This window comes from Neolamprologus brichardi, unplaced genomic scaffold (assembly GCF_056152115.1).
Source record: "Neolamprologus brichardi isolate AB-2024 unplaced genomic scaffold, ASM5615211v1 NODE_ptg000032l+_length_1147064_cov_1, whole genome shotgun sequence".
NCBI lineage: Eukaryota > Metazoa > Chordata > Actinopteri > Cichliformes > Cichlidae > Neolamprologus > Neolamprologus brichardi.
The window spans coordinates 925,983-1,070,161 of NW_028270039.1; the positions used below are offsets into that span (position 1 = coordinate 925,983).

Sequence of the window (144,179 nt, forward strand, 5' to 3'; positions counted from 1 at the left end):
GGTATTAAATCTCTGATGTGACTCACAGAGATGGACACTGGTGCACGATGGCTGAACTACAAGTTTAGTCCAAGCGAGAATGTGAGTGGTGTACTGGTGAAAGGTGTAATCCCTGAGAGCGGGGTGACGTAAACACTGCTGTTTAATAATGTCTGTAGAGTGTCTGTTGCTTTGACTCACTGCTGCACTGAGCCTGTAAATGCCTGGATTAAATACCAGGTTGAGTCTCGTCCTGTTAAAAGTGAGGGTGTGAGGCTTCACATATCTGATGGTTACTTCTGTTTTAATGTTTTCGTTACAGACTAGTTACACAGTAACATTTGCTCTGCTTCTTTATCAGATTTTCTAGTTTTTTTCTTCTTTTTCACTAAAGGAGGTCATAGGTTTGTTGTTGTTGATTTCTATGTATTACTGTAGGGCATATCCCTCACATAGTAAACACTTTGAGGGAAGTGTAGTTGTGATTTGACTCAAATGTTCAGGGGTGTATGGGCTGTAGGGCTGTGGGGATTTCAAATGGAGTCGTTTTACTGCTCTGACGAGGAGCTGAGTTAGGCTGACAGACGTTCGCTGTTCAGACAACTGCTGCAGAAAATCCTTTAAGCATGAAAGTGAATTAACAAAGCAGAAATGTGTAAATGTGTAGTTGAGTGATCACTGGTTGGCTGTGAGGGTGATCACACAAACAGGCTTTTGTTTCACCTTTGATGTCAGTGGGATTTAGTGACACAGACCAACATCTCCACCAGTACAGTTCATTAGGACCCCAGTTTGTAATGGTTTTCAATCTTATTATAGCAACGAGTGCATGACACACCAGGTCACCGACCAGTGAAGCTGGTGAAAATAAAGGCAACCAGATGGTGGGAAAGAGCAAAGGAAGTGCCCAACAAAAAATGGCTGCTACTGTGTGTTTTGACGGGAGAAACAGTGGATCTACAGGGTATATCAGGAGTGGAAGTGGGGTTTTGGATCTGGATGTTTAGACAACTGAAACTGCACAGGCTATTCTTGGGTCAATATTCTGGGACAGAGTCATCATATTACTTTTTATCAAACAATAAACTGAGAATAAAGGGATTTTCTTAAGGTAAAGTGTTGAATTATGCACATTTTCTCAAACTAAACACGCACAGGGCGCACGGGGCAATATTTGTAATGGTTTGAAATCTTATTATAGCAGCGAGTCTCAGTATTTTTGCATAGTTACTTTAAAAACTTGAAAGACTTTTCAGTAAATGACTGAGTCTAATAAGACAAGGGAAAGGGAAACACCCGTGAATCTGAACGCTGGTGGGCAATATTAGATCGTTATTTCTGACCATAGCTAACCGCCACTGCTTTTACATCAGCATAAACAACAGGTGTTAGCAATAGTTGGGATTAAACTCAGCAGAGGACAAGGCTTGGAATATGATCTCAATGCAGTCAAATAAATTCCACTTTTTGTGTGTGTGTGTGTGTGTGTGTGTGTGTGTGCGTGTGTGTGCGTGTGTGCGTGTTTGTTTATGACTGTAAACTTTGTTTCATGTTGTGCCCAGAGCTCGTTTGACGGGCGCCACTTCATGTGCTATATTTGAGCCCACTTCCCCCAGGCCTCTCAAAGTGCCTTTGGATCAAGGTGCTCTACACCATGTCCCCTGGGTGAGTGGGTCCAGCCAACAGGATGTGATGGCAGGCCAGAATGCAACAAGAATCTCGCCTTCGTGTTTGCTCTCCACACCCTTAAATAGAGAGAGGGAGGTAAAGGGTAACCTTAAAAATGTGGAACACAATCGTAGGAATGACTGGAGCAGCCGTAATTTGACTTTGTTACCCAGATCTCATAATAGAAAATCCTCTAAATTTAAAGGGTCTGGGTGTTTGCAGTAAGCAACAGTTGGCTCTTTGTGGCCCTAAATGATGCAGTTTTAACTGAAGTTGACTTAAAACTAAAGAAAATGTTCATCAAATATCATCTTATCAAATTGTAGGAATTCAAGCTATGAAATTTCAACGTTACATGATGTGATGTTGATTTATGAAATATCTCTAATTTCTAAAAAATTTAAATTATGTCTCTTACAATACGTTATTCACAAATAACAAGTTAGCAACATGTATTCTGTCAGACCTCTATAATAGGAGAAAGTCATAAAGCATTTACGTTATTCACTATTTAGTACAATATTTAGTTTTAAATGTTGACGGTGTTTGTTTTAGTGAGCTGTCCCTGTCTGTTCTGCATCCCTGAAAAGATGCAGTTATTTTTCTGACGTAGTGCCTGTAATTAGATGAAGACACACACACACACAGGACTTTGTGAAAGCTGTGAGAATATAAAGCTGCCTGTGTGGACCAAACATTCAGTGTGAAATGAGAGTGGTGTACTTTGATAGAGTAAGACTTTTTAAATTGCTGTAATGCCTTAGCTTTGGGGTGGCTACCATCTGCATGCTGTGTTGCCACAATGGTGACAGAAAGTGTGGGGAACCTTTTAAACAACATCTTCTTATGCGAGCTTCAAACTGTAAACTGGTGTGACTTAACGTCATCATTTCCTCAACATAAACAGTATATTTTAGACCTAAACTGTCTATTTGTATTTAATTCGTATGGATTTGAATTTCACTGACAGCAGGCACCCAAGTGTGGATGGAGCAGTCTGAGGAGCACATAGATGGAGTAATAGTGAGGATTTGCATTTCACAGAGCGTTTTCCTCATCTTGCTGTGGCGGTCATGACGACGTCTTCAGTGACCCGTGTCTGGTTTTGGTCGTGACTGTTTTTGTTGAATGATCCCAGGCTCTTTCTACATAATTCGGTTTTTGTGAAAGGCCTGTTTTATGAAAGCTGACGGGCTGTGATGTGAGTTTATTAACTTGGCACAATCTGAAAGGGTTGAATTTTCATAATAATTTTACCATGTGTGGACAATGAGAAATTCACTTGATGTTTGAGTATTTTACATGCACTAGGTTTCCCTAAACAGGGTTAGAGACCCTAAAGAGATGCTATTTTTGACCAATCAATTTTATTTGCATTGCCAAAAGATTTTTTATTTATCTATTGATCACCGATTAACTCATCCGCTTTGTTTAGAAGAAAACGGTGACGTGTGATTGGACCGAAACCTTCAGGATGTTTACATGAAGCTTTTTATTTCTTGTTAATCTGGTTACTTGTGTACAGATTACAGTGCTCATGAGCCACTGCTGTAATGAGACAGAAAACAACTCAATAATTGGCGTCTTGTGGTGTTGAAAAGTGACAAGAAGTTATGTTTGATTACCTCATAGAACAAAAATCAGTTACATTATTTTGGAGTTTTTAACAAGCATTTCTTTCATTTTATGTCAGAAACATGACAGACAATAAAACGTGTAACTCAAAGCCTGGTTCCTACTGTTGTGGTGAACTACCTGTGATGTAGCCTACACAGGAGCTAATGCCATTGTCAGCATGTATACCTCAGCGTGTGAACAGTGACATTTAGTCACATCCTGTATGCATGCTGAGGATTATGGCACAGATTTAACACTGAAGTGTGAATCCACTGTAGAAAGATCTTTTTACTTGAGTTACCTTGACTTTCCATGAAAAGTGCATTGTTGCTCCGCTGCTCATACTCAACTCTCAGAAACGTATTTTGGTTGCACACCATTGTTGGGTTAACTGGAAGCTTTGTCATGGTTCATAAAAACTTAGAGCTCTCTCTTTCTCCCTCTGTCTTGCAGGACCTCCAGTAAGTACTCCAGATGCTGTGTGACCTCCACATGATGAAGTGACTCAAAGTGATTATTTTTACATTTTGGTGACAAGTAGATGAAACGGACAATCCCCTGGAACACATCTGCTGCCAGTAAAGCTTGACTGGATACGGTGGTAATCTGTAGTTTCATTGTGTAACATCTGCCTGTCCACATACTTTAACAGTACTGATGATGAAGGAGCTTAGACCTGTGGCCCCTGGCAGGTCTGTGCAGGAAAAGCTGAATGCAGGCAAATAGTTGAAACTGAAGCTTTGATTAAAAGGAAAACTCGTATGTTTTAGATAAAGAAGTATTTTAGCACCCACAGAGAAATTAGAGCTTTACAAAGTCATGAAATAACACGACTCCAAACAAGGAAAGAAGACTGAAATATTGCAAAACCACAACAAAGGAAATGTATAACACAATTAGCCACCGGCATAGGTTCCAGTACCAACATGACTTTGAACTGATGATGGATGGATGTAATAATTACTGCTTCCAGCTTCAGCTACTTCTGTTGATGTTACGTTTGCACTGCACACGAGGTTAGTTTAGTGTCAGACGCTGAGACACCAAACAGAAGACAGTAATCGATTTCATGAGTTTTATTGTAAACACAAGAGTAACAATGAAAAGGCGGGTGTAGACTGGGACGTGGGCATGATGTGCAGGATCACTGACCTCAGACACTTCAACAGAGGCAGAGAGTAGTTAGATTTTGGGATGAAGAGTGAGAACCAGAGGAATATTGGAGTTAATGGCTTAATTGTGAGGCATTAACACGGCTGATTATTGATCAGTGAACACAGAAGAGCCTCCTCGTCAGGACTCTGCAGTCTGTTCACACCTACAGGCCAGTGGACACTCTTTCAATGATGAGGATGTAACATCCTGGACAGGGAGGAACGCTGGTTTGAGGGCGGAGTCAAGGAGGCCTTTTACGTGAAAAGGAAAGACCATCTCTGAATGGAGGAGGGGCCTAAGGGTTCATCTGTCACCATCTTACATGCTGTGATTGCAGCCATTCCCCAGCTCTCTGTGAATGGTACTCATGGTTATTGATCACTGGTCAAGACAATTTGAATATTAATGATCAATGACCTCACAGCCCATTGTTCAATTAGTGGGCTGGTTTCAGTCCTTATGCAAATGTCCTGTTTATAAGGTTGGCAACCTGCAGAAGTCACTTAGATGGGTGACAAAACGCTACGTCCAGATGAACAGAATCATTGTTATTGGGATTTCCTTAGCTGGATGATTGAGCATGCATCAAGACATACTAATAGCTGGCTGCTCCAGTCTGCAAGATGTGCAAGATACTGAGCCTTGAGTCGTTGCCAATGGATTCAATTGTTAATACAGTCCTGGTCAAAAGTTTAAGATCAGTTGAAAAATGGCAAAGATTCATATTTTTAATGTTTGGATCTTAACAAGGTTCCAAGAAGAACTTCAACATGCAACAAGAAGGAGTGAAACAGGCTGTTTTACAGCAGATCAAAAGTTTAGGACCACATGCTTTAAAAGGCCAAATCTGTGCAAGAATGTGGATTTGTTGTCATTTTCTGTCAGGTAGTCACACTATCATGACGTTCTGATGGCAAACAAATGTTCCCTTTTTGAATATCGGGTTGTTGAACTGCAAAAGCAGGGTCTCTCTCAGCGCACCGTCGCTGCTGAGATGGGAAGTAAGAAGTCATTTGGAATTTCTTAAATGATCCTGAGGGTTGGAAAGTCAAGAGGAAGACCCAAAAAAATCTCACCAGCACAGAGCCGGAGGATCCAACTGGCTCTCCGTCAAGACAATCCTCAACCCAAATTAAGGGCATTTCTGGTGCCGACTGAGCCCATAACTATCAGATGGCATCTGAGACTTGAAGGGCCTCAAAAACAAAAAACGTCTTCAAAGGCCTCGTCTCCTTGAACGCTGCAGAACTCACCGTTTGGACTTTGTAAGAGAGCACCAAACATTGAAAGGTAGAAGAAAGTTGTATTGTCTAATGAGAAGAAAGGTAACCTTGATGGTTCTGATGGCTTCCAACGTTACTGGCATGACAAGCAGATCCCATCTGAGATGTTCTCTATGGAGCTTCAGGAGGTGCAGGGGCGTCAAGGAGCCGCTGGCTATGTCCAGATGTTGCAAAGAGCATCACTCATGACCGAGGGCCCTCATCTGTGTGGTAACGACTGGTTTTATCAACAGGACAACGCTACAGTACACAGCAGCGACGAGGGCTCAGACCTCTACATTTGAAAAACCACGCAGTCACAAGACTCAGCTGTCTATCTGCATCTAAAGGTCAAAGGTCACTCTTTGAAAATGCCAGTGTTCACAATTTGGACAGAGAAGACAGATGGTTTGAAAGAGGAGTGAAGTCATCTATGTCCACTGTGAACGACCATCTTTGAACAGAGGGCGGGGCTTACGACACCTGCTGCCTGCCATCTATAATCTAATTTTTGGATCCTTTCGCAGACGCCTTAGCGTCCACTCACATCTCGTGTCTGCTGATCTCAAAAATTCTAATGATAGGGTGAGGCAAGGTCTCACAATGGTTTCACCTGAAACCTCTGCTAATAATACTTTTCACATCTTGGCTCCTGTGATAAAGCACATGATCAAGAGTGGGTCAACAACCCTGATGAGGGCCAACCCCCACTAAGGCTAATAATCTGGGGCTGACCATCATTTGGTTTTAGAACTGAAGAAGCTTCTATAAGAGTTGAAACGTCTTCAAGAAATTTAAAGAAGTCCAGTTGCTTTCTTTCCAAGCTCCTTAGATTAGTTTATGACCTATGACCTGGATGACTGAGAACGTACATCCTTAACCAACCAATCCTCACACACTCTCGACAATACCTGTATCAGCTTCCTCATAAGAAAAATGAAAGGACTTCAGTGGTGTATCATTTCAATTTGGTCATTTCATGATTAGTATTGTTCTGTCCAACCCTGATGATTTTGGGCTAGCTACAGATTGTTTTGGTTCTGACTCTTTAATGGTGTTTTTCCACATTAATTGTGTTTTATAGCACTTTTAATTACACTCTCTAAACTCACAGTGGTTGGATAATAATACTCTGAAGGCCCTAATGGGACTAATTGCTTTTTAAGAAAAAGCATGTTTCATGTCCCAATATTGAAGGAACCCAGGAGAGACTTGTAGTGGTATACAGTGTTCCCTCATTTAAAAATAACCCGTGACAGGTGAAATCTGCGAAGTAGCCAACTTTATTTTTTACAATTATTATAGATGTTTTAAGGCTGTAAAACCTCTCACTACAGGCATAAACATGTTCACACTTTTATCTCTTGTTTAAACACTCTAAAAGTTCAAACCTTTGTAGAAAAGTCCAGTATTATAGGATGAAAGCAAAGATCAAACCCTGTTTTCAGGTCCAGAACATGAGAGTAGAGCAGCTGCCAGAGAATCAATGGTATGGACGTAGAGGAAGCAAGGAGAATAGTTGAGTAAAGTTTGACTTTTCTGACAGTTTTGCTTCGCTTAACAATAATAATGATGGATTGCATTTATATAGCGCTTTTCAAGACCCTCAAAGTGCTTTACAATTCCACTGTTCATTCACTCTCACATTCACACACTGGTGGAGGCAGCTACAGTTGTAGCCACAGCTGCCCTGGGGCAGACTGACAGAAGCTGCCATATCGCGCCATCGGCCCCTCTGACCATCACCAGTAGGCAGCAGGTGAAGTGTCTTACCCAAGGACACAACGACCAGGACAGACAGAGCAGGGGATCGAACCGGCGATAGCTGATGATAGATGATACTTTTTACTCTCAATATTTAAGCCACTCAAAATTCCTAATGCAAACTGATCTTTCAAATCAATGATCAAATCCAACACGTGTTCTTCCATCCAGAGTTACTAATGTGAGGGGAACAGCGTCTCCTGTCCTCTTGTTTGTTCCACTTCTGACTTCCAGCTCATGTGTTTTGTATTCTTTCTTTATTGGAGCTGTTCAAAAGCCTTGACTTGAGTTCCTTTGTGAAAGCCAAACACACTTGACTTTTTTAAAATTTGCTCCCTCTTGTTAGTCCCAGCCCATAAATAAAAGCCATTGTATTCTAGTTCCTTGTGATTTGTTTTTAATGAAAGTCACTATGCTGGAAACCTCCACTGTAGCTTGGATTAGCTGAATAACAAGATGGGCAAGGGCAGTTAAGGAGATCTCAGAGGGCTTGTTTTGCAGAAGCATGGAAACTACAAGTTCTTCCAAAAACAACCCTTACATGAGGCTATGTGGTGAAAACTGTTGTTTTACATTAAAACTTATGTTCATACAGTTAAACTTTTTTTTTTTAATTCATTGAGTGTTGTGATGTTAGTGCATCAGCAGGATACTTTGTGCTGTCAGTGAACAAAATAAATGCTTCCCTTGCTGTAAGGTAGTAAACAGCCCCTCCAGTCATTACTACTGATTTTATTCTGGCCTGATTAAGTGCAGGTGTCTTTCATTATGTTAATTTTGTCTGTGAAATGTAATCTTCTTGTCATACTAATTTTGTCTCGTGCTTTTTTCAGGGTCCTCCTGGACGAGCAGGCTTTCCGGTAACTTTTGTTTTAACCTGTCTCTTTGTGTGTCCTCATGCATATTGATGTGATGGAGCATTAACATCTCAGCTGCTAGTTTAGAATGAAATGTGCAAATTACTACTTGTTGTTGATTGTTGATTTTGTCACAGTTTAATGAAACTTTAATGAAAATCGAGATAATAACACACCGTTATCTTAATAGTCTTTAAATAGTCTTTAAAGGTTTCCCAGAAACCAGGGTTTGAAGTTGGTAGTCTAACGGAGAGGACTAACGACTACCAACTTGTGCACATCCTTACAGAACCTGGAATACAAATGCACCAGTACAGGTGTACTGTTGCAGTGAACTTTGCAGTTTTTATCACTTATATGATGAAAAGAGATGTCAGTACAGCAGTTGAATCGCACACCCTAACAGTATCCATTTGTAACACTGTGTGCTGTGATTGTGCACCTGTCCAGCTCTTGGTCTTTTTGATTAAAACGTCCATTCTCCAGCGCAAAGCTCAGTTTTAATGTGTCATACACATATGGAAGTATGTACATGCAAGCATGTGTTTTCTGTTAGTATATATGCAAGTGTGAGTGTGTACTGCATGTACCTGACTAGGAAAGGCAGAAACAGGGTGTACATGACCGTTGCAGCAATCACATTTCCCTCTTTGCAAAAAACGAATTGGTTGAGATTTTACCAAACACCCAATTCACCTCACTTTACTATAATGAATGTTGTACTCTGTGGCTCCAGCAAATAATCATGTTGGGCACTTTAAAGACTCCAGGTCCAGGTTAAACTATCTTGGCGGTGCCAGATTCTCCCCAAAGCCCTGATTTAAATCGGGACCTTGAACAGTAATTATTAACAAGCATTATTGCATTGAATGGTTGCAGAATCACGCTGTCAGCTCACAACGAAGTCAGAGAAACATTATGATTTTTTGTTTGTTAAAGTTGGGTAAATTAAAAAAACCAAACACCGACGTTAGACTGCGAAAGGCAACAGTGTGTCTTTATGTCATTGGATGAACATTTAGTAAATATAAAAGTACTACACTATCATCTTGGAACAATCAGACTTTAAACTATACACATGTAAAAATCGATTTAGGAATCAAAGCCCTGATCTGAAGCTAAAACCTGGCGAATCACCCAATCATGACTTCCTATCAGGTGGTTTTCAACCCGCTGCCCTTACCGTAACACTGGGATATATGATGGAAAAGTGTAACAAAGTAACAGGGGCTACTAATAACTTTACATAATGACATAAGAAATTACTGCAACTTTCTTCCATCGTCTTTCATCTTGAACTTTGCAGTGTTGAATGAGGCATGATTATTTGATAATTTCACAGTGATCTTCGTTCTGCTCCCATAACTTGGGCATGGCATGTTGAATTGGTTATTCTGAGTAACAAAAATGATCATCTTCCTTAAAGGAATACCATGACATTAAAAACTTTAAAAGCTTTTGTAGCAGTAATGCTAGCTGTGTTTCCATACGACTCCTGGCTACTAACTGATGTCAGGACAAAGCATTTAAGCTCTTTTAAATTTGTTATTCTCTTTTCTAGTTTTGGTTTCCATTAGGATATAAATGTGCTAACATTCGTCTCACTAACATGAACCAACCATTGTTTCTATAACGCATCAGTGAAAAAATGAGATTAGCGTAGTTCCTTGCCAATGAGAGCGTTGCAGAGACAATAAGTCTGAATGCCATGGTATCCCTGTAGAACATCTTATTGACTCCTGTTCCTTCTTAATTTGCATTGGACATTAGGGTGGCAAAGGAAGTATGGGAATTCCTGGGAGAATGGTGAGTGAATTGGGTTCATGCATCACCAGCACTAGTGATAGTTACATTCAAAAGCTCTTACAACACAAATGCAAAAGGATTAACGTCACAGGATTAGATTACAGTTATTTTGAACAGTATGCATTAATACAGAAGTAAATGATCAGCACTGTGATAACAAAGCTTTCTTGAAGCTCCTTTGGGTGGAAGAAACACTCAAATCCTTTGTCTAAGTAGGAGCACTGATAGCGTAAGGAAAACACACTAACTTAACTCCGTGCTGCCTTGATCTTGGCCTCTAGTCTCCTTCTCCATGGAGGGTACGGCTCCTTGCGGCTGCTTGTCTTATAGCATCTCAGTCATCACTGCTGTCGTGGTGTTGATTAGCTGGTTGGTTACCATGATAGTCGAAGGAGGGATTTTCCGCTGCATTCACATCTTTGAGGAAACGTTCAGAGGGGACTTCATGTAGTCTTGGTAATCAACCATGGAGGGTCCAGGTTTCCAGCTCAGCCATGAGCCCATCTCTCAGATTAGCTGCTCATGCACTCGCACTGAGTTTGGTACCCAATCTTAGAGTGTGGGGATGATGATATCTCCCCCGACCTCAGGTTCTGCCTCCCTGTTGCTGTTTTACCTCATTTCAAGTTGTGATAGCAGTTGTTTCTTCCAGATGTTGCAACACTGAGAAACTAGTTTTGCCATTAGTCGAGACATTAGTCCAGACGTTGGGTGTGGTCCCATATCCTCTGCATGTAACCCCTTCTGCTTAGATTGCTTGCTGATAGCTTTCCAGCAGCCCTGTGTTCTTGCACCGCATTATTGGAAAACTGTGCAGAAAATATCAAAAGTAAAAATAATTATTATGCAGAAAACTGTTTCCCATCATTGTTAGCTGGACTCACTTTACAGCATATATTTGAGGTTGAACTCATTCTGTTTAATGGTCACCATCATATAAATGGTGCGGTGGGTGTTCTTTGACGACCACATATCTGTGAAGTTGTTCGTAAGATCGGAAATACAGGTCTGCATCCTGATTTTTCAAAAAGTCAATTAAAAATAAGATAAATCAATCAGCTAAATTAAAATGGTTGAATAGTGTGTGCCAGAGTTAACAGGGGGATTCAAATATGTGGGGTGTTGGCAAACAGCTGGTTAAGCCCATCACATTCAGTCATTCTCACAGATGCTAATCTGACCCTGCTCAACCTGCACGAGTTATTAGACTTTTATTAGAAGGTCAGAGTTGCTGTCCCCTCTCCATCATGGGCAAAAGTTTACTTGCTTATATAATAAAGGAGCTCCATCCTCTCTTTATCACACATGTTGGCCAAGGTAATTAACAAGAGGACACTCACCTGTTACCAAGCTAAATCACTGAAGCTGGTTTACTTCCTAATGCTAGCTGTGTTTCCATACGACTCCTGGCTGCTAACCGATGTCAGTGAAAGCAGACCACTGCGTTCTCCCCTCATGTCACCATTAAAGGCCAGAGGTTTATCCACATTTGCAAACCACCAGAAACCAGCTGCTGGTCTCTCAGCTTGCCCAGCTCCAGTCGCTGTTAACGGGAGATGGACAAACCATCAGCGACAGAGACAACTACACTTTGCTATGAGATGAATAAGCTTTCAGTGCAAATTATAACTTAATACACAATAATATAATAGCACAACTTAGTAGAAAAGTAGCATAGCAGCAGCAATACTGTAATGTAGCAGAAATATGATATGATTTAGCAGAAATACCACATGATAGTAGCAGTAATGTAAAGGATGGATGCACATATTGATTGACAGGAGTTTTCTGACAGCGCTGTGTGAGATTGTTTATTTGTAGAGTTGACAGGGAAAGCAGACAGTGATGGAAGGTATTACATTACTTTGAATGTAAGCTGTGCAATCACTTCACCCTGGAAAACAATACAGAATGGAAAAAACTAAGTGTACACACACACACACACACACACACACACACACACACACATGAAATACAACAGCCTGTTATCGTCGTAGTACATGAACAATGAAATGATTGTGGGTGCTTCATACCAACTGTGCCAGAATAAGAATAAATAGTTGATATAAACAGCTGGAATAATTAGCAGTAATATTTACAGTCAATGGGCATAAATGCAAAACAAGAGAAATTCATACAGAAATAAGAGAAAGGCCTGTAGAGAGGCTGTTTGTGAGTTTGGAGGAACCTCCAAACTCACAAACTCGAGGGCAGCGGGTCAAACCGGTGGCGGTGTGGTGCTCACCTGTGATGCTCCTGTTTTCCTGAGAGAGGAGGAGCTGGGGCTTCCAGGGGTGGAGGAGGGCAGACAGTGATTTTGGGGCAGTGTTAATTACCCTTCCTGTTCTCAGGACAGCCACATATATCACCTTCCTCCATTTGAGTTACATATACAGTAGTTCCCTTTAGCTTCACCACCTCCGTCACTAGTCCTAAAGATGCTGCATGAACCCTCTCCATGTATCTAACACTGGTTCCTCTCCCTCTCTCTCTCGCTCTCTCTCTCCTTGTGTCTCTCCCCCCTCTACACACCTACTTGCATGTGACTGTGTCTGCTGTGTCTGATCCCAGGGCTTAAAAGGACACGCAGGGGAGAAGGTAAGTTTAGGAACACATCCCATCAGATGGTCCTCATACAAATGTAGTTATTCAGCACAGTTAAAAAAATAACTTGATTAAACTTTAACTAAATGTTGGAGCTTAATCCTGAAACTCTATTTTTACTTTTGACTCCTTTGACTTTGCTCATCTGTGATTAACACGCCCGATTGCAGTGAAATATAAATAGACTTGGCTAAGGTGGGACTCAGTGGGTGGTGGAAGTAGAGGTGCATAACTGTGCACTTCATTGTATGGACAGGGATGGGATTTGGATCTCTATTTTTCAACAGCATGTGGGTCTGTAAATGTTTCCCACCCTGCTTAGGTCACCTGAAGTCTTTACACTCTGAAACACCAAAGTAACTATTTGTTACGCAAGCATCTGAAAAGTCTAATTTAAGACTCCTAAGTCTGTCCCCAACTGGGGAGACCTTTATACAGCCAACGGCAGAGTACATGACAAAATCCTAGGGTGCTAAATTAGCTCACTTGGTAGAACAGGTGATCCGTGTCCACGAGGGTCAACGCAGCAGTCTGAGTTTAAAGGTTCTCTGCTCCTGCTGTGTTCTGTACTATGATGGACACAATTTATTTAAAATGCTGTTCACTCAGCAGAAGTAGAAGATTTAATATTACCCCAAATATTTCTATTATTATGTTATTTATATTATATTGGAGAAGAGAAGAACAAAAAGACTGGTGACCATTATTCCCACTGCTATACGTCTGTAGGGTTTTAACATTAAACACACTGTCTCTAAAGTGGGAGAGTGTCAACAAGCAAAATCTTCCAATCTGTCAGATACAAATACAGATTTGTTCTCATCACTCTGAATTCTTGGCTGAAACGTGTAACAAAGGGGAAAAGCAACAACACATACCAGAGAGTCAAATGTGGTTGTTAGCCAATACATTTTTTAAATAGTCAGTCATTAAAATATAATCTTAGCCTTGGATTGCCACACAAAAATTGTAACCTGATCATCGGGATCCATAAAGCGCGGAGGAGCAGACAACGGAGTGGCTACTTTATGGATCACAGTGCAAAATATTTACCTTTGTAGGCTGAGAATATACTTCAGTAGGTAATGATCTGTGTTTCGTCTGTTCCCGTAGCTGTCAGGACAAACAGAATGAAGGAATACCAAAATTATACAAGCAGACATGCATGTAATCTCTTAAAGCCACAGCTGATGGAGACTGATCTTTGTGGGATTAAACAAAAGTTTATTTAGGATGAAATAGATCCATACTCCATTTGTCTGCTTGTGAACAACAATTGGTTTGTTTACTCTGAGTGGGTCCTGGTTTTGGTTGAAATTCAAACCCTAACCTGTGACTTCTCATCTGTACAAATGAAATTCTCTGAATACCAAAGCGGGAGCACCAAGGAAGCAACAGACAACAACCTCAAATTAAACGAACCCTCTTTTTCAATCATTACTTTTACCTTCTGGTAAAATGTGAAGTACCCTCTGAAGACTTACTAGAAGATGTAAACACAGCACTAGGACGATACCAACTGCAACATCCAATCAGCTAATCAACACCACGGTAGCAGTGGTCTGTAAGATGCTTGGTTACAAGATGAAAAGCCACATGGAGCTGTTTCCTCCATGGAGAAGGAGACTAGAGGCCAAGATCAAGGTAGCATGGAGAGAAGTTAGCAAACTTTTGAAGCTACAGAAAGGTGTAATAAAGAAAAGGTACCTAAGAAGTACAGAGTCCTTGGAAACTGCCAAGGAAAGACTCACAGCCTTGTCCAGCCACTTGAAGAGGTACACCAGAGAGCTGGAAGGCAGGGGGAGAAACCAGGTCGACTCCACAGAACGATCTAAGGTGTGCTCTCAGTGGCAGGGAACAATAACAGCACCTCCAAGGCTGGAGACGGAGCAATACTGGAAGAGCATATGGGAGAAGGACCCAATCTATAACGGCAATCCACAGTGGCTAGTGAATCTAAGAGACCACAGTAAACTCCCTGAATAGTCCAGTAGGGACCACAGTGGCAGACATCCAAGAAAGGGTATGAGAAGCTGGACAGCATCAGGCCCTGACATGATTCATGACTACTGGCTGAAGAAGCTGACGGTACTCCATGAGCCGCTGGGAGCACAAATGCTGCTAGCTGCTAGTTTATGACAGACACGTAGAAGGGACCAGTTCCATCCAACTCCCGACCAATAACCTGCCTGTGAACTGCACAAGATCACCAGGACAATAAGAGCCTTCATCAGTAACGCAATGGGGATTCGGTGAACAACACTAGAGGTAGGGCTGGGTGGCATGACCCAAAATTCACATCTCGATATTCCTTAGCTTAAAACCATAAAGTAAGAACAAAAAGAGAGTTTTTAGTCAAAGCTGTGTCCCAGATCTCACACAGGCACTTTTATTAACATACAGCGTAGATGTAAATAACAAGAATTACTCCGAAATAAATTATCATTTTTTATTAAATAATAATGCTCCATAAATAAAATAAAACTATGTTGTTTTTGTGCATAACTAAGAGCTCACAATTGTGCAGTCAAAATGTAAACAAAGACACTGAGCATAATAACAAAGACAGACAGATTTGCATCTGCTCTGTTCTTAACTTCTACTGCGTGACTGAGTTTGAAATCCTCTTTGTAACCATGTCTCTTAATAAGTGCCATTTGTGGTCCTTATACGGACACAATACAGTAATATTACGTTGAAGCACAGTACGTATCACTCCGCGAGGCTCCGCCTACGGTAGCTCCAACAATCCATCAAGCGGTGCAGCTCTGTAGCTTACCAAAGTCGTCCTAAAACATTTTTGACAGAAAAAAATGTCAAAAACCTGTCGGTGGCGCTGTCACTTGGTGTTCGCTCGCTCTGTGGTATAATATCACTTCCTGTTCCTGCTCAAACACAGTGGTGTTTCTGAGTAGCTTATTTGCTTAGCAGTTTAATTAACAACTTTTAAATACATTCTTTTTTTCATAGTATAATCTTCACGTGCTTCATCCGAAGCACACTTTCTGTGTACTCACTACCTAATTTATAGCCGAAGTATTCACTCACTGTCTCTGTACTGTTTCGCTAGCTTAGCTCGTAGCCGACCCGTTAGCACCATGGCTACTTCACCTGTCCCTTCTGTGTCAGATGTTTAGTTACTCCTCGGCCTCCTTTAGCAGTAATGATATCTGTAACAAATGTAGCATATTTGCAGCTCTGGAGGCCAGGATTACTGAATTGGAGACTTGGCTTCGCACCCTTCACTCACCCTTAGCTAGCCAGGCCCCTGTAGCTGGTGCAGCCGAAGATAGCGTAGGCCCCGCTAGCTGTTCCCCGGCAGATCCCAAGCAGCTGCGGAAAGAGGGCGGCTGGGTAACGGTGAGGAGGAAGCGTAGTCCTAAACAGAAGCCCCAGGTACACCACCAACCCGTTCATGTGTCTAACCGTTTTTCCCCACTCGGTGACACACCCGCTGGGGGTCAAACTCTGGTAATTGGTGATTCTGTTCTCAGACATGTGAAGCTAGAGACACCGGCAACCATAGTCAATTGTCTTCCAGGGGCCAGAGCAGGCCACATTGAAGGAAATTTAAAACTGCTGGCTAAGGGTAAACGTAAATTCAGTAAAATCATAATTCACGTCGGCAGTGATGACACCCGGTTACGCCAATCGGAGGTCACTAAAATCAATATTGAATCGGTGTGCAACTTTGCCAAAACAATGTCGGACTCTGTAGTTTTCTCTGGTCTCCTCCCCAATCAGACCAGGAGTGACATGTTTAGCCGCATGTTCTCCTTAAATTGCTGGCTGTCTGAGTGGTGTCCCAGAAACGATGTGGGCTTCATAGATAATTGGCAAACCTTCTGGAGGAAACCTGGTCTTGTTAGGAGAGATGGCATCCATCCCACTTTGGATGGAGCAGCTCTCATTTCTAGAAATATCGACAAATTTATTAAACCCCTCAAAATATGACTATCCAGAGTTGGGACCAGGAAGCAGAGTTGCAGTCTTACACGCCTCTCTGCAGCTTCCCTCCTCCTGCTACCCCCCCAAAAACCCATCTCCATAGAGACTGTGTCTGCTTCCAAAAAGACAAAAAACAAACTAAAAACCAGCAACAAACAACTTAAACATTTACAAAGAAAGAACAATACAGTATCCACATCTGAACCAAAGAGTAAAACAGTGAAATGTGGATTATTAAATATTAGGTCTCTCTCCTCCAAGTCTCTGTTAGTACATGACTTGATAATTGATCAACAAATTGATTTACTCTGCCTTACAGAAACCTGGTTGCAGCAGGATGATTATGTTAGTTTAAATGAATCAACACCCCCGAGTCATTCTAACTACCAGAAATCTCGAAGCACAGGTCGAGGGGGCGGTGTCGCAGCAATTTTTCACACCAGTCTATTAATTAATGAAAGACCAAGACAGACTTTTAATTCATTTGAAAGCCTGACGCTTAACATTGTCCACCCCAGCTGTGAAACTCAGAAACCAGTCTTACTTGTTATCATCTATCGTCCACCTGGGCCTTACACAGAGTTTCTCTCTGATTTCTCAGACTTTATATCTAATTTAGTTCTGAGCTCAGATAAAATAATTATTGTGGGTGATTTTAACATCCATGTTGATGCTAAAAATGACAGCCTCAACATGGCATTTAATCTGTTGTTAGACTCAATTGGTTTCTCTCAAAATGTAAAAGAACCCACCCACCACTTTAATCACACTCTAGATCTTGTTTTAACATATGGCATAGAAACTGAACATTTAACAGTGTTTCCTGAAAACCCTCTCCTGTCTGATCATTTCTTGATAACATTTACATTTACAATAATTGATTACGCAGCAGTGGAGAGTGGACTTTATCAAAGTAGATGTCTTTCTGAAAGCGCTGTAACTAAGTTTAAGAATATAATCCAGCCACTGTTATCATCGTCAATGCCCTGTACCAACATAGAGCAGAGCAGCTATCTGAACGCTACCCCAACAGAGGTCGATTATCTTGTTAATAATTTCACCTCCTCACTACGTACGACTCTGGATACTGTAGCTCCAGTGAAAACTAAGGTCTCTAATCAGAAGTACCTGACCCCGTGGTATAATTCTCAAACACGTGCCCTAAAGCAGATGACTCGTAATCTGGAGAGGAAATGGCGTGTCACAAATTTAGAGGATCATCATTTAGCCTGGAGAAATAGTTTGTTGCTTTATAAGAAAGCCCTCCACAAAGCCAGAACAGCTTACTACTCATCACTGATTGAAGAAAATAAGAACAACCCCAGGTTTCTCTTCAGTGCTGTATCCAGGCTGACAAAAAGTCAGAGCTCTTTTGAGCCAACCATCCCTTTAACGTTAACTAGTGATGACTTCATGAACTTCTTCACAAATAAAATTTTTATCATTAGAGAAAAAATTACCAATAATCATCCCACAGATGTAATATTATCTACAGCTACTCTTAGTACCATTGATGTTAAGTTAGACTCTTTTTCTCCAATCGATCTTTCTGAGTTAACTTCAATAATTACTTCCTCCAAACCATCAACGTGTCTTTTAGACCCCATTCCTACAAAACTGCTCAAAGAAGTCCTGCCATTGATTAATTCTTCGATCTTATATATGATCAACCTATCTCTAATAATCGGCTATGTACCACAGGCCTTCAAGGTGGCTGCAGTTAAACCTTTACTCAAAAAGCATCTCTAGACCCAGCAGTCTTAGCTAATTATAGGCCAATCTCCAACCTTCCTTTCATATCAAAAATCCTTGAAAGAGTAGTTGTCAAACAGCTAACAGATCATCTGCAGAGGAATGGTTTATTTGAAGAGTTTCAGTCAGGTTTCAGAGCTCATCACAGCACAGAAACAGCTTTAGTGAAGGTTACAAATGATCTTCTTATGGCCTCTGACAGTGGACTCATCTCTGTGCTTGTCCTTCTTGACCTTAGTGCAGCATTCGATACTGTCGACCATAATATCCTATTAGAGCGATTAGAACATGCTGTAGGTATTACAGGTATTGCACTGCAGTGGTTTGTATCATATCTATCTAATAGACTCCAATTTGTGCATGTAAATGGAGAGTCCTCTTCACACACTGAGGTTAATTATGGAGTTCCACAGGGTTCAGTGCTAGGACCAATTCTGTTTACATTATACATGCTTCCCCTAGGCAGCATCATTAGAAGACATAGCATACATTTTCACTGCTATGCAGATGACACCCAGCTCTATCTGTCCATGAAGCCAGATAACACACACCAATTAGTTAAACTGCAGGAATGTCTTAAAGACATAAAGACCTGGATGGCCACTAACTTTCTGCTTCTTAACTCAGATAAAACTGAGGTCATTGTACTCGGTGCTGAAAAGCTTAGAAATATGGTATCTAAGCAGATTCTTACTCTGGATGGCATTACCTTGGCCTCCAGTAACACTGTGAGGAACCTTGGAGTCATTTTTGACCAGGATATATCCTTCAATGCACATATTAAACAAATATGTAAGACTGTGTTCTTCCATTTGTGCAACATCTCTAAAATTAGAAATATCCTGTCTCAGAGTGACGCTGAAAAACTAGTTCATGCATTTATTACTTCCAGGCTGGACTACTGCAATTCATTATTATCAGGATGTCCAAAAAACTCACTGAAAAGCCTTCAGCTAATCCAAAATGCTGCAGCAAGAGTACTGACAGGGACTAGAAAGAGAGAGCATATTTCTCCTGTTTTGGCTTCCCTTCATTGGCTTCCTGTTAAATCCAGAATTGAATTCAAAATCCTGCTCCTCACATACAAGGTCTTAAATAATCAGGCCCCTTCTTATCTTAATGACCTTGTGGTACCATATCACCCTATTAGAGCACTTCGCTCTCGCTCTGCAGGCCTACTTGTTGTTCCTAGAGTATTTAAAAGTAGAATGGGAGGGAGAGCCTTCAGTTTTCAGGCCCCTCTTCTGTGGAACCAGCTTCCAGTTTGGATTCGGGAGACAGACACTATCTCTACTTTTAAGATTAGGCTTAAAACTTTCCTTTTTGCTAAAGCATATAGTTAGGGCTGGACCAGGTGACCCTGAATCCTCCCTTAGTTATGCTGCAATAGATGTAGGCTGCCGGGGGATTCCCATGATGCATTGAGTTTTTCCTTTCCAGTCACCTTTCTCGTTCTCTATGTATTAACAGACCTCTCTGTGTTGAATCATATCTGTTATTAACCTCTGTCTCTCTTCCACAGCATGTCTTTTATCCTGTCTTCCTTCTCTCACCCCAACCAATCACAGCAGATGGCCGCCCCTCCCTGAGCCTGGTTCTCCTGGAGGTTTCTTCCTGTTAAAAGGGAGTTTTTCCTTCCCACTGTTGCCAAAGTGCTTGCTCATAGGGGGTCATATGATTGTTGGGTTTTTCTCTGTATCTATGAAGCGCCTTGAGGCGACTTTTGTTGTGATTTGGCGCTATATAAATAAAATTGAATTGAAATTGAATTGAATTGCTGAGCGTCGTGTTCCACAGAAAATCGGTTCGCGGTCAGTAAGCACAACCAGAATTCATACATAAGGTGCACCGTCGAGTTTTGAGACAATGAAAGGATTTTAGATGCCGTCAACGCGTTAGCCCAGTTAGCTCATTAACCCGTTGACGCCGTCCAGCCCCATGCACGGGGTGATCCGCGGTAACTCGTTAACGGAGATTTGCCGTGTTAATGCAGTTATGGCGTTAACATTATTTTAACGCAATCACTGCTACCAGCACTAAAATAGCAATTTCCAAATGTTTAGTTTTTACTGACCAGCTCCTCTTTGATAGTTGGCGTGTCCATCTTGTCGTTGCCTGCAGGTGAAGCGACGGGCGAGGGGGAGTTGTGTTCAGTGAAGGAGAGGCGAGGCAGAGTAACGTTGCCTAGAGACAAAAGTGGATGAAAGAGAGGCGTTATAACGTAACATAGACTATATCGATATAAACGATGTTGTCACATCTCATATCTCGTATAAAAATATATCAATGTATTTAAAAACTCAATATGTTGTCCAGTCCTAACTAGAGGCCAACACCACAAGTAAACATCAATTGAGGGATCTACCAAGGAGATGCTCTGTCTCCACTGCTGTTCTGCATAGACATGGACCCCTTTGGTGAGATCATTGATAAGACTGGCTACGGATACCAACTATGGAATGGAGCAGTTGTCATAAATTAAGCTGTTTGCCAAGAGTGAACAAGACATCGATTCACTGATCCACACCACCAGGATGTACAGCAGCAACATCGGGATGTCGTTCGGACTGGAGAAGTGTAGACAGATGGTAACGAAAAGAGGGAAGGGGATTGAACTACCAGAAGGCAACACTGCAGACATAGAGGACATTCACAAGTACCTGGGGATCCCATAGGCAAATGGGAACCATGAAGAGGTCACTACAAAAGCTGCAACCACCAAGTACCTGCAGAGGGTCAGGCAAGTCCTGAGGAGTCAGCTGAACGGTAAGAACAAGATCCGGGCTATCAACACGTACGCCCTGCCCGTGATCAGGTACCCTGCTGGGGTATTAGGCTGGCCAAAGGAGGAGATAGAAGCCACTGCCATCAAGACCCTCGTCTTGATTCTTCTATCTCCTCCTGACCATACGTAGAGTGTTTCACCCAAAATCCAGCACCCTGAGGCTGTACGCTAAGTGAAAGGAAGGAGGCCGGGGCCTAGTGAGCGGCAGAGCCACTGTCCAGGATGAGACAACAAACTTCCACGAGTATATCAGGAAGACTGCCCCGGCTAACTGCGTGCTCAGTGAATACCTCAGGCAGCACATACCCGAGGAAGAGGAGGCGCCTCTCTGCCATGGTAGGACAGGCCCCTGCATGGTATGTACCACCGGCAGATAGAGGAGGTGGCTGACATCCAGAAATCTTACCAGTGGCTGGACAAAGCTGGACTGAAAGACAGCACAGAGACACTAATCATGGCAGCACAAGAACAAGCTCTGAGCACAAGATCCATAGAGGCTGGGGTCTATCACACCAGGCAGGACCCCAGTTGCAGGCTGTGTAAAGATGAGACAATCCAGCACATAACAGCAGGGTGCAAGATGCTAGCAGGCAAGGCATACATGGAACGCCATAACCAAGTGGCCGGCATAGTGTACAGGAACATCTGTGCCGAGTATAACCTGGAAGTCCCGAGGTCAAACTGGGAGACGCCCCCAGGGTGATGGAGAATGACCGAGCTAAGATCCTGTGGGACTTCCAGATACAGACGGACAAAATGGTGATGGCTAACCAACTGGACATAGTGGTGGTAGACGGAGGAAGACGTATGTGATAGTGATAGACGTAGCGGTTCCGAGTGACAGCAAAATCAAGAAGAATGAACACGAGAAGCTGGAGAAATACCAAGGGCTCAGAGAAGACCTGGAGAAGATGTGGAGGGTGAAGGTAACAGTGGTCCAAGTGGTAATGGCAGCGCTCGGCGCAGTGACTCCCAAGGTAGGCGAGTGGCTCCAGCAGATCCCAGGAACAACATCCAAGTTCTCTGTCTAGAAGAGCGCAGTCCTAGGAACAGCCAAGATACTACGGTTGAAGGATAGACCGCCGCAGGATGTAAAGTGTTTTGTAATATGTTAAAAAGTTGAGCTACAACAGTAATTATCTAGAGTTATCTGTAAAACACATGCATGTCTCTGGACTGTGGGAGGAAGCCGGAGTACCCGGGGAGAACATGCAAACACGGGGAGAACATGCAAACTCCACACAGAAAGACCCCGGCCTGATGGTGGAATTGAACTCAGGATCTTCTTGCTGTGAGGCAACAGTGCTAACCACTGTGCCATTGTGCTGCTGATAACTGATATCAGTAGGCATTATATTGATATATTTATTCCACACAAAAAAGTTCAATCAGTTTTTGATTTAGCCATCGGGAATGCGTACGATTGGCAACCATGACATTATGTCCAATGTCATTGAACAATTTTGTGGCAAATAGAGAGTGAACCCAGATGCAGGACTCAGCAGACAGAATTAAACTCAAAATCACAGCTTTATTTAGCTTCCAACTACTCAGAGCCCTCCTAGATGGCCAATCTCCTTGCCCCATCTCCAAGGGAGAGGCCAGCCACCCTTCGTAGGAAGCTCTTTTCCACCGCTTGTGTCTGCAGTCTCGTTCTTTGTTTACCTCGGTGACCTAACCCTCGGAGATAGACGAGTTGTCCCTGTCGTCCCCAGACTCTCCATCCTCCATGGAAGACGGGCTAGTGCGATTAAGGAGATCCTCAGCAGCGCTTCACCCACACATGAATGTAAACATTTCTTAAAACCAAGGGAGCAAATAAAGAGTGCAGAATAAAAACACTGGATCAAAGACCCAGGACCATGACAGTGACAGTAATCCCACACTGCAAATGTATTTCACAATGGAACATGATCAGTGGCAGAGTGACAGATGCGGCACAAAAAGCAGCAAAAGAACCAGAACCAGAGTTAAGCAATGTCCTTCAAGAAGTGTGGAGAACTATTCCTGAATGCTATTCAAAGAAACTAGAAGGAAGAAGGTTGTCCAAGAGACAGTAGTTCAATAAGTAATTGCAAGTATCCCATTTTCCTAGCAAAATATGAAGAAACAAGAGGTTACTTGCATTACTGCACATTTTAATAACATTCTTCCATTAAGTCTAATCATTTATAGAGCCCTTAAACAAGGATCAGGAGTTAGTTCAGTAGCCACAGGTGTTTACCCACTATCACCAAATTTAAACCAGCTTAGAATTTAAACCCCAAGTAACCAGACATTGGTGTCACATCAGCTTTACATTTCTTTAAACATTAAACATTGTATGTGATGAATTGCTGTAGCCGTTTACCTTTTTGTTGAATCCCTCTGATAATATTTATAGATGTGAGTGCTAGAGGAAGGAATCCCCTTTCCTGTCTTTCTGTCTGTTCATAGGGAGCACCAGGAGAGCCTGGACTGTCTATCATTGGACCAAGAGGACCTCCTGTAAGTGTCTCTCCCTACATCTATGAACCCTTTAATCACGTCTGCAGCAAACGTCTTTATTAGCTACCACTGTTGTAGAACTCATTACATCAGTTTTGTGGACACCAACAGACGTTTCAGCTCTATTAATTAAACTAGACAATTCCTTACTTTTCAGGTTTGTGGAGTGCTGAGCATGGATTTATGTAGGCTCGGCCAAATTGTCTTTATTCAAGACTGAGTCACTGCTCCATGACAGAATATTGTTATATTATTGCAGAGTGCATGTGTAAACGATTGCATTGGAAGTTAAGTTAGACGGGATCACTAGTCATCGTTATTTTATCAGACGCTCCATCCTTGTCCAGCTGGGCTCACGGCTAGTTATCCAGTCATAATGGTTTCTCTTGTTTGGACCAAAGTTCTCAGGAGACAACACGAGTTGAATGTTTCTATTTCTCCCCGTTTATAGTTTACAGGAGGGCAACGAGCCAGCCTGAGCATCTGTTTTTCTTAGTGTTCATTATTATAGTCTCTCCTTTTGTATGCCCACTTTCCCTGTATTGTAATAGGCATTTCTAACAAATAACAGGCTGCAGAAGAGACTCTGCACAGGAGTCAGTCACAAACACATTACAGTTGTGAACAAAAAACAGAGCGCTGAGGAAAACAGGAGGTTATGCAACCCGAGGCAAAACAAATGCTTCAACAGCTTTAGCATTTTGTCATGTCACTGGGTTGGATGAATATGTGGTACATTTTCACTGTGAGAGTGATTTTGAAACAGTCATTGCTGGCCTGAGGCGAGACAGAACATTTTTCAGTATCTGATTTCCTCGTGTACACAGAAGGAAATCGCACACAGTGTATTCACCATTTACAAAATACGTAAAAATAGCTGTTCTACTCTCAACTACACTTTTCCAGACTTTGTGTCAGACTGATGCATATTAAACACTCTCATGGTTTTTTTCCTCTCTTTAGGGACAACCTGGTACAAGAGGATTTCCAGGATTTCCAGTAAGCTATAACCACCTGTTTGCCAGGGTTGTTTTTAGGCTATAAAACTTCATGAATTAGCTGGTGATTGACGGTTTTACTCATATAAAATATGTAAAAACATTTTCTGCACTCCTTTAGGTAAAATGGAACATCAAACCAAAATATTACAAAGCCATCTTCTCATGATTAGTTTGCCACTTTGTGGCTGCTCAGCACAGTAAACACAGACCAATCACTGGTTTAACTGGTAGCATACTGGTGACAGCACCTTCCTTCTACTACCACCAGCACTGCCATCTGTATGTCTGAGGAAGATACACAGTCTTTATTTAACTGCCAGTGTATTTCCTAAAAGTTAGAAATGTCATCTTTGTGAATCAGGGGCTATAACACAATCTGAATGTCGTACTGTCTTATCTTCTCTCCTAGGGTCCAATTGGGTTAGATGGCAAGCCTGTGAGTTCCCTTAAGTTCCTTTTGTAACTGGAAGAACTGAATAATTTAGTTCCTTCACTGGTCATTAATAAAAAATTCATCTTTATTATTATGTTTTAGTTTAGTGATGTGATATGTTTGGATTGATTTAATTGTTTTGCCTCCACAAAGGGACAGAGTGGACCAAAGGGAGACATGGTAAGTCATAAACATAAATAGTGCCAATCAAGCACTCGTTATAATATAACATGAAAAGTACACAAACAGAACAAAAAGAAAATCTTGTCCCGTAACTACCTGGTACGTCTCTATTTCCCGTGCTTCTTATTGCTTGTCGCTGTCTGCTGGGACAGGCACATCTGTCACTGCTTTCTTCTGCTCCCTGTCAACCTCCACTTTATGTTGGCTTGACTGTGTGGAGCTCGACGCCCTGTTGTTCTTAACCACCTTTGGTGGTGTCTCCCAATGGGGCTCAGGGACTGGAAGTCCATATGCAGCACAAATGCCTCTCAGTCCCATCCTGCAACTATCCTGCAACAAGGTCTGCAACCCTGTCAGCTGTAGTAGACTCTTGCCTCTACAGATCTGCTGTTTAGGATCTGCTGTCGTCCTCTGTACTGTCCTTTAGCCACCGTTAGCTCTCTCCCAGCCGACCGTCCCGAGCAGTTGGGTAGGAACAGGAGCCGTGTCCGGAACAAAAGTCCGTGGAACATCACCAACCTGCCAAGGGAAAACTCTACTGGCAATTCTGTTTTTAGAAATATGACACAGGGTTATGTCAGTCAAAGGTTTTAAGGTTAATACTGAACTGGTGTGAAAAATGTCAAACTCTGTAGTTTTCTTTGTTTCCCTCCCCCAGTTGGACGGGGGGGGGGAGGGAATATTTATGTTTATATAGCACATTTAAAGACATCAAGTGTGGCCAAAGTGCTGAACAGAGGGATAATATAATCAAATAAAACAGAATTAAATTAGATAAAATAAACAACATCAGAGAGCAAAGTGGGGTTAGTGTCTTGGCCGAGGATATTTGGCAGTCTTCTCCTTAAAACGATGTAGGTTTCATAGACAATTGGGAAACTATGGGAATGTTAGGGGAAACAACATTCTTCCCACTTTGTATGGAGCACTGCTCATTTCTGGAAATCTGAAAACAGGCCTTCATGGTGGCAGTAATTAAACCATTAAGTAAAGAGCCATCATTCGTCCCAGTTGTATCAGCTAATTGCAGGAATGGTTCTGTGCTAGGACCAATTCTATTTACATAATAGATGCTTCCTTTAGTATCATTCCAAGACATAGCATTTGCTTCAAGGATGTCTTATAGACACAAAGACCTGGTTGACCTCATTTACTGCTTCTAAATTCAGTTAAACTGAGGTCATTGTATTTGGTCCTAAAAATCTTAGAAACATTGCGCGTAACCAGATACGTACTCTGGATGGGATTAATTACCTCCTGTAACACTGCGAGCAGTCGGAGTTGTTTTTGCTCAGGATGTGTCCTTCAATGTGCATGCTACACAAATACGTAGGACTGTGTTTTTACATTCTCCATACTCCTATGGACTGGACTGTTGTAATTCATGATTATCAGCTGTCCTAAATCAATGAGAGCCTTCAGTTGATCCAACATGCTGCATCAAGAGTACTGACAATGTATATTCAGGAAGATGGCCATCACATGCTTAGTGAATACCCGAGGCAGCAGAAACCTGAGAAAGAAGAGCAGCAAGAACAAGAATCATCATGAAAGGACAGGTGCCTGCACAGCATGTATTACCAGCAGGCTGAAACTGAGAAACCCTACCAGTGGCTGCACAAAGTTGGACTGAAAAACAGCACAGAAACACTAATCACGGCAGCACAGGAACAAGCTTTAAGCACAAGATGGATAGAGGCTGGGGTCTACCAGGTTCAGGCTGCACAGACTGTTCCCTGAGATATTCCAGCACACAGCAGAATAGTGCAAGATGCTAGCTGGCAGGTTATACGTGCCATGAGCAAGTGGCTGTCGTAGTACACAGCAACATCTGTGATGATTATGGCCTGGAAGTCCCAAGGTCGTATCCAATTATCCAGGGGGATATGGCCTTTAGGATGGCTGAAAATGACCCAGCTAAGATCCAGTGGGACTTCCAGATACAGACAGGCCAAGTTCAAGCAGAGGAAGACAGCTGTAGTGTTAGATGTAGCTATACCGAGTGATAGCAACATCGGGAAGAAGGAAGATGTGAAGATTAAAAAATACCAAGAGCTGAGAGAAACGATGTGGAGTGGTCCTGTGGTAATCAGAGCACTCAGGGCAGTGATGGCAAAAATAGAAGAGTGGCTAAAGCAGGTCCCAGGAACGGCAGTCGCAGGAACCTAGTCCTAGGAACACCAAAGATACTGCCCAGGACCCTCAAGATCCTACGTCTCTGGTAGAGAACCCAAGTTTAAAAGACAGAGACCGCCCACAGGGCAAGTGGAGCGGCCCTGTGCAACAAAGTCTTTAACAAATTAAAAACACAATGAATATAAAGTTGGGATAGACTGGATGGATTCGTGCCGCTCTTCCTGAGTTCTTTAATAAACCAGTTGCTGAGATCTGACAGCTACTTGTGCAGGTCACATCCAGGCCTTAGTGGGAGGTTAACCTGAGTGGGTTCGTTCCTAACAAGAAGTTAGAACAGTTTTCAGTTTGATTGATTATTCTGAGAAAATTATCTTCACTCATGTCTTTCACACCTTGCAGCAGCTAATCACTGCCTCGGTCATATTTAAGACAAAGTGTTTTCCTGGTGTCTTTCAGGGACAGCGTGGTCCTAAAGGACACCCCGTAAGTATCTGAGACCTGATGTCAGTCCTCTGATCACGCACTGCTCAGCTCTTTGCTACCTTTGTAACTAACTCCTCTCTTCTTTACTTGTGTTCAGGGGGAACCTGGACCTAAAGGGGAGAAGGTGAGCTTTTTATTCTTCATCTTTTTCTTTCATTATGGCTGGTGAGTGTACTGCCCTTTATTTGATTAAAGAAGAAATACTCACACCATTTAATTAAAGCATCAGAAGCATAGATTGTATATAAAAGATGGGCCATTGATTTCTGGAGTCCACATTTGAAAGATGTCTGCTTATGGCTTTCATCATGTTGTTTAGAATCAGGGCAAGATAGCACAGTGCTTATCAGCTTTAACTAGCATCTCTCTGCAGTGTGTGGTAGCAGTAATGTAAGCAGTGTGTCAGCCTCAGAGGGCAACGTTATGACACCATCAAGGTGTATGCTATCAAATTTGGGAAAGCTCTTCTTGAGCTACAGAACTCAACACAGTTTCTATAGACTAAACTACACTCACCGTGTGAAAGGGCTAGGGTTATGGCTCTTTATGCCATTCAGATCAGTTTCATTTCTCTGAACCTCCAACGATCTCTTTCTAATTCTACTTTTTTCGTTTATTCAAGGGTATCTGTGGCGATTACACACATCGGGTAAGGAAACATTTGTGCTAATTCTTTGCTGGTTCTCTTTCAGAAGAAGTCAAAGTTTAACATATTGAGTGTGTTTGAAACAAAAATATATTTTTTGTTCAGGTTTTTTCTGTTATTATTATGTTCTTTTTTAAGATTCAGTAATAGAGTCGTTAACGATGACAGAAATAGATGAATGATAGGTAGCACATGTGGAGCTGCAGTTCGGGTAGCTGAGGGGAAACAGGGTCCCTACCAGCAGCATGCTATAGAGACAGATGTGTATGATTGCCAGGAAAAAGAGTCTGCTATGTAATGGAGATTTGTCTGATAAATTCGCCTATTTTTAGTTAGTCTTTAAGTGTAGAAACCCCTGCAGCAGTCTGGAGGGGCATTCCTACGGTGTAAATTGAATTGAATTGCTGTTTGTGGAGTTCAGATGTTAATTTAGTCTTAGTAATAATAGACAGGCAACGATGTCTTGTCAAACACTTTGTTTCCAATATTTACAGGTGAAGATGGCTCTAATACGCCACTGCCTTTTCAGTTATTCACCTGCCTCAGCAGAGAGTCAAGCTCTGCCTACCTCTATGCTTTCAGGAGGGTCAGGTTGAGCTGCCTTTGTCAGTTTGCACAACCTCATAATTAACATCCACCACTACCATCGCCTCAAAGGGCCTTTGGCATTTGAGTAATTTGAAGTTGGATGAAGGGACTGATGCAAGTTTTCTCTGAGAATTATCTGGTTCTAGTTGTTTATTGAACAACTACCATTCAGAGTTGGGGAATGGCTGCAGTCACAGCTTTGTAAGATGGTGACAGATGTAACCTCAGAGGTGGTCTTTCCCTTCTCACGTAAATGGCCTCCTTGACTCCAAACCAGCGTTCCTCCCTGTCCAGGATGTTACATCGTCATCATTGAAAGAGTGTCCACTGGCCTATAGGTGTAAAGACTGCAGAGTCCTGGCCTGACGAGGTGGCTCTTCTATGTTGTGCCCAGAGGTTGTTTGGTTTCCTCGATGTATAAATCCTGCCAATCCTCCTGCACTTACCAGCGTACACTATGTTACTCTGTTTGTGTCGGGGACCCGATCCTTGGGGTGGACCAGTTTGTGGCGCAGCGTGTTTTGGGGTTTAAAAGCCACAGAGACTCGGTGTTTAGAGAAAATGCGTCTCAGCTGTTCCGATACTAAAGATTCGATTATGTAAGCTAGGCGAATGTTGACCTCAGTTCTGTATGTATTTCTGTGTAATTTGATAATGAAATGGTTTGTTGCCTAAAATGACAATCTCCATGGTGTGTAGGGCCTCTTTGTGCAGGATCTTCCTCTGAAAACCCTGGCTGCATTACGATCAAGTCATACTCTGTTGAAGGTTTGTGGGTGTCTCTGAACACCCTGTTTGATAACCCTCACTGGGTGCTGCGAGGTCATGCCACAAAGAGAGCCAGTGCCCACGAACAGAGGCACTCGTCAACCTTTCCACCCAGAGAAAAGAATAAAGACTCATTAATCAGGATCAGCTTAATTTCCTTTTGGTGACACAAAACCTTTACTGAGTATTTACTCGATGCTTTTTTTAAAAAGTACTCTTTGCTACAAGCCACAGTCACACATTCAGTCAAGCTTTATTTTGTCCACGTAAGAACCTTAAATTTCCACTTGTCAGCATGTTCATTGTTTTTCAGTGTCCTTTAGTTTTGCATTTCTGATACTTTTTATGCATCTCAACATAAAGACAAATAAAGCCCACAGGAAAGACCATTTTTATCTGATCCATTCGTAATATTAGCAGCAGGTGACTTATATGTAAAGCTGTTCTCAGTTGTGGTGGATCACTGCAATGGTTGCAGACAAAGCAGCAGACTTGCCTACTTTTACTCTTCCCTCAATTATAATTATAATTAATATAATCTGCTGTATGTATTTCCATAGAACTTCATAGTGATCTTCTGAATATTGATTGGTTACATAACAAAACAGGCATCGTCTGACTGAAGTCAATCAAATGTAACATTGGATACGTGACAGAGAAGACTGGTCAGGAATTATTGTGGGTTTACTTTATTGATAAAGGTGCTTTTGTTTTAGTGGCATCATAAAGTTTGTGGAAATATGTACGCTTTGTAAAAAGTAGGCACGTTTCATGCACTTGGGGAAACAAAGCTCTCATCACAGGTTTACTTGTACTGACCTTTTATCTGATCGCACTGGTCATCTCAACAGAAGCGACGTATTGTACAGCCCTGTGTTGGACAGTTGGCCACAGTAAGTCTGAATATGTACTGTAACTCTACTGCTGTACTCTCTTTGTGGCAAGACAGGCTCCTTCCTCTGCTCCGCTGCAACCTACGGGCCTGAGCAACAGTTAATGGGGATGCTGATCCACAACAAATCCTACACAGTAAACAGAAAGGCTCTCTGCTGGCATCTGAGAAGCAAAACAAAATCAGCATATAATTTAGAGCATATCAGAGCATGGACCATCCCCTTTGCAGCTTCAGGCCTATAGTTTGCTTTACTGGGGCCTCTTTAGATTTCCTTTCAGCCTTATTTCCTTTTTTCTAATTTGACTTCCCATTTCCTTTCACCCTCATTTCTTTTCCCTCTACATCCCTCCCCCTCTATCCGTCTTTCTCCTCTTCTACCCTTTTTCCTTTCTTTGGCCTCCTGGTGACCTTTGCCCTGTGACCTTTTTGCATCGCTGGCCACCTGTGCTTTGTGACTTCCCCCCAGCAGATGTTGCCCATCACCGTGCGCAACATGCCCTCAATAAGCCCTCTAATATTAAAACGCCTCAAGGTACAATTGTGTATGTCCCCTGCTTGCCATCCAACTCTTCCTTCCCACAGCTTCTCTCTGCTGCCATCCATGTGTGTGTGTGTATATATGTATATATATGAAGGTGTGCATAAAGCTGGACAACAATGGTGCAAATATTGTGTTGTATAGCTTGTGTAGCATTGAATTAAGATAAGATGGTTAATTAAATGTCTCTGTATGATGATCTCTAGAGTCAGAAGTAAAATGGTGTTCTTGAAGGTTTTACACCAGCCTCAATCATGTGATTGGTTTTCAGAGCTTTTGGATACTTGACAGGGAGGCATTCACATCATTGAATAAGAAAGGCACTCTTTCTATTCACTGTCTTCTTGATCCACACTGCTAACTGTGGACAGCAGTCGAGAAACCTGTGTGATCGTGTTATTGCTAAATGATTCTTTGGTCACTTTTGGAGCATCTATTGACCACATGCTTGCCTGTCAGCTGAGGGTCACAGGTCAAGCATGTAGAAACTGGGTATTAATTGAAAAAAGTCATTGTTCTCCAGCATAATAACTGCTCGCCCTGCTCCTTAGCTTACCTTGCTCTCTCCAGCACCACAGCACTTGCTCCCCACCCTTTATTGAATTGATTGCAGTGTGGTGTGAGGTTGTTTGGACATGGCTGGTGTGGCTCACTGTAGAATGACAGGTTTTAACTCAAACTCTCTTAGCAGGGCGAGCCTGGAGTACAGGGGCCTGCAGGACCTCCGGGGCCACCCGGCCCACCAGGAACAGCGGGATCGGATGGGGCCAACGGCCCACCGGTGAGTCTTACTCTGAGTTTACCTCTTTATATATCCTCTGGTGTCACGCACCACGGTGTCAAATTTAAATTTAACAGACTTTTCCATCTCAGACTAGATTTAAGAGACTCACTAGTATAAAGGTTTATATGAATGTATTTACTGTTATGCTCTCACTATGGGAGGGGCATAATGTCATTGTTCACAAGATTATGACATGGCTCGTATAGTCTTTGTAAAACAACGTTTTGTGTCACACAGGGTAAACCTGGGGAGCCAGGCAAACCTGGAAAAGACCCAAGGGTAAGCATTAGTGTTGTGTCATGCTTTTCTAGAGCCTTCACATTATTAATTCATGCAACATTAACGTTCTTCTTCCTTCTTTATGCAGCTCTTGCCCGGACTAAAGGTGAAAAAAACATTCATTCTGATACAAAGTGCAAAATAAAACCAGCATCACTGCAGCCGTGATGGATTTAGAGTTGTAGGAGTCAAACAGGCCACATGACAAGTCAGGGAGTTTTCACTGATGCAAACGCTCCACGTCATGCATTAATTGTTATGGATGGTTTGAAAGCAGGAATGTGAACTGTGAGCTCAGATGTGACGCAGAGATGTGCTTACTGCTGTAAATCACAGCTGAATGTGTAGATGCTGTATACATATATACTTATTGTTTTATGTCTTCAGGGTGAGCCAGGTGTGCCAGGACAAAAGGTGAGCTCCCTGCTGTGTTTTACATTTAAAAAGTATTATTTTAACTATGCTGCTGTGAAATGCATATTCCAGTAGACAGATTTTTCCTTATGAACAGAAAGAAATGACCACTTATTTACTAATGATGGACGTATGTATCGTGTAGCTTTGAGCGTACGATCAAAGCAGAAAGATTAAGGAAGTAGTATTTTATTTATTTTATTTTAGTGTTTTATTTATTTTTATTTTAGTATTTTATTTATTTTAGTATTTTAGTATTTTATTTATTTTTATTTTAGTATTTTATTTATTTTAGTATTTTAGTATTTTATTTATTTTATTTTAGTATTTTATTTATTTTTATTTTAGTATTTTATTTATTTTAGTATTTTAGTATTTTATTTATTTTTATTTTAGTATTTTATTTATTTTAGTATTTTATTTATTTTTATTTTAGTATTTTATTTATTTTAGTATTTTATTTATTTTTATTTTAGTATTTTATTTATTTTATTTTAGTATTTTATTTATTTTTATTTTAGTATTTTATTTATTTTTATGTCCATAATGAACTCTTATATTTTTACTTTTAAATAAAGAAACAGGGCTCAGTTTTAATAGGTTTCGAGACACCACTTCTCACTTTGATCATCTGTTGGCTGTTACTGTGCTTTCAGTGTTTATTAGTGTTATTATTTTGGTGTTTGTATGTGTGTCTGTTTGTCTCCACAGGGGGATCGAGGTGATGTTGGCCCTGCAGGCCCAAAGGTATTTACCTTTCTTCTGCTTTATGTTTGACCCGAAGCATCAGGAGAAACTCTCCAACACACTCTAAGCTTTTAAGATCATCCTCTCAGGTTTGAGGACAGTTTGCAGGACACAGTAGCTTTCTCCAAGAGATCTATTCTCCTGATGACAAGTGCCTTTAAACCCTATCACTGGTGACAATATTACTATTGATTTATTTATACTGTTTATTATTTACGGTTGTGGATGCTGTGGTTTTCCTTGCTGGTCTTTTCTCTCTCCTTCTGTTAACTCTCTTTCTTTTCTCTGTCTCTTTCCTGTCCTCCGGTCCAGACGTTCTCAGTGTAATAACTCAAAATGAAAAAAAAAAGAAAAAATAATAAATATTAATAATAATAATAAAGGTCAAATAAAATATGTCAATCAAGTGGAGCAGTAAAGCTGTACTGGTTTACATGGGAAAATAAATCCTCCAGACTGTCCTTCACACAATGATTCTGATTGCTCTGATGTGGACAGGACATACAAAGACAATATTATTATTAGTTTGTGTCTTTGTCCAAACTGTATAATTGAATAAACAGTTGCAGATTTTAATGTCTCTGCCATCTGGATATGAACAGTTACAGCAACAAATTCACAGTATAAATCTATAAGATGTTATTTTGCCCAAGAGCTCAAACGTTCAGCTTTCACTTGTGAAAATAAGCTGCTTCTCCTTCTGTGCAGATTATTGTAAATGTTCCATCTCATCTGCTTTCTGCCGTGAGCCCATCAGCTCACTGACATGAAACATTAGGACTACAAAATATCGTGTGCGCCATCTAGTGGAGAGTATAATTATTGTTACATTTACAGCATTGTTATCTGCTTCACAGGGAGTTGGAGGAGACCAAGGAAATAAGGTAAGAGGAAGTAAAATAAGGTACCTTTTGTTTTTCTGAACTACTAACTTTAGTAAAGCAAAGCTGAGTTCAAAGCTGAAGAGCCCGACACAGACTTCTCTTCATAGTTTCTGGCCTTAATTCCACGAGAGGATTTAATTCAGTTCTATAGTTTAAGCAGCTAACAAGAGGAGGCTGTAGCTCTCCTTCTGTCAGCTCCCCGTCTCCCTGCCGTCTGTTTCCCCTTGGATGAAGTGGACCGTCTGCTTGAGCTAATGTTTCCCTGCACTGTGTGGGGAGGTGAAAGAATGAGAGCAGGGAGCTTGTGTGTGTGGCATTTTAAGGATTATTTATTCATGCCAAGATGTCGCTGCTGGAGTCTGGGTGATAGGACATGCTTTAAATGTATGAATCAGGAGAAACAGGCTTCAAATCCTTCTGCTGTCTCTGAACACAGGAAACTGAAACTTACCTGGATGGACTCATGTCTTAGATGCTCGTCATGTCTTAGAGGCTTTACCAAAGAATAATTAAATATGAAGACATTTATTGTCTTGTTTTTCTACATGGTGGACTCTGCTTCCTCTGTCAGCACTGCAGCAGTCCCAGCAGACCTGGGCTCATAGCACATCTCTGTACTGGCCACATTAGGATGGCAGGGTATGTTTTCTCCATTAGGGGCCTCAGACAGACGGTGGCAGCAGGAAGGTTAAACTTGTATAGCATTTAGTATCCACAGGGAGCAGCAATCTGTGAAGGCTTTTACTCTTTAATAAAGAGAAAGTGATTTCACAGGCTGAACCTTCAGTGCCCAGAAATAGCTGCACAAGGAAGAATAATCTATGAACGTAGGGGAAATTGGTCCTATAATCTCAGAGAAACTCCTGAAACTCCCAGCAGGAAGCTCAGGTCTAATGACACACAGGGAACAGACGCATCCAACACCGGCATCAGTCATTGTTCAACATACTAACATAGGTGGTGTTTCTGAAAGCAGCTCTTATTAAAATCGTCTGTTCTGCTCCCAGTTTTTTTAATACAATAGCAGTAAGATCCTGGATTTCATGACCAGGCGACGTGTGTGCCCACAGTGGCACTTCAATTTCCTTCACTGCAAATGAGGAAATGATGAAGAATAAGATAAGAATAAGCAGGAGGGAGATAGACATTATTTCACACAAGTCATTCTGTTCCAATCCAATGTCTGACTTTATGAAGACATTTTAGTTGCTTAGTTGAACTTTACACATTGTTGACGGTTCATCTGCTCATGATTCGCAGCAGGAAGGACTTGCAAAGGATAGAAACGGACTAGAGGTGGCTAGAACAGTAAAGTAAACTGTGCAAATCTAATTGAAAAGACATTTAAAAGTTGCTAGAATACGAGGTATGTATGTATTCAGTATGACATGGTGACTGCACATATACTTTCATTATGCAATGTTTATATGTTCATAAGATTGGGGGAAACCTGCAGTCAGCTGAGACTGAAGACGTCACCTGATGATGACGAAACGTTTCTCCCACAAAACGCTGCGTCCAGATGAACACAATCAACTTTTGGAGATGCACATATGCTGTTAGAATATTTTTCAGATGAAACTTTTCAGTGGCGTTGTTCTTGTTTCTGTGTCTTTGTGACACGTTGAATGGGTGTTGAAGCAGATACTTTCACTCGTTGGTGCACACATGGATTTGTAAGCGGTTATGGAAACTCTGGCAGTAGGTGTGTCTCCTTGTGCTTCTTGACTGTCAGGACACTGGGCTGCAACACAAACACAATGACAGCAATACTGCAGTGTCATCACTGGCTGATTACTGTCTCTGTCAGTGTAAGAGCTGCCGATAGGTCTTATCTGTTTGTGTACTTTGTTTTTGTGATGGAAACTTTGTCAGTGCACATATATCTACACACACAGTAGGTCACAGTGAGTGTTAAAATGCTACCTTTGTGAACATTGGACAAACCTTTGAGTTACTAATGGGACACTTTGGGATCATCTCAAGTTGTGTTTTGAACCACCACATCCCAACTGAATGGTTGTCCTGTAAAAGTCCAGCAGCCATTTCTAGGGGAACTCTGCTCACTGTACTTTCTCAGGCAGAGCGATCTTTGTTGGGCTTTTTTGACCAGTCTGGAGGTGCTGAAGGTCCATGTCATATCACTGTAAGAACAAGAAGCACTCGGAGAGCACAACCTCCATTACAGCAGCAATTAGTCTATGAAATTTTAGTTATTAGATCTTTAAAACAGCTAAACACAGGCAGTGCATTTTCTGCAGAAGACTCATATCTGCACAGCTGAAGTGTTTCAGTCCAACTTTGAGTCAAGATCAAGAGGGGCAGCAGTTTATAAAGGCTGATTCAACTGGGTGATATGTGATTGTGGCTGGAAAACGATGCTTCTTTGCACCTAACGAGGACAATCCTGCACTATTAATGAACTTCTCATTTACAAAATACGTCGGCCCATATTCTTATAATTCACAGCGATGTAAACTGTGTGCTCTCACCTTTCAGTGCTCGTGGGAGGGCATCCCTGTCAAAGTCCACCCAAGCTATGTTATTTATTGATTGATTGATTGATTGATTGAAAGTAAGGTGGCTGATGTGTGGCATGTTCATAACCCAGCTTTAAGAGCATACTCTTTCTTCTCCATTAAGCATATTAATGCGTTGATAAATTCTAATACATGTGATCATGTGAATGCGATTATGGAGGTCTAGTTATCTCAGATCATGGGCCACTGAACATGATCATCCTGAGAACACAATCTATAAAAGTAGAGTCTAAGCAGACATTTAATTTTCTATTTCTCTCAGAAGACGATCATGTCATCTTTGCATCATCTGCAGCTTACTTAAGAAGCTTACTTAAGAAGCTTACTTAAGGAGCTTACTTAAGGAGCTTACTTAAGAGGTAACCAGTTGCGACAGATGGCCACCCCTCCCTAAATCTATATGGGTAAGATAACTTATAAGGCTTATTATGAACATATGCTATTAAGTCTAAAGCGAGAGCTGGACCACTGGAACACGCTACGTCTTTCTTTAGGAAGATGGATCACTGCCATGAAGATGTGTGTGAATCCTAAATCCCATTAGACCATCACTGGATTCATCCACCAGCAGAGGGCGGTGAGGACCAACGAATTTAATCTTCAACAGAGTCGACGCTGCAGTTAATGCTCCCTCCCCTCACACCCCTCCCCACCATCCCTTTCATTCATGACCAGGTTCAGAGACAAACGAGGAGACTCCACTCAGGCAAGTCTGCATCAATGATGCCCCCTCCCAGGCCTGAGGATTGCAGATCTGTGGTGCTGACATTTCTCATCGTGAAGACCTTGGAAGACGACCTCGATCAGTTCCATCCTCTGGTCAGACCACACCTGAACCCCCTTCACTTCACTTACCAGCCCCACTCAGAGCTGCTCAACTTTATCTACATTTTCATGTTTTTTAACATTTTCATCAGGCCGACCCTGCTGGGTAAAAAGCTGACCGTGGTTATCAGCCTGCTTCCTTGGGGGTTGTGGTCCAAGGTGACTTGGGCCTCTTTGTCATGGGGAGGGAGCTCTGCTGGTTATCAGGGGGTTCTTGGGCACCAATCTCGGGTCGCGCTGACATGGTCAGCCTCTGGCAGGTCGGGCTGCCCCTTGCCTCTGATTCTCTGGGGCTCTGGTCTTTTGGCTGTGAGGGCTCAGTTGGGGGCCTTCATTCTTCTTCTGGGGTGCAAACAGTTCTTATAGATATGTGGCCTTGGGTCTTGAGTACTTTGGGGAGCTGTAGATGGCCCAGGTCTCCTACGTCTTTCTCTACCTCCTCCTGGCCCCTGGGGTGCGCCCTTGTCATGTCTCATCCTCGTTACCAAGGATACGTTGTGATGAACACTCACAGACACTCACAGTTTTGTTAACATGATACCTCGAGAACGAGGCAGCGCAGGATTTTTAAATTCAAACCGTAGGTGCACTAAAACTCTCAGATGAGTTTGAATCCCCGTGACACCCCCGTCTGAACATCACCTAGAATCTACCACGAGGCGGCCACTATCATTGTTTTCACTCTTTGTGGTTCATAGTGGTTTTGTTTATTTGTGGTGGTTTTGTCATGTTTCTGTCATCATAGCTTGTTAGTAACTCACCCGTTTCAGTGTGTCAGTGAATATATCCGTTCCAAGATGGCTGCATGTTTTTATTCTGGACAAGAAAGTGGAGTTTTTCTACTTTTTATTTCTTTTGCCTTTATATCTCCTGCAGGTGGGCTGAACCAGGGCTTTCTAGTGTTCCTGTGCAAACTTAAAGTCATTTTTGTGGAGTGGGCATAGCCGTTATTACATATCCAATCAGTGACGTGCTTTTCTTTTACTGGCATCTCTAGTACCCCTGATGTACCTGACGAGCAGGGATCTAGAACTTAAAAAGAATAATGTTCTTGTCTGGTTGTACCTTGTTATTGTTGTAATACCTGGATGTCTGTGAAACTAAAATTATTCTGTATGATGATTTGTTTTTGTCTTTCTGTGCTGCTGGATTTTGCTCCCTCTTTGATGTGTAGTCTTAATGACTGTTTTTATGAAGCTGGCTAATTCTACCAATCATTTCTATCAACCTTCATATTGCTATTTGTTCAATTCATGAAACAGTAAATGTTTAACTGTTAGAAGACAGAACTGTTAGACAACAATGTCCCCCAGGTCCACGTACCAGCTTACTATCTATTTATTTGCTCTGGAACAGTATTCTTCAGTGGACTGACTATTCTTGATTGTCATGGAGATAAAATTGGATATAACAGTGTATGCCATTGGTTAAGACTTGTTCTATATGCATGACAGGGAGAGAAAGGAGAGCTGAACACTGGAGCCCTGGGAATGAAAGGAGAGCCTGGTTCACCAGGACTGCCAGGACTAAGAGGACCCAGAGTGAGTGAAATACAATGCCATGAAACAGCAATGCAATTATTACTTAAAAATGCTTAAGTAACTCTAACTCTGTGAAGTTACTGCATAATATTAGAATATTTTTATTACAGGGTGACAAAGGGAGAAAGAGTAGGATAAGAGCATTAGAAATTAATTTTGAAATTATTCAGAAAAATATGAATCCTATAGAATATTTATGCCTAACCAAAGTCTTGTGTCTTATAGGGGGAAGCAGGTCTTCAAGGCCCAGCTGGCCCAAGGGTAAGTTCTGGATGAAATAAAAGTTTATTAAGATGTGTCCACTGAGTTGACAAATGGCACGTCTGCACCTTCTAGGGTCTGCCAGGCCCGACTGGGGAGCCAGGAAGGGCTGAAATCCAGTATGAAAACGTATGTCGCTTCATATGAGTTTCACTTTCTCAGCTACAAAGAAAGTAAAACATTAAAGCATTAGTAACATTTAATATTTCTTCACAGGATATCCGCAACATCCCCCTGATGGTGAGTATTTTCACGATTGTATTGCACAAAATGCAAACATATCTCATGACTGAATCTCTCATCCTCATAGGGCCCTCCTGGATTACCTGGACCTCCAGGGACACCTGGGATCCCTGGAGCCAAGGTAGGAGAGTATTTGAGAATAACACAATGCCAGATGATGCTTGCATGCTGTATAACTAAACATGCATACTTTTGTCATCATTCACAATGAATATATGGTAATGTGCATATTTCACACTCCCCTATGGTTTCAGTTTGTTTGTTCTGTGGTCTACACAGGCTGGGTTTGGCGATAAATTATTTTTCTCTGCTTGTCCATCAGGTGATAACTAAAAATCTTGTGTAGTAAATTTGACATTGGCAATGACAATTTATTAATGTGCTACATTATTGTGTTACTGTGTGAGAAGACATTTTTATTAGTGACCATAAATGTCTTTTATTTGATCTTCTAGCCTTGACACGCTGCCCTCTGTTCATGCATAGCACTCACAACTTATTACTCTGTGGTGGAAGAATCTGTATAATTGTTTGCTCTCCTCCTCCCCCTTTTGTGAGTGCGGACGCTTCATCTCTTTGCTCTTTAAATGCTTTGCTTCTTTTATTGATTTTTATTGATTTTTATGCTGATTTTTCCCTTTTTTCCATATGAGCCTACCTGCGATAGCTTCTGGACACTTATAGATCATTAGGACTAAAGTGTTCTTAACAGAAACAGCAACATTTTTACAGTTACCTTATCCTCAGCGCTCCGTGTGTCTGTGGCCTAGACACAGCTGAAGCCTGATTACAGCGTCTGGGCACCGAACAGCCTCAATAGCCTGGAAAGGTGCTAACCGCTAGGCTAACTAGCAACAAGATGCCTTCCCTCTCCACAGATGACTACCACAGCCTCCTGCAGAAGATTGCAGCACTGGAGGCAAAAATTCATCGCTTAGAAGTAAACGTGGAGGTAAATGGACTGTGTGGAAATGAAACAACCTTGCCTTTGATTCAAAACAATGGCAATGAGCAAGCTAGTACACAGCTAAGGAGCACAGATAACATGACCAAGAAAGTAGACTTTGTGCACTATTATAAATCCTCAAGCGATAATCCCCCCTTGGACTGTCTTGGTGCAATACCAAGACATAAATCATGTCTCCTGGAAGGGGGAGGATGTATCACAGCCAGAGCACAGCGAGCTGAAATCTCTGAAACCGACTGGCCTTCACTTCCTACGAGACAGAGAAGCTCTTCTACCCCTGTATACGAGAGGAAACAGGACTGGACAACCGTGAATAGGAAGGTTAACAACAAACCTCCAAAACAACTGAATGTGAAACTGCAGAACAGATTTGCTCCACTATCAAAGGACCCTGGATCTATATCGGACAACCATCCATCTAAAAGTAGCGAAGTAAGGTCTGAAAATCTACTGAAAAGTAAAAGGCCACAGGGAAAGCTAAAGGCTAGGCCTGAAACTCTGATTGTGGGTGACTCTGCCGTAAAGGATGTACAAAGAATGTGCGGTAAGAACACTAAAGTCCTCTGCTTTCCTATGGATATGGTCAACAACCTGAAGGAGAGAATTCTTCAGATTGCAGATGAATATCCAACTGTGACAAACATTGTTCTGCATACAGGGTCAAACGATGTGTCCAAACAACAGTCGGAGGTTCTGAAGCGGGACTTTACTGGATTATTAAATACTGTAAACTCTCTGAATGCAGCTGTATTCATCAGTGGACCTGTACCGCCCGTCAGAGGAGGAGACGAGAGATTCAGCAGGTTGTTTGCACTGAATAAATGGCTCATATCAGCATGTACTGACCACTCAGTGCATTTTATCAACAACTTTAATATTTTTTGGGAACGCAGGCATCTGTTTAAAGCAAATGGATTTAATTTTAACAAGTCAGGGGTGAAACTGTTCACCTCCAACTTGTTTTATTCCATACGTCATCCATCTGTGCTTGGTGCCAAGGCTGAGATAAACGAGGAGTTATCTCATAAAGAGGAACAAACAGTACTCCAAGAACAGACAAAGCCCAGCAGAAACCTTGAGGAGGAGCTCCATCTGCCCCCACCCGGGAAGAGCCTCAGAAAGGAGAGACATCAGAGGCAAGAAGAGGGGTCCCTATTTGCCTCCAACTCTCTTAACAACACCAACGACCAGGACCAGGGACCACAATCTTCCCCAGTCAGCCATCACCCTCCTCCCCCTCCCTTTCTCCCTCCTCCCCACACCTGAAATTCACTGAGGAGATGATGGAGCGGGTCAATGCTGGGCTCAGATCTACCCCCCGTCCCAATCCCTTTTTGTCCCCCATAAACCCCCCACCAGAGCAGCCAAAGGTTCGCCATCGAGCCCCACCCTCAACAGAGCAATCGAAGTCACATTGCCCAGCCTCGCCCCCCTTAGTTCCTCCTTACCACCTTCATGCCCTGTCTCCGCAGTCTGATGTCTGATGTGTGGAGGGTCCGGGCTGCGAGGATTATGGCAGTGGTGACTTTTCCCAGGAGAAGCTGGGACCCTGTTTACTAGAAGGTTTTAAAATTTCTGTACTTTTAGGTGACAGAAGGAGACATGTGGCCTGGTCAAAACACAGAGAGCTGCACTCTAAAAGATCTTTAAATATAGTAAACATACCTTGTGTGCCACAGACTGCTCCCAAACATGAGGGGACAAGTAATGCCTCTAAAACACTTAAGTTGGCTTTATTAAATGTTAGATCTTTAGCTGGGAAAACATTTTTAATTAATGATTTAATCACTGAGCACAGCCTTGATTTTATGTTTTTAACTGAAACTTGGTTGGACCAAAGTAACAGTGGAGCTGTTCTCATCGAGACGACCCCTCCTAACTACAGTTTTATCAGTGAGGCCAGGGTGAGCAGGAGAGGAGGAGGGGTTGCTGTCTTATTTAATGAATCATTTCAATGTAAGCAGCTATCTCCTGGACGTTTTCAGTCTTTTGAATATGTGGCTTTACAGCTGAAGGCCCCATCCAAAGTTGTGTTTCTTAATGTTTACAGGCCTCCCAAATACTGCACAGACTTTTTTAATGATCTCAGTGAACTGCTGTCTGTGATCTGTGTTGATTTCGACTGTGTAATTATTGCTGGGGATTTTAACATCCATGTGGACAACCCTCAGGATAAAGGGACTAAAAACCTGAGTAACACTCTGGGCAACTTTGGGCTGACTCAGCATGTAACAGAGCCCACACATAATAGAGGACACACTCTTGACCTACTGATCTCCAAGGGCCTGAGCATTTCAAAGGTTACTGTGTCTGATGTGGGCCTGTCTGATCATTACTGTGTTTTCCTTGAAAGTAAAATCTCAGCCCACACAAATATATCAACAGCAGTGATCACAAAACGGTGTATAACTGAATACAGTAGTGAGATATTTAACCAGGTCTTCCCATTAACACCTGACCTGTCCAGAGGTTCAGTCAATGAGCTCGTCAATAGCTTCAATGCTAAAATGTTAAATGTAATGGATACAATTGCTCCCATTAAGGTGAAGGTTATCTCTGGAAGGAAAAAGTCTCCATGGAGAAACTCCACACTAGTGAAAAATGAAAAAAGAGAGTGTAGGAAAGCTGAGCGCAGATGGAGAAAAACAAACCTCCAGGTTCATTATGACATCTATAAAGAGAAACTTCACAATTATAATTTACAACTGAGGAGTGCAAGGAGGTCCTACTTCTCTGACATCATCACCAAAAACAGTCATAATGCTCGGGTCTTATTTTCTACAGTTGACAGGCTAACAAACCCTCCTGTGTCAGTGGCAGCTGAACTTCATTCGACCATGGCCTGCAATGACTTTGCCAAATTCTTCACAGAAAAAATCCAAAAGATTAGAAAAGCAATTGGTACATCAACAGCAGATCCAGAATATGTACTGTGTCCACCGAAAAACTGTTTAAACACCATGAAACAGTTTCACCCGATTAACAGCAAAGACCTGGAGGACATCTTAGCTCAGCTGAACTCCTCCTCTTGCTGTTTAGATGTCCTGCCAACAAGTTTTTTCAAAAAGGTCTCAAAGACTTTAGAGTCAGACCTGTTACAGATCGTCAATTTTTCTTTATTATCAGGTGTGTTTCCAGAATCACTAAAAACGGCTGTAATAAAACCTATACTAAAAAAGGACAATCTTGACAAGACACAAATGAACAACTACAGGCCGATCTCAAATCTCCCATTTTTAAGTAAGATCATTGAAAAAGCAGTTTCTCAACAGCTCAATTACTTCTTAAAACAGAATAACTGCTATGATGCCTTCCAGTCAGGTTTTAGACAGAACCACAGCACTGAAACTGCTCTGACCAAAGTGTTTAATGACATATGTCTGAATACAGACAGTGGAAAAATGTCAGTCTTAGTTTTACTGGATCTCAGTGCAGCATTTGATACAGTTGACCACAACATATTACTCAAACGACTGGAGAACTGGACAGGTCTTTCAGGAACTGTACTAAACTGGTTCAAAACATACTTAGAAAACAGGAAATACTTTGTATCAATAGGTAACTTCACATCTGAGCAGACAAGTATCACATGTGGAGTTCCCCAAGGTTCCATCTTGGGACCTCTTCTGTTTAACATTTACATGCTCCCACTGGCACAGATTATAAAGAACAACAAAATAAACTACCATAGCTATGCAGATGACACACAAATATATATCACAATGTCACCAGGAGACCGAGGCCCTGTACAGGCTCTTGGTAAATGCATTGAGGAAATTAATGACTGGTTGTGCCACAATTTTCTCCAGCTAAACAAAAACAAAACTGAGGTAATAGTCTTTGGCGCCAAAGAAAAACGATTACAGGTCACCAGAGAACTTCAATCTATACACCTAAAAACCACAAACCAGGCGAGAAATTTGGGTGTAGTGATGGATGCAGACCTAAACTTAGAAAAACACATTAAGACAATAACAAAATCAGCTTACTATCACCTCAAGAATATATCAAGGATAAAAGATCTGATGTCCCAACAGGACCTGGAAAAACTAGTCCATGCATTCATCTTTAGTAGGCTTGATTACTGTAACAGCATCTTTACAGGTCTACCTAAAAATCAGTCAGACAACTGCAGCTCATTCAGAACTCTGCTGCTCGAGTCCTCACTAAGACCAAAAAAGTGGACCACATCAGTCCAGCTCTGAGGTCTTTACACTGGCTGCCTGTCCGTCAGAGGATAGACTTTAAAGTTCTGATGCTGGTCTATAAAGCTCTGAATGGTTTAGGACCAAAATACATCAGTGACCTCCTGACCCAGTATGAACCTTCCAGATCCCTCAGGTCATCTGGATCCGGTCTTTTATCAGTTCCCAGAGTCAGAACCAGACACGGAGAAGCCGCATTCAGCTTTTATGCTCCTTATATCTGGAACAAACTCCCAGAAAGCCTCCGATCAGCTGAAACACTCAGTTTATTTAAATCCAGGTTGAAGACTCACCTGTTCTCAGCTGCATTTGAATAAAGCACCAAATCCGCACTCAAAACTCATTTTAACTACTGATTTTATCTACTGTTCTGATTTTATCTGTTTTGATTTTATATACTGTTTTGTTTGTTTGTTTGTTTGTTTGTTTGTTAATTAGTTAGTTTGTTTGCTTGTTTTAATCAATTTTAAATCATGCTTTTTATTTGTTTTTGTTTCTAATGTCTCTGTAAAGCACTTTGAATCACCTTGTTGTTGAATTGTGCTATACAAATAAACTTGCCTTGCCTTGCCTTGCCTTGCCTAATAATCTGAGACTGATGGTATAAAACTGGGTGCAGCTTCCTTCAGATTGTACCGGACAAAGTGGCATCTCTCAAACCTCCTCCTCAGATCACTGAATCTATCCTCAGTTTTAGGTGATGTTGCTGTAGAGCTGAGCAGCTGTGGAAAGCCGGAAAACTTGAGGCACATAAGGGTTATTGAAAGGAAAAAATTCCTTTTAATAAAAAAGAAAATGATAAAAAATGTGAGAGTAGGAAAAAGAGATGCTAGGGTTTTCTTTGATACACAGGATAGCATTGTTTGTCTTTTCAGATAAAGATCGTAACAACTTTTTAACATTTTTCCAAGAACTGGATAAATTGGACTGTCTTAACACAATTAATGGCTGGATGGCAAACAATTGGCAAACAATTTCCTGCAGCTTAATACAGACAACAGAGCATTAAGGCCCAAATCAGACAACATTTGGTGTCTTCCTCAGCTGCTGCTCGGACACTTGGGTTCATCTTTGACTTTTGGTGCCCAAATCAAGTCTGCGAGCCGTTGTTTCTTTCTTCACTTAAGAAATATCACTAAACTCAGGACTTTTGTCTCTGAAGGTGACTTGGAGATGTTGTTCATGCCTTCATCTCCTCCAGATTAGACTATTGTTATTAGGACATGTGACATGTAAATGGACTCATTCTTATATAGCCCTTCCCTATTCTACCTGAGCACTGACAGTGCCTCATTCACCCACTCATACAAGCAGTTTTTTCCTATTCTGTTTCTACATAACTGCTAACATTCGCACACATCCATACTCCAGTTGAGGTTAGTGTCCTGCCCAAGGATATTTGACATGCAGACTGGAAATGAACCACCAAACTTCCAATCAGCAGATGACCTGATCTACCTGCAGCCAACCCAATGTGACATTTGACATAATAGCATGAATGTCTACTCTGGTATCGCTTAAAAATGTTGATTTGCAGATAGAGTTGCGAGAGTCTGCATTAAAACAAACAGGCTGTGTTAAAAGAGGTTTCTTTTTCAGTCACAATGGCATTGGTGTAGATGTGCAGCTATTGTAAACAAAGACAATTGTCTGGTTTGCCTAGCTGGTAATGCGACCTTGGTTTGTCCTTAGGGTGAAGTTGGTCTACCAGGTGCACCAGGACTGGATGGAGAGAAGGTAATATTATGTTATTACTCAGGTCTGATTTTATGAGGTTCCTAAAATCCAAGAGTGTGGGTGATAATTACACTTAACCATCACTGATTTGATATAACACACATTTAATTCATGCAGATTTCTGTTGTTTACATTTAATAAAGTGGAGCAACTTATGATCTTCTATTTTCAGGGACCTCGAGGGAAGCCTGGAGAACCTGGTCTCCTGGGCCCAGCAGGTCCTGAAGGTCCCAGAGGAGAGGGAGGTGTCATGGGCTTTCCAGGACCCAAAGGCACCAAGGGTGACATGGGTCCATCTGGATCACCTGTAAGTGACTCCGTTAACCACACAACTGTCTGTGAATTATCACTGTTCCACATCGTTGTCATCCAGAGGGTACGTCTTGGTCTTTCTCGCTACACTCTTATCTAATTAAAGACTTGGAAGAGACCCCGAGAGTGTTGGGGTTCTGTGCAAGAAATTAACTGATGCATTTGCTATATTTGGTGGATCAGGACATCTTATTTTACGATTTCTTCTAACAAATTTATTGGGGGAAAAATACAGATTGTTTGGTCAATGCTGGGACATATTTTTAATATTTGTGCATGTTTGAAGTAGATCTTTCATTTCCAAAAAATATTTATTTATTAAAAACTATTTACTGAACTTGGAGGATAGAAACAATGTCTCTATCCTATAGCGTTAGTATCAATCTGATATCAGAACAAATATTTGGATTGATCAGCCCACCTTTAGCAAACCATCTCAACCTCGCCCGAATGCACTTCTGTGCAGTTTTCTGTGAAATGCTGTTGCGTATTTTAAAATTTCTGTTTCCCTTTTCTTCCATCCTCATGTTTTGCGTTCACAACATGTTCTTCTTTGTTAGTATTGAGTGAAGTCTTGGCAGACGATAGAGGCGATACTGCCCCCATCGCTCCCTGAAGCTTATTGCAGTTACAAAAACACATTTACGTGATGTTAGTATATGACCTGTCAATGATGAAAGTGTGCATCAACAAATGTTTATAGCCGACGACATTATGATTATGCCGATGAATTGTTGCAGCAGTAATTAGGTGTATTATATATTTATGAATTTAATATGCTTAGAAACCTTGTAGATCTTCACTACTTGGGTGAGATTTGCTGTATAAGACTCGGGTTATGCAACAGCTGTCTGACAGTAAGACATAAAATGTAAAACAAAGTAGGCACCAGGCCCCAAGCATAACTAAGTGACCTTAGAGTACACTGAAATGTTCCCCTAAAAAATGGTTCCTGTGTACGATGCTATGCAGTGTTGCCTCTCAAGCTGCAAGAGATGGTTGGTTAGATGGCTGTGAGGTAGTGAAATGCTCCAAGTGCTGTATCAAATCGCACACGTGTATGAAATCACAGATGCCCTGCAATAGTTTTGTAAAATATGGAAATATATGACGAACCCTTTATCCCTGTGTCGTTCCCACATATTGTTACAGGGTCCAAAAGGTGAACCTGGAGATGGAGGAAGGTTAGAATCGGTAAGGATTGTTTATAAACAGAGTTTTATCATTTTCTGCTTGTCAGTGCCTTATAAGCACTACTTTTAAAACTGTGTATACCCTGCCTTTAGATCTATGGTCCTCCAGGACCCCCAGGACCAGCTGGCCCAGCAGTAAGTCAGATATGCTTAACTCTTATCTTTAAAAACAAAAGCAATGCATAACTGTAAAGGTGTTTCATGTGGCACACTAACCATGTTTTTAAATGATAAATAGCATGCTTACCTCCTGTCCTTATTGTCTTTATACCCAGTTTGAGCACTTAAAGCATGTTTCTCGTTCACCCAATCACACACACATTCACACAGTGCTTATCTATGTCTAAGCAATTTATTTAGCATCTACATGCACATTCACATGGATACACTGTGGACAAATTGGGGTTTAGTATTTTACCCAAGAATACTTTGAAAGATGACTCAAAGAGCCGGGATTGAGTAGCAGACTTCCTCTACAACCTCAGTATGATCTAATGATCCTTCTAATACGGTCAAATACATAAACAAGCAATACCATCAAAACCACCTGCTTAATATGGATGATTGGTGTAAAGTTTGGGACGAAGTTGGAGCCACAGACTGGAGCATTACTGCAGCGCCTCAAACAGTGCCCTTTGAAATCTAAACTCTCCAAGTTCCACCAACATGTTAAGTGTCCTAGCAGGGGGGCAGGAAGCTGGACCATGTGTACATGGTCTTACGTTTATGTTGCCCTGTGGTCAGTCAGGTCCCACACCTGCTTGTAACAAGCTGTACGTGGATGCTACATGTGAAATTAGCATGACTCCCTGTAAACATCAAGTTCAATGTGTGGCTTGAAGGCCAAAGCGGCAGATAGTTCCTGTGCTATGGGACGCACTAATCAGTATTTATTTACAGCTGTCAGAGGGCGTTGAGTATAGCACAAACATGTGAGGACACATCTCTTTACCTGCCTTACAGGCAAATCGCACTAATCTCCACAACAATCCAGGCTCTCAATGGTGGCTAATTTAAACTCCAGGAATGGTTAACGTGACACTGGAAAAACACTCTTTCAACTTCACTGTTGTGACGTTAATATGACAAATTATTACTACTGGAGCTTTTCTAGTCACACACAGTGAAAGTCAACCAAGCATAAGACTTACGTGTGGTAGTTTGTTTAAGATAGCTATGCGACACTTACCTTTGCTTTAATGATGAACACTTTCTTGTTCTTCAGCTTCCACCAGCGTTGGTCAAGTTACTTGAAAAAAGTAATTAGTTACTAATTACTGATTACTTCTCCAAAAAAGTAATCCCTAACATGGCAGTTACACTGCCCATCTCTGGCTTCCACATAGCAATATTATTTACCCATCCAAATTGAAAGTAGACGTAGAAGTCCATAGTTTGAAAGGTTTCATCCTGGCATCAGCGTAAGGTCGGTGATTTTCTACAACAGGGGTCGGCAACCCTGGGCACGCGTGCCACATCTGGCATGCGAAGGGTTAACTGATGGCACGGCCATAGCTGGACTGGCCATTGGGCATACCAGGCATTTGCCCGGTGAGCCGATGGTGATTTTTCGTTTTTATGGGCCGATGTCTTTTTCTTTTCTTTGTAACGGCATAAACAATGAGAGGTGGTGGATTGGCCAGATGCTGGTTGATGTGTAAAAATAACTCAGCTGTTTGGTGGTGGCTATGGTGGAGCTTCCACAGAGGCAGCAGGTGGATGAGAGAAAGGGGAGGCAGGAGGAGAGACCGGAAGTGGCCGCCGGTCCGAGTGTCAGGTGAACTGAGCTTCAGGTAAGAAGTTATGACCTGCAGTCTGTCTGGGTCAGATATAAACCAAGTTTAGTTTATTTTTGTTATGCTGACTTTTTACTGTCAGTTACAATAACTCGTACTGCTACTAGCTAGCATGACGGAGTTTCTATACAGCTGGGTGGGTGCTATGATGTTACTGATAGTGAACTTTATTTTATTCATAAGGTTAGTTAGTAGAGTTGCCAACCGTCCCCTAAAAAACGGAATAATCTCGTATTCAGAGAAAATATTACGCGTTTTGTGTTGAGCTGAAAAGGAACGCAGTTTGTACTTCAGCTAGAATGGAAAAAGACACAACGCTGGAGTTATTCTGTGTCTTTGCTGCACAGGTGCCTCTTCTTCTCTCATTCTCCCCCCTCCCTCTCCTGTTGCTACTTCAATCATGAAACTGATCAATGATCAGCTGATCGGCTTTTCTCTCTTGTTTGTTTATCACTTTGCGCCAGAAAGAGGAAACCAGCCGTTTTCCACGCTAAACAACAGCAGCACGTTTAAGCTTGATCAGCTGTTGTTAGAATTTATTTAATATTAATTTCTAGTATCAGCTGATGTTTGCTGGAGCCACAGCTGTAAAGCTGCTGGTCATGATGGTTTGGATATGTGGTGAGAGGGAAACATGAAACTAGGAGATGTCCTTACTGAATCATCAGAGCTGTGATGGAGAAACAGGTTTACCTTTTAGGTGACATGAATGAGTTGAAGTTATGAACTGTTTCTGAGAGACAAATAACACCAGGATCCTTTTCTAAGCAGCTGACAGCTGGTAACTGTGCAGGGGCGGCTCTAGCAAAGTGTTGCCAGGGGGGCAGGTAGGGCATTAAAAGGGAGAGGGGGGCACAAAGAAATACTTTCTTATTCTCGTTTAAAATGTCTCGCTTTAATAAATAATTATCTGAAACTTACAACCAAAGTTTTTATCTGACCTAAAATGTATAGAAATCATACATATACCAACAAGACAGCGTACATCACTGTCACCACAGCGTTTTCATTCAAAGGCTTTATGGCTTTAATACCTGGGGGGCCGGTCTCTCGTCAAAATGCAAATTTTTTTGTCCCAGTCCAGCCCTGGACACGACACGCAGTGAATTAATCTGAGAACGTGCATCAAAAAATAAATGGCCGCGCCAGCGGTGCACATCACAAATCAGCTCACACAGACACATTAGTTGTGCTGCTTCTTAATGACGGTATCTTATCTAACAACCCCAACTACCAGATTGAACTTGTAATTGGCTAAAAATAACTACCAGTGAGAGGGACGTTGCTAGCTGGCAGTTTTTTCAAGCCATGTTGAAATTTCCACATTCTGACACTTAAAGGAGCTGTCGACTCAACACAGCATTAGCACCACGGAAATACACGGATACGTAGACTCGAGACAGAATTCACAAAGTGTTTTCAGGGCTTTCAGGTGTTTGGACTAGGGCTGGGTATCGTCACTGATTTCTAGAATCGATTCAATTCCGATTCACAAGGTCCAGAATCGATTCGATCCACGATTCGATTCATTTCGATTTGAATCTGGGAAATTTTGACAGTAAGAAATATTATAATTCATATCAGTACATTTACATATTTTTGTATATATAAAAAGGAAGCTGACATACGCAAGACTTTATCAAAGGTGTGAGCATCACAGCAGAGGCCTTTGTGTCAAAGTAGCTAAAGATAAAACACAGAAAAACATGAAGGCGATTTTCCTGGCCTGGGATTTTATAAAAATATTCTGCAGTACATCAAAAACGAAAGAAAATCATTAATCAACACATGAACATTACCTCTAACGTTACAGCGGTTTTATTAGAGACACGGCTAAGCGTTTTGCATTTTGCATAATTTTAAAAAGTTTAAATTTGTTCAGTATTGAACAGCAGAAATTAGGTTTTCTTTTCGGAAGTATATAAAACGAAAAAAAAAAAAAAACGTCAGCCGACAGCGCTGTAAACAACGGTAGACTTGTGCGTAACAAGCAAGCGAATAATGCAGAAAACAGTACAGAGAGAGAGAGAGCTGTGCATCGTGGTCGAAGCAAAACAGTAAAAGTAAGAGTGAATACATGACGATGTTTATGTGAAGCGTAGTTTGGATCTTCTTTTGCTGCTGGTTCGGTCAATATTTTTTGGAGAGAGATAAAACTAACAGCTTTAGAATCAGCGCATAAACGGCGTAAACACAAAGCGCGGACCCGCCGACAGATCAGAATTAGCAAGCTGTCGGCTTTCAGCCCCGACCGTGAGAAAGACATCTAACTGATTCTGATCCACGGGTTCACGCTGTGTGTTTAAGTCTTTGTGCAGAATCCGTGTTCCTGCTCTCCTTTACTGTCTTAGCTGTTTGGTGGTTGTTGAAATTTTGTGAGATTTCACCAGAGATTCTGGCATTTCAGGCAAAATAAATTTATATTAAAAAATCGATTCAGGATTTTAATGAATCGATTTTACGTTATCCAAGCCAGAATCGATTTTAATCGATAAATCGATTATAAAAACCCAGCCCTAGTTTGGACCAATGTTTTCTTTTCTGATAAAACCAGAAAACTTTAATGAGCAGCTGGATTTATCTTGCATTAACTGGCTGATTTAATGCCAGTTAATGTGACATCGAAATGCAGCTGATTGAACTGACAAGCTCGACTCTGTGGGGTCAAAGTTCGCAGAACTACGAATAGCTGAAATCCACAGCTGTGCGTGTTCATGGAGCTGCATGTTCACCTGCTGGACATCACTACCTGACAGGTTTAACTGTCTTCAGAACATTGCAGAGGCCTTATTGACAGTGTTTGGCTCTACATGTCTGTGTGAGCAGATTTTCTCTCACATGAGTCCTCAGGTCTGAATGCTGGACACTGGGAGACCTGTGTCTCTGAGTGGGAGACCTGTGTCTCTGAGTGGGAGACCTGTGTCTCTGAGTGGGAGACCAGAGATCACATTAACATGTGTGTCTCTGCATTAACAAACATATTGGCCCAGTTTATTTTCTCATCATTGTTGTGAGGAGACCATAAACAGCATTTGTATTTTCTGTTGTTCAGTTCATTTGCTGTTATGGATAAAAAGTCTTTTTTTGTTTCTAAATAGCTGATAACTATTCGCTGACAGCTGCCAACATCTGTGAACAAATATAATCCTATAAAGTTGATCTATATAGTAACTGTTCATATAGAGCGTTATTAGATTCATTGCTAATGCAGTCATATGGCACACTGACCTCTGAGGGAATTTTAGAGGCACTCATCATCAGAAAGGTTGCCGACCCTGCTCTACAAGATGCACATAGATGTCACTGAACTGGAGCTCTGGGAGAGACATTGGCACTTTTAGGTATTTAAGGTATTTTAGGTATTTACATAAAGCTGCCAGAGCAAAATATGGATCACAAGTCCCTAAAATTCATTGTTTCTCTTCATGTGTTTGTTTTTCGAGTAGTTGCTTGATATAGGTGAGAAAAATACTTTTCCTACAGCACCACCTGCTGTCCACTTCTGACCATATTTTGCATGCCAGGGTAGTGAGTCAGTCATGTGACTGAAAACTCTGGTCTATGCTGCTGGGGACTTCCCATGATGCTCTTGGTGTTTCTTCTTCACTCACCTTTATTTCACTCACCATGTCTTTATACATAACTCTGAGTTTAATCGTTACTTATTTTAAAGCTTTGGCTCTTGTCCTCCATGTACTTTATCTCGTCCTTTTATCCTGTCGTCCTCCACTCACTCCCTAACCGCAGAAGATGGCTGCTCCTCCCTGAGCCTGGTTCTGCCAGAGGTTTCTTCCTGTTTAAAGGGAGCTTCTCCTTCCTACTGTCGCCATGGGGTCGTTTGATTGTTCTTTCTGTTTTATTGGAGGGTCATTACCTTTCAATATAGAGCACTTTAGCATGACTGTTGTGATTGGCAGTATATAAATAAAAGTGAATTGAAATAAATTCCACTGTTTTGTTCTATCTAGGGACCACAAGGACCATCAGGGCCTAAGGTGAGAACAAACTATGATATTACCCACTTTCTACGGTTATTAAATTTGCCTCTAGTTATATGTTGTCAATATCACATCATTGATTTTATGTAGGAAAGTGTAAGGATTGTATTATATCTCTTACCTTTTACCTCAGGGAGAGCCAGGAATTGGAATCCGAGGAGAAAAGGGAGCGACAGGTCAGAAAGGTGACAAGGGAGACAGAGGCCATCTTGGACTTCCTGTAAGTTCACGTCTGTTCATAACAACCAACATTCAAAATACATCTTAGCTGTCTCATGTTGAAAATGCAAATGATGTTTGAGTTGATTTGTAATGGGATAATCTGAAAATGAATTTTTGGGTTGTTCTTTCACACTGGTTTGCACTCACATTAAAATAATCATCAGTTTTAGGTCAAACTTTACATCAAACTACCAAAACTCTTGAACCACTGGCATAATCAAAAACATTCAATGGTTGCTTCAACTCTGTGCTTTTTCAGTGATCTCATTACAGTCATTACAGTAACGCCAGGTTGGCCACGACAATCTCTGCAAACAACACAGAAAACAACAAAAAACAGTTAAAAACCCTCAAAACTTCGTCACGCTCACTTTCTCTTCTCTCAACCAACTTTTGGCTGCTGTGACCCGATGCCTTGAATTACTGTAATCATCCTAATATCACTGAAATGAGTCACTGCGTTCAGGAACCATTGAAATTCTCACACTTTAGCTGCTGGTTCAGGAGTTACAGGAAATACAGATGTTGAAAAAAGAAGAAAGAGAAAAAGAAAAAGAGAAAGGTTCAAAGGCTTTAGAGGGCTGATGACACCCTTTCAGTTGCTCTCAGTCACTAATCGATTGAGGAGTTTTTCACATGATAGCAAGATGTTGTTGCATTATCATTAATTGTGAAATTATTGGCTCTATCAAGGTCCCGAGGATTTGCTTTGTAAGTTGAATTTTGGATTCCTGCTTTTATTTCTCTGATAATAATAAGCTGTAGCTCTTATTTCTTTCTTATCCCAGTGATTATTTTTAGACAGTGAGATAATGTTGAACTTTACGTCCTGGTATGATTTTAATACTTTTTATATTTTTAGAACCATTTTTTTCTTATATTTAAATATTTTTGCTGTCTTTGCCTTAATACCTTAATTCAGTTTGTCCTTGTCTCTTTTTGTCTTGATGCTAATTATCTTCTGTTTACTTCTTGTTTTATTTTTAAGGCTAGTTTTCTGTTGTCTCACTTTAGATTTCTCTTCTCTTTATAGTCCTTTTTTCCTCTTCCTGTTAGTGACCTGTTAGTTTTTGTTGTTGCTGCCTGTGTTTGAGTCTAGAAAGCAGGTTCAGCAAACAGAGTCTAACAACTCTGACTTTTCAGTTCTAAAATAGGTTAATCATACTTCCTTAAATCAACTGTGAGTATGTTCACCTTGAATATGTGTGTGAGTACAAGAAAAAGCCATTTTCAGAGGAGCACCAGGATTCTCCGTAGTATGGTGTAGTAACTGAGGCTGGACTGAGTCAGTGTGGCCCGTCCAGCACTTCCATATTAACAAAACAGTAGAAGACAAAAGCGTATCACTTAAAGCTTGAATTTTAAGAGATTTTTATTTCAGCTTTAACTTAACAAGGACAAAATGCAGTTGATAGAAAAAGAAGATAAAACATATGGATCAAACATGTACCTGCGTATTAGTCAGACCAACCAACACTGGTTTAAGTGAAGTTCAGTGGAGCCTGCTGAGGTCCTTGGCTTTAACTGAGACATTATAATACAGCGCGTGAAATAAGCATTGAATATAAAGGTGCTATTGACATGAAATCCCCACCAGATTTAGTAGCAACCCATTCAACTGACACATCCAAAACAACTCAAACCATAAATGTTCATAAATTATGTGTACTAATCAAAAAGGAGTGTTATGGAAGTTTAGTGCATTAAATGAGGCACTTGTGGGGTTGTAGTGAGGATACAAACTGACCCTCCTTATAAGGGGTCCTCCCCCATTTTTACTCCTACTCTTCTGTAAGGCAGAAACACATCACTTTACACAGGTCACCTACAGTTCAACAGCATATATGAAACAGATAAATTAAACCAGCTAAATTTCTTGTCCAGAGACAGGAAGTAGGACAAGTTGAAATTTAAAGGGCTGTAAAACCAGATACCACCAGGTGATCCGGGCGTTGGCATCTTTCATGCGGTGAAGCCATTGCAGCGGGGCGTGGTCTGAGCAGAGGGTGTATGAGCGCCCCAGCAGGTAATAACAAAGAGAGTTGACCATCAAGGCATCAGTCTGGAGGATAAAAGGGGGGGGAGTCAGGACTGTGAGCAGCTGCTCCCCACAGAGAGCCTTTTTTACCTGCACAAACTCCACCCAGCACGACTCCGTCCACTGAACCAGGTCTGAAGCGCACATTCGGGTGAGATCAATTAAGGGGAAGGTCAGGTCTGCAAACCCAGGCACGAACCAGTGGTAGTACCCTGTCAGCCCCGAGAACCGTCTCACTTCCTTTTTGATCTTGGCAATTGCTGCTGTTTTTTTTCCATCTGTGGACACACCTGCCTGCCCCCAAGTGCTACCCTAGATACTGTACCTCCCTCCGTCCAACTGCACACTTCTTTGGGTTGGCCATGAGCCCCACCTGCCTCAGGGACTCCAGGACTGCAGCCACCCGCTGCACATGCTCCGACTAGGTGTCACTATGGATGATAACATCATCCAAGTAGGCGGCAGCATTACAGCATGCAGCCACAGCACCCAGTCCATGAGGCTCTGGAAGGTGGCCTGGGCTCCGAACAAGCCGAACAGAAGGGTGACGAGCTGGCACAAACCGTGCGGAGTGGAGAAGGCCGTTTTTTACTTGGACTCTGCAGATAAGGGAATCTGCCAATAGCCCTGGGCTAAATCCAGTTTTGTGAAAAAGCGGGCCGTGCCCAACCAGACCAGGAGCTCATTGAAACGGTCATGGGGTAAACATCAAAGCGTGACACCTCACTCACTTGCAATAGTCACACACAGAGCGGGATAGACCCATCCTTCTTCATGACCAGAACGACAGGGCTACACCACGCTGACTCTTCTGTTACTCCCATCCACAGCATCTCAGCCAAATACCTCTGAACAATTTGGCTTTTATGTTCAGGTAGCCTGTATGGCCGTGAACGTGCCATCATGCCAGGTTGCTTATGAAAATGGTGCTCGATGAGACTCATATGGCCGAGCGGGGGGGGAACACATCTGCAAAACAGTGTTGCAATCCGCCAACATCCGCTCTCTAGGTCTGTGCGACATGGTTATCACGATGGAGGGAGGCAGGAATGGTGGTATTTGGTACCTCTGGCCCCAACTCGTCTCTGTCACCAGGCTCACCAGAGAAGCGGCTTCAGTCTCTCTCCATGCTTTGAAGAGGTTGAGGTGATATGCATGGACCCTCCATTGTCCGACCATATCACTTCATAGTCGACGTCCCCCACTCGCCGTGGGACCGCCAAGGGCCCTTGCTACTTGGCAAGTAATTTTGAGCTGGAGAAGGGAAGCAATACAAGCACTTTATCTCCCTGTTAGAATTGCCTGATTCTAGCCCCCTACAGATGTGAACATCACGCAAATTCTCCCATGACAACCTCCCAAAAGTGTGTTTTGCTCGCAAATCCAGAACGTACTGAATCTCATTTTTCATGGGACTCAGACCTTCCTCCAGTTCTCTTTAATAAGGTTGAGCACCCCTTGCAGCTTCCTGAAAATCCCTTGGTGGAGGCCTGGGGCACCTCCCACACTGCAAACAACAGAGGGTCTAACCATCTCAATTATGTTCATCCTCGTGAATGAGCTTCCGAGTCATGGACTTTAAAGTCTTATTCACCCGCTCCACCACTCCTTCAGTCTGAGGGTGGTGACATTTAGGGTGCGAGACATGAACGATGAGCCCTGGTCAGTCAATATCTCTTTCGGGAACTCGGGAGATGATCTGCAACAACGCCTGCACAGCGGCACTGCTTCTGGGTATTGCGTTACATAATCCACCTGACTAAATACAAAGCGATAGCTGCATCACTACGTGGTGACGCAAACTAGAGGAAAAACCTTTTTTCCTGATAGCTCTCTGTTATACTCTTGATCTGCATGGGCCCCCAACCCCTATACAGGAAGTCTGTTTCAGCTCTTCGTCCTATGAGTCTTACCCAATAGGTATGCAGAGGTCAACTGCTAACCTGGATAAGAAGAAAACTGAGTAGCCTTGCAGATCAAATACTGTCAGTCCCATCGGTTTAGGGTAGCTCCTCTATTGATCATGGCACTTGTAATTTCTGAGGAAAGGGCCCAAGGGAAGATTATTTTAACAGGCTAGGGTAAACTGTCAAAGCTATTTGCACTGATCAAAATCAGTACTCAGACTTTTACCTTTACTGTCTAACAAAGAGTTAAAAAGTGAAGGTCCACAATTTAGACTTCAATTGCCAGAAAGCAAAAGCAAAGGCAAATAGTAATAATCATAAAACACTTGAACTATATGTAAACCATACGTATCTAATTAACCTGCTCTGAGCTAATGCTGATTTTGTTCTTATCTTTGGTGGGGAGAGCTTGGAGAAAGGATGAGCACAACCTAAAGATCCACTTATCCCCATGTTTAGTTGATGGTAATCACCCTACAGGAAAGCAGCTGGGGATTCAGGGGGAGTAAGATGAACCAAACTCCTTCTGAATGAACCATCACAGCAAAATTGAGCAGATGAAAAGCCATTAAAGCTCCATTAAAGTACAAAACCAGTTTGCATGTTCACATTTCAGGCTGTGGCTTTCCACTATGAACCAATCTTCTCATAGAAGACAAAAGGGAAGAACCCCAAATCGCCCCTCACTTTTATACTGCTCACCCTTTCTCCCCATTCGCCCACTGGACATCACATCTGAAGTGACATCTAACCTCCCCCCCGGGGACATCCAATGACATTATTAACGTCTAACCGCCCAATGTCCACCCACACGTTATCATGCTCTCTCTATCTGACTTACATGATTTAAACTTTAAAGCCACTTCATTACATTTTCATCTTTCATCTGTCATTCTTAACATAGAAAATGCATTTACACACTCAGTCACATATCAATACAATCCACTTTGTTTCATTTAGCTTATGTGTTTCTACTTCAGTTAGATTTGTGTTTAGCACATTTTCACATGAACATTCATTGTATCATCATCTCAGTGAGGCCTGTTATTAGAAACATTGTTATTCTATTTTCTGATTCATTATACTGGTTAACTGAAACATATTTGCAACTAATTAACAATCAGTAAAACCACTTATAAATGATGGCTCCGTGTTTGACAGTTACAATCTTTTTTTCTCTCCTTCTCCTCTTACCTCTTACATGAATCCCATCATGCTTTCTCTTTCTCTGTGACCTTTTACACAGATAAACTAGGGCAAAGGTTGAATCATTCATTACTATGATTTACTCATCCACATACTGTACTTCATTCTACATTTCTATGGATTCATTTACATGCTTCATTGTAGCCTCTAGCTTTCCTATATATAATTATGGATGTTTTATTCCACTTTTTGTTTGATATGCACGTTGAAGGACACATCCTGATTAACAATGACTCCAAGATTTATTGGAGTCAAATAGGAGAAAATTCACAAACAGGACCTGAAAAATATATGAGGCCCCTCAGCTGACCCACTTTTTACTATTGCGTCATCAAAGGTGGTTGACAAGAAACCATCCTTAAACAGGAGGAAATAGCTGGAGTCTGTATCAATAGTAAAAGGTTTCATGGACTGATGAATCCAGATTGTACATTTTGACACACACACACACACACACACACACACACACACACACACACACACACACACACACACACACACACAGATAAGCAGACGAGATGTGTGAATCTAACAACAATTTATGACTGTGTGTAAAGCTTCAACACTGGCTGAGTGTTCTCCTTTCTAACTTTGCAGTGTCTTTACGTTGCAGTGTAAATGCCTTGAGCCAAGTGGCATCACAGCTTTAATGAATATAATATAATATAATATAATTTAATTTAATTTTTAATTATAATCTTTCTATAATGGACCATGTTGCTGTAAATCTTTGGCTTTACAAAGAATTTATGGTTTATGTCACACTCAATAAGTTGCATTTATAGCCAGTGCTCATGTCAGTATAGAAGTAAATTGTATTTTTAAAATGGTAAAATATGTCTTTGATGTAATCACAGTGAAATTTAGAACAGCCATCACTGCGAGGAGAAACATGATGCCATCACCCACTATGACCAAATCACTCACTCTTCCGCTTCATCACTTTCATCGCTCATCTGTTGTGATCATCTGAATATGTTTTTGAAGTCACTTGAGTCGCTGCTTCACTCACGCCTCCTTCCCCCATCTCCCCATCCAACTCTGACTACCCTCCCCATCTACCTACCACCTCGTCCCCTCATCATCTCTGCTCTCTAACTGTGTACAACACTATACAGGGGGCTCATGGGTTAGACGGCAGACCAGGTGCAGTGGTGAGTGGTGCAAGTCACGTTCCCTTTCCCTTTCTCCTCTTCTTCCTCCCTTCTACTCCCAACTATTGCCTGCTTGATGTCCTTAATGCCTGCTTGTTGTATACTGTATGCTTGCTTTGTTGCTACCCATGCTTGTCTTAATATTTTTCATTCTAAAGAAACTCTGTGAGGACAGGAGTGCACAGAGTTGGGTCTGGAGGATACAGTGGCACTGAGAATGGTGATATATGGGAAGTAATTATTTGATCCCCTGCTGAATTTCTAAGTTTGCTCACACAAAGAAATGAACAGTCTCTTTTATTAAGACAATAAACAATAAACATATATATGTAGCTAGATATATATGACTAATGATAGATAGTGCTGTGATTGGATGTTAATCTCCCTGCAGACCACATGGCAGATGCCACCACAGAGTCACAGAAGGTCTTCGGGAGTTCCCTTGCAATCCAAAAGACTGGAGTCTTCAGATACAGTTTATTGGTCAGTTTATTGGTCAGGTCAACACCCAAGTACTCATAAGAGTCCACTGTCTCAATGCTAATTCCCTGGATGTTCAGGGTGTAAGATGTTTCTGCCTGCGAAGGCCCATCTCGAGCACAAACTGGAGGTGGTTTTCCCAGTGTTGGATAGACAGCTCTGCTGCATCAGTTCTCTTTACTCTCAGTCATCAGAGGATTCTTGCTGGAAGTAATTGACCGAGTTTTAAGAGACGTCTGTGCGGTATTGGGTGTGTGGGGTGCCTGTACAGACACACATGTCTGAAATCTTACGTACTGATGGACGCTGGTGAGATAGTTCAGGATCCATGTGGTGAGATGATGGTCCACACCTGTATACTCCAGCTAGTCTCTGCGAGTGTGGTGAGGACAGGATGTTCAAAGCACTGGAGAAATCAAACAACATGATTCTCACAGGTGAGCCCTTTCCAGGTGAGCAAGTCGGTTGTCGGTTTCTTCCTCTTAAAAGGGAGTTTTTCCTTCCCACTGTTGCCAAAATGCTTGTTCACAGGGTGTCATCTGATTGTTGGGGTGACTCTGTGTAGGGTCTTGCATTATTAAGCATGCTGAGTCAAGTGTTGTTGTGATTTGGTGCTATATAAATAAAATACATTTTAATTGAAATTGAAGTGATATATAGCCCCTTCCACACCGAGTGGAATAGATGCCAAACAGCTCAAGTTTGGTCCCATCTGACCATGGAAGAGGTTGGGCTGGTTTCAGTCATTATGCAAATGTCCTGTTTATAAGGTTGAAACCTGCAGTCAGCTGAGACTGAAGACGTCACCTGATGATGACAAAACATTTCTCCCACTGAAAACGTCCAGATGAACAGAATCAACCTTTGGAGATTTACTTACCTGCATGATTGAGATGCATCAAGAGCTTACCTTCAGACCATTAACGACCACCTCTCTAGTAGTTTTGGACTGATCCACCATCTTGTTGGTATCATCCTCACCCCGTGAAGCGAACTCTTGCATGCTCCAGACCTAAGGTCGTTTTATACTTTAGACTTTATATACCAAGCTTCTTGTTGATGTAGCTAATTCCAGCCTTTGTCTTTTCCCTGACGTCCTTTGATTTGGTTTTGCCCATCATGGTGGAGAGGTTGGAATGGTAGGAATTGATTCTGTGGACAGGTGTGGTTTCTACACATAAAGAGTTAAGATCAAAAGGGAATGAATGATTTATTGGAGTCAGAATTCAAATCAAATCATTTTATAATTTTGATGTAATGCGTTTTCTTCTGCATTTTTGGTTAATATTCGGTCTCTCTCCATTAAAATGAAACATCATAATCAGAGGCTGTCCATTTCTATGTAAGTTAGCAGGTGTACAAATGTACAAAGTAGGGGATCAATTATTTATTTCCACCAACATAGTAAGATAGCGAGTTACTATAACTAAAAAGTTTTCTTCGTACTTTGTGTTGATAGTAAATTTGTATTATGGTGGTGTACATGTACAGCAGCAGAATTGAGTGTGTGCATTGTGACCATGAAAACTCTCAAATCTTCTCTGCCAAACAACAAGTCTGCTGTTGAGCTGCTGGTACCGCGGGTGACAGTCTGCTGCCTGATTATTACTTGTCAATGACAAAACTGATCATTGACAAATCCTCCATCTGTTTTGAGTATTACCAACACAAATTACCTAGAACTGTTTGGTTACAATGACTCACCATCTTAGTATGTTCATCACAATTTTCCAAAAACATATCGATATTCTTTGTGTTCGTTTTAATTCTTTACACAATCAGCAATAAACCCTTAAATTTTTAACTCAACTTCACCCAATTCAAAACAGGCTTATTACAGATTCCTGGTTTCCTTCCTTTTAGTTTGCAAGTTTTTATGTTCAACATGTCTGCCTGCTTTCCTAGAGACATGAAATATGTATATTTCCTTATCAATTACTGTCCATCAAATCTCATAACCTCTGTTTTTTTTTCAAAAAAAGAAACTGAATAATGCTTGTCAACAGGCAGTTGTGTTTCCAGAGTTGACAAAAGAAAGTTAACGTCAGAGTTAGCCTGTGCATAAAGATGGACATACAAATGAAACTAATTTAGGCAATAGATGTTCAAATTGCTTTCAAAGTAAATTATCTATAGGAGGTAAGCTCTTTAACTGTATTACCATTATAAAAAGAAATAAAAACTTGTTATTCAGTTTGTTTCTTGTAAAAAGGGAAACTCGTCAATGACTCCTGCTAAGCTAATTAGGTATGAAGAAATTTCAATTATTTTGTTCCCTATTTTAGTTAAACTCCCTCAACTACTTTTCTAAGTATCAGTAACCTGAAAACTTAAACCATAAATCCATACGGTTATGAGATATAACCACATCTCAAACAGGCCCAGCTGCCACAAGCACCTGTGAGATCTTGGAATTTGAAGCTGTTTATGTGTTATGGCAAGTTGTTTTCCAGATCGTCTTAACTATTCCAAACTATTCAGTGTCTTGTAAGCAAACTAAACAACTTGCCAGCTCGTATAGAATGCCATTATAGTGTCAGTACTCCAACTCTGATCATACCTTAACAGTTTCCTGCTTCCTGGCCCTCCTAGTACCAACGTCAGGCTGCAAAGCTGCCATTGCTAGAAAGTATGCAAATAAGCATGCAGAGATACCTGTGCTGCATGTTTAAATATCATGTAGTACACGTGGACATCTGCATTACAGACAGGGGTGCACATGCTGGATATGCCTAAGATGCAAGATCTTCCTCTCCAATCTTGATTCATATTTAGACAGAAGGCTGCAACCTTGACATTTTATTCATTTTCCCTCGTTTAATACAGTTTGGACAGTAGTTCAACAAGCTTGGTATATGCTACCAGTAGAAAATTACCTTGTAGAAATGTTGTTATGTCAGATTTGTGAAGAACTGGTTTAAATGCTCTAAGATACATTGTACCAGAAAGCTTGTTGATTTACTGATTTGAGGCATTTGATGATCCTGACTATTCAGTTTGTAGATCCTGCTATTTACTTTCATTAACATGTTTTAAAGGGTCTAGTAGGACCTGCAGGTGTGCCAGGGCCAGCAGGACCAAAGGGAGAGACAGTGAGTAACTTTGTTTTTATTCTAAAAGATGCATCGAGTTTAAGATCAGGCGGAACGTACAGGTGATTGTTTCTGTCACAACTACAGGGTGAAAAGGGTGATCCTGGAATTCCAGGACCAACAGGGCCGCAAGGCATCCCCGTAAGTGTGTGTGTGTGTGTGTGTGTGTGTGTGTGCGTGTGAGCGTGTGTGTGTGTGCGTGTGAGTGTGTGTGTGTGTGTGTGTGTGTGTGTGAGTGTGTGTGTGTGAGCGTGTGAGCGTGTGTGTGTGTGTGTGTGTGTGTGTGCGTGTGAGCGTGTGTGTGTGTGCGTGTGAGTGTGTGTGTGTGAGTGTGTGTGTGTGTGTGAGTGTGTGTGTGTGAGCGTGTGAGCGTGTGTGTGTGTGTGTGCGTGTGAGTGTGTGTGCATGTGTGAGTGTGTGTGTGTGTGTGTGTGTGAGTGTGAGCGTGTGTGTGTGAGTGTGTGTGTGTGTGTGTGTGAGTGTGTGTGTGAGTGTGTGTGTGTGTGTGCGAGTGTGTGTGTGTGTGTGTGTGTGTGTGTTCCGGGGGGTTAACATTGGTAACATTTTAATTTGCATCCTTCACAGCACTATGATTTACACATCAAAGTTTAGGGAGGTGAACTGTGCTGGTGAAAGATAAGATCAAGTACTGTCCATACAGTACAATCCTAAAGAAGGCCGTTTGTTCCTGCTATCAATGACACTGCAAGAGTTCAAGAAACAACTCTGTACACACTGCTGTCACAAACACATCTACTGGGCTTTCAGTTTTGTGTGGGACAATGCTTCAGTTTCATTTTCACTCACTGTTTGGTTAAATGTAAAGCTGTTTCAAAGCTGTTTAGTAAAGATATGGAAAGATGTATGTGTGTATTAAAAGTGTATGGAATGAGTTTACTCCATATTAACACAGTGGCATCACTTTTTATGGAGAGTACTGTATTTGGCAAAATAACAACAGTGATAAAAACATGTGTCCTTATTCCCCAAATACAGTCATAAGGCACAGTCCCCAATGTTACATCTCATTTCTTTTTACAGGGATTAGTAGGACCACAGGGACTCAAGGGAAACCAGGTAACATACTGTCTGCAGTGTTTGGCCTGTTATAAAAATAAAGTAACTAACGTGATTGTGGTTGATCATCTGTGCACACATGTGTAATTTCATTTATTAAGTAGTTTATGTTGGTAAATATTATTACCACAGTTGTCATTTACATCCACAAACTTGTTGAAATTTCTTTCTGAGAAACTCTGACGATGTACTTTCTAATATATACAGATAATATCTGAATTTCAATAAATAAATGTTCTCTTTGATATTATGCATAAAAGTAAAGATCAGTGAGTCATAGTTTAGGCAAATTGTTTGGTTTGCAGTGGATTTGTTTTGAACCCAATGATCACTTGGAGGCATCTCGATGTCAGGCTTACTGTTAAAACAGTCATAATCCATTTTAGTTCCAGTGCTAATGTTAAACTATTCTAACAATATCCTCAGTGACGTCCTCTAAAGCACCTTTGTTTTTAGTGGAACTAAAGATAAAAAACTGTTTTATGGATTAAAACACATACCCACCCCCTCAGAGAATGCCTGTTTCCTTCCCATTAACCTGTGACAATTAATATTTCCACTTCCATTTGATCTTTGTGGGCGCTTTCAGCACATTCAACTGGCCACACTTCCAGCGTACAGAAACCCAAACAATCCACCTAAATGTGAAAATCCAGTTGAAAGTGTTGAAGCTGTGAGATTGTGTTGCTGTTTTTACTTTTTCCTATCTTCCTTTGTTTCCGCAGGTCTTCCTATCCCCTTTTCCTTCCCTTCACCTTGCTCTGTGGCCTGCGGCTCTTTTTATTGCTGGGATTGCCCTCTCTCCCTCTCACAAATTTTGGCCTTCTGTTCCTCCTCCTCCTGCATCCTAATGTAGTCTTGGGTTCCTTCTCTTACACTTACCTCTTAACTAGTCCTACTTAACAGTTGCTCTTCCTTGCAAGCATCCTTTAAGTCCCTCCAGCCCCTGAACCTTTAACCTGTAACTCGACTTGCCAGTCAGTTTTCTCTCATCACTGTAAAATGTGTCTGCTCGTTAGATGCTAGCACAATTTCTGGGTTCATCTTTGTTTTTTAAACAGCTTGTACAAATCTAACTGTGATCAGTCTAAACCTTACACCAAATATTACAGGTGTCTTTACTGCAGGTGCTAAAAAATACTACATCTGAAATAAACTGCTAAAAGCCCAAGCACTGGGTTTAATGGTATCCAGATGAGACGACAGAAACAAAAAAGACTGCAGCAAAAGTCATTTTCTGCTTAAAGTTACAGCATGAAACTCTTATCTCTTACTCCCTGCCTGTAGGAGCAGACACAGGTGACACAAACATTGACCCGAAGGTCCTTCTTTACCTTAGAATCAAAGTAAAGACTTTTAAGGCCTTAAATGCCTTGAAGCAGCTTGATTTAAACTGGAGCTACATAAAACTGAATTGACCTGAACTGAATCCACTTGATGAAGTCACGTAATCATTTTGAAATAGCTGCATGCCAAAGTAGCACATATAATGCAATTAAATAATGAAGACAATGGATTGGTGTTCTTGATATACATGTTAATATTGAGAAAGCATCAATCTGTTATAGTCTAACAGGGTGATAGGTTTGTTTGTTAAAAATGGTGCAGGTTTTAAGTTTAACCAAATACTTTTCCCCTCCTGGTGTTAGATTCCTCTTTAACACCTAAATGTAGACTTCAGTTTGTAAATTTAGTCGATTTTTCCCGTAAAGACAAAGTTATTTATCAGGAATTGTCCACGATGCAAGAAAATAAACTATGCATCAAAATCCAACACTTTCGTGACCTGTGACAAGTTTAAATGTCACTGTAGGCTGTAGTTCAGGAGTTAGAGCAGATCATCTACTACATCTACATCTGGGCAAGACACTAACGCCAAGTTGCTCTAATGCATCCTTGAGGGTAAGAATGTGGGTGGCTGTAGCTCAGGTGGCAGAACAGGTCAGCCACTAATCAGAAGGTCGGTGGTTCGATCCCAGGCTGCCTCCTGGCTGCCAAATATCCTTGGTCAAGATACTAACCCCATGTTTGCCTACTGGTGGTGGTCAGAGGGCCCGGTGGCGCCAGCGTCCGGCAGCCTCGCCTCTGTCAGTGCGCCCCAGGGTGGCTGTGGCTACAATGTAGCTGCCGTCACCAGTGTGTGAATGTGTGGATGACTGAATGTAGTTTAAACAGCTTTGGAGTCCTTAAGGACTAGAAAAGCGCTATACAAATGCAGGCCATTTACCATTTACCAATGTGTGTGAATGTTAGCTAGAAAGCACTTCAGTAGAAAAGTGCTTGTGTGAACAGGTGAATGAGCCGAGCTGTGTAAGCTGTACGTGCACTGTTTCGTAGCGTGCATGTTGTCCCTGGTAGGAAACCTGCTCACCAACTGCAATGGCTTACTTTTTCCTGTTTCCTCTACTCCCTCCCACTCTCCAGTGAATTTAGATTGCTAAATCATACAAAAAAACTAGTGAATTAAAATGACGCTAAAATTTCTCATATCATCTGTTGCATATGTCAAAAAACAGCTATTGAAATCTTACAAACAAAAGCATTTGCTTCTACTGTGGTGTAGTAAGGAGGATTAAATTTGTTCTTTTTAATACACTGTTTGCAGGGAGAGAGGGGCAAGAAAGGCAACAGGGGGGCCAAAGGGGATAAGGGAGACCAAGGAGCACCTGGATTAGATGCCCCCTGTCCATTGGTATGTCAGTAGTTCTGTGTTTAGCCATGAGGCAAAGGGAAGAAGCAGCAAGTTACTCTCAGGACATGTCAGTTGGTCAGCTTCCTTTTGCCTCATTTAATGTTTCTAATCAACCTCAGAGTGGTTTTGGTCCAGTGGTCCAGCTGTAGGTTATTTTGACAACACGACTAGAATCAATATACATCCTCAAATCCCTCATCCATTCAAAAAACCAAAGGAGGAAGTGTAGCACATTATAATAATATCACACTATCACACCATGCGCAACTGCTGGTCATAATCATTTTCATAATAATATATCTGTATCTTTCAAGTGGCATACTAAGGAGCAGTAATACTACATAAATGATAAATTACTAATACCTTAGTAATACTTAATAGTGTAACATTATTATAAAGTACTACTGAAAAAGAAAGACATTGATGAGAACAAAGATGCTTGAGACTGGACCACAGCTATGATTGAGGAACTTTTCTTCCAGGTCCCAGACAGACAGGAAACAGGCAGCCACAGAGACACCAAAGTATTCCCACTCCACGCTGAGCTTTCTTCCTGCACCTTCACCTCTGCAGCTTTGTAGTAAAGAAAGTTACACAGTTCAGCATAGACTAGCTATAGGCGAGAGCTTCTAATACTAAATCAAAATCAATAGCATACCTACTGTCAGATTTCTCTCTGGTGTTATTTTATCCATCAGCACTGTTGGCTCTGTTCTTCCAGCCATGGTGCACTGGTTGTTTTGAACAAGCAAAGCAATCAAAGACTGGGGAAGATGCTGATGGTCTGCTCTACTTATACCAGTCAGATACTCTTGTTAGAGAAGATTAACCTCTGCATTAGAATCAGAGGAACCATTTCCTTGCAAGTCCGTATCAGTGAGCCCGGTTCCTGTCAGTCTCAGGTTTCCTGCATGTTTAGGAAACTGAAGTCAGTCACATCGTGGAGAAACATCGAGATCTTCCTGCCATTAAGCAGTGGAGGGAAAACACTCTTCTGCTGCACGAGCTGCAAAACTCTTTTTTAAATGGCTGATTTCACAAACAGGGTTTCCGAGGCATTAAAGGGGAAAAAGGTGAACCGGGCTTGCCAGGCCTGGACGGGCTGGATGCCCCTTGCCCTGTGGTATGGTGCTCTTTCTTTCCCTTTACTAGCATGCCTTTAGCTACCCTTAACCACACTCCTCTTTATGGATCCTACAGTGCATCGCTGTAAACAACAATATGCACTTTTGCATGATAGTTTAAATTTATTGTAATCAACTCACTGCTTCCTCTACAATATGGTGAGACGACATAACATAATCAAGCGTGATTATAACGACTAAAAACCTTCGAAACATAACATCACGTACAATTGTGACTAATACACCAACCTCAGATCTAAAACCTTCACAGTGTTATTTTCAAATATAGTAATGCCTTTAGTCATGGTTTCCTGCACTGTTTCTTGCATGGGGCACTATTCTTCCCTATCTACAAGGCAATACACTACCACAGGGAGTGAAAACCAGCCACAGGGGCCAGTAGCCACCATGTGCTATTTCCAAGCCCGGATACATGGGCAGGGTTGCATCAGAAGGGCATCCATTCTTTATGATCCACAAACATGTGGATTTAGTGTGTCCTCTACACAGGAGACTTGTTGATGGAATATAATCCTGGCATCATTTTCATTTTCTAAAATATTTAAAAGTAGAATTGGAGGCAAAGCCTTCAAATTTCAGACCCTTCTGTGGAACCAGCTTCCAGATTGGACTCGGGAGAAAGAGAGGATATAGTAAGGGCTTTCTTACACTGCAATAGGTCTAGGCTGCTTCCCATGATGCATGGAGTGTTTCAGTGTTTCTTGTTATCTCACCTTTTTCACTCTCTATGTGCTCACACACCACTCTCCATCTAATCATTAGTTCTTATTAATCTCTGGCTGTCTTTCCCATCGTGTCTTATTTCTCACCTGTCACCCCCAACCGATCCCGGCAGATGGCCGCCCCTCCCTGAGCCTGGTTCTACTGAAGGTTTCTTCCTGTTAAAAGGGAGTTTTTCCTTCCCACTGTCATCAAGTTCTTTCTAAAAGGGGGTTGTTTGATATTTGGGGTTTTCTATCTATTATTGTAGGGTCTCTATCTTACAACACTAAGTCCCTTGGAGTGACTGCTGGTGATGAGGTTCAGAACTGAATTGAATTAAATACAGGATAGTATTCAAGGGATAGGTTGAAGGTAGGGGTGAGATCATCAGTGATTGGCTCTGAGCCGCTTGTTATTTGCAGTGGTGATGGAAAGGTTGACAGGTGAGCAGGCAGGAGTCTGTCTCTGACTGTGAGGATTGTAGACATGATCTACAGTGAGAGGAAGGATTTATTCAGTGGAGAGTAAATACATGAATTCCTCTAGTACTAAGTTGAAGTACATGTATGTGAATGAGGGGAGATGGGTGGAAAAGAGTAAAGAAAAGAGATTTGCTAATCTGTTTACTTAATGTAGTCATGAATCTGTTAATCTGTAAAGCAAACTGATTAGGTCTTCTTGATTGCCTTTCCACAGGTAAGGCTTAGACTTTATTATAAAATATACAGGGTGGGCCATTTATATGGATACACCGTAATAACATGGGAATGGTTGGTGATATTAAAGTCCTGTTTGTGGCACATTAGTATATGTGAGGGGCAAACTCCTCAAGATGGGTGGTGACCATGGTGGCCATTTAGAAGTCGGCCATCTTGGATACAACTTTTGTTTTTTCAATAGGAAGAGGGCCATGTGACACATCAAACTTATTGATAAGTCACAAGAAAAACAATGGTGTGCTTGTTTTCAACGTAACTTTATTCTTTCATGAGTTATTTACAAGTTTCTGACCACTTATAAAATATGTTCGATGTGCTGCCCATTGTGTTGGATTGTCAATGCAACCCTCTTCTCCCACTCTCCACACACTGATAGCAACACCACAGGAGAAATGCCAGCACAGGCATCCAGTATCCGTAGTTTCAGGTGCTGCACATCTCGTATCTTCACACCATAGACAATTGCCTTCAGATGACCCCAAAGATAAAAGTCTAAGGGGGTCAGATCGGGAGACCTTGGGGGCCATTCAACTGGCCCACAACGACCAATCCACTTTCCAGGAAACTGTTCATCTAGGAATGCTCGGACCTGCACCCATAATGTGGTGGTGCACCATCTTGCTGGAAAAACTCAGGGAACGTGCCAGCTTCAGTGCAGAAAGAGGAAACACATCATCATGTAGTAATTTCAAATATCCAGTGGCCTTGAGGTTTCCATTGATGAAGAATGGACCCACTATCGTTGTACCCCATATACCACACCAAACCATCACTTTTGTTGTTCCAACAGTCTTGGAGGATCCATCCAATGTGGGTTAGTGTCAGACCAATAGCGGTGGTTTTGTTTGTTAACTTCACCATTCACATAAAAGTTTGCCTCATCACTGAACAAAATCTTCTGAGGGTCCTGTTCCAATTTTTGTTTTGCCCATTCTGCAAATTCTGTGCTGATCTGGGTCATCCTCGTTGAGATGCTGCAGTAGCTGGAGTTTGTAAGGGTGCCATTTGTGAGTAGCTAATATCCGCCGAAGAGATGTTCGACTGATGGCGCTCTCCAGTGACATGCGGCGAGTGCTACGCTGTGGGCTCTTGCTAAATGAAGCTAGCACAGCCACTGATGTTTCTTCATTAGTGACAGTTTTCTTGCGTACACATTTTGGCAAATCCAACACTGAACCAGTTTCACCAAACTTAGCAAGCAGTTTGCTAACTGTAGCATGGGAGATGGGTGTTCTCATAGGGTGTCTTGCATTGAAATCTGCTGCAATGACCCGGTTACTGCGTTCACCAGATATCAACACGATTTCGATCCGCTCCTCACGTGTTAACGTCTTCGACATGTCAATGGCTGTGAACAAAGAGAAACTTGTAAATAACTCATGAAAGAATAAAGTTATGTTGAAACCAAGCACACCATTGTTTTTCTTGTGACATTACCAATAAGTTTGATGTGTCACATGGCCCTCTTCCTATTGAAAAAACAAAAGTTGTATCCAAGATGGCCGACTTCTAAATGGCCACCATGGTCACCACCCATCTTGAGGAGTTTGCCCCCTCACATATACTAATGTGCCACAAACAGGACTTTAATATCACCAACCATTCCCATGTTGTTACGGTGTATCCATATAAATGGCCCACCCTGTACTATTCCTTTCACAGACTGACAACTGAAAAGGCTGAATCACAGCAGCCCGTGTGTTAATTATATCTCTAAGTATAGAGGCAGCTAAAATTCTTGGTTTTCCTTTTTGTGAAGGAGACATCAAAGTTTTATCTGTCACATACTTTTGGAAAAAAAATTGGGAATCGTTGAAATATTAGGTATGTCCCAATTCATAGGCCGCATCCTTCTGAGGCCGCATTTGTAGGCCTATTACGTCTATTACGTCACAGCGACATGACAAGAGCTGTCCAAATTCGGCCCACGAAGACCGCAAAGGCCAGGTCCTCTGAAGGATGTGGCCTATGAATTGGGACATAGCTGTTGACTTTACCTGCTTATTGTAGCAAAAGTCTGTAAATGCCATAATATGCATGGTTGTTGCTATGGTGATAGTGTTTTTCTGTACAACTTGCAACAGCTGTAGTCCCAGATTTCAACCTGAAAGGACACACAAATGTAATTTCATCAATGAAAACTGCAGAAATAAATACTGCTGCTGTTTGTACCATGTCAACATATCTCGGGTTGCTTCCGCTCTTCCAGCTGTATTTGTTTCATTAGCATTGATACAAACTCAGTGCTGACATTTATAATTCTTCACAGAATGGCTATTGTTCAGGTTTAAACTATTTAGATGTAATTATAGAGTCGATTTCAGGCCTGAAGGAATCTACAAAATCTGCATGAGTTGCACTTGCAGAATGCTGGGTGGTCAAAATGTGTTTTTATTTTTCATGTAATTGTAAAATGATTCAATATACTGTCCATTGCTGCTTCTAATATTGTCTCTTTTTACTCTACATGTTCCAGGGAGATGATGGTTTACCTGTACCTGGATGTTGGAATAAAGTACGTTTGTCACAGCATTGTGTTTTTGCCTGACATTGTGTGACCTAACAACTAACATTTTGCCTTTTGTTTTTCCTTGCAGTGACGATAACTTTGGAATGGCTTGTGTGATGTACATAGGATATTTATTTTTTTTACTTTTACTATTCTATTATACATGGAAAAAATAAATATATATGGCAATTTTGTACATATTGTTTATTTTAATAAATATGACAGTGTGTATGTAATGTTTTTTATATATCTATGCATTGTTTTATATGATTGGCTAAGAAAAATGATAATGTGGCTGAATTTGCATTTTGTGAAGAGAATAATGCTCTTTAACTTATTGCATTATGTTTTGCTCTGTTGTGATAGACCATGCTGCACTGGGATGTGGGGCTGGCAACATTTCTAATTTAGCCTTGGAAAGTCTTGGTTGAACTCTCCTCTGACAAAGTGTTGAAAACTATAATAATGAGAGCAAGCGCTGCATATAGACTCGTTTTTACTATATGTTCACACAGGGACAGGAAGCTATTTTAAATGTGCACTTTGAATTTTAGGCTGTTGTGCTCATATTAAACTGAAGAACATGAAGACATAAGCGATCAAACTCATGTTTGTCCAGCAACTACTATACTGCCAGCTTTCCTAGGCATGCTGACCACCACAACTCACACTGTAGGGGATACAGTGTGAGTAGATACAAGCTGAAAAAATGATAAATAACTTATAATAGCTCTTATAATAACTCTAAATATGTTTTATATCTTAGATCCCACCCCTTGCCTTGTTGAAAGCCCTGCATACCCTTGGCCCTTGGCTCAATGAACTTCATGATGTAGTCACCTGAAATGGTTTCACTTCCCAGGTGTGCCTTGTCAGGGTTCATTTGTGGAATTTCTTGCCTTCCTTATGAGGTTGGGACCATCGGTTGTGTTGTGCAGAAGTCAGGTTGGTGCATGGCTGACAGCTCTATTTGACAGAACCAATCAGTTAAGTAAAGAGAAACAACAGTCCATCATTACTTTAAGAACTGAAGGTCAGTCAGTCCGGAACATCGCTAAGACTCTGCAGTCGCAAAAACCATCAAGTACTATGATGAAACTGGCTCACATGAGGACCGCCCCAGGAAAGGCCGAGCAAGAGTCCCCTCTACTGCTCGGGAAAGAAACACAAGGAATGGACATTAGACCAGTGGAAATCTGTGCTTTTGTCTGATGAGTCCAAATTCAGGCACAATGAACCCGCATGGCTACCACAGCATCCTGCAGTGACATGCCACCCCATCATTTATTCTCTAACAGGACAATGACCCCAAACACACCTCTAGGCTGTGTCAGAGCTATTTGACCAATAAGGAGAGTGATGGAGTGCTGCACCAGATGGCCTGGCCTCCACAGTCACCTGACCTAAAACCAATGGAGATGGTTTGGGATGAGATGGAGCGCAGAGTGAAGGCAAAAGGACCAACAGGTGCTCAGCATCTCTGGGAACTCCTTCAAGACTGTTGGAAACCATTTCAGGTGACGACCTCATGAAGCTCATGGAGAGAACGCCAAGAGTGAGCAAAGCAGTAGTCAAAGCAAAGCGTGGCTATTATGAAGAATCTACAATATAAAAAAAAGTTTTATTTAATACTATTTTGTTTACTTTAAAATTCCATATTATGTAGTAAACACAAAGGAGAGTGTAACTACCATGATGTCAGCCCGTGATTTTTGACTCTGGGGATGCTGTATTTGGAGTGTAAAATTATCAGCTAATCCTAGCAGGTTTTGGTGGGAAGCTGCATTTCATATCAGCAGTGTGCAGACTTTTAGTGCTAAGTAAAGTACGTCAATAAAAAAGGAATTTCACTCACCAAAACAGAAACAACAACTCTTGTAATATGTAACAAGCCATACTGTTTGTTAGCGTGGCAGCAACACCAAGAGAACAAGCTGCTTCACTTGTTTTTGCTGTGTAGGATCTTAGTACCATTAGCAAGAATGCAAGGCAGCTGCCATATATTTTATTAACTGTATGTTTCAAATCAAATTCTCTGCTGTCCTGCATATTATACATGTAGTTTCATATAGTTTAAGTGAGCTAAACGAGAGAGAAGCTGTGTATGGGACAATTAACCTGCAGAAGTAACTCATGTTATCAGAAGTTTAACATTTTTAGGAGTTTAAAAAAGGGTGTACTCTAAAAGTATTATGTTATTAAATCGAGAAAATAGCTGTTCTGTCTCTTGCATACATACTACTACAGTATGGAAAAGTATTTGACCTCTTTGTGATATTTATTTATCTATTTATTTTCATATTTGTCTGTAGGCATGATCAGCCACAGTTGTCTGTATCAGCACACAAATCAAAGCAGCAACAACCATTTGGATAAGCCTTATTTATGTAAATTGAAGTTTTTGTAACTGGCTCTAAGCTGTAAAATTGGTCATTTTAACAGTCGTTTTGTGGGGAATGATAAACCTTTAAGTCACAGTTTTTTGGCCTGTCTGTGTTGCCGTTGCTATTCAGCTGAAGAGGTCGCCCATTGCATTGTATCCAGACCAAACTTTGCAAAGTGATGAGTTCATCAGTTAGGAGATCTAAACGTAGAGTGCTGTTAAACTGCTTTTAAGTTATCAAGTATTCCAAAGTGCTTTTAACACTTATGTCTAGAAAGAGGGCATCAACCAAGATTTTGTAACAATTTTAATTCCAGGAAGATTGATCCTGTAAACTAAATGTTGCACAGCAGGAAAGTAACAGGTCTGTGTTGCTGCTTCGTGTTGTTCCTCTACGTTTAGTTCATTCTAAATAGTTTTGTCAAATTCTCCTGTTTTATGACCCTTGGTTTCGGTATCCTGGTGGTTTTTCTAGTATTCACCCCAAACATTGCCACTCTCATTTAAAGCTGCTGCTGCTGCAATCTCCACATAGTCTCATCCTGTTATGAAGAAAGCTGTAACCTTATTGGACAATGTACATCCTTTTTTTTTATCCACAAACACTTTTTGTAACAGCTGTTCTCATTAACCTCATTAACGTGAGCGGATGAAATGAATCCATTATATGCTGCTGCTCTTTGACAAAGCTTTGTGTGTGTTGTGCTCTGCCTGGATCTGATGTTGCCATTAGAGATTATTGTTGGATCCTTCCCAGCAAATATTCATTGTGTCATTTTGCTGCACCTAAATTAACTTAGTCACCAGTTAACCTTGTTTTTGCTCTGATATTTATCATGCATACTTATGCTCAGATATTTAAAATATTTATTTTGTTCAGTGACAGTCATAATTAAGTTTACATTTATAATGATTTGGACTAAAATAATTTAAGTGTACCCATTAGTTATAGAGTATCACAATCCAAATGGTAGACCCTGTTTAATCTGCGCTCTAGAGGATTGCATTGTTTTATGTTGTGAGGTTGTTGTTATGTCATTAACTTCAGTGCAATCCAGGTTTGAAGAGGTTTAAAACTGTATGTTAATAAAATACGTGGCATTTTTTACTCAAATCCTGTCCTACATATTATAAATGTAGATTAGTATAGTTATCATCACAGACAGTGAAGAACCAGCCGCTGCACTTGTTTTTCCTGTAATGTTTGACAGAGGTTAACGGTAGCCCTTTGCCAGTAAAATAGGGAAAACTGCGTGAGCAAAAAAACAAATACTACTCTAAAAGTATTCAATTATTCAATCCAAAAAATTAGCTTTTCTACACTCTTACATACATGCTGTGAAAAAGTATTGGCATCAAGGTATATTTTGTATAGAACTACAACTGTTTATGTCATCAAGTGTTTGCATTGACACGAGTCATATTTAATGCACGTTGGGCTCAGTGCAGATATACACTAAATTGCCAAAAGTATTTGCTCCACTGCCTACACACATATATATGACCTTACATCCCGTTTGTGGCGGGTGGGATTCGTGGTGTGGCTGCGGGGGAGACTGATACACTCGAGCTCAATCAGGTCATCACGCCTCCTCTGCATAAAAGACAAATGAACTGGGTCCTGATGTTGTTGTCGTGCAGCTGCAAAATTGCAGCCGAGTGTACAGAGAACAATAAAAGAGTGTGTGAAAAGTGTTAAGATGTGGTCGAGTTCGTTGTTCCCATGCCACAACATTTTTAATCCATAGGGTTTAATATGATGTTTGCTAGCTTCTGCAGCTAAACAGCTTCAACTCTTCTGGGAAGGCTTTCCACAAGGATAAGATGTGTGTTTATATGAGTTTGTGATCATTCTACACAGAAGTGCATGTGTGAGATCAGACACTGCAGTCTTGCATTTGAGTTCACTGTCTCTGCTGTAATTCATCCCAGTGTTGTTCCATCGGCTTGAGGTCAGGACTTACTTTGTAAACTGGTGTGCAGTCATGTTGAAACAAGAAGGGGCCATCTCCCAACTATTCCCACAAAGTTAGGAGAATTAAATTGTCCAGAATCTTTTGGTATACAGCGGTCCCTCGTTTATCGTGGGAGTTACATTCTTAAAATAACCCGCCAGAGGTGAAATCTGCGAAGTAGCCAACTTTATTTTTTACAATTATTATAGATGTTTTAAGGCTGTAAAACCCCTCACTACACACTTTATACACTTTTCACAGACAGGCATGAACATTTTCACGCTTTCACTCTTCTTTAAACACTCTCAAAGTTCAAACCTTCGTAGAAAAGTAAGTCCAGTATTATAGAAACCAAAGATCAAACCCTGTTTTCAGGTCCAAATGTTTGTTTTCAACAGTGTCTTGCAAACAAGTTCAGGACACTAGGTAACAGTGTAATATGCCCGGCGACTAACAGCATGATTCCTCTGTAATTAAAAGGACTTTCAGTGTATTTTATTTGAAATTACAATGTAATTATATTTATATACACATAGTTAGACTTAGACCTCTGCAATAAGTAGGGAGCAAGTCAGGCTTTTATGGGAAACAAATAAATAATTTTACTATAAGTACATTTATTTAGTGCTTAGGAAATTGTGCAGCACTTAAAATTACTTAAGTATGAAATAAATATAATCTAGCAGCTAATTTTGAGATATTTTACAGGAAATGAGACAAAAGTTATACTGTAAGTACTAAAACTATAGGAGAACTGTATATATGGGCATATTGACTATTCAGCCACTTTTATGGCTGGAGTAAATCAGAACTTTAGCAGCAGGAAGTAGGGAAGAGATGTCCAGTACATACGTTCAGTCGAAATGTTAATATTTCTGCTGTTATTTTTATTAAACCTGTGCTCATGTTTAAAGGGTCAACATCCTTTCCAACTGGCAAAGAAGTAGCACTACTGCAGATGATCTCCCACAAGCCACCAAAAGGAAAACTTTGGATATAGTGTTTGCAGTTTTTACCCAGTTGGCTTTTCAACTTTTTCCTGCAGGCTGGGCACAGGGCTAGTAGTGTCAGAGACTCTGGTGGCTATGCTCTGCTGAACACAGTAACCTCAAAAAGACTGGACAGTAGAACATTTGCTCCATGGTGTAGTTGGTCATTGAAGTGTTTCTGGACAGAACAGCAATGCGACTATCACAACCACAGAGAGCTAGAGGTCGAGACTTTACCTGCTGATCTGTTCCACTGACTGATCTATTTATCACCTAAAAAAAGCATGGTCACTTGCAATGTGTTGTGTTTGATTTGACATCATTACCATAACTGTGATAAAGAATTCAGAGCAGCTCACAGAGCAGATATATGCCATGTGTTTCCATGAAAAACCAAAATGCAAAGGGAGACCCACTTGATGATTCCTTACTGATACTAGTTGACACACTGCCTTTTTAAAAAGAAAATCCCTTTAACTGCAGCTATGACCATTTTTGAATGATTGTGCTGTATGTATGATGTGTGATACCAGCATCACACATCATGTTTGTTCTCATATATGATATTTTTTACTTTTTTGTATGAACGCCATGTTCACAGCTGTATATGTATGTATTGTACAAGATGAGAATTTAATGTATAAATGTACGTAGTGTGTAAATGGAGTGCATGAATTAAACATCTTTTAAGTAGTGAATACGCATCACAGTTCTGAAAGGGTGGTATTCATATCTTGACTAATGATTTCTTGAGAAATGTATAATTTGTAAAATACTTTGACCTATTGTTTACCAGAATTACATAATTTTAACATTTGCATCTTCCATATGTCCAGCCCCGTCACTTATTCTGGCTCAGAAAAGTCACATTTGTTACTCATTATATTGAATTTTTCCATCTAAAAACAACACAGCGTAAATCTTTTTGCTCATTTGTTACTGTACATGGAGGTAGCATAAAATGACTTGTCAGCATCCTTCCTGTTATTGTAGTTCAGATGTACAGAAGCATTCCATGTCATCCTGACAGCTGCCATGTAAACAGACTCGGGTCAAAGTCGTATTTTATTTTATGGGGATTTTTCAGTTTTGGAGTTCAGTAGTAAAAAAATGATGTTTGATTTTTTTCGTTGGGTACAAGTGCACCTGGAAAATTATATAGTTATATTTATTAGAATTTAAAACGAAATTATGAATCACGTAGCTTCAGTCAATATTATTTTAAATATAAATCATAAGTGTCAACACTACGGAAGCATAGAGCTGCCATCCAAAAGAAAATTTGAGCTATATGACATTATAACATGAAAACTTTATGTATATACTCACATTTGAACAACATAATATCACATATTAAAACATACATAATTATCACGTTATAACAAAAATTATAACTATATAAATTTTATATTGTAATAATGTGATAATATGTTGTAAAAACATGAAAAGTATATTGTTAGAACAATAAACTTTTCATAATGTGATATGGCTCTATTTTTCTTTTGCCTGGCTGGCAGCTCTATGCTTCCGTACACACTCAAAGTAATGCAGCTTCAAAAAAACAATACTAGTAAAGAAAAGACTTGTACCACATTTATTTCTTTTCTGACAGTGCTGTCTATGAAATAATGTTGTTGTTTCATTTAAATGGGTTAAATATTGTGTTTGTTTTCTTTGGTTGTCAAATAATCTTGTTTATTTGATTTTTTTTTTTTTGAATTGGTGTTTTATTTATTTAACTGTTTGTCTGTTAGATCTGGATCTTTTGTCTAAAACTGCAAAAATGGACTTGGTGGAGGATGCAATCTCCAAATAACCTTCTGGTTGTGCAATGTATATTGTGTATTATATAATCAGTTTTATATGTTTAGTTGCATCATTGGTTTATCTGCTTATAAACCTAATTACATTTGTCCCTTAGCTGTACTTATTAAGGTTTTGTAGACATGATGCCCCAGTTATACAGGCCTTTGTACCAGTCACTGACCCCCCGACAACCACCTGCTGCTAGGGAAAATGTGTAATGCCCAACTAGTTTGCAAAACCAATGGACTTATCTACAAACTCTGGTTAGCTACTTTCCTAGCTGTAGTGAAACTATGAGGAGGGCAACACAAACAGGAAAGTTGTACCTCCACCCAGTAAGACAACAGTTTTCAGAAACCACTGCCAACCAGTCAGGAAACAAACATTTTCCTCTGGTAATTTGTGACTTTATCAAATCCAGTATCCAGCAGGAACTCTTTGGCAGTATGTGCATTACTTAAGATGATACACTTCAATAACCTGATCACTTAAGCTGCAGTGTCCTGAGTTCTCAGCCATAAGGCAGAAGATATAATTGTTTGATGATTTGTTTAAAAGTACTTGTTCTAATTTATGTTACAGTTTTCAGCTGTGTTTTCTTTCAACTTGCTTTCAATATGTTTCCCCTTTTTTGTGCTGTAACAGATTTTGTATCTAAAAAATATTTAGTGCTTTCTGTTTTAAGCCTCTACATTTCTGTTTTTTGGCTTTATCTGATTTTTGTTTGCATGGTTTATTCAAAGTACCAATTTATTACTGATACGTTGTTGCAACAAAAGGCTAATGACTAATCTTATTGCAGGAATTTGTTTTATGCAACATAAGAATGTGAACATATACAATACAGGTTTTGATTAACCATCTGTAAGTTCTTCTAGAAAAGCTGAAAAGTAGTACTTTATATGATAAGTGCACAATGCAGTTGTTGGCAAAGCTCTAACCCAGCAACATGTGTATGTAACATCTATGTGGTTGCTGGAGTCGATATAAAAGCCATTACAGGAACTCCAGGAAGAGAAATTCACAGAATCCAAGTATTTCACAAAGGTGATCCAAGACATTGAGGTAGAGGTACTAAAAGTTTAAAGTTCTTTGATAATGACAATTCCCCACAGAGCTCTTTACATCGAGCCCTCACACATTCTGTGTGTGTTTACAGCGGTGGGTTTTTTTTGGTGTCTATTTAAATTAATATATATTAATAGCTATTTTAAATGAATTGGTGCATATACAGTTAATTTACTTTACTTCAAAGTATAATTCTTGATATATAATTTCTTTGATTTGAAAGTTTGAGACAGAGAGGAGGTGGGCATTAAATGTAGAGTTTGCATGCTACTGTTTAGCCTGTTTATTTTTTCTTATTTTGGTAATAGATCATTAGATGTACTGTCCATTTAATATTTTTCCCCAGCAAAGTTAAAAGATATGTGTCTGTGCTACCATGACACTAACCTGATTGTGTCATGGTAGAAATTTCCGCGACACACAGCAATTTGTTAATTTAGGGTGGAGTCAGAAGATGTTGATTTTGCTTTTGTTTTCCAGAGGAATGTTTTTCATTTTTATAATCCTAAAAACGGCAGCTGTTGTCACTGATTGACACAGATTCACTGTTCAATTCAGCGTCGAAGCAATTTGTCACTGACTCAGAATAAAGAATTTTACTTTAAATAGAATTATGTGTGTGTATGTATGGAGTCAACTTCTCTGCAGTAATTATTCAATTCAATTTATTTAGACAGTGCCAAACAGTCGCCTCAAGGTGCTTTATATTGTAAGGTAGACCCTACAATAATACATACAGAGGAAAACTCAACAATCATATGACCCCCTATGTGCAACACTTTGGCGACAGTGGGAAGGAAAAACTCCCTTTTAACAGGAAGAAACCTCCGGCAGAACCAGGCTCAGGGAGGGGCGGGGCCATCTGCTGCAACCGGTTGGGGAGAGAAAGAAGACAGGATAGAAGACTTGTGCAGAGAGAGCGAACGTCAAGTGACAGCGCCACCCAAAGGAAAGGAATATAACTGGTAGGCAGGCTAGCAAAGATAATAACGTGGTCTAGGAATCCATAGAGTGGAGGTGATGGTGGGAGAAGAGATCAAAGGAAATCTCTGACAATGAAAGACCTTGATAGATGAATGAGTTGAACCCATTGATCGGTTGGCTCGACTCTGAACTGAAGCTCTGACAGTGACGCATGCATGAATTTTAAGACTTGTGGTGATGGCTTGACGACTCGTAAAAGCTTATATGAGCTTGTCTTGGAGTAGAGGATGGAGAGGGAATGCCTGGCTGGTTAATTTACTTTGGGTAAGGTAGCGATAACTACTGTGCCAGTTTCTGAAATGTACAGCGGTGACAGTAAGCAGAACTGAAAGACTGATTAGAAGACAACCGCTTGCCATAACAATAACCCCCAAAACCGGTAGAGAGGCAAGCAGAATTCCACCGAACATCAAAGAAGATGATAATGCTATGTTGGATGTTGTCAGAACCACAAGTCTGCTTGGATTGCTGTCTCGAATAACTGCATTTAGATTATGCTAGTGAGAGCACTTGAGAAGTGAAGGGACACCTTAAGGAATTAGGCCTATCTGCGAGTTCAAATGTCTTAAAAGGAGCAATAAAGGACAAAACCTGGCATCCAAACAATGACCAAAGAATCAGAAACAGACTTAATGAGGGGGGTCTAATGGTTTAACATCCTTCAGTGGGCCTTATTCTCACTGCCCACCACTATAGAGACCAACAGGTCTTTGCCATAGAGTACCAGAATTGACAGGTCCACCACTGGCACTGTGTTGATTCACCCTATCTATCTATCTATCTATCTATCTATCTATCTATCTATCTATCTATCAACCAGACATTCTGATGAACTCACATGTTGGTCCTCCTCAGACTTACCAGTTGACTATTTAAGCTGGAGGAAATTTCAGCTATGTATACATTCTTCCACAACCCTCAGACTGACAGGCAAAATAATTCAGTTTCTGGCTGCATTTATTGGTGTCACCAACACAGTCTGTCTGACCACTTAGACATTTGTCTCATCCTTGGGCTATTCTGAACTTTCCGATTCAACTCAATTCTGTTTTATTTATATAGCACCAACATTCACAACAGTTGCCTCAAGGTGCTTTATACTGACTAATTCAGGTATGTGGGGGCACAACACCACCACTCTGTGCCACCTTCATCACTGATTGACTTCTAGCCATCCAAAGATTTAGCCTCTCCTCCACCAAGTACAATCAAGCTGCCTGCTTGAATACTGAAATTTAAAAAAAATAAAAATAAACAAACATACAAACAAACAAAAAAAAAACTAGCCACAATTTGCCTCCTTCTTGACTTGTATATTACAACATATAAAACCATATTTGGAATCAAATCCACATTCTAGCTACTGGTGTAGGACAGGTAAGTATCACCTTTTTTATGATTCCTCAAGTTCTATTTAGGACTATTCTATTTACTTATTAACATATACATCAAACTGTTAATTTAAACCGCTGACGGCCGAAAAAGGTCAAAAGTCATGTTTATTCACAGGTACAGTTATTTTCCATTAGACATGTTAATTTTACAGGCTTTTTTGTAATTGTAACGATGTTTCATCTATTTACAAAAGTAACAGGAAAATTCTGTAGAATGACAGACGGTTTTTTACAGTGTACATCAGACCACAATATTATGGTTCATGTATTGTGCACTGCCATGCTTTGAAATCCACTTTTAGACCTTGCTGCGGCTTCTTTTATTTCTCTGTTAACCGATGACAATTGTGAGTGCTGCTTTAAGAGTATAGCAGGGTGTGTCCACACAGCTTTGTTACCCGCTCAGGCAACCCAGTATCACGTGGTCTCAGCCTCTCCCTGGTTCACTGCCAGGCTCCCTTTCACTACAGCTTCACTAAAGCTTGAGTGGTTAATACTCAAACTGCTAAACTATAGATTTATGCCTTTTGTGAGGTAAGTGAACTGCTAAGTGTTTTGTTTTTTACAGAATATAAAATATTTTGTAGGGCTTTAAATTATCACTGGAAATTTCTTCTTCTTTCCTGGCAGACTAAGCACGGTTTAGTTCATTCCTGCCTGAGGTGTTCAGTTTCTCTTCCTGCCTGTAGCCTTTTAAAAAAGCAGCAGTTGGCTGATATCACTGTTTTTACATCAACCTTGAACAAACCTACAATTTATTTAAGTTATGGAGCGCCTGAAGTTAGTCTTGCAGTACTTCCAGTCCAACTCCGAGTCCATCTCCAATGGAATTTGTATCATCCTCGCCCTGGTTAGTGTCAAGCTTTACACCAGCTTCGACTTTAACTGCCCGTGCCTCCCTCAGTACAACAAACTTTACTCTCTGGGAGTGATGATAGTCCCGCCTATTATACTGTTCTTCCTGGGAATCCTTGTCAACCGGCATACAGGTGTCATGATGGACGAGTGGATGAGACCCATTGGGAACAGGTCCAAAAATCCTGCTGTTGTCAAGTAAGTCAAGAATTTGCTGTCTAACAGAAGCACACGGACAGGCTGCTGTTGCTATTATATGTAACTGCACAGTAAATGAAATGAAAGTACTGATTAGTACTAATTAAGCTCAGTGAAATCCGTAGTGTGCTGCATCACCTCTTCTTTTGATAGGTCTAATAATAATAATAATGGATTGCATTTATATAGCACTTTTCGAGACCCTCAAAGCGCTTTAGAGTGCAGGCAGAGCAGTTTATCAACTAGACTAGTTTTACTATGGGATTTATTCCATAGTTCCATAATGTATTATTTATTTATTTCAGCATTAATGTGACTTTGTAGATGCAAGTCCCAAATCCAGATCCTTTTGTTTTACACACCAAAGAAATGGACACTGTTCACATCTTTTCCTATTTTGTTTTGCAGGTACTTGTTCTCAGCCATGATCCAGAGGGCCCTGCTGGCACCGATGGTGTGGATCCTGGTCACTTTGCTAGATGGAAAGATCTTTATCTGTGCTTTCAGTGTGAGTGTAGACCCTGCACTCTTCTCAGGTAAACACATATCCTTTCTGTTATATACCATCTTTTTAGTCTCACAACAGTTTTGGATGATATAAAGTTTGTTTCGACAGGTATGCCTAATAACACAGGTCTGGATGTTCTCAAGATCATGGCCAAAGTACCCTGTAAGGAGGACGTTATCTTCAGGAATAGTTCTTTCCGTAAAGCGGTTTCTCGTTATGTTCGCTGCCATTCACAGGTAAGTTCTCAGCCACATAAACAGTCCCTTCTCCCTGGGGCACACGGGAATTATTATTTTTTAATGAACATTTGCTATTATTTAAAACCGAACTCCTATTAGTCTGTGAAGGATTTTACAGAAAGATGGATTGATCTGACCGAGTGTCAACCAATAAAGCAATTAGAATCTCAACTTTTTACATAAGAAATGTATTATTTACTTCAAAAAATTACAAACCCAGGGTGTCTATTATCGCTGAAAAAGGAGGCCTTTAACAATAAGATACTGTAAAAGCTTGATTTATTGGATCAATGGCGAGAATATTAGACCTGTAACAAATAACAGACATCTGCAACACTCACATCACATTAGCTCTGACATGAGCCCTGTCAGCAGTGAGGCGTTACCCAACAGCAAGAAGGGCTTGGATATGAACCTGAATAACCCAGCTGGAGCGCTTCTATGTTGAGCACCTGCGTGGGTTCTTCCCGGTCACCAAAGACATGTTTGTTGAGTTAACTGGCAATTCTAAATTGGCCACAGGTGTGAAAGACTGCTTATTTCATTGTGCTGGCTGTGTGAGGGAACGGCAACCTGTCAGGGTGCGCAGGAACAGTTAACAAAAATGTATACAGGAAATTGTCATTTCAATTTATTTATACAGCGCCAAATCACAACTACAGGTGCCTCAAGGTGCTTTATATTGTAAGGTAGACCCTACAATAATACATACAGAGAAAAACTCAACAATCATATGACCCCCTATGAGCAGTTTGTCATATTTGGTGACAGTGGGAAGGAAAAACTCCCTTTTAACAGGAAGAAACCTCCAGCAGAACCAGGCTCAGGGAGGGGCGGGGCCATCTGCTGCAACCACTTGGGGTGAGAGAAGGAAGACAGGAAATAGCTTAGACAATGTTAAAAGCTTGTGAAAACATAGTGAATGCAATGAACTCATTATTTAGACATCCCATGTGAAAAATCTGCTAAATTAATGAAAAACAAAAATTCAAAAAATCTAATGAAAACAATAAACTTTGTTTTTAATGCTTTTTCAACAGCAGCATTAAGAATGAGAGCTGGAAAAGCTGCAGAGCTTATTCTGTGAAAACAAATAACAGTCCTTTCAGGAAACTTATTCTTTGACTTACCAACCATAGCTTAGTAACAGTCTTTAACAGGCACATTTTGTCCTCTGAATTTTGAAACTAAAAAACACCTTCACAACATTTTTGCTCAAAGCAAAGACTCATCAACCAATAAGCGACAAATTAGGGGAAGCCAACCGAGGGATTAATAAAGTTTTATCTAATCTGGTCTAAATTAAACATTAAAGCACCTGCACTGGCTCTCCATGGCCTTGTCACAGTCACTGCTCTGCTTACTGACAGTTTTCTTCGCTTTGCATGATTTGCTTTCTTATCCTGTCTAGGCGATTGGTTGGTCCATCCTCTTGTTCCTGATTGTACTGGGAGCACTGGGACGCCTCATCAAGCCCTGTTTTGACGACCACGCCACCTTCCTGCAGACACGCTACTGGAGCAACTATCTTGACGTGGAGCAGAAGCTCTTCGACGAGACCTGCGTCCTACATGCCCGAGACTTCGCCCGAAAGTGTGTGGTGCAGTTCTTTGAGGACATCAGGGAGGACTCTCTACGTCTTCCACACCCGGTCTTCATCAGCAAATGCAGAGAGGAGTGCGATGATGAAGAAGAACAGCTTCATGGGGTAACAAAACAGGAGCAAGTGGACCAGCTGCTAAACAAGTGGTATTACGGTAAACCTGAACTGGATGTGTCTAGGATTGCATACAGGCCCAGACCATGTGTTACCTGGGAGAACCATGAAGGGAAGACATTATACTCTGATGTGTAGTCCACATGTCCACTTAATTTGAGAGCCTTCTGCAACATCACGGACACCATCTTCAATTCAGCAGAGGATTCTGACAAAGGTTTCAAAACCGGAAGACTGGACCATAACATTTCAGTCAGTGATGGGTATATATATATATATATATATATATATATATATATATATATATATATGCAGAGACTATTTCTGCTAAAACATGGCCACTTCTTTCAGAATCTGATCTTTGTCATTTCATCCACTGACTTCTGCTCAGTGACCTTAATCCTAGATGCTGTGACAGGACCTGGAGACTTATCAACTAAAGTTCTGGCAATCAGACACTTGACAATTTTCAACAGATGCTCATATTAAACTGTTTCAAATAATGACAAAGAAGTGTGTAAACATGTGTGAGGGAAAAAGGCCTGAAAGAGCAGATAGTGTTATATTAGATCAGCTGTAAATGCTCTCTTGAGTTGTTTCTGCATGAAGGTTGTTTCACTGGCAGGTTACCAATGACACTCTGAGCATTGGAAATGGTCTAGCAGCAGTTAGTCAGTTAGGGACTTGACTTATAGTGGCAAAGTTTATAGTTAGGGCTGGGAATTGTCTAATATGAATTCTGTTCATACTAGGGAGCATTCAAAAGTTTGTTTGTTTCCCCATCAGCTTCGTTATAACCAATGACATTGTTTCCAAGGTTCTTGGTCTAATTTTCCTGTTATTATCTGGTCTACTGACTATTTGGTAAGATTCGTCTAACATGTTGGCTAACAAAGCAGCATTCAGTTCCATTCAATCCCCACAGCTGATTCATTTACACACCAACCTGTAAAAAATGGCTGTTTCAGAGGAAGAGTAAAAACAGGCAGTATGCAAAGGAGAAAGAACACATGAAGAATGCACCACTACTATAATGGAGTTCAGTAATAAAGCTAAAAACAGCTAAATTAAAATTTGTCTCTTTCAAGAGTCAACAAAGTGGAAGAATTATGGTGTGGTGTATTATTTTTACCTTTGACCACTGACTATTTAGTGTTTGTTAGTAATAACTAACAAAACCACAAAAATGTTTGTTTCCCAGTCAAGTCCAGGATCAAATGGACAAATCTGTTATAATAACTTGATGTTTTTGATTTGGAAAAGAGTGAGAAAATGGTTTGTCTTCATATGAAACATGTTGCAAGAGTCATTTGAATTTGTTGGGTGTTGGCTGACTAGCTTTGCATAGAAAACATGGAGCTCACCCACAGATTGATTAAAAGATGCAAATAGACACTTGGCAGCAAACAAGCACTAAAAAAGACCTCTTTTTCAAGTTTCCCCATCTAGTTGCATTAATACATTCTTTTAATGTGTATGGGTATGTATATGAGTTTTGTATTGCAAAACTAAAGGCAGTTACCACTAACGTTGCACAAGCTCCCATTAATGCCATTACTGGTCTTTGTTTTCCAGACACAAATAACACTCTGATCAAAAAGGTTTCCAGGAGCAGCTGGAAGCTTCATTCAATGAAAAAGCACAAGTAAAGAAGATCAGTGTGTCTACTCAACCCCATTCCTGGAAAACAAAGACATTTTACTATTTGACACTACAGTTTGTCTCTTTTGTGAAGTTTCACATTTCACAACTCAGAAACCAGTCTTACTTGTTATCATCTATCATCCACCTGGGCCTTACACAGAGTTTCTGTCTGATTTCTCAGACTTTATATCTAATTTAGTTCTGAGCTCAGATAAAATAATTATTGTGGGTGATTTTAACTTCCATGTAGATGCTAAAAATGACAGCCTCAACATGGCATTTAATCTGTTATTAGACTCAATTGGTTTCTCTTAAAATGTAAAAGAACCCACCCACCACTTTAATCACATTCTAGATCTTGTTTTAACATATGGCATAGAAACTGAACATTTAACAGTGTTTCCTGAAAACCCTCTGCTGTCTGATCATTTCTTGATAACATTTACATTTACAATAATTGATTGCACAGCAGTGGAGAGTAGACTTTATCACAATAAATTTTCACTTTTCTCCTCTCCTCCTCTCCCTTAGCTTCCCTGCTTAGCCTCTTTTGTTCTTGTCTAATCTCGTGTTTTTTGTATTTTCCCTGGAACACTCTCTCACAGTCTGTCTCTAAAACCTAAAAGATGAATTTTAGCAGAAGCTCACTCAGAATAACACCTCTGAGCGCAAATTGGATCACATCTTGGAGAAGCTCACTGTCGTGAGTTCTCAGAATCGGCTCTTTGAGCACAAGAATGACAACATCACAGAGCATAAGTTTGATAACATCATGGAGAAGCTCGCGGCTCTCCAACGGGAGATTGAGAGACCAGTGTTGGACTGTTAGAACAGCTTTGAAATTCATATGAGTTGTTCGCACTAAAGTAAAAAGCACCATCACTTCATGCGGAGACCCCTTCGGCGCCAGCTGTGATCTCAAGGCTGGAGCCGAACAAAAGCTCCCTGATAACGACTGTGTTTAGTCTGTTCTTCCCATTCTATGCAAGGCCACCTGGGTTGGCTGGAAGACTGTTTACTTAGCCTGGCGGGGTGAAGGACACTGTCTCAGCTGAACTCTGGACACACACACACACTGATATGCGCACACTCATCCCCCCTCCCTTTCCATACGCCTTCGATGCTTGTCCCCTCCCGGGGACCGGATGCGCTGTCTACACCGGCTCTCTATTACCCTTTACCCGCCCCTGTTGCTTGTTTTGTGTTTCTATGGTGTATTGTTAGTCATGTGCTTTTTGTATGCGCTGAGGTGTGTGTTTTTTTTTCTGTTCTCAGACTGATCTCCCTGTTGGAGCTCAGTCTGGGGGGAGTTCTTTTTTCTCCTCGTCTTTCCTCATGTTGTGCATTTTCCATTGTTATACCTCTCTGACCTGTCTTCCCCATGTGATGTTTGTATAATGTATGTATGGTCGGAGGGTAAGATGGCGGCTGGCAGCCTTAACCCAATTTCCCTTGGGGTGAATAAAGTATCATCAATCAATCAATCAATCAATCAATAGATGTCTTTCTGAAAGCGCTGTAACTAAGTTTTTTTTTTTTTTTTTTTTTTTGTAAAAAACTAAGTTTAAGAATATAATCCACCCACTGTTATCATCTTCAATAACCTGTACCAACATAGAGCAGAGCAACTATCTGAATACTACTCCAACAGAGGTCGATTATCTTGATAATAATTTTACCTCCTCACTCAAAATTTCTTGTTGCAATGCAAATATGATATATAACAATACCATAGAAGGGTCAAATTGGCTATACATTAGCCATAAGTCTGACACAGAACCCCAACCTTTCACTCCCAAATCTGACTGGTCTCCTCCCATGGGTCAGCTTCCACCTGAGGTATCCACCTTGGTGAAAGCTGATTATGAATACTTTCAAGATCATTTTCATATTGATCGCATCAAACCCAATTTGACGGGAGAAGAAACCAAAGCTCTAAAAGAACTAAGGGAAAATAATCAAATTATTATAAAACCGGCAGATAAAGGGAGTGCTGTAGTCATCCTGGACAGAGATCAGTATTTACAGGAGGGCTACAAACAACTAAATGATACAACATACTATTCAAAATTAAAGAAACCCATCTATTTGGAAACATTGCCTATTGTGGAGAAAATAATTAATAATCTATATCAAAAGAAATTCATTAATATGAAACAAAAAAACTATTTATTAGGCTCCTCTGAGCCAAGAGGAAGGTTGTTTTATGAGAGATGAGATAGCCTTTATTTGTCAGTTGCAGGTCTTTTGCCCACAACAGAGATGACAGACCTTGCCGACCGTACATACAATACAAACATCACATTGGGGAGACAGGTCAGGCTAGGTAGCGAGGAAAAAAACATTGAAATGTGTAACACAGAAGGATAATACAGGAATGCACAGATATCAACACACCATAGCACAATAAACACAGACAGCAACATGGGAAAGAGTTCCAGTGTGAACATCTGATCTGGGACCGCTGCAATCTTTGACTGCGCCTCCAACTGACCCGATGTCCACGTCAGAGGGGAGGTAAGCATTGGAGGTGGCGTTGGATAGGGAGGGTGATGCGTCAGTGAGTGCTTATCAGTATCAGTGTATGTGTGTGTGTGTCCATAGTTCAGCTGAGACAGTGTCCTTCGCCCTGCCAGGCTAAGTAAACAGTCTTCCAGCCAACCCAGGTGGCCTTGTAGTGAATGGGAGGAACAGACTAAACACAGTCGTTATCAGGGTGTTGTTGTTCGGCTCCAGCCTTGAGCCCACAGTTGGCGCCGAAGGGGTCTCCGCATTATGATGGTAATTTTTCTTTTGCAAACAACTCATGAGAATTTCAAGCTGTTTTTAACACTCCGACACTGGTCTCTCAATCTCCCGTTAATAGCTGCGAGCTTCTCCGTGATGTTATTAGCCGTCGGTTCTGTGGTCTTGTCACTCTTTTTGCTCACATAGCAGATTCTGAGACCTCACGACCGCAGCCAACTGATCCGAGATGTAGCTTCCACCCAGAGATGTTGTTCTGAGTTGATTCTTTCCTGATGTAATCCAACATACATACACTCAAAAGTGTTATTCTGAGCATTCACTGCAGTCGTAAGCGCCTCCAAGCTCTTAACCATGCTGCCTTCAGTGAGCCCTTTCTGAGAAGTCGCACCTGTCGTTCCAATCCCAGCGGGCAGCCTTGTGGGGGTTTGAACAGCCGGTTTCCGCTCTCTTAATTCTCCGATAAGCCAGGGCCAAGCCAGCTCCGATCAGCAAGAACCCTGTTATCATGGTTCCGAATAGGTAGATATCTTCAGCGTCCTCGATCGACAGTCCCACCAGGCACACGATCCTATGCCACCCGTCCATCGTGTATCCGGCAGGGAAAGTCCCTCCAGGGCACTCGGGTTCTCCTGAGCCCAGACTTCTCGTTAAAGGGTGTCAATAGCATTCAGAGACCAGTTGATCAAATCCATATTTCTCTTTTAGGTTTTAGATACAGACTGTGAGAGGGTGTTCCAGGGAAAGTAATACAAAAAAGACACGAGACTAGACAAGGACATAAGAACTAGCAGGGAAGATAAGGGAGAGGAGAAAAAGTGCGTCCGCCTCCTCCGAGAGCCAAAGAAAGTGAATTTTGTTGAAAGTGAAAGTGGATTTTGTTGCCCAAAATCCGCAAAGACCCGGCAAAGTGGTCTGTACCATTCCAGGTGCCCCCCGGGCGTCCCATCGTGTCTGACTGTGAAAGTGAAACTTACCACACAGCAGAATACTTGGACTTTTTCCTAAATCCCTTGTCCACAAAGCATGATAGCTACATTAAAGATACATATGACTTTGTGGAGAAGGTGAAACGGACAGAAGTACCCGCTGAATCATTTCTCTTCTCTATTGACATTGACAGCCTTTACACAAATATTGATATTAAGGAGGGAATTAACTCTATCAGGAATATTTTCCATAAGTATCCGGACAAGAAAAGGCCAGAAAAAGAATTATTGCAATTATTAGAAATTAATCTTACCAGAAATGACTTTGAATTCAACGGAGACTTCTTTTGGAAGATAAAAGGGACGGCCATGGGCAAGAAATTTGCCCCTGCATATGCCAACATATTCATGGCTGAATGGGAAACTGCAGCCCTTGCAAAATGTGTTAAAAAACCATTGTATTATTACAGATTTCTTGATGATATCTGGGGAGTGTGGCACCATTCAGAACAGGATTTTGAAATGTTTCTAAGCACTCTGAATAACCATAATAATTCAATAAAACTCAAATCCACAATTAGCAAAACCACAATAGATTTTTTGGACACAACCACCTTTAAAGGCCCAGATTTCCCACAGACCCACAAATTGGACATTAAAGTATTTTTCAAACTCACGGACACACATGCTCTGTTGTTTAAAACAAGCTTTCACCCAAAACATACGTTTGTTTAATTATGTCCCAGTTACTAAGATTTCATAGGATTTGCACCCAGCAGACTGACTTCAGAGCAGCGACCAAAATTATATTTTTAGCTCTCGCCACTAGAGGGTACTGTCGCTCTTTCCTTAGGAAATGCCTTAAATCATTCCTACAGACCAAACCCATTGATGTAGCTCCTATTCTGCCAGTGGTTGTGACATATGCCCCATCAACATGCAAATTGATCAGAGTGATTAAGAACCATTTTCAAGACCTTGTCCAGAAAACCCAAATGCTGGGGGATTATAAGGTGATTGCTGCCTTTAGAAGAAACAGAAACCTGAGGGATTTCCTCACTAAGGCAAAAGTTTCACCTCTCTCTGAGTCCAAACTCAGAGACCAGGGGCAATTTTTTAAGCACCAAAAATGGTTGCGCAGCTTCTCAAATGGAAATGTGTTCCTCTCACGGTGTAATGGTACTCCACGCTCCAAGAACTGTGTTTATTTGATTACCTGCAGCAAATGTGGTATCCAATATGTTGGTGAGACAGGCAACAAACTCCTGACCAGATTCACCCAGCACAGATACAACGTGTTAAGAAAAAAGAACACACACACATATCTGGTACAACACTTTTTGTCACATGGCTGGGAATCTGTCAGGGCCACAGTGACACAGGCAAATCCCAGATGGACAGCTCAGCAGAGGAGGAAGGCAGAGAGAGTCTGGATTGCCAAATTAGACACTGTACACCCTAAGGGTTTAAATTTAAACGTTTTTGAAGGACAAAAAGTCCATATAATGTCCATAGTTGTCTCTTATTACTGTTTTATTGTTGCTGTGGTTCTTGTTACCATGACTCTGCCTGTCTGTATATATTGATGTAGCATCCTGACCCTGAGGTTTGTCCTAAACCCAACCACCTTTAACCCTATGCTGGGATGACCCTAGACTTAACCTCCCTCTCTCTCTCCCTCCCTCTCCCCCTCCCTCCCCCATCCGGAAGCCTCAGACTCAGGATGTCAAAATAATCTCTTTTTCAGGGTATCAAGTGAGGGACATGGTTCCTTGAGCTGGGAGCAAGGATGGCCTGTGCATTGGTGCCCGATTGCCTTCCAAATGTAGGTGCAGACAAAGTCTTTAACTCCCCTTCAGTACAGTGGCAGTGGATGTGGGTTGGAGATGCAATGAGCTTGAACCTGCAGGCGACCATCTTCACTGACCACACCATCTGTGACGGAGGACTCATCTCTCCTGTTGTCCTGCAAGCAAACAATCATATTTTTTGGAACATGAACTTAATTGCTTTCTTAAAACATTTTTTCTGCATTTGGTATAAAACAGACTCAAATTTAGACAATCTCAGGCTCCCTCCCCACCGGAGAGGTGACATTCAATGTCCCAATTGTCAGTCTGGATAGCCGTGACCACCACTCAACACACAATAATGTCATGAAAGCATCATTTTAAAAAGGGCTATGCAAACATGGCCAATAACTTTCATTCTAATGATGTGCAAAATGATTTGGGCACAAAACAAATTTTGCTGTTAGAAAACTTGCAGACTTCACTATTTACAGTGTAGACCCTCTAAACTAAGTTTGGGGGATGTGATCTTTCAAGAAATGCAGACAAACTGTTGTTGTTTGTTTACTTACACAGCATGTCTTGTAGAATTAACTGGAGTCACCAGCAACAGCATCGTGCAGTCATATCTCAAGTCTAATAACAGAAGACAGGAAAAGATCAGTACAGAAACAACTTCCCCAAACCAAAGCACAAATAAAACAATAAGTAAAACAGGCTGATCTAAGGTATGATTAAAGTTCAGCCTGATTAATATAAATGTCACTGACAGTTGCTGATATATTGGAAAACCAAAATACTTACTGATGTCTTTCTGTCCAACAACAGGAGTGCTGGTCCCGAGCCTCAAAGACAGGAAGAAGCAAGCAGAGGGAGAAAAAGCAGAACAGTTTTCAGAAACTGATTTGATCCTTAATGGCTGTGCAATCATTGTAACATAGAGTTTGCTTATGTTGTTAAATAAAGTCTAGATTTGACATTAATAGATGCCACAGATGTTCAAAAGCTGCCACAAAGCATGAAAAAAATAGACGTCTCCGAAAACGTCGGAGCATTTTTGCAAATATGTGATGTCTTGATAAATCGAACAGATATTTGAACTTTACACAGCTATATTCTCGCCTGAAAATATCTTAAAAGTTTATTTTGTGACCCAGAAAATGTAATGTTTTTTCCTCCGCCATTGCCGCGCTTACAAGTACGCACAGGCTCCGACAACCGGCGACAAATGCGATCCTCCTTTTCCCCAGACTACCCTTTCTGGGTCACGAAATAACCTTTTAAGATATTTTCAGGCGAGAATGTAGCTGTGTAATGCTCAAATATCTACTTAATTTATCAAAATATCACATATTTGCAAAAATGCTTCCACGTTTTCGGAGAGCTCTGTTATCCACCAGCGCGACAGCTGACCGGGAGCTCAAGGCTCGATAGAGCCGGCGAGCATAGCTAACTGCCAGCATATTGTTTTCAATCCCCCCTGCGGTCTTTTGCTACTCAGGTTAAACATGATATATATGATTAGTTAGTTAGTTATGGCTATGGATTGAAAATACCCCCCCCCCCCCCCCACACACACACACACACACACAGACACACACACACACACACACACACACCCCACCCCTAATGGCTGCACCTCCCGAAGAATTTTGTCTGGGCTCTTATCTCACTTTTTTATTTCAAACAATCAACAGAAAATTTCACAGACATAGTTTTATGTAAGGTTTTTAAGGCTGTGGTGTTAATTTTTAAGTAACATGAGCCCAGCGGCAGCAGCAACGCTAGGCTAACACTAACTAGCTAGCAAGATTATAATCCTGGTGCTAAACTAAGAGAAGCCACAAAATCAGTTTGAATAAGAGTAAACATTTACTCACCAAGTCAGTGTATCAGGTAAAGATCCACAACAATGAAAATAATATCTTGAGCTGACGCGTTTCCAGGTTTGCTCAACATATCCATAACAAATGCACCGTGAACATGCGGACTGATCCGAGAGGGAGGAGGACGGTAGTGACGTGGCATTTTCAAAACACATCTTTCATCCTTCCGCCCTGAGAAGCAAAAACTTCCAGCTTACTTAGTTTTTCTAAGTTAAGACAACTCAAATAAACTGAGTTTATCAGCGTTTTTGCATAAAATGCACTGGTAACTTATTAAAATCTAGTTCTAATAACAAATTGATAAAAACTGAGTTCAACCTATTTAATATTTTTAATTAAACACAATATTACATTTTACAGTGCAGGAGTCTAGCGGTCCATCTAAACAAAGAGCTCTTATACTTAACCAGATTCCGAGTACGTGTCCTCCTATACCATAAATCAGTAAGAAAAGATATAATCTCTCTCATGACCTTAAGCTGTGTGTGCATGCCAGAGCACTCTGGAAGGCACACAGAGTCTCCACAGACTACTAAGGATCAAACCTCTATCATTATGCAATCGATTGTAAAGCTCTAAGCATATATGAGTAAATATTTCTAAGCACAAATGACAATCAACAATATAAACCTGACACCCACATCAATGTAAGCATTTATTAAATAATAATAATAATGATTTCCTCCTGATCTCATTTCCATACCAGAGAAAACTGTGGTGTATATTGAGGTGGAGGGTGTGGTCTATGGCTCAGGTGTAGAGTGAGGGTGGGGTGCACCACAGCAGCATGCTGGGACTGCTGAGGGTGGAGGAGGGAGTGATGATGACATCAGAGCTGCAGCAAAGCAGTCAGCAGCACAGAGACCAGTGAATACACAGTCTGTTCATCTTTGCATAGATACAATATATAGCACAATATTGAATGACAGAGACACGCTGTGTGAGCTTCCACAGATACACTGACGTCAGTATCCAGAGTCCTCCTGCTGCTCCCCCCTCAGAGCCCCGTGATTAGCACCAACACATTCAGTTAGATGACAGAGTCCAGCTGCAGCTAGAATCAGCTCCCCTCTGTGAACAACAGCACAGCGTCAGTGTTTCACACTCAGTGAAAGGAGAAAACAGCAGAAGAACACCATGTGTGCTACGTTTCCCAGGACACACTACAAACTGCACAAATACAGAGCAGCACGTAGAAGGACCTGGAGCTGCATTTAAAGAGAAAAGACAGCGTGATGTCCTGTATGGACAGGTGGAAGGAACCAAGTCCTCAGCTGAAACACTCGTGTTTGTCCACAGACAGGAAACACAGCAGGAAACTTTCTCACAGAAGTGCAGATCATGGATAACACACTTCCTGTCAGTCAGAATGAGGCTGGAGCCAAACACAGAAAGGTGTTTTTGTCCAGATGAGCCCAGAGAAGAAACACGAGTGTTCACAGACATCAGAAGCTCAGAGAGGTGAAACATGAGGTTGGAGTCCTCGTCAGCATTCAGAAGAGCTGCTGTGAAACCCTGAGTACTCACGACAGACTCTGATGGCACAAACACATCATGATTCAAACACAAAGACAAACATGGAGCTCCTGATCCTCCTGCATGAGAACAAGCTGACATGAGCGCTGTGTCTGAGAGTGTCTCCCTGTCACAGTGACAATAACACAGCTGCTGCTCACAGTCATTAAACTGACCTGAGGTCAGCTGCTAGGACGTCTCTGTGCTCCTTACATATGAACCATGTGACCTCACATCAGTGCTGTGGATGACTGTAGTCATAGAAGAGTAGAGCTGTAGCAGGTGGTGTGAGGAGGAGGAGGAGGTGGTGTATTTTAGTTAACGCAGTACTGAAACACTCCAGCAGAGGGCGCTGTTAAGTCCTTATTGTAATACAGTTACTGTGTGCAGTTATACTTCATACATAATCTGCACTTATTTAAATCATACATGCTGTCAGTAAATGATTGGTTTCTATTTATTCTACTTTCTGTTGACTAGTTTTATTAAAGCGAAGCATTAAAGCTGATGGTGTGACTGGATGTAAACTGGTGCTGGAGTTCACCTCCATGTAACAGGTTCACACCTGAATCTGGGCCCAGAGTGTTCAGGGTCAGACGTGCTTCAGGTGCACGAGTGCTTCAGGAGCTCAGCACAGCGTGGAACATCCCATCACTGCTGCTCTGGAGTCAGCCTGGATGAAACACCTGTGAGGCTCCACAGTGAGCGAGCACACCTGCACTTTACAGCTTCTCATCATGTCACTGTTGTTCAGTCAGACTGCTGTGCAGACTGTTAGCTTCACCAACAAGTTTGAACCTTCTTTTTACAGTTAACAACATTATGCTGTGTCCATGAAGAATTTACAGATATGAATTTTGCATGTTTCCTGATATGTTTTACACGTGTGTGTGTGTGTGTGTGTTTACACACCTGTCACTGTGTGTGACATAATGTTAGTGCAGGGCGATAACAGCCTGGTTATGATGTTGTTAGAAATACCTGAACGTGTCCATAGATCAGTGTGTGTTTAACATGTAGGATTATTATGATTTAAATGGGTCTGAGATAAAAACTTTCTAACCTGCTTTATATTTATGAATCTAACTCTGCATTAAAACAACAAAGTGATCACAGACGTGTTGATCTGTACAAAACAAAATGAACTGGCTAAGTTAAATCAAGCTTCTGTTTGTGGGAGTACAGATTGCTGAATGTACGAGGTGCACCTGAAGGCAGCATGAGTGACCCGTACATGAACGTGTGCTCAGGCTGAAACCCGCTGCTGCCTGGAGCCAGGCCGGTTTGTTCCACTGAATGATTTCTGATGTTTCTGTGTTTTTATGTCTAATGTATTTACTTTATCAGTAAATAGACGGCAGGGAGCACGGTTTATAAAGAGGTTATAGATAAAGAAATGAGAGCAAGTACGTTTATCACTCTGTGTTTGTACCAGCATTATAATCCTTTCATATCAAACATCGTTGAAAGAGTAGTTGTCAAACAGCTAACAGATCATCTGCAGAGGAATGGTTTATTTGAAGTTTCAGTCAGGTTTCATCACAGCACAGAACCAGCTTTAGTGAAGGTTACAAATGATCTCTTTGTCTCCAAAGAGCTGCTGATGTGTTCGATATGATCCACAAGCTTAAGCTAGGATTATAAATGTGTGCAGTGATGTGTGTGAAACCTCTGAGGACTCACACGTGTGTGCTTCAGCCCACACACACATATGAAGCACTGTGACCTCACACACAACTATTTTACACATGTGTACATCCAACTTGAATACATCCTGATCATTTCTACACAGTTTATTAAGTTCAGCTTCACCTGAACATCAGTGATGAAGCTGCTCTGACTCCATCACAGCTCACAGCTGTTGGAATGAGTCAAACAATTAAGAAGGTTCAGAAAACAGCTGATGATTTTACAGAAACATGATGCAAACATGAGAATGGACAAATAATTTTTTATTAACGGACACTGTTTATGTTTCACTTTGCATGACGTCATCAACATTGTGACACCAGGGGGCGCTCATCACCAGACTGAGGAAGTGTGCTGTGATAATGGGGGGAGACGCAGTATTGCGTCTGTCAGGCTGTAGAATGAAAAATCACCATCGGCCCACCAGGCAAATGTCCGGTATGCCCAACGGCCAGTCCAGCTATGCGGTGAGCTGGTGGGTAACAGGCATCTCGGAAAACGTTAGAGCACTTATGCAAATATGTGATGTCTTGATAAATCGAGCAGATATTTAAAGTTTACACAGCACCATTTTCGCATGAAAATATCTTAAAAGTTTATTTTGTGACCCAGAAAGAGTAATATTTCAAACTCCGCCACTCTGTGTTCCTCCGCCACTGCCTCGTTTGAGTTTTGGACGAAATGGATTCTGGGATATTGCATTTCGTCATTTCGAGCTGATTGGAGCCCAAAAATCAGATTTTTTTTGTATCCAAGTCTGTGATTGGCTGGTTTTGTGGCACAAATATAACACGCGCACAGGCAGAAATGTTGAGAGTGCAAGCAACACATTGCGAGCAAGCGCAAATACAAAAACTGAGCGACAGGGGTGCTATAATAACAAACACATTTTTTGCACGCAGCAATGAATTTTGTTCACTCAAATTTAGCTTTTCTTTGCTCAAAATAAATTTCTCCTCAAAATGCAACACTTGCACCTGCAATTTTTTTTTACGCGCGCTCAAGTTTATTTTTTTTACGTGTGCTCAGAATAGTGGCACAAAAATAACGGCATATAAGAACATGTTATTCCAAACCAACTTTATCCAACAGGAAGAAGCGAGCCATCAGGGGAACAGAAAACATTCAAACATGTTTACTGTAAGAACTGCACAAAGGAAGGAAAACACAATCCTACACACGACCACTTTAAAATGGACATTTAGCTTTGCAAATATCAGGGAGTGCTGCAATAACAACACTGTGCCCATTCTGATCCGATTGAAATATTTATATAGATTTATCCATGTGCTGTAAAAGGATTTGATATCAACATATATGCAGATTAGTAGAAGCATTTTCTTCATATTGATTTAGAGTTCAGTACTAGGAATATGTATAATTAACATCTGTGTACATGACGAGTGATGAAAATTCAAACTTTCAAAGGACGTCAGAATTGGAGTTTCTATCTGTGACTGTCCCAGAGGAACCTACCTGAGGGATTATTAAAGATCTGTCTATCTAGAAAGACTTGCATTGATTCACAGTGTACAATTCTTTCTAATCTATTAACATCTTCCTCCAAATCCTGTTTCTGCTGCATCAGAAGAGCTCAAACCTCCTGCTGTTTCTACTGGACCATCAATTCTACTTTATGATGATCTTCAAAGATAAAAACGTGAGTTTATTTGTGAACTCTGTGAAATGCGTCTGATGTTTAGTTTGAACCAATCCTGTGTCAGCTGCAGCCACATCATTGCCACGCATACAAATGGGTGCGTTCCTGTTCAGACCTGCTGGCTGTCAATGGGCTTCATTCCATTTCAGACTGGTCGGCTGTAAACTCAACATGGCTCCTGTGTTAGAAGAGACGATGATTTTAAAATTTGCACATTTAATAGTTTCTTTCCAACACTGTGGAGCTACCAGCCCAGTATATGTAGCCCACAGTAGATGGAGTTATCAAGCTGCACTGACAAACATCAGGACTCATGTAATCCCTACATGTGGACCTTTCACAGATGATCCAAGTGCAGATTCAACTCTGCATTACATTTGACTTCAGCTGTTACACACTTTCATTTTCTAGCTGTGTCACTTCCTGCTTTTTGGATCAGAGAGTTTATCCATGTCCACAAATGTTTGGCTGCATATTTGTATCATCTATGTTTCCAGTCTTCATACAGCCGATATTTCATGTGAACTCCAATCTGCCAGCTGCCATCACGTTTTCAGGGTTCATTCAGTGTTGAAATGTAGGACAAACAGCAGCACATATTCTCTAAATGTTTGCAGTCATTTTAAATGAAGCTGATTCTACGTGAGACATTTTCCACATTTATTGTCTTTGAACAGAGAATAATAAAGCCATCAAACATATACAGGCTGTGCAAATACAAACTTCTGTGGTGCATTTGATGACCTGCAGAGGAGAACAAGTCGGGGTCTTCAGCCCTAACACAACCTCTTTGTTCTCAATACTACAAAACCTTCAAAGGCTGATATGCAAGTTTGCATGAATCACCAACACAGTTGTATTTGTTTCTAGTATAGTTATAAATAAGCTGATCAAATATCTGCTGACTGATTAGATCCAGTATCTATTACAGATGAAATGGATATCACAGCATGTTGTTAATCCGTCATATCAAACTAAACAGTGTTGCTGGTGTAAATATCCTACAATAAAGTCAGATGAGGGCTTCTGTTGCCAGGTAACGCTTGATGTCACACTGGATCTTCTGATCTTTAGCATCGTAGCGCTAGGAGTCTGATGTTGGCTCATGTGTTGTCATACACCAACATGACGTTCTACTAGTCAAGGCCTCACCTTAACCCACTGATGTTGATCACACAGACCCACTAATAGAACTGTTTTATCAGGTTTATGCAGCGTCAGCATTAATGTCACATTTAATCAGACCACAGCAGCAGTAACAGTAAATTGTACTTATAAACTCACTGAAAACCCATATTTGAACTCTACCTACTTGTTCATCCAGGCATCAGTGTACAAGGCTAAGGAGACTTCACAGACATGTTGAAATTGTCCTTTTGATGTGAAGACGGTGGACTGTGGTGGCCACTGCAGACTGTTGGACTCTGTTACAATCTTCTTCAGTCTCCTGTTACAGCCGTGGATTTGCTTGGACAGCCTTATAGCGACTCCCTGTCCGTCTGGAACAAAGCATTTACATTAAAATTGTCACGGTATGGCATGGCAAACCGTGGGGGGTGTGGGGAAGGAGGACCCAGGCGCGGTGCTCTGTGTATAAACAGTGCGTTTATTTACAGTGTGTGGAAACAACAACAATAAATTCCCGTGCTTTCCCCAGACTCCCGTGTCGTGTCTTCTCCCAGTGTTTGTGCTCTCCGCTCCCGTGTCTCAGCACTCCTCGTGCTGGCTGCGATCTGGCGCTCCACACTTCTCCTGGGGACACAATAGAAGCAGCCGTCAGGACACATAAAACCGCGGGCATACACATACACTAACTAGGCTGAACTGGATGACTGACGTGGAGTCTCACGCTCCAAGACTCTCTTAAGTAGCTCCCCCGACGAGGCCTGATCAGCAGCAGGTGCGTGGCTTCGGGTGTGGCCAGTCCACCAGCAGGGCCACACCCACCAGGCCTGAAGGCGCCCGCAAACCGGCGCTCGCAGAAACACATACACATCCGCAAACAGGGAGAGGAGGGACAGCAACACCAAATACACATAAGATAACCAGTCCATAACTGCTCAGGGATCCTGGGTTGCTCAGACCCAGAACCCTGACAGTACCCCCCCTCTAAGGGTCGGCACCCGACAACCCCAAAACAAAAACAAAACCACAACCAACCCAGGGCCTGTGGCGGGGGGTCCAGGACGGAGGGCCAGAACCAAAACAAGCAAAAACAACAAACCCTCCCAGGTCACAGTCCCAAAGTCAGACCGCGCATCCCGCAGCGGCGCAAAAAAAAAGAACAACGCCACAAAACAGTCTCAGGCGGCCTACCTCGGGTCCCGTGATGGCAGTAGGACGCTTCAGGCGGCCGACCTCGAGTCCTGTGGGGGCAGCGTTGCAGCTCCGGCGGGCGGCCATGGGTCCGGCAGCAGCGGCAAAACGGTCCCGAAGGCCTGCCACTGATCCAGTGGCGGCGAAACTGCAGCTCCGGTGGCTTGCCACGCGTCCAGAGGTGGCGGCGCCGTACATCCGGCGGCCTGCCACAGGTCCGGCAGTAGCGGTGAAGCGGTTCCGGTGGCCTGCCCTGGATCCAGTGGCGGCGGCGCTGCTCCGGTGAGCAACAGTGAGGAGTGGCACATGGCCTATGAAGCACTGGTCGCTGACGTGGACGCGCTGGACTAGACGTGGGCGGCGTGGAGGGCCCGGTAGACGTGGAGGTCCCTCCGGCACACTGACCTCCAGTTCTGGCTGAGCGGGTCCCTCCGGACCTCTGAGCTCCTTCGGTGGCAGCGCGGGCTCCACAGGCTCGCTGAGCTCCTCCCGCTCGTCGCTCTCCTGCTCGCCGCTCTCCTGCTCGCCGCTCTCCTGCTCGCCGCTCTCCTGCTCGCCGAGCTCCTCCGGCTGCGGCGCGGGCTCCTCCGGCTCGCCGAGCTCCTCTGCTGGCAACGCCGGTTGCTCCAGCTCGTTGAGGTCCTCCAGCAGCGGCGCTGGCTCCTCCGGCAGCGGCGCTGGCTCCACCGGCTCACCGAGCTGCAGCGGTGCTGGCTCCTCAGCTGGTGGCTCGCTGAGCTCCTCCGGCTCCTGCTCGCCGAGCTGCTCCTCGGCCGGCGGCGCGAGCTCATTCGGGCGGCCGAGCTCCTGCTCGGGCAGTGCGAGCTCCTCTGGCTCGCCGAGCTCCTGCTCGGGCAGTGCGAGCTCCTCCGGCTCGCCGAGCTCCTGCTCAGGCAGGGCAGGTCCGGGTGGCGACGTAGCAGCCGGTGAAGAAGATGGCAGAAGGGTGACTGCAGGCGGATGAGATGACGGCGGTGCCACAGCTGCAGATGGTGAAGCAGCGAGTGGTGTGGAGACCTCTGACTGAGGTGATGTTACCTGCGCTGTCGGCTCGTCCACTACAGACACAAACACAGATGGTGAGGGAAATGGAAAATTGTCCGTACTACTCACCACAGCCGACTCTTGAGATGTCCGTGGATTAGGCTGCAGTGAGGAACGCCGGCGGCGCAAACGTCATTTCCGCGTAGACGTTGGGGCCGGCGTCTCAGGCTGTGAATCCACCAGCGGTCCGGGCCGGTGAGCAGCCTGAGGAGGAGAGTGGAGGTGGAGGGCGGAAAGCAGGAAGTCCAGGACAACTGGATTGAGGGAGTCCACCAGCCAGGGGAATTTAACAAGTGTCTCCTGCAGCCGCCTCTCCACGGCGTGACGCAAAGCTTCCGCGGGCTTCTCCCACCACAACTCGCATAGGTGGAAAACCTTGTCCATCACCTCCCTCCTGAGCCTCTCCTCAGAGACCGCTGGGTCCATGCTTGGCGGGTTCATTCTGTCACGGTATGGCATAGCAAACCGTGGGGGGTGTGGGGAAGGAGGACCCAGGCGCGGTGCTCTGTGTATAAACAGTGCGTTTATTTACAGTGTGTGGAAACAACAACAATAAATTCCCGTGCTTTCCCCAGACTCCTGTGTCGTGTCTTCTCCCAGTGTTTGTGCTCTCCGCTCCCGTGTCTCAGCACTCCTCGTGCTGGCTGCGATCTGGCGCTCCACACTTCTCCTGGGGACACAATAGAAGCAGCCGTCAGGACACATAAAACCGCGGGCATACACATACACTAACTAGGCTGAATGGTAAATGGTAAATGGACTGATTCTTATATAGCGCTTTTCTACTCTCCCGGAGTACTCAAAGCGTTCTATACAACATGCCACATTCACCCAGTCACACCCATTCTCACAAGCACTTTATCTATACTTAGTGCTTTTTTCTAACTACATTCACACACATTCATACTCCGATGGACGCATCGGAGAGCAACTTGGGGTTAGTATCTTGCCCAAGGATACTTGGCATGCAGACTGGAGGAGCCTGGGATCGAACCTCCAACCTTCCGATCAGTAGGTGACCTGCTCTACCTCCTGAGCTACAGCCACCCACCCACTGAACTGGATGACTGACGTGGAGTCTCACGCAATGATCCCGCGTCGGTGGGAGCTCCAAGACTTTCTTAAGTAGCTCCCCCGACGAGGCCTGATCAGCAGCAGGTGCGTGGCTTCGGGTGTCCAGTCCCCTAGTGGGGCCACACCCACCAGGCCTGAAGGCGCCCGCAAACCGGCGCTCGCAGAAACACATACACATCCGCAAACAGGGAGAGGAGGGACAGCAACACCAAATACACATAAGATAACCAGTCCATAACTGCTCAGGGATCCTGGGTTGCTCAGACCCAGAACCCTGACAAAAATAGACATTTACAGAAAATACAAACAACACATGTCAACATCACATGATTTTTTATTCATATTTATTTTTCAGTGAAGATGAAAACCAACTGTGGCTTGAGTCACTGAATTTACACCAAGCACTGCAGATATATTTAGAGACTTCTGCGTTTTATAAATAGTGAAAAAATGCTTTGTGTTGTCAATAGAGACACATTAAACAGACTTTGCTCGATGACAATAAGTGCAGTTAAATCAGTACAAAAGGTGTGGAGCCCTTCCTTCAGAACGTGTCTGCATAGGTTCTCAGTCATCCAGGTCATGGTAGTCTAAGAAGCAACCACACCTTCCCTGCAGAACATTTTGCAAAGTGAAATTTGTTTATTGTCCCATCAACAGTTTACCTACAGAATCTTCTTTGCAGGAGTGCGGTACAAATATCTTTACTATGAGGAAGTGACGCAGAAAATACAACCTTTCCCTCTCTGTGACAATGAAAACGAGCTTGTTAATTTCAAACGCTCATCATTATAACGGCCATAATGAATATAAATAACAGCAAAGAAAAAAAGTACCAGTAGACTTTTTTTGAGATTGTATCAGTGAGCACAGCAGCTTCTGCAGGGCACCGTCCAGAGCAGCAACACATGGAAATCACATGAAATCTCCATTTTTTCACCTTCTTCTTCCTCTAACAATATCCTCAGTCTCCTGCTGTTTCTTCTGTGGAGGCAAATCCATCCTGTGTTTCCTTCAAAGCATCATTTCCACTTCAAAGAGGTGAAAATGTGTCAGATGAAGTTCCCTCTTTAAAAGTGATGATGAAACTGTGGCACTTGGACACAACAAGAATTTCTCGGACTAGTGACTGAACTGTGATCCAAACTGAGCAATGCTTTAGTTTGAGAAGCATCCATGTGTGCATAAGATAAGACAAGACAAGACAAGACAAGCTTTATTAGTCCCACATGTGGGAAATTAGTTTTGTTACAGCAGTGGACAGTGCAAAGTTGCATAGAAAAATTAGAAGAAAAAAAACACTGGAATAATATATCCATAAGATACTGCATACAATAGAATAGAATAAAATGAAATAAAAATAAAATAAAATACTATATACAATCAAATAAAGTAGAATACAAATGCTATATACAATATGAGTAAAAATACAACGATGCCAGAAAAGAGTATTGCACTTAGTGTTATTGCACATGTGTGGATGTGTGTGTGTTTGATGAAGTCTTTGTTGTGGAGTCTGACAGCAGTGGGGAGGAAAGACCAGCAAAATCTCTCCGTCCCACACCGTGGGGCCACGGAAGGAGCTGCTCACTGCTGTCAGAGTCTCCTGCATGGGGTGGCAGATGTTGTCCAACAGGGATGACAGCTTTGCCACCATTCTCCTATCACTCACCACCTCCACTGGGTCCAGAGGGAATCCTAGAACATCATCCAGGAAAACAGAAAACGCACAAGTGTTTCTGGGGAGACAATAACCCGACAGACCAGTTGCAGTGAACTAAAGGCGGATTTTTAGGCTAATAGTTAGGCTAACACACTTACCTCTCATCTTTTCTTTCCTCACAAAACCAATAGATCCTCCACTTCTTTTAAGTGTCTTAGCATATTTAGGTTCCTGCAACTGGTCCGTCTGGTTATTGTCTCACCAGAAACACTTCCCTTGTACTTTTGGAAATGTGTTTTTTTCTATTTCCATTGTGTTTTGTGTGCTTTTGCGGCGTTTTTCTTATTGCTGGTGTTTTCTTAAGTTGCAGTCCATTTGGCCTCTCAAGGTCACCGTAGTTTCCCCCTTTAACAGTTTGACTGTTCCTGTGATGTTTGGACCTAAATGTTCAGCTCTTATTTCAGGACAAACTTTGATCACTCTTGTGTTTGAAGACAAATCCACATGATTATAGATTATTGATCAGCTGGAATCAAACTCACTGGCTGAATTTCTTCATAAACAGACTGTGTGTGTATGTTTGTGTCCTGTTTAGTTTGTCCTCAGCCTCCCTTAGTGGTGACAGTCCCTGTAAAACATCTAGTCTATTTATGTCTGAACGTGATCCTGTAGCTGGGCCCTGCAGTCAGTGCAGGCAGATATCTTAGACCTGATCAGGGGAAACACTGGGGCTCAGCCCTGGAACCTCAGCAGCTGTTTAAAGTTACTGAGTGTATTTGACAGTAAAGTGAATGTAAATGTGAGACACTGCGTGCTCACAGCTAAAGGCTGCGGTCAGATGTGTTAGAGCGTCTTTCACACAATGATCCTTTAATAAGCACTCAGAGCTCCATGTAAAGGAAGCACTCAAAACATGCAGTCATCCTAATTGGGCGTTCATAAAGTCAGCAAAGAGGCACAGAAAAGAAGATCAGACACCAGCGAGGGAGGATAAGAAGGACAGACGCAACAACATTGTCATCCCCTATGTAGCCGGTGTATCAGAAAAACTCAGGAGAGTTTCCTCCAAGCATGACATACCAGTGCATTTCGGACCCAGCAACACGCTCAGACAAAAACTGGTTCACCCAAAAGACAAAACTCCAAAACACAGACTTAACAATGTGGTGTATGCTGTACAGTGCAGCGAGGAATGCCCAGACCTCTACATTGGAGAGACCAAACAGCCACTTCACAAGCGCATGACACAACATAGAAGAGCCACCTCCACAGGACAAGACTCAGCAGTCCATCTGCATCTTAAGGATAAAGGACACTCTTTCGAGGATGCCAATGTTCACATTTTGGACAGAGAGGACAGATGGTTTGAAAGAGGAGTGAAAGAAGCATCTATGTCCACTGTGAGCGACCATCTTTGAACAGAGGCGGTGGTTTACGACACCAACTCTCTGCCATCTATAATCCAGTTTTGAGTTCCCTCCCCAGACGCCTTAACGCCCACTCACATCCTGGGCCATCTGACCTCAGGAATTCGCATGATAAAGTGGGGCCAGGTTTCACAATGAGCTCACCCGAAACTCTGGCTGATTGGGATCCACACCCATTTTCACACCTTGGCTCAGGTGATTAGAGGATCATGAGGGGGTCCTTTTGTCCCTCTTTGGGAGGATACTCCCACTAGGTTTAAATCTGGGACTCCCCACCATTTGACCTTAGAACTGAAGAAGCTTCTCGGATGAGAGGTGAAACATCTTCAAGCAACTTAAAGAAGTCCAGACGCTTTTCTTTCCAAGCTCCTTTGACTACGAGGACCTGGATGACTGAGAATCTTCACAGACAGTTTATTCCACCCTATGACACTGTTAGTTCCGCACGAGGCAGATGTCTAGTTCTGCAGACTAAAATGACGTTTCTGTCACCTGCAAGACACTCTAATGTCATTGTTACTCTCACAACCATACATAACCATAAAGCGGTGCACAACTCTGAATCCGTCTACCCTTTTGCCAACGAAGTAAGAGGGCACTTCTCATGAGTGTAGAGAGCATGTGGAGAAGGAGTGTAAACCAAGGGATGACTTAATAGATGTGCCACTCGTTGAAGGAAAGGTTTTTTTTGTTTATGGTTTGAGCTTTACAACAGCAGAGGGACAGGCTAAAACGGGTTTTTCTGTAGTAGATAGTGAGAAAGTTATCCGTGCAGGACAACTAGCATGTTTCATATCTGCTCAAGTAGCAGAGATAGTAGCTTTAACGGAAGCGTGTAAAGCTGCAGTGAGACAAATTGTGACAATATACACTGATAGTCAATATGCATTTGCTACTGTTACGGGTCCCAAGGATGAAGACCACGATGACAAATATGTTACCTGTAAAAGCAGGTGAAGAGCGGAGTAAGGAAGACACGATGCGTCTCTGCTTTCCTCCAGAACGTGTCTGAGTCTGATTTATTTCACACAAATAAATGCTATATAAACACTAAACATGAGCTTTCAATATACTGTTCAGCTGGTTCCTCATTTACATCAATTGCATTTACTTATTTCACAACCTCAGTGAAATATACTCTCTTTAACTGGTTCAGTTTCCCAAGTTCACACTTCTTTCCATAGCATTTACATTCCTTTATCATATCAATAAACACATCACATTGTCTTCTGCAGTGTCTTACTGGTTAAACAGTTATATTCAATAACAGCATTGGTAAATACATCACATTTGTTTCCTTCAGTAATTTACTGGCAAAATCACTATTTAGTGCATTATAAAACACAGCTTGTTTAATTAACCTGTGAATGCCTCTGTTAGCTACACAGAGTTGCTCAGAGTGCTTGTGTTACTCTAGCTAATCTACTCAGTCACTTTAACATAACTATTAACATTCACATCTCACAAAACTGATTTGATTGGAACATTACAACACATTTGCACAGAGCATAGGAGTGCACTGACTCTGCTTCACGAGCGCCCCACCTAACGAGCGGGCTCGCGGTGCGGTCGTGCGGGATACCCCTCCGGTTTCTCCCGTGTTTACATATAAATAACTTGGGCGGACCGCCTTAACTCTCTCATTCACATTAACGTGGGTAACCATGGTAACAATAAACAACATTTTCGGTGCGAGCACCATTTACCGACCTGTAAAAGCAGGTGAAGAGCGGAGTAAGGAAGACACGATGCGTCTCTGCTTTCCTCCAGAACGTGTCTGAGGAAGCAGCAGAAGGTGGGCTCCACTTACTGCACCCCGAAACCCCGGAGCAACCACCAAAGTTCCGCCCTCACTGCTTTATAACATAAAATGAATCTCTGTTACATGGACTTTTAAAGAAACTAAAAATAAATACATATAGTAATGAAAAATGTCCCATTACATGGGTGTTTTACACAAAATAATATTAATGTGGTCATTCCCTCACAGGGGTGCCACACACTCCCCTACAACAAAAGTGGCTCCTGACACTTGAAACAAATTTGCACTTACAGTCTCGGTATTCTTATCAAATCTCAGACAGTGACTAATCAAAACCCTTAAATTAAAACTTCAAGCACCTAGGAATGTTTGGTTCTCTAGGATTAGGTAACCACCATAGTTTAGGGCTCCTTCCTAATAACTACATATGGGGTAGAGAAGAGAGATATATGGGAACTGGACGACCGGTGGGCCTTGGAATGAAGATATGCTTTGTCGTGGGGGCCACAGGGTGGCCAAAGGCACGAGGTAAGTATCTACCATGTTTACAGTGGGCTGTGACTGGTATGTTGGATGACCTAGAGATGAATAGGTGAGCGTTTGGCCTGGACGCCTCTGTCGGGTGGATCGCCTCAGTGGGGCAGGTGAGTTAGACTGAGAGTCTCCTACCTGCTCATCACAGCACTCATGTCGAGGGGACTCGGGTTCTACCTCTGACTGAGGCAAGCTAAGGGCTGCCGAACTGTTACTCCCCTCGCGGTCACACTGGTGAGTCTCAACTTCATCTCCATTCTCAGGTGCCATGGGACCCTCTCTTCCTAATCGACCTCCTTCGTGGGCTCCAGCCATCTCTGACAGATTCTCAACAATGTCCTCGGCATCCGTCACAGGTGTCCTTTGTCCTGGCTCTTCAAGATCCCTCAGGCTGAGAACAGATCCTCCTTCAAAATGAGCCTGCGTCTGCCTCCCCGGTTCCAATCTGTCCTGGCTGACAGCCTGTTTCTCGGAAGGGACAGTTGTTCTGAACTCAGCCTGGATTGGTGGTACCCTCAGCCAGTAGCCACTACCCGGGTCATCATCTGAATCAGAGGTCTCAGCATTTTCTATCCATCCTTCCCTGTCTTTATCTCTCACTCGAGCATTGGTCTGTTTGTGTGTCGATCTTAAGGTTAGTTTAGTTGGTTGTGGTGGGAACTCTACTGGCAAATCATTGAACAATAGGAGCAAGTTCCGGTGCAGAGTCCGAGTTCTTCCCTGGTCATTACCCTCTGGATGGACGACATACACTGGGTTATCCGAAACCTGTTCCTTGACCACATATATCCTGTTCTCCCAGTAGGAGCATAATTTGCCGGGTCCAGCATGCTCGCCTAAGTTCCTCACCAACACTCTGTCCCCTGGTTTCAGTACCACTCCCCTCACCTTCTGATCATAGTACGACTTCCCCTTCGCACTAGCCGAGAGGCTATTTTTGGTGGCAACCTGATAGGCCTCTGTCATTCTCTTACGCCACTTTTCAGCATACCCCCTGTGCGACACTGGTTCAGTTTCTTCCACCAGGGCGAACAAAAGATCCACCAGAAGGCGGGGGTGACAGCCAAAAAGCAAGAAATGTGGGGAATAACCAGTGGACTCATGACGAGTACAGTTATATGCATGTACAACCTGTGGGAGATGATCTTTACATGTTTCCTTTTCTTTGTCTGTCAGGGTACGCAACATCTGCAGCAAGGTGCGGTTGAATCGTTCTGCGGGATTACCCTGGGGGTGGTATGGGGGATGTCCAAGAATGACCAACCCCTGAAAGCTGCCCAAGAGTTCGGAAGAGCTCATTTTCGAACTCTCGCCCCTGATCGTGATGGAGTTTGTTGGGGAACCCGAAGCGAGGTATAAAATCATTGTAGATCCGCTTGGCTGCAGTCCGCCCGGATTTGTTCTTGGACGGGTAGGCCTGAGCGAACCGTGTAAAGTGGTCGACCACCACCAAAATGTATTCATACCCGCCTTTGCTTTTCTCAAGATGTAGGTAGTCTATACAGACAAGTTCAAGCGGTGAGTTGGACTTCAGGTTGCCCATGGGTGCACGCACATGAACTGTGGGTTTCTTTTGTTTAATGCAAAAGCATTTCTTAGTGATGTAGTCCTCTATGCACCTCTTCATGTGAGGCCAATAAAACCTCTCTCGTGCGAGATGAAGGACCCTCTCAGTACCCATCTGGTTATGAAGATGTTTCAATACCATAGGCTGGTACAGGAGAGGTAGGACTAGTTGTTTCCGTTCGGGTGTTCGTCTGTACAAGATTCCATTTTCAAGGTGTAATGGGTCCCACTCGCGGAGGAGTTTACAAGCAGACCCTTCTAACGACCTCCTGATACTCTCACTGAGTCTGACATTAGACTCTTTAAGCCTGATGACCTCCTTCATCGTGGGGTCATCCCTTTGTGCTTGCATCAGGTCATCAGGTTTGACTTCCTGGAGAGCCGCGCCTGGCTGCAGTATGACGTCCTGAGAGGAAGCCAAAAGGACAGCCGCCCACGCAACTTCTTTCTGCTGGGCTACTCTTGCTCCCTCCCAAGCCGCTCTTACCACCTCCTGTGACAACTCTTTGGTACACACTGACGCAAGGTTATTCACATCCAGAGGAACGCGGGACAGCGTGTCGGCATCTGTTTGTTTTTCCTGGCCTGTATTTGATGCTAAATTGGAAATCCGACAATTCCCCGACCCATCGATGACCAACTGCGTTCAGCTTAGCTGTGCTCATGATATACGTAAGCGGGTTATTGTCTGTGTAAATGGTGAAGTGTGGTGCGTAGAACAGATAGTCTCTGAACTTTTCGCACACTGCCCATTTAAGAGCCAGGAACTCCAACTTGCCACTGTGCAGGTGGTAGTTCTGTTCAGCAGGCGACAGGGTTCGTGACCCATAGCCAATGATGCGCAACTTCCCGCCCTGCTGTTGGTAGAGCACAGCGCCCAGTCCCTGCTCGGATGCGTCAGTGTGCAAAACAAAGGGTTGGTCAAAGTCTGGATATGCTAACACTGGAGGATGGACTAGCATGTCGACCAGTTGTTCCAGTACACTCTGATGCTCAGGAGTCCAGTCTATGGGCGCCCTCGATGGCATTTGGGGCCCTTTGGTTTTACTCTGACGGCCATGAGTGGGCCGTTCTGAAGACTTGCTCTGGAGTAGCTCGTACAGTGGCTGAGCTATCCTCGAAAAGTTCTGTATGAAAGAGCGATAGTAGCTAAGGAAGCCCAGGACCCGCCTAAGATCACCTACTGTCTGTGGTGACTTGGTCTTCAGAGCCAAGACAGCCTCCAGATCCTTTGGGTCAATCCTGATGCCCTCAGCGCTAACTAAGCGCCCCACATAACGAACTTCTGCTTTAAAAAGCTCACACTTTTCAGGCCGCAGCTTCACACCGTGGACCTGTAGAACCTGAAGCACTTTGCGGACCACCTCGACATGGGCTTCAAAAGACTGTGAGTAACAGAGGATGTTGTCAAGGTATGGTACGCAACAGTCATCCCTCAGCGAACCTAAGATCTCTTCCATACTTCTCTGGAAGGCGGCGGGTGCATTAGTGAGCCCGAACGGGATTCTCACCCATTCATATAGGCCCCAGGGTGTGGTGAAGGTGGTGAGATGGCGGGAGCCTTCATCCACAAACCCCTGGTGGTAAGCCTTGCCTTGATCAACGATGCTGAACCAGGAGTATCCCCCTAAGGTGTCAAGCAGGTCGCGTATCCGAGGTAGTGGGTGTCGGTCCGGAACCGTTTTCTGGTTCAATAGACGGTAGTCTATGCAAAGACGGAGTGAACCGTCGTTCTTCCGTACACACACGATGGGAGCAGCATAAGAGGACTTGGATCTTACTATCCATCCCTTCACCAGGAGGTCTTGCACGTACTCTTTAACCTCCCATAGCAGCGGCTTAGGTATGGAAGTATATGCTCTCTGTACTGGTATGTCATCCTTTAGGTTTATCACCATTTTCAGATCAGGATTACAACCAATATCATTCCCATCCCTCGCGAAGGCCCTGCACTCATCGAACAACATTCTCTCAACAATCTCTTTTTGTTCCTCCTCCAAATGTTCAAGGTTCACTGGCGGATGCCATGATGTTGGGAGAGGTTCAGCTGGCTCCACCGTTACCTCGCGAACTGTTACGGTAGGTGGGGACTCGTTTGGGGCCTCAGCCTCCACAATACGTTCAACCGGCTGTAAAGTGCCCAGGGCCGTCTTCCTCGTCAAGGTGATATCATGTTTGGTGTCGTTACTCAGAGCAGTGGTGACGTACGGCTTAGCTGGATTCTGTATTTCAACTAACCCCATCCAGACATCAAACTGCTCTAGGGCCTGGTTACCCTCATCAGCCTAAAACAGCACAAAACAATCAGGTGGATTCATGTTTGGTGGAACCTGGCACTTTACCCAGGTGACCTGTCCAGCAGGGATAATCACATCCCTTTCACCTGTTCTCAAGCGCCCTTGTGTCATGTTTGGCTCTACTGTCTGGATGAAGCTTACGACCACCTCAGCTTTCTCAGGGGGAAGACAGATGGCATTACACAGCAAGGTAACAAGAGTAGGTATCAACCGCTCTGGTTGCCCCTCAATGATCTGTTCCAAGACATTGAAACCGATCAATGGTTTGTCCATTGGCAAGGTACTGACGAGGACCGGAGTACTGACGGAGAGGCCGGGGTCTTCACCCCCCGGTAAGTTGATCATGATGGGTACCCAGCCATCAAATGGTATGGTTTCCCCATTGACTGCGCACACTTTCAACTCATCAATTTCCTCGATGATCTCTGACAGAGGTCGCATGACTAAGTCAGGCAAGTATCTGTCTTTCCAATCTCGACTTATGATGCTAACTTGGGCACCTGTGTCAAGTAGTGCTTTCACTGCTAAGCCATTCAAATTACACTGTATGAGAGCTTTCTTACCGATTAGCTTAGCAACTGCCCCACGTTTAGTGTGGGGTGCCATAACACCAGACGTAGCGAGTGCCTCACCCTGCTGCCAGTTAACTGCTTCTGATGTGACTGGTGAGGGGAGACTGGGTTTGCTACTGTTAAGGCTAGGTTGGGTCCTCACCTCCCTTAAGCGCTCACTGTGGGGCTCTCTTTTGGACTCGGTCACTGGGCGCCCCGCTGCAGAGACCGGTTCACGTTTCCCTGGTTCTTAGATTTTTTTAAGCAGCCAACCGCCCTGTGACCTTGTGGCCCTGTGGCTTGCTGTTGACCTGCATTAACATACACAGTGTATCCAACACGTAGCGATAACAGTACATCAGTGATCGAGGGAGTGAGGACCAAAATGCAGACTATTGAGGCCAATAACCGGATGCAAAAAATGGGAAACATGGAACAGACAAAACTAAAACCCAACCATGAACACTGTCTCTCATTTCTATCAACATCACTCACCTCTCTCATTTCTCTCAAACCTGCATTCTCTTGTCTCACTCTCTTCCCTTTTGTGTTCCTTAGACTTTTTCATTGATATAAGTACATAAAGTACTGTTAACTTTTAAATATGAAAAACAATCCCTTGAAATAACGTTTTTTTTATCTGTGTCATTTTTAATACTATAGCTTTGATCAGCAGTTATAAACGCTATATGTACAGGTCCAGGTATGAAGTGTGTCATAGGCATCATCTTTCTCTTCAGGACAATACATAATGTTTGGAACAGTGTCTCCTTCCCTTTTTTGCTTTTTAAAAACTGGTCTGCCTCTAAATGTGCCTGGAGAGTAACTTCTTTCTCAGCTCAATTTTCATGAGCCAGGAAACTGAGCGTCTTGCTCCTTTATTACAGTCTTCTCGATGGCTTACAATCTTTTACAACTGTGGCTTGAATAGCTCGATGAAAGTGTTGAGTGAAACTAAAAAATAAACCAGAAAATAAAATATCCTTTAGCTCTTGGACATTGTGAAATAAATGCACAAAAGAAATAGTTAGTGACAGAAAACATGTATCAAAGTTAGTCTTAGCTGCTAAGTAATGATAAACAGTATTTTTAGCAATCCTCTGATATGCAAATTAGATCGCTAGCATCATTGCTATGGTTTTTTTTTTTTTTTTTTTTTTTTTTTGCCTGTCCCATTTGGTTCTTTAGCCATCAGAATTGTTGTCTGAAGACCAACAAGGATACCCAATGGATTTATTTTGCCAAATGGATCATCATGGCATTGCCGTATTGGTCCATTTGATCAACCTTTGTTTTTATTATTTATTTTATTTTATTTTCAGTTGTTACAGACGGGACAGACATGAGTGAAGGATAGGAAAGGGAGAAAGAAAGAGGAAGGAAAAGAAAAACAGAAGGGGAGAGGGACAGTGAGAAAGGGGGGGAAAAAAAATATCTCCGGGATCACCTGTTGAGAGAAAAAGAGTAGAAAACAAGCAAAAAAACAAAACAAAACAAAGCAACATACTATACACAACACCATCGCATTAATCTAGCTAAGTGTAAACAGCAGCAAATACCAAATATTGTTGTGCAGCACGCAGGACAGACAGCGCACAATGTGCTTTGAAGTAGCAGCCAAGAAAGGTGTGATTCAAGTCTACGAACAGCGAACACCTGTGTGCACACCTGTGTGGATCGGCGCGCTTGTATTCAAATGGTTTCCCCATGTAATGGTCTGCAAGAGGATGTAGGGAGCCATAGCCCTGTCCCCCAGGGCATGAAGCAGGCATGGGGGAGATCCAGGCCCCAGACATCCAGAGGCCCCAGAGTGCAAGAGCCCAAGGAGGACCACCGGAGGGGCATCCGTGCCACCTTCATGGGAAGGGCTGAGGATCCCCAGACGAGGGGTCACCCAGTAGCCACCAGGCAGAAACTAGAGGGGGCTGCATCGGCGTGCCCGCCGGCTCCGCCGGCAGCCAGCTGTGCCAGAGTGAACCGAGCCGCAGGCACAGAGGCCGGAGGCCCGAGGGCATCATTGCTATGTTAATAGAACAGGGTCTAAGCAAAATCCGCTTCTGGGATAAGGCTAATTCCTGGCACAAACACATTCACAAAACGATCTCTAAATCAGCTGTTAAAAACATATAAAACAAACCAGAACATGTAATAAACTTACAGCCATTGCTTTCGATGGTGTATATAAAGATTCAGGCCACAGGAGATGAAGTTTAAACACAGATAGGCAGGTTTTCTGTACAATGCTTTTTCCCAACTGAGTGCAGCGTCTGCTTCCCACAATGCATTGTGAACACAGATTACTCCTTCAAGATAAGATACAGAAAAACTAATGCTGACTGTATAGAACATATTTTTAACTAAATGACTCTCTTTTTTAACATAAATTACCACAGATGAAATATGACATTTTATCACTAAATTATTATGAACCATTTTTTAATCTTTTACTTGGGACAGAACACTCCCTGCCTGGCATTACTGATGCCACTACTACTTTTTATCAGTCACTTCCTTTTCTAAGAGCACAACAACATCCGAAATGGGACACAGGTAAGTCTTTGAGACTCCCTGGGAAGATGTCCTCACTTCGACCTTTCTGACCTTCCCATCACTGCTTGGAAAGGTGGCTGTGATGACAGCCATTGTCCATTCGTTTCTGGGTGCTTGATTTTGTTTCAACAACTCAATGTCGCCTGACTGAAGATTGCGGTGTGTTCCATGCCACTTGCGCCTTGATTGGAGGGTGTGGAGATATTTGTTTCTCCAGCGACTCCAGAAACCATTGGTGAGTGCTTGCACTTGTTTCCATTGGTTCTTGAGCAAGTCTTTTCCACAAAAGTCTCCTGGTGGAGAAGGAACGCCCTGCTTTTGGGTCAGTATCATTGCAGGACAGAGTATGAATGGTGAGGAAGGGTCAGTTGAAATAGGGACCAAGGGCCTTGCATTGATTATAGACGATACCTCAGCCATTAGGGTACAAAGCACCTCATGTGTCAGACGGGTGTGTTTGTTCTGCAAGAGCATAGAATCCAATATTCGGCGAGTTACCCCAATCATCCTTTCCCAGACGCCCCCCATGTGAGAAGCATGTGGGGGGTTGAACTCCCATGTGCAACCGTTGGCATGAAGATGGTTGACAATGTCGGGAGGGTTCTTGTTTGGTTGTGCCATGCCAAGCTCCACGCTTGCTGCAATGAAGTTGGTGCCCCTGTCTGACCGCATTTGTTTGGCTGGGCCTCTTATTGCAAAGAATCTGCGTATTGCATTTATGCAGCTGCAAGTGTCCATAGATTCAATGACTTCGATGTGCACACCTCTTGTAGTCATACACGTAAAAAGTATCGCCCACCTCTTACTTTGTGCTGCGCCACCTCGTGTGCGTCGAGTAACCACTGACCATGGGCCAAACACGTCCAACCCGACATACGAAAATGGAGGGCATGTTTCACGTCTTTCAGGCGGGAGATCTGCCATTTTTTGAGTCTGTAGTTTCCCCCTGAGTTTCTTGCATGTTACGCAACGTTGGATAATGGATGAGACCAGTCTTTTGCAGCCTACAATCCACAGTCCAGCTTGCTTAACTGCACTCTCTGTGAACTACCTTCCTTGATGCACAACCTTAGCATGATAGTGCAGGACAAGCAACTTTGACACATGATGCTTGCTTGGCAGAATTTTCGGATTCTTTAACGTTGGGTCCAATGAAGCATGTTTGAGGTGACCTCCAACTTTGATGAGGTCGTCACCCATGAATGGGTCGAGGGCTACAATGGGGCTAGAGGCGTGGATGGTTTGTTTGGCTTGTAGAGCAGCATACTCATCAGGAAAAGCGTCCCTTTGAACAGACTGGAGAATGAGGTTACTGGCCGTATTCATCTCCTCTGGAGTGCGTGGTTCTCTGCATTTATGCCAGCCCCTGCATGAATGATTTGACGGGTTGCTTGATGAGTGAGAACGAGCTTGGTGAATTAAGAAGGCAATGGCACGTACCAGTGAGGTCCAGCTTGAAAAGCGTTGGAAGCGTTCTGGTGTGAATCCGCTCTTCTGAATCTGAGTAACAAGGGTACTAACTTGTCGGATTTCAGCATCCACTTCAGGTTCAATCAGCTCAAATGATTCATGTGTCTCTGGTTCATGTCGTTTGTAAAGGAAGTCTGGTCCCTTAAACCACATAGTGTCCATGAGCTGTGATGCAGGTACTGACCTGGTTGCTAGATCGGCTGGGTTTTGCTCTGATGTAACATAATGCCACTGTTCAGGGGATGTGGACTGGCGTATACGATGAACTCGATTATGTACGTAGACATAAAAGCGCTTTGAATCATTGCAAATGTACCCAAGAACCACCCTGCTGTCACAGTAGAATTTGACAGTGTTTGGTTTATGATCAAGTTCATCCAGAATGAGCTCCGCCATCTCCACCGCTAGAACTGCTCCACAAAGCTCAAGATGAGGTATTGTCGGTTCTGGTTGGGGAGAAAGTTTTGCTTTGCCAAGCACAAATCCGACTTCACATTGTCCCTCTGCATTGACTGTTTTCAAATATGCTACTGCTGCAATAGTCAAAGGAGCTTGCAAAGAAAAGCGTCTGGACTTCTTTAAGTTACTTGAAGACGTTTCACCTCTCATCCGAGAAGCTTCTTCAGTTCTAAGGTCAAATGGTGGAGAGTCCCAGATATACACCTAGTGGGAGTGTCCCCCCACAGAGGGACAAAAGGACCCCCTGATGATCCTCTAATCGCCTGAGCTAAGGTGTGGAACTGGGTGTGGGTCCCAATCAGCCAGGGTTTCGGGTGAGTTCATTGTGAAACCTGGCCCCACCTTATCATGCGAATTCCTGAGGTCAGATGGCCCAGGGTGTGAGTGGGCGTTAAGGCGTCTGGGAAGGGATCTCAAAACTGGATTATAGATGGCAGAGAGTTGGTGTCGTAAACCACCGCCTCTGTTCAAAGATGGTCGCTCACAGTGGACATAGATGGCTTCTTTCACTCCTCTTTCGAACCATCTGTCCTCTCTGTCCAAAATGTGAACATTGGCATCCTCGAAAGAGTGTCCTTTAGCCTTAAGATGCAGATGCACCAGGGAAGACACAAAGGATGACTGTTTGCCTTTCCTGGACTGCGCTGTGCACATTGAAGAGAATGGCAACCTCAACATCGAAGTTTACCGGAAGCCCACACACACGGACCAGTACCTCCTGTTTGACTCCCATCACCCTCTGGAACACAAACTTGGAGTAATTAGGACCCTACACCACCGGGCAGAACATGTTCCCTCTAAGCCTGAAGGGAAAAAGAAGGAACACACACATGTAAAGGAAGCACTGAAAACGTGCGGCTATCCTAAATGGGCATTCTTAAAGTCAGCAAAGAGGCACAGAAAAGAAGATCAGACACCAGCGAGGGAGGATAAGAAGGACAGACGCAACAACATTGTCATCCCCTATGTAGCCGGTGTATCAGAGAAACTCAGGAGGGTTTTCTCCAAGCATGACATCCCGGTGTACTTCAGACCCAGCAACACACTCAGACAAAAACTGGTTCACCCGAAAGACAAAACGCCAAAACACAGACTTAACAATGTGGTGTATGCTGTACAGTGCAGCGAGGAATGCCCAGACCTCTACATTGGAGATCCAGTTTTGAGATCCCTTCCCAGACGCCTTAACGCCCACTCACACCCTGGGCCATCTGACCTCAGGAATTCGCATGATAAGGTGGGGCCAGGTTTCACAATGAACTCACCCGAAACTCTGGCTGATTGGGACCCACACCCAGTTCCACACCTTAGCTCAGGCGATTAGAGGATCATCAGGGGGTCCTTTTGTCCCTCTGTGGGGGGACACTCCCACTAGGTGTATATCTGGGACTCTCCACCATTTGACCTTAGAACTGAAGAAGCTTCTCGGATGAGAGGTGAAACGTCTTCAAGTAACTTAAAGAAGTCCAGACGCTTTTCTTTGCAAGCTCCTTTGACTACGATGACCTGGATGACTGAGAACCTTCACAGACATACTGCTGCAATAGCCCAGCTTGAGGCATCACTAAAGACACACAGTTCAGTGTAAGTGGACATGGAAAGGGAGGCTGGTACATAGCAGCGCGGCACTCTTAGGCTGCTCAGATCTTGGAGGGACATTTTCCATGTTTCCCATGCGTCCATCTCCTCTTGGGGGAGAGAAGCATCCCAATCTTGGACTCCATTTGACATTTTGCGTAACAAGAGTCTGCCTTTGATTGTCACTGGCGATGCTAGTCCCAAGGGGTCGAAGATGCTATTAATCACTGAGAGAACCGCGGAGGGTACAGGGTTTGTCATTGACAGCTACCTTGAAGGTAAATGAATCAGTGTTAATGTCCCAGCACATTCCTAGACTTCTCTGGGCCGGTAAAGCATTGTCGCCGAGACTCAAGTCTTTGATGCCGGAGGCCAAATCCTCTGGCTTGAATGCTTGCATGACTGAGACACTATTCGAGGCGATTTTGTGGAGCTTGAGGTTAGACTCAGCTAAGGATGCACATGTGCGCCTGAGCAGATCGATGGCTGCAGAATCTGTGGGAACCAAAATCAGCCCGTCATCGACGTAGAAGTGTCTCTCAACGAAGTGTCTTGTGTCTGCTCCAAACTTTGCCTCACCTTCCTGGATGGCTCTTCAAAGGCAATAGATGGCTACCGCTGGTGACGGGCTATTACCAAAAACATGTACCTGCATGCGGTACTCCTGCACCTCTTTTGACAAGTCATTGTCCTTGTGCCACAGGAACCTCAAATAATCTCTGTGGTCTGGTCTAACCAGGAACCCGTAAAACATCTGCTGAATGTCAGCAGTGGTTGCAATGAGCTCTTTCCTAAACCGAATCAGGACACCAAGGAGGGTGTTATTGAGATCAGGGCCCATTAATAACACTGAATTGAGTGACACACCAGACTGCTCGGCACTAGAGTCAAAGACCACCCGTATTTGACCGGGCTTCTGGGGATGATATACGCCGAAAATAGGCAGGTACCAGCACTCAGTGTTATCATCAATGGGTGGAGCAATCTCTGCATGGTTGTTTTTAAACAGCTTGTCCATAAATTCTGAGAACTGCTCTTTCATTTGAGGGTTTTTGGTTAAGTTGCGTCTCAGTGAGTTGAGTCTAGACAGCACTTGGTCTCTGTTATTTGGAAGTGGCAAGCGAGGGGACTTGAATGGTAAAGGAGCAATACAGTTATTGTTTCCATCTTGGTGGACTTCCTTTTCCATTATCTTAAGGAAGGTCTCATTCTCAAAGGACAGGGCATGCTGGTTGTCATACTCTGTGCGCTCAAAAACTTTCTCTCCAAGTTTTTCTTCTGCTGCATTGGGTTTCGAACTGCGTTTTAAGAAGCTACTCTTATGCTCCCCGCCATAGCATGTTTTTTCTTTGATCTTCATGCTGTTAGGACAAGGAGTGAGGAGAGATGGACGTCCGTTGGAGAGCACGTGGGTTTTATAGGCATTGACCGTTGGCCTGTGAGCATTGAGGCATACTTCCCCCACGATTACCCAGCCTAGGTCTAGGCACTGAGCAAAGGGAGCGTTGTGTGGTCCGTTGACTTGTTGTCGTGCCTTGTGGACTTGTATGATGTCTCTGCCCAGTAGAACTGCAATCTGGGCAGCTGGGTCGTGCTTAGGTATCAGAGGAGCCAGATGTTTCAAGTGGGAATGGCCAAGAGCGACTTCAGGTGTAGGTATTTCATCTCTGTTAAATACTATCTCATCACATTCAATGAGAGGAGGAAGGTCTAGACGTGGGCCTTCACCTACAGGCTCAATTTGGAACCCCACTGCTTTCCTGCCGAGTATTTGAGTTAGACCAGCACACGTTCTCATATGGTATGTCAGAGGGCTATCCTTGATTCCAAATAGCTCAAAAAATTCAGGACATGCCAGCGAGCAATTGCTCTGATCATCAAGAATGGTGTACATCTTAACAGACCGTTCTGGTTGACCTTTAAGGAAAACTCGAACTAGACATACCTTGGAGCAAGAACGCGGAGGACAGCCTTCACCGCAGATCTCAGTGCATCGTGACGTTACCTTGGGTAGAGTGTTGTCTTGAGGCTGAGGCTCTGGTTCAGGTGCATTTTCTGGCTGGGGTTTTTGACCCGTGTCAGGGTGCATGGCAGAGCAATGTTTTTCACTTTGGCACTCCTCACACTTGACCCTCAGGTTGCAGTCTTTTATTGTGTGCATGGGAGAACAACAGCAAAAACATAGTTTGTGTTCTTTGAGTATGTTTCGTCTTTCTTGTAGTGGTTTGATCCGGAAAGCTCTACATTTGGCTAGAGGATGCGTTTTCTTGTGGACTGGACAATAACGTGTTAGATCATCCTCTCTGATACTAGCAGAAGCACTTGTATCAACCTCTGTTCTGTTTACAGTTAGAGGTGATTTGTAGCTAGTTTGTTTGAATGGTGGTCTCTCACCTTTGTTGAGGGGTTGGCTGCTGCATGACACAAAACTTGGATCGTTTCTCGCTTTTGCCTCCTCTTGGACAAACTTTACAAAGTATGAGAATGGAGGGAACGTCACATTATATTTTTGTTTGTATTTTGAACCAGTGTGGAGCCATTTATCTTGTAAGCTTGGAGGCAGCTTTTCCACTATGGGCTTAACCCCACGTGGTGTGTCAAGGTAAGCAAGGCCTGGGAGGTAGGCTTCGTCTTTAGCAACCTGCAGCCCTAGGAGCAAATCTCCTAGTTCCCTAAGCTTAACATTGTCTCTGTTTGTAAGGCGAGGAAAACTGTCCAGTTTTTTAAACAGGGCATTCTCTACTACTTCGGGTGTAGCATAACACTTCTCCAGCCTATCCCATGACAACTGGAAGGCAGCTTTGGGATTAGTGGTATAAACAGCCCTGATTCTTTTAACATGCTTTGAGGACTCTTTACCAAGCCACTTGACTAGGATATCTAACTGCTGGCTGTATGTAAGATCAATGCCTCCAGTTGCATTTAAGAATGAAGACTGCCATGCTCTAAAATTTTCAGGGGTGTCATCATACTTAAAGAGCCCTGTTGTGATTAACTCTCTGCATGCAAGGAACCTAGCAAAGTCAGTCATAGGTGCATCACTATTGTGAGGAGCATGGTGACTGTTCGGCTCGACATATTCTCTTGGTGGGTCAAAAGTTTCCTCGTCTACGTACATTTTTGAGAGTACAGGTGGAGAGGAGGTTGGTTTCCTTGGAGTGAATGATGGCGCCTTTGCTGTCAGTTCGACTTGAGGTGTTCCTTCTTCAGCTGGATGTGACTTTAGCTGGGTTTGATGTTGCACGTACTCCATAGTTCTCTGTCTGATAACTTGTGGTGGGACTGAACTTTTTAAACTTTCTCCTTTTTCTCGTTCAACAGCTGCGGCAGCTTCTTTCTCAGATCTCAGATCTCTCCTGTTTTGGCTTCCCTTCATTGGCTTCCTGTTAAATCCAGAATTGAATTCAAAATCCTGCTCCTCACATACAAGGTCTTAAATAATCAGGCCCCATCTTATCTTAATGACCTTATAGTACCATATCACCCTATTAGAGCACTTCGCTCTCGCTCTGCAGGCTTACTTGTTGTTCGTAGAGTATTTAAAAGTAGAATGGAAGGGAGAGCCTTCAGTTTTCAGGCCCCTCTTCTGTGGAACCAGCTTCCAGTTTGGATTCGGGAGACAGACACTATCTCTACTTTTAAGATTAGGCTTAAAACTTTCCTTTTTGCTAAAGCATATAGTTAGGGCTGGACCAGGTGACCCTGAATCCTCCCTTAGTTATGCTGCAATAGATGTAGGCTGCCGGGGGATTCCCATGATGCATTGAGTTTTTCCTTTCCAGTCACCTTTCTCACTCACTATGTATTAATAGACTTCTCTGCATTGAATCTTATCTGTTATTAACCTCTGTCTCTCTTCCACAGCATGTCTTTATCCTGTCTTCCTTCTCTCACCCCAACCGGTCGCAGCAGATGGCCACCCCTCCCTGAGCCTGGTTCTGTCGGAGGTTTCTTCCGGTTAAAAGGGAGTTTTTCCTTCCCACTGTCGCCAAAGTGCTTGCTCATAGGGGATCATATGATTGTTGGGTTTTTCTCTGTATCTATGAAGCGCCTTGAGGCGACTTTTGTTGTGATTTGGCGCTATATAAATAAAATTGAATTGAATATATTAAATCTTACAGATTATTTTATTTTGACTACAAAAGAGTTATCCTCTAATTAATTCTAAAAGGTGTAAATTTTACTGTTCTGATCTTTTAGAAATTCATTGGGGAAAAAATATTAAAAAGAGCCAATGTTCTTCTGAAAAAGATTTATTTTTATATGCACCACAACTTCAAAACATTTTCTAAAACATGTAACAATATGGAATAATGTACATGTTCTCATTTTCATTAGAGTACTGCTTGTCAAATGGTCTAACATAGGTGAGCTGGTCAATGCAAATAACAGCATGCTCATTACTTTTTTCTTCAGTACAGTATATATAAAAGTGGTGTTGACAGTACAGCCTATTATGAATGTATGTTGTTCATGCATAATGATATAGCAAATTTTCTTAAAGACTGGTAGATCACTGGACATTCCAGTGCATAAAAATAAACCAACCTGGTATTCAGTGCCATAATTTCTAACCCAATTTGTAGTTGAAACATTTACACATGAATCTACATTTAATGACTCGCACAACAAATTTCCACCTTCCATGCTATCAACTCTTTTTAATTTTAAAGGACCAAACTGAAACCTTTTAAAACAATAGTTTTCATAGTAAAAGGCCAATTGACGCTGATGTTGCTTTACTAGAGATTTTGTAAGGTTTTTAAAATTTTTGACAGCCTTTTTCAAAAAATTGTGTTTTGCTTCGAAACGCATACACCATATGTGGATAAGAGGGCCAATTTTCTTAATACACCTTTGATAGTGAATCATTAGGTGGTGTTTAGGAATTAATTTTCTACCAGGGAACAAGTTTTTAAACATGTTATGGTGATCACAGATCAGGTGATTCAAGTAACATATCATGCCATCAGTAAGGACTGGGGACAACACAATATCAACAATTTGCAACAACAGGAGAACAAAATTCCAGTGGCTATTGTCCTGCTCAACTATGTCTCCAAAAAATAGTGGAGTATTGTGCAGGATACATAATAACTGAATGGCATTTAAACCCAAGTGTTTGCTGCTATCATCTATTTTTAACCCACTTGGTTTATTTTTACGCTCTACAAATCCATAATTAAACGTCTGTATCCTGTCAAGTAACGTGCTAATAGAGATGTAGCCATTTTTATTCATGTATTGAAAAAAAAAAGTTTAAGCTAATACTGCACAACTCCTTCCAATAAATCGTGTATTATATCAACTGCATAATTGTCAGTGCTGTGAAAATATTCCAATGAATTGAGCACACAAGATCTTTTAACTCCATAAACGGAAGTGAGAGCAGGGTCTTCACTTAATGTTTTACAGTGTTCAATATGAAGTTCTCTGGAGCGCAGAACAAGGTCAGAACTGTCTTCATTAAACACAGCCTGAATTTTTTCCTTGTTTACTAAACAAAACCTACACCAGTTTGTTGCACTAAATGATTCAACAAAACCTAGTAAACCATTTAAAGCAAGATTGTCTCCTGTAACTTGAACAACAGAACCAAACACTGGCTCTTCAGTAAAGGGAAGCAGGATTCCTTTAGTTTCTAAAACTTTTAAGTCATCAATTAAAGGCTTTAGTATTTCTTCAAAACTATATTTCTTTAAGTCTTCTGTGTAGAAAAGAGCAGCTAGATGTACATTCATCAGCACAGAGTTAACCTTTGGTGGGAGGTTTTTTAAAGTGAAATAAATACAGCCCAGTTTGTGGATCCCTTTCTTCGAACCTAATGGGTTAGCAGTTTCAAAATCATCGTAATACAGTAAAATCTGTAGAGCATATTTCTGTTGTGAAAACAGAGGATGGTTTTGGAAATATAATCCATCATTAATGTCTTTGCATAACCCAGCTTGTGTTTGTTTCTCATGCAAGAAGCATTCTCTAATGTCTTTATTCTTGAAAATGTAATTTATTGTACCTAAAATGGGCACATACATGTATTTGTCTCTGACAGGTGTTTCGCTATAAACCCCTGTAGTTCTATGTCTACGTGTATCCAATCTTACACCACGTACAAATTCTTTAGGCTCAACTATTTTTCATCATAATATTTCTGTCTTTTTTTCTCAGTGTTAAATTTTGAAAAGGGGTTATCTAATTGGTTTAAATTGTGCTTAACTCTTTGTTAAAATGTTAAATGTTTGGAGTACTACTTCTCTTGCTTGACTCTGGACATCACTGAGAACTTCCTCAAAAGATCAAATTATTGTTTGAACAGCACTTTCAGTAAGACCAGGAGCTTGTAAGTGAGCGACAATAGATCAACACATTCCAAAAAGCGAGTCCTGTGAAATAACAGTGGGAACCTGTGATATAGATGCAGAAGTAGATGGTTGATCACTAAAAGAGTCTCCTAGAGAATGTGTTTGTTGGACAACTTCCTGTTCTGTCCCTACATGTTTATTGTGATAATGACTATGTACATTATGAAGATGTTTTCTAAAGCCATTGTAAGTACAAAAAGATGAAAAACATCCCTGCTCTCCACATTTTAAATGCAGATTTTTGTTTGGATATAAACCATGATGAAATTTTAAATGTTGACAAAGAGCTGAACAATTTTTGTGGTGCATTTTACAAACAAAGCATTTGAACATTGCCAAACAGTTTTTTTTAAATCCTCTTAAAAGCGTGTGGACCTTGTGGGCATTTAACAGTCTCGCAGCAGACGTGCTCTCAATTCCTTGACTCGAGGGCTTTCTTTTGTGTTTCCAACATCAATGTTGTAGATTGTGGTTTGAATGAAGATATAGAAACTGGAAAGAGCTTCATCATATGAGAGGCTGAAGACAAAGTGTGCTTTGAAAAGCCCATCAAAAGCAGCTACTGAAGTTGGAGCATCACATGGGATAGCTTTCTGGTCTACAATGATGAAGAACCTTTGAATGTTCTTCTTTTGCTCACCAATGCAGAGAAGGAAGGGCTGCCTGGTGTTAGCTTTCTCCAGGAAAGTAGTGAGGCTGACTCCTTCCTGGAATTTGAATAACACATTTCAATCATGAGTAAAATTTTCTTTTCAACTGTTTGGCTTGCATTTTCAGTCTGTGTCTCTTGTCCTGTCGGTGGCGCTGTCACTTGGTGTTCGCTCGCTCTGTGGTATAGTATCGCTTCCTGTTCCTGCTCAAACACAGTGGTGTTTCTGAGTAGCTTATTTGCTTAGCAGTTTAATTAACAACTTTTAAATACACTCTTTTTTCACAGTATAATCTTCACGTGCTTCATCCGAAGCACACTTTCTGTGTACTCACTACCTAATTTATAGCCAAAGTATTCACTCACTGTCTCTGTACTGTTTCGCTAGCTTAGCTCGTAGCCGACCCGTTAGCACCATGGCTACTTCACCTGTCCCTTCTGCACTTTCTTGCTCATTGTGTCAGATGTTTAGTTACTCCTCGGCCTCCTTTAGTAGTAATGATATCTGTAATAAATGTAGCATATTTGCAGCTCTGGAGGCCAGGATTACTGAACTGGAGACTCGGCTTTGCACCCTGCTCTCACCCTTAGCTAGCCAGGCCCCTGTAGCTGGTGCAGCCGAAGATAGCGTAGGCCCCGCTAGCTGTTCCCCGGCAGATCCCAAGCAGCTGGGAAAAGACGGCTGGGTAACGGTGAGGAGGAAGCGTAGTCCTAAACAGAAGCCCCAGGTACACCACCAACCCGTTCATGTGTCTAACCGTTTTTCCCCACTCGGCGACACACCCACCGGGGGTCAAACTCTGGTAATTGGTGATTCTGTTCTCAGACATGTGAAGCTAGAGACATCGGCAACCATAGTCAATTGTCTTCCAGGGGCCAGAGCAGGCGACATTGAAGGAAATTTAAAACTGCTGGCTAAGGGTAAACGTAAATTCAATAAAATCATAATTCACGTCGGCAGTAATAACACCCAGTTACGCCAATCGGAGGTCACTAAAATCAATATTGAATCGGTGTGCAACTTTGCCAAAACAATGTCGGACTCTGTAGTTTTCTCTGGTCCCCTCCCCAATCAGACCAGGAGTGACATGTTTAGCCGCATGTTCTCCTTAAATTGCTGGCTGTCTGAGTGGTGTCCCAGAAACGATGTGGGCTTCATAGATAATTGGCAAACCTTCTGGAGGAAACCTGGTCTTGTTAGGAGAGATGGCATCCATCCCACTTTGGATGGAGCAGCTCTCATTTCTAGAAATATCGACAAATTTATTAAACCCCTCAAAACATGACTATCCAGAGTTGGGACCAGGAAGCAGAGTTGCAGTCTTACACGCCTCTCTGCAGCTTCTCTCCTCCTGCTACCCCCCCAAAAACCCATCTCCATAGAGACTGTGTCAGCTTCCAAAAAGACAAAAAACAAACTAAAAACCAGCAACAAACAACTTAAACATTTACAAAGAAAGAACAATACAGTATCCACATCTGAACCAAAGAGTAAAACAGTGAAATGTGGATTATTAAATATTAGGTCTCTCTCCTCCAAGTCTCTGTTAGTACATGACTTAATAATTGATCAACAAATTGATTTACTCTGCCTTACAGAAACCTGGTTGCAGCAGGATGACTATGTTAGTTTAAATGAATCAACACCCCCGAGTCATTCTAACTACCAGAAATCTCGAAGCACAGGTCGAGGGGGCAGTGTGGCAGCAATTTTTCACACCAGTCTATTAATTAATGAAAGACCAAGACAGACTGTTAATTCATTTGAAAGCCTGATGCTTAGCATTGTCCACCCCAGCTGTGAAACTCAGAAACCAGTCTTACTTGTTATCATCTATCGTCCACCTGGGCCTTACACAGAGTTTCTGTCTGATTTCTCAGACTTTATATCTAATTTAGTTCTGAGCTCAGATAAAATAATTATTGTGGGTGATTTTAACATCCATGTTGATGGTAAAAATGACAGCCTCAACATGGCATTTAATCTGTTGTTAGACTCAATTGGTTTCTCTCAAAATGTAAAAGAACCCACCCACCACTTTAATCACACTCTAGATCTTGTTTTAACATATGGCATAGAAACTGAACATTTAACAGTGTTTCCTGAAAACCCTCTCCTGTCTGATCATTTCCTGATAACATTTACATTTACAATAATTGATTACGCAGCAGTGGAGAGTGGACTTTATCAAAGTAGATGTCTTTCTGAAAGCGCTGTAACTAAGTTTAAGAATATAATCCAGCCACTGTTATCATCGTCAATGCCCTGTACCAACACAGAGCAGAGCAGCTATCTGAACGCTACCCCAACAGAGGTCGATTATCTTGTTAATAATTTCACCTCCTCACTACGTACGACTCTGGATACTGTAGCTCCAGTGAAAACTAAGGTCTCTAATCAGAAGTACCTGACCCCGTGGTATAATTGTCAAACACGTACCCTAAAGCAGATGACTCGTAATCTGGAGAGGAAATGGCGTGTCACAAATTTAGAGGATCATCATTTAGCCTGGAGAAATAGTTTGTTGCTCCTTCTCTCACCCCAACCGGTCGCAGCAGATGGCCGCCCCTCCCTGAGCCTGGTTCTGCCGGAGGTTTCTTCCTGTTAAAAGGGAGTTTTTCCTTCCCACTGTCGCCAAAGTGCTTGCTCATAGGGGGTCATATGATTGTTGGGCTTTTCTCTGTATCTATGAAGCGCCTTGAGGCGACATTTGTTGTGATTTGGCGCTATATAAATAAAATTGAATTGAATTGAATAAGAAAGCCCTCCGCAAAGCCAGAACAGCTTACTACTCATCACTGATTGAAGAAAATAAGAACAACCCCAGGTTTCTCTTCAGCACTGTAGCCAGGCTGACAAAAAGTCAGAGCTCTTTTGAGCCAACCATCCCTTTAACGTTAACTAGTGATGACTTCATGAACTTCTTCACAAATAAAATTTTTATCATTAGAGAAAAAATTACCAATAATCATCCCACAGATGTAATATTATCTACAGCTACTCTTAGTTCCATTGATGTTAAGTTAGACTCTTTTTCTCCAATCAATCTTTCTGAGTTAACTTCAATAATTACTTCCTCCAAACCATCAACGTGTCTTTTAGACCCCATTCCTACAAAACTGCTCAAAGAAGTCCTGCCATTGATTAATTCTTCGATCTTATATATGATCAACCTATCTCTAATAATCGGCTATGTACCACAGGCCTTCAAGGTGGCTGCAGTTAAACCTTTACTCAAAAAGCCATCTCTAGACCCAGCAGTCTTAGCTAATTATAGGCCAATCTCCAACCTTCCTTTCATATCAAAAATCCTTGAAAGAGTAGTTGTCAAACAGCTAACAGATCATCTGCAGAGGAATGGTTTATTTGAAGAGTTTCACTCAGGTTTCAGAGTTCATCACAGCACAGAAACAGCTTTAGTGAAGGTTACAAATGATCTTCTTATGGCCTCTGACAGTGGACTCATCCCTGTGCTTGTCCTTCTTGACCTTAGTGCAGCATTCAATACTGTTGACCATAATATCCTATTAGAGCGATTAGAACATGCTGTAGGTATTACAGGTATTGCACTGCAGTGGTTTGTATCATATCTATCTAATAGACTCCAATTTGTGCATGTAAATGGAGAGTCCTGTTCACACACTGAGGTTAATTATGGAGTTCCACAGGGTTCAGTGCTAGGACCAATTCTGTTTACATTATACATGCTTCCCCTAGGCAGCATCATTAGAAGACATAGCATACATTTTCACTGCTATGCAGATGACACCCAGCTCTATCTGTCCATGAAGCCAGATAACCCACACCAATTAGTTAAACTGCAGGAATGTCTTAAAGACATAAAGACTTGGATGGCCACTAACTTTCTGCTTCTTAACTCAGATAAAACTGAGGTCATTGTACTCGGCGCTGAAAAGCTTAGAAATATGGTATCTAACCAGATTCTTACTCTGGGTGGCATTACCTTGGCCTCCAGTAACACTGTGAGGAACCTTGGAGTCATTTTTGACCAGGATATGTCCTTCAACGCACATATTAAACAAATATGTAAGACTGCGTTCTTCCATTTGCGCAACATCTCTAAAATTAGAAATATCCTGTCTCAGAGTGACGCTGAAAAACTAGTTCATGCATTTATTACTTCCAGGCTGGACTACTGCAATTCAATATTATCAGGATGTCCAAAAAACTCACTGAAAAGCCTTCAGTTAATCCAAAATGCTGCAGCAAGAGTACTGACAGGGACTAGAAAGAGAGAGCATATTTCTCCTGTTTTGGCTTCCCTTCATTGGCTTCCTGTTAAATCCAGAATTGAATTCAAAATCCTGCTCCTCACATACAAGGTCTTAAATAATCAGGCCCCATCTTATCTTAATGACCTTGTAGTACCATATCACCCTATTAGAGCACTTCGCTCCCGCTCTGCAGGCTTACTTGTTGTTCCTAGAGTATTTAAAAGTAGAATGGGAGGGAGAGCCTTCAGTTTTCAGGCCCCTCTTCTGTGGAACCAGCTTCCAGTTTGGATTCGGGAGACAGACACTATCTCTACTTTTAAGATTAGGCTTAAAACTTTCCTTTTTGCTAAAGCATATAGTTAGGGCTGGACCAGGTGACCCTGAGTCCTCCCTTAGTTATGCTGCAATAGATGTAGGCTGCCGGGGGATTCCCATGATGCATTGAGTTTTTCCTTTCCAGTCACCTTTCTCACTCACTATGTGTTAACAGACCTCTCTGTATTGAATCGTATCTGTTATTAATCTCTGTCTCTCTTCCACAGCATGTCTTTTATCCTGTCTTCCTTCTCTCACCCCAACCGGTCGCAGCAGATGGCCGCCCCTCCCTGAGCCTGGTTCTGCCGGAGGTTTCTTCCTGTTAAAAGGGAGTTTTTCCTTCCCACTGTCGCCAAAGTGCTTGCTCATAGGGGGTCATATGATTGTTGGGCTTTTCTCTGTATCTTTGAAGCGCCTTGAGACGACATTTGTTGTGATTTGGCGCTATATAAATAAAATTGAATTGAATTGAATTGAATATAAGGTCTATGGGCCTAAGCAAGTAACCCATCTTAACACAAATGGATCCAAGTAGAATAAAACAGAGTAATGCTTTATTTTTGAAGTTCACATTCTTCTGTTTGCAGGGGCAATGAGTGTGTACTGAACCCAAATCTGTGGATTAACCTTTTTTGGAAAGGAAAGCCATAACAGATTTTATCTCTTCTGATATCTATAGATACAGCATGATTTCATACCAAATACACAAAAGGTAATTAATTTACTGAATCTTTTCTGTTTTTATCTTGTGGCTTACCATGGACCAAAGATCATTAATTACAAACAGTGTTTACAAAAAAATAGAGTAGAGTAATAGAGCATACCTTGACGAATCTCACAAGATTATTGGCTGCCTGTGCAGAGCTAATTTTTGCTGTTTTTTTGTGGCCTTTTGATGTTGGGGGCAGGAGATGCAGCAACAACAGAAGAGCTGCCATGTCACTATCCCAGCCTTAAAGACAAAAGGCATATTTTAGACATGAACTAAACATGAACTAGAAAACAGTTGGAAATTCTGTTAAGCAGTTAAATGATGAAATTTCTGAAAATGCTTAAACCACAAGAATGCATAAATTACTTCAGTCTATTTGCGCTCAGTTAACAGTATTAGGACAGACAAAAAGAAATGTAAGTATTTTATATACTGAAACACTGTCCAAATTTACTCCAGTCATTTGAAGCCTCCGTATCAAAAGATGCTCCTAACTCCTCAACACAAGGACTTGATGGAAGACTTTGGCTTTCTGCAATGATTTTTTGCTTGAAATACGAAGACCACTTTGTAAGAAATCTTCCAGAGGCCTCATCTCCAAGCATCATTGCAAAATCCTGATCAATCTATTAATAAGACAAAACAGGAACCAAATACTGGTTACTTAAGTGTTCTTGGCAAAATGTTATCTTTAGTTTCATATCATGAAATGTCTATAAATGTACTCACCAACCCCGGTGTATCAAGGAAACGTGGGACGACATCCAAGATTGATGATGTTGCATCTGGGTCATGTACCAGCTTCTGTCTATATTCAAAAGTAGCTTTCATCTTCTCTGTTGAGTGTCTAATAACAGACAGGGCCTCTCTGCACTCCTCACCAAAAAGCTGTCCACTAACAAACAAAGATTCTCTTCGGGTTGTTGGACTGTCCTGGAAGTTTGGCCTGGGACACCCACTAGCACCATCATAGGTATTGCGTTGGACAGTCTTGAGTCTCCAAGCAAGATAGCCAGTATTGGCCTCTGGATCATAGTAATGTTCCTGCTCTTGCATGCACATCAGTCACACACAAAAACAAACAAAAAACATACACAACAAAAAATGCAACAAAAGAATGCATATTTGGTACCACTGTAACAACATGTATAAATTACAGAGATGTTGCGTTTCAGAGATAACACTTACATAACCATTTTTTGAGTAAGGATCTTGGAGATATGGAAAAAGTGTTGCAATCCCCAGTGCATAGTTAGTCCGAACACTTATGGGCGGAATCCTTCTTTCAAAAACAAAACAAAGTGTATTGCTCTTCTGCTCACTCGACAATTGTTTTTATGGTGATCAAAGAATACTTACCCGTGTGATTCTATCATATCTACAACCAGTATGTTGACCATTTGTCGACGAGTTGGAGCTGACAGTGTTTTAGTTTTGTCGCATTCATTGAAAATTTCTTCACCCTTTGGGTTTTGTTTTAGGCTTTGCTTTTGACCAGCTTCGCTTCATCGCGATCAAGCCCTTGTAGGCCCTTCTTCCTGTTCTTTGTGCTTTTGAGGACCATAGTTGAATCTGATGAACTGGTAGAAGCAGGGGACGATGGATGGTCTGACAATGAAACTGGCGATGTCAGGAGGGCAAGAGGGATTGGCTGTACCGATGACTCTGATTCATCGTCAACCACACTGATCTCAATGTCTTAAAGGGAAAAAAAGGGACATAAAAGGGATTGAAAAAAATGTGCAAAATGCATATGAGAAGTCACAACAACTGGATTAATGTTCAACCACATAAATTATATCTGATAACAGCATGTGATATGCACTCAACATGTAAAAGCATTTTACAGTTTTTCAAAGAAGAAAATTGGAATCTGAAAGGTTGTTAAATCTGTTAAATTCATGTAAACATTGAAGAATAAATTCAAAGCCTTGATCTTTTTAATTTTTACCTAAAATGAGTGCACAAAACTCTGAAAAGATTTAAATGTTAACGTAGAACCCAGTCAGCACTTCTGCTGCTGCCATTTGCTATATGGGAGATAGTTTTCAAGCTTTAAGAAGCACCATAATTGTATGCCAACCTAAACATTGATTTAAGTGTATTTGAGTTAGCAAAAAAATGACTGAACACTCATATGCAAGTCTTTTTTCCGCCAACAATACATTTCAGCTAGCTAAAACAGATTTTTATGCTATCACCGAGCAACGTGCTAATGCTTTTCACACAGCTTTGTCTCGACTCAAAAAAGCCACAGAAGTAAAAGCTAGTAATAATAATTACAAGAATCTCAGAAAAAATGACTTACCAGGCGTGGCAAACAACTCGGAAAAATGGAGAGCTAAATGTTCTGAAATGGCTTCCCTTCAGCTTCACTCGGAACCTGTGATGCTGGGGCGGAGTCTGTGAGTTTACTCTATTAGTGTCATAGCCCCTTTAGGAGTTCAGAGTTAAGAGATCAAGAGTTAATGTTTCCATTTTGACACCTCCAGATTTAATATAGAAACACTCATTTTTTACACTCGATTTTAACTACTAATGTTTTACACCTCGTAGTTACATTAAAAGAATGTAACTCTACTTAGAGTAAAATTAACTCTGCTTTTGCACAAAGTCTACTAACACCAATACATTTAACACTTTTGAATTTGCTTTGTAGGGTGACTTGACAGAATTAGGAATTTGAAAGAATGAAGCAGAGATTTTATTGAGGATTGAAAGAAAAGTACATTAAGCAGGAGATGATTCCATGTCGAAGAATAGAAAATAGCGAATTTGAAAAAATTCCTCAGGAACCCCTCAGGACATGAAAGGATCCAAATGTTTCCACTTGGCCTCGATCTTCAAAAATATTTCAAGCAGTCATTAAGAGCATGAACACACATGAAGAATCCAAGGTATCGATCAGATGAAAGAAGATCAGATTACAAGACTGGACTCTTCACAAACACTTAAAAGTCAAAGTTGGATAGAATATTTCTACACTGTGTCTGAGTTCTGTGTGTTTCAGTTCAGTCAGCTCGATTCTCTGTTGCAGGTTTTGGATGCAGGCCGTCAGTCCAATGCGTTCATTCAACACTTCAACAGTTTTCTTCAGTTTTTGAGGTGAAGTTTTTTTCAGAAAGGCTGTGAGTTCTCTCATTCCTTTCTCTGATATTTCATTCGCACGTTTCAGGAATTCTTCTTCCTCTATTCGTTCTTCGTGCTGACAGTTATTAAACAGGAAGTGAACAAACTGATTCATTTCATTTTTGGCACATTTAATATTTGCAGCTTCAAGAGCTAGAAACACATTTTTGGGTTTTCATCCATCTGAGTGTGTGATGAGAGCTACAGTATTTTTCTCCAGGTCTTTTCCAAACAGAGATATCATTGAATTAAAGATGTACATCAGTCGGTCATTCAGACTATCATCTGTTGCCTTCATCACCAGACCCACTGCATGAACTTCTTGAACTTGATCCTCTGATCGAAACAAGTCCAATAATTTTTCACTGACCTTGTCATCATGTTCTCTCTCTCTGCTTTCAAATTAAGTATAATAAAACCAATTATATGTTAATTAAAATTTAACAAAAGTGGTTATGGGTAAAAATCTTTTATCTGTATACATGGAACAACATGTTCTCACTCCCAAAGCGTAACATTTTACGCTAGGTGACAAATCTTCAGAATGTTACGCTTTCAGCCAGCCAACACATCCCTATATTATGAGTTCAGATAAATGTGGAAACATGAGAACCGTTTGGAATGAATCTGCACGTGTCTGTTTATTTTACTGTAATCGCTTTGGAAAACACTATCTAACTATTCCTAACCATAAGGTTATGGTTATTGTTAGGAATAAGGTTAGGGTTAGGGTTGGAATACGCGGCTGGAACGTGTGTTACCGCCGGGAGCGTTAATAAATTGGATTCTATCCACAACCCGGCGGATATCATAGGAACGTGGAAGGTTATCTTTCGCGTTCCTCAGGAACCCCTCAGGACATGACAAATTGTCGGTATATTACGAGGTCGGAGTGAGAATGGGCTGCAAGAAACCACAACCACTGACAAGCCAAATCAAATTACTGTCAATCACATTTCCTACAACTTTAGATTTCATACAAATTTAGCTTCACAAAATAAAAGGATTCAAACACCCACATATAGCTATAGTAAAGGCTTCTAGTCTTCAGTCTTATGTAAGCTTGTTAAAAAGAAAAATACAGTGGAACCCCGACTTACGAATACCCCATTTAACGAAAAATTCAAGTTATGAAGGCACTTAACGGCAATATTTCTGCCCGAGGCATGGTATATGCCCGTGTAACGAAATCTACTGGCTCTGATTGGCTGAGCCCACAATGCCCACAAGTCCCGCAATGCCTTCCAAATCATGTGACAACCCCTTGGCCTTCATACTTGTGCTTTGCTGTTCCACTTGAACGACGTATTGTTGTTGCAGTTAGCAATTAGTCTATAGCCTATCGTTCACTCAAAAGGCGCGATGGGTGCTTCGACTTACGAAAATTTTTGACTTACAAAAGACTCTCGGGAATGAATTAATTTCGTAAGTTGGGGTTCCACTGTATGTGAAATATTTAGCCCACAGTTGTCTAATGGCAAAAATTAAAAACAAACAAACAAACAAAAAAACAGTTCTTAAAAAAATTAATATCAGAAAGTCAGTCACATTATCCTCCATCTTTGTAAGCACTCAGTAGTGACTTTCTGTGCAAACTGAAGTTTTGTGAGAAGTTTTTTTTTTTTTGCTTTGGGGGATTGAACTTTGTGTTTGTGTAATCTGAAGCTTTTGTAAATGACAGTTTTGATAATTTACACAGTTACGCAGATGTTATTGATACTAACCTGTAACCTAAAATTCAATGTACAAAAGATTTTCTTTTAATAAACTGCCATTTTAGTTTTCTGTTTTATGCATTCGGACGTACACTACATTGATTTGTTTGATGATCTTGTAAACAATCTGATGCGGTTTAGTTGCTTATGTGACTCTGCAGCAAAGCAGAAAACGCCATCATCTCCTATTTCATGACTTTTCATAATATTGGTTAATTCATCATGTTATAATTTTGGGGGTGTGAAAAAATATATATTCATTAATACCTGGGAATGCTAAGTCAAGCATTTTTACTTTTCCATAGAAATACATGTAAAATCTGCTCCACAACTGCACAAGTCTGGTTGTGTAGGAAAACATGTTCATATATATTCTGATTTGAAGGCTGCTGCATCATGAGCCACAGAAGACTAGATGAGATTGTTAGATAAATATATTAGGCAATATAATTATGAATATGAATAATTATTACAGGCCTGAACCACAGTGAGAGAAACTAATCTGAGCAAGAAGGAAAAAAGTGCTGACTCAGAAGTTTCAGGCCAGAAGAGCAGAGGTGAGGTGGTGAAGAACTGCAGACTGACAAGCTGAATAAACAGTGGGACAGAAGCCAAATATGGATACTTTTGGTTTTACACAATTCAATCTATGACAATTTGTTTTGTATTTTGTTGTAATTCACTGTTTGGTGAATTTTAAAATATAGGCAATGACTGGTTCAGTCTTTTTTAATGCAATCTTTATTTGAGCAAAAACACATGATCCAATATTTGTCATCAACTTTCCAGAATTTTCCTCTTCAGCAATTATTTAGATGTGCTGTTGGTTGGACCCTTTCCTTATTATTAGATTCTAAACTATGTTTTAACTTTACAGTCTGTAATGAAATAATCATTTGTGAAACTTAAACTAACAAAATCATATGACTGTTTGGCAGTTTTAGTTTTTGCCAGCTAAAGCAACTAAATAAGATCAGCATAAAGAGATGATGAATATGTGTTATCTTTTGTTTAAATATGCTCTTGAGTTCTCACTCTAGCCTGTAGTTTTGAAGTAACACACACTGCATAAGATAAGAATAGATATGATCAACTTTTCAGCAGTAGGAAGTAAGTACATATATTTTTATGTTCACTAAGGGTGAAAAAAAGAATGTTTCACAGTTCTTCCACATGTTTTTGGTTAGCTGTCATGTATTGAGCTGCTGCTTTGGTTCCTTCATCCACTCTGCTTCTTATCTCCTCCAGTTTCTGGACCCTCACTCTTTCTCCGCTTTCCATCATCTTCTCAATCAGGAAGTCCAGGTGGACAATAGTGGACGCTGAATCAGCTTTCAGAGCGATCTGCTCCAGTCTGACTACATGTTTGTAGGACTCATCCAGGAACTCTGACTTCTCTGCCTTCAGTTGATTTATTTGCTTTTCAAGATTTTCTAAAAGACTCAACTTTTTCTCACTTTCTGTTTTATTCTTCTCGTACTTCTCTTTCATATCTTGAGGAGTTCTCTGAACTTTCCGTGTCTTGGTCACGTAGATCCATTCCTCTTTCACATGATCTGATGCAGGACACTTATTGGTACAAACAAGGCAGCGGCCTTTTTTCATGATCTTGCATTTACTTGCCCTCAATGCCCTTCTGCATGGATTGTGACAGGTCTCCTCACAGACTTTACAGCAGACAGCTGCTTTATAAAAAAACAGACACTTCTTTCCATCCACAGGTTCTCTATCTTTGAAGATCTCATCAACTTCTACAGTGAACATGTTATTCTTCATGTCTTCTTCATGTTTCTTTAGAGCTTCTTGAATCTGTGCGATTTCTTCCTTTTTCAGTTCAGTCAGCTCGATTCTCTTTTTCAGGTTTTGGATGCAGGCCGTCAGTCCAATGCGTTCATTCAACACTTTAACAGTTTTCTTCAGTTTTTGAGGTGAAGTTTTTTCCAGGAATGCTGTGAGTTCTCTCATTCCTTTCTCTGATATTTCATTCGCACATTTCAGGAATTCTTCTTCCTCTATTCGTTCTTCGTGCTGACAGTTATTAAACAGGAAGTGAACAAACTGATTCATTTCATTTTTGGCACATTTAATATTTGCAGCTTCAAGAGCTAGAAACACATTTTTGGGTTTTCTTCCATCTGAGTGTGTGATGAGAGCTACAGTGTTTTTCTCCAGGTCTTTACCAAACAGAGATATCATTGAATCAAAGATGTACATCAGTCGGTGATTCAGACGATTATCTGTTGCCTTCATCACCAGACCCACTGCATGAACTTCTTGAACTTGATCCTCTGATCGAAACAAGTCCAATAATTTTTCACTGACCTTGTCATCATGTTCTCTTTCTCTGCTTATTTCATATCCAGGAGTATCGATGATGGTCAGAGAGTAGGGCTGAGTTTTATCTTCAAAACCAAAGATCTCGTACACAATCACATCTGATGTCTGACTTTCTGCCTGATTTTTCTCCTCCTCCTCTACGATCTGAAACCAGACTTCATCCTCCCACGTCACTCCCATGGTGTAGTTGAGCAGAGCGTTGATCAGAATAGATTTTCCTGCGCCTGTTTCACCCACAAGTAAGATGGTTTTATTTGTCTTTTTTCCATTTTTTTCACCAACAGTCATTCTTGTCAGAGTTGTAAACTTCTTTTTCTTTAGTTTCAGCTTGTAAACAGCTGGAGGTCCTAAACGGATGTGAATACTTCTGGAGATGATGTCCTTGAATTTGGGGAATTGGTTTGAGTTCCTGCAGAAAAATGTGATCATTCACTTATTTAAATTCAATTCTCAGACTTTTTTTTTATCCTTCTGCTTTTCTACAATTACTCAAGAACCATCAGCATATTTTCGCCATCTTGCAATTCAAATTAAGTATAATAAAACCAATTATATGTTAATTAAAATTTAACAAAAGTGGTTATGGGTAAAAATCTTTTATCTGTATACATGGAACAACATGTTCTCACTCCCAAAGCGTAACATTTTACGCTAGGTGACAAATCTTCAGAATGTTACGCTTTCAGCCAGCCAACACATCCCTATATTATGAGTTCAGATAAATGTGGAAACATGAGAACCATTTGGAATGAATCTGCACGTGTCTGTTTATTTTACTGTAATCGCTTTGGAAAACACTAACTATTCCTAACCCTAACCATAAGGTTATGGTTATTGTTAGGAATAAGGTTAGGGTTAGGGTTGGAATACGCGGCTGGAATGTGTGTTACCGCCGGGAGCGTTAATAAATTGGATTCTATCCACAACCCGGCGGATATCATAGGAACGTGGAAGGTTATCTTTCGCGTTCCTCAGGAACCCCTCAGGACATGACAAATTGTCGGTATATTACGAGGTCGGAGTGAGAATGGGCTGCAAGAAACCACAACCACTGACAAGCCAAATCAAATTACTGTCAATCACATTTCCTACAACTTTAGATTTCATACAAATTTAGCTTCACAAAATAAAAGGATTCAAACATCCACATATAGCTATAGTAAAGGCTTCTAGTCTTCAGTCTTATGTAAGCTTGTTAAAAAGAAAAATACAGTGGAACCCCGACTTACGAATACCCCATTTAACGAAAAATTCAAGTTATGAAGGCACTTAACGGCAATATTTCTGCCCGAGGCATGGCAAAATGCCCGTGTAACGAAATCTACTGGCTCTGATTGGCTGAGCCCACAATGCCCACAAGTCCCGCAATGCCTTCCGAATCATGTGACAACCCCTTGGCCTTCATACTTGTGCTTTGCTGTTCCACTTGAACGACGTATTGTTGTTGCAGTTAGCAATTAGTCTATAGCCTATCGTTCACTCAAAAGGCGCGATGGGTGCTTCGACTTACGAAAATTTTTGACTTACAAAAGACTCTCGGGAATGAATTAATTTCGTAAGTTGGGGTTCCACTGTATGTGAAATATTTAGCCCACAGTTGTCTAATGGCAAAAATTAAAAACAAACAAACAAACAAAAAACAGTTCTTAAAAAAATTAATATCAGAAAGTCAGTCACATTATCCTCCATCTTTGTAAGCACTCAGTAGTGACTTTCTGTGCAAACTGAAGTTTTGTGAGAAGTTTTTTTTTTTTTGCTTTGGGGGATTGAACTTTGTGTTTGTGTAATCTGAAGCTTTTGTAAATGACAGTTTTGATAATTTACACAGTTACGCAGATGTTATTGATACTAACCTGTAACCTAAAATTCAATGTACAAAAGATTTTCTTTTAATAAACTGCCATTTTAGTTTTCTGTTTTATGCATTCGGACGTACACTACATTGATTTGTTTGATGATCTTGTAAACAATCTGATGCGGTTTAGTTGCTTATGTGACTCTGCAGCAAAGCAGAAAACGCCATCATCTCCTATTTCATGACTTTTCATAATATTGGTTAATTCATCATGTTATAATTTTGGGGGTGTGAAAAAATATATATTCATTAATACCTGGGAATGCTAAGTCAAGCATTTTTACTTTTCCATAGAAATACATGTAAAATCTGCTCCACAACTGCACAAGTCTGGTTGTGTAGGAAAACATGTTCATATATATTCTGATTTGAAGGCTGCTGCATCATGAGCCACAGAAGACTAGATGAGATTGTTAGATAAATATATTAGGCAATATAATTATGAATATGAATAATTATTACAGGCCTGAACCACAGTGAGAGAAACTAATCTGAGCAAGAAGGAAAAAAGTGCTGACTCAGAAGTTTCAGGCCAGAAGAGCAGAGGTGAGGTGGTGAAGAACTGCAGACTGACAAGCTGAATAAACAGTGGGACAGAAGCCAAATATGGATACTTTTGGTTTTACACAATTCAATCTATGACAATTTGTTTTGTATTTTGTTGTAATTCACTGTTTGGTGAATTTTAAAATATAGGCAATGACTTTCTTTTTTAATGCAATCTTTATTTGAGCAAAAACACATGATCCAATATTTGTCATCAACTTTCCAGAATTTTCCTCTTCAGCAATTATTTAGATGTGCTGTTGGTTAGACCCTTTCCTTATTATTAGATTCTAAACTATGTTTTAACTTTACAGTCTGTAATGAAATAATCATTTGTGAAACTTAAACTAACAAAATCATATGACTGTTTGGCAGTTTTAGTTTTTGCCAGCTAAAGCAACTAAATAAGATCAGCATAAAGAGATGATGAATATGTGTTATCTTTTGTTTAAATATGCTCTTGAGTTCTCACTCTAGCCTGTAGTTTTGAAGTAACACGCACTGCATAAGATAAGAATACACATGATCAACTTTTCAGCAGTAGGAAGTAAGTACATATATTTTTATGTTCACTAAGGGTGAAAAAAAGAATGTTTCACAGTTCTTCCACATGTTTTTGGTTAGCTGTCATGTATTGAGCTGCTGCTTTGGTTCCTTCATCCACTCTGCTTCTTATCTCCTCCAGTTTCTGGACCCTCACTCTTTCTCCGCTTTCCATCATCTTCTCAATCAGGAAGTCCAGGTGGACAATAGTGGACGCTGAATCAGCTTTCAGAGCGATCTGCTCCAGTCTGACAACATGTTGGTAGGACTCATCCAGGAACTCTGACTTCTCTGCCTTCAGTTGATTCATTTGCTTTTCAAGATTTTCTGAAAGACTCAACTTTTTCTCACTTTCTGTTTTATTCTTCTCGTACTTCTCTTTCATATCTTGAGGAGTTCTCTGAACTTTCCGTGTCTTGGTCACGTAGATCCATTCCTCTTTCACATGATCTGATGCAGGACACTTATTGGTACAAACAAGGCAGCGGCCTTTTTTCATGATCTTGCATTTACT

General features: G+C 41.8%; 5 protein-coding genes and 2 pseudogenes across 5 annotated transcripts in view; 4 read left to right on the forward strand and 3 right to left on the reverse strand.

The window, feature by feature from the left end:
• Positions 1-3,745: 3,745 nt before the first annotated feature.
• col13a1 (collagen, type XIII, alpha 1) lies at positions 3,746-75,601 on the forward strand. The gene is made up of 35 exons (XM_087836962.1): positions 3,746-8,305; positions 10,073-10,108; positions 12,680-12,706; positions 23,634-23,684; positions 24,648-24,683; positions 25,095-25,121; positions 25,272-25,298; positions 27,894-27,920; positions 28,018-28,044; positions 28,543-28,569; positions 31,287-31,349; positions 32,047-32,136; positions 32,377-32,418; positions 32,507-32,524; positions 32,806-32,832; positions 33,544-33,579; positions 34,437-34,463; positions 39,283-39,369; positions 39,595-39,630; positions 39,706-39,759; positions 39,847-39,870; positions 39,941-39,994; positions 46,738-46,782; positions 46,955-47,089; positions 48,247-48,288; positions 48,381-48,422; positions 54,052-54,078; positions 54,215-54,301; positions 60,573-60,608; positions 64,127-64,180; positions 64,268-64,321; positions 65,222-65,257; positions 67,863-67,949; positions 72,992-73,030; positions 73,113-75,601. Exons 2-35 carry the CDS (start codon positions 10,088-10,090, stop codon positions 73,113-73,115), a joined length of 1,515 nt encoding a protein of 504 aa, XP_087693088.1. The 5' UTR covers positions 3,746-8,305; positions 10,073-10,087; the 3' UTR covers positions 73,116-75,601.
• On the forward strand, positions 14,297-16,666 carry LOC148095937 (uncharacterized). The gene is made up of 2 exons (XM_087836986.1): positions 14,297-14,548; positions 15,788-16,666. The coding sequence occupies exons 1-2, from the start codon at positions 14,297-14,299 to the stop codon at positions 16,664-16,666; spliced, it is 1,131 nt and encodes a 376-aa protein (XP_087693112.1).
• On the forward strand, positions 40,551-43,037 carry LOC148095938 (uncharacterized; annotated as a pseudogene).
• Positions 75,602-84,369: 8,768 nt separating the features above from the next.
• On the forward strand, positions 84,370-87,258 carry calhm3 (calcium homeostasis modulator 3). Its single transcript, XM_006807062.2, has 4 exons — positions 84,370-84,656; positions 85,065-85,192; positions 85,273-85,400; positions 86,815-87,258. The coding sequence occupies exons 1-4, from the start codon at positions 84,370-84,372 to the stop codon at positions 87,256-87,258; spliced, it is 987 nt and encodes a 328-aa protein (XP_006807125.2).
• Positions 87,259-103,211: 15,953 nt separating this feature from the next.
• On the reverse strand, positions 103,212-104,797 carry LOC148095939 (uncharacterized; annotated as a pseudogene).
• A 23,217-nt stretch (positions 104,798-128,014) lies between these two features.
• On the reverse strand, positions 128,015-134,916 carry LOC148095940 (uncharacterized). The gene is made up of 6 exons (XM_087836963.1): positions 134,900-134,916; positions 134,729-134,822; positions 134,270-134,584; positions 133,995-134,166; positions 133,653-133,780; positions 128,015-128,335 (listed from the first exon to the last, which is right to left on the reverse strand). Exons 1-6 carry the CDS (start codon positions 134,914-134,916, stop codon positions 128,015-128,017), a joined length of 1,047 nt encoding a protein of 348 aa, XP_087693089.1.
• A 4,626-nt stretch (positions 134,917-139,542) lies between these two features.
• LOC148095941 (uncharacterized) overlaps positions 139,543-144,179 on the reverse strand; it is a 5,759-nt gene continuing 1,122 nt past the window's right edge. Inside the window, exons 1-2 of the mRNA XM_087836964.1 lie at positions 143,733-144,179; positions 139,543-141,102 (exon numbers count right to left, since the gene is read on the reverse strand). The exon at positions 143,733-144,179 is cut by the window's right edge and continues 1,122 nt beyond it. Coding sequence (XP_087693090.1) covers positions 139,543-141,102; positions 143,733-144,179 — 2,007 coding nt within the window. The remainder of the gene's footprint in view (positions 141,103-143,732) is intronic.

Excerpts from the sequence above, each read along its gene's own strand:
- LOC148095937 (XM_087836986.1), top strand. The coding sequence starts at position 14,297 with ATGAAAAGCCACATGGAGCTGTTTCCTCCATGGAGAAGGAGACTAGAG. Across the intron at positions 14,549-15,787 it reads ACTCCACAGAACGATCTAAG|CTCGTAGCCGACCCGTTAGC; the intron begins GTGTGCTCTCAG and ends TCGCTAGCTTAG.
- calhm3 (XM_006807062.2), top strand. The coding sequence starts at position 84,370 with ATGGAGCGCCTGAAGTTAGTCTTGCAGTACTTCCAGTCCAACTCCGAG. Across the intron at positions 84,657-85,064 it reads AAAAATCCTGCTGTTGTCAA|GTACTTGTTCTCAGCCATGA; the intron begins GTAAGTCAAGAA and ends TTTGTTTTGCAG. Across the intron at positions 85,193-85,272 it reads AGACCCTGCACTCTTCTCAG|GTATGCCTAATAACACAGGT; the intron begins GTAAACACATAT and ends TTGTTTCGACAG.
- col13a1 (XM_087836962.1), top strand. The coding sequence starts at position 10,088 with ATGGGAATTCCTGGGAGAATG. Across the intron at positions 25,122-25,271 it reads TTGGGTTAGATGGCAAGCCT|GGACAGAGTGGACCAAAGGG; the intron begins GTGAGTTCCCTT and ends GCCTCCACAAAG. Across the intron at positions 39,760-39,846 it reads CTGAAATCCAGTATGAAAAC|GATATCCGCAACATCCCCCT; the intron begins GTATGTCGCTTC and ends ATTTCTTCACAG.
- LOC148095940 (XM_087836963.1), bottom strand. Across the intron at positions 134,585-134,728 it reads CTTACTCAAAAAATGGTTAT|GAACATTACTATGATCCAGA; the intron begins GTAAGTGTTATC and ends ATGCAAGAGCAG. Across the intron at positions 133,781-133,994 it reads GGAGGCTTCAAATGACTGGA|GCTGGGATAGTGACATGGCA; the intron begins GTAAATTTGGAC and ends TTTGTCTTTAAG.